This window comes from Pleurodeles waltl, chromosome 2_2 (genome assembly GCF_031143425.1).
Source record: "Pleurodeles waltl isolate 20211129_DDA chromosome 2_2, aPleWal1.hap1.20221129, whole genome shotgun sequence".
Taxonomy (NCBI): Eukaryota; Metazoa; Chordata; class Amphibia; order Caudata; family Salamandridae; genus Pleurodeles; species Pleurodeles waltl.
The window spans coordinates 889,051,771-889,195,949 of NC_090439.1; the positions used below are offsets into that span (position 1 = coordinate 889,051,771).

Consider the following 144,179-nt stretch of genomic DNA (forward strand, 5'->3'; position numbering starts at 1 on the left):
GGGCGTGTGTGGGTGTGTGTGCGTGTATGCGGGAAGGGGGGTGGGGAAAGGGGTGCTGTACTGGAAGAGGGTGTGGGGGATGGGGGTGCTGTACTGGAAGGGAGGGTGGAGGAGAGGGTGCTGTTCTGGAAGGGGGGTAGGAGGTTCTGGTATGGAAGGGGGATGCAGGGGAGGGTTGGGAGAGTCATGTCCCGATGACGGGAAATAAATTTCCTGTCACCGGTAGCCTTTCCACCAGGGTTTTCGTGGCGGTGCTACCGCCGTGGAAACCCTGGTGGAAAGCCAACTCGTGATACAGCGGGGGTCTTCAGTGGACCGTCGGTTCAGAGATGCTGATCCCTGGCCCAGCTGTCCAACCGCCCTGGCAGTACAGGCGGGGATGTGGTGGGCTGCCAGAGGCCAACCCGCCACACTCATAATGTGGCGGTCTTCACCGCTGGCCCGTCGGTGGTGAGACCACCACCATAGCCTTGGCAGTCTTTGAACCGCCAGGGTCATAATGAGGGCCTAAGTGATTTGCCAAGAATCATAGGATGTTGAGCCAGCACTGAGAGTCGAACCGTGTTCCCCAGCTCCAAAGTCGGCAGCTCTGGCCCTTACACCATATTCTCTCCCCTACAGTTCTTTGTCTGGTGCATGTTGGGGCAGTCTGGGAATAACTTGTTTTTTTATATAGCCCTTGGTAATACAGTTTCAGCCATATCATACGGCTGGCAAGTAGGGGCCATTCTTAACAACATTGCTATAATTCATTTACATCGACCTTGCAGAGATGAGGAGGTGAAAAAGTTATGTCAGGATTGTAATCTGTCGAGACTTATACAGTGGGTGCATTAACCAACGTACTTGAGTGGAGCTTAACATTTGGTGATAGCACGTTCTCTTGATAACTCCTGAGGGTCACCAACCAAGCACATAGGTTAGTTCTAGGCAAGAAGATGGTGAAAGGTGTTGTCTCCAGTTGTGACTGTTGCAGATTCCCAGGATTACCTCTGGAATTCTTTGAGAATTCCAAAATCCAAAATCAGAATTGAAAACCTCCCCGTTAATGTAGGAGTAAACTTAAGACTGTAGGTTTTCTTAGTGAATGTGACCCCTTGTGTCTGAAAAAAACACACACTCAAGTGTAGAACATAACTGGAGGAGCCATGACTACAGGCTGGGCGGCAGCCCAATGCCCTCTCCTGCCTGTGAATATTTATGTTACTGTTTCGCTTCTGTAATTCTAACTTGCCATTTAAAATGAAGCCGGTGATTTGTGGTCAGATAGTCCTTGTTTGCTTCTGTACACAGAGGTTTGGTCTAATTTGCTAGCTGAATGTCTTTGCATTCTGAAACAGTCATCTGCAGCTTGGGCTGCAAAGCCATGGCCGCTTTATAGCATCTTCAGGCTGGGTAACTTTTCACTTCATAATTCATATGGGCCTAAAGTACTTTATTTTCAAATATTTTGTACACTGGATTTTTTGACTTGCTGGAAATGCTTGCTTTGGGCCTCTGTCATCATTCTCCCCACTCAGAAAGGAGAGATGTCAGTGACCTCACGAGCTAATAGACTGAGTGGCCTATTTATAGAACACGAGGTGACACAGGAAGCAGTACACTGCATAGCAGCTTTTTATTTAATTTTTATGTTGTGGTTCTTATGTGCTATAAACATATTATAGGTATACGTTGAGGTTATTAGAACACGTTATTGCATGTCATTATAAAACATGCTTGTCCACTGAAGGACTGGAAAGGCAGGATCTGTGTCAGGCTTGCAGGGTAACCACTGTGTAAACAAGTTCCATATAAATTATTTTTACGTAATTTATCTTATGTGGGTATAAAGAAACTACAACATGGTTCTGGACCTACCATGGGTTCTGATGAATCATTTGAATCCTTTCATAGCCCCCAAAAATTCCAAAAAAACAGCCCTGTAAGAGCCTCCCTGGGCACCACTGGTCTAGGTGAAAACACGCTCCATCGTCTAAATCCAGGCATCCCGCTCTAAACTGAGTGGTCAAGATGGCAAGACCAAGACTTCAAATTTTGAGCAATCCCAAAAGAGATAATTCTCACTTCAAAACCATCAGCCAGAGCACAAATGTATGCACCGAAAAGGTACTGTCAAGGCCCAGGAGATTCAGGTATACGTACCTGTTCTACAGAGTCCAGTGCTGGGCCAAGGGCTGTCATTTGAGCATTAACCCAAGGCAGTGCTTTAAATGAATACAGAGTGCCAGTCTTTCTGTATTTCCATTTAAAACACTGACCCAAGGTCACAGATGTCGCACCTCTGAAACCTATCCTGTCGGCCCATCTACCACTGAAGCTCTGTTTCACCAGTCAGCACACATTTGAAGCCTCCTGTTCAGTTAAGCTGGCGTCCAGTTAAGCTGCCTCTTCTGCTATTCTCTTTGTATACAGTCAATGTTTTTAAAAGTAAGGCTAGTATTGCCAATGTAAAGAACTAATTCCTTTAAAAGTTTAACAAGTAGAAATATTCGGTTGCCCCCTTTACTTTCCTCCTAACTCTTTGACCCCCTAATTCTGCAGGTTAAATGCCACAAGGGTGCCTCTTTGTAGCTTGTTTGGTGCTATAAAGGTTTAGATAAACACACTGAAAAGAGTTGCATCTTTAGGGTATCACAGCCAGTCTGTAGGAATGAGGCAAAACACTCCCAAGTTGGCGGCCTTGTTGTTTTCTCTCTCCTGCAGCGACAGGCCTTGGAGGGTTGCTGTGGCACCTGGCATACAACCACTACACTCCAAACCAAAACACATAGGTAAAAGATATTGGGCCTGATTACAACTTTGGAGGAGGTGTTAATCCGTCCCAAAAGTGATCTTGCAATCCAATGCCTGATGCCTTGGTCTGGTTGGCACATAAAAATAATTTAGTTAGCCTCTGTAAGGTGAGGAAGCCACATATTGTGTCTAGAATAGCACCTTTGACACAGTGCCAATTATGGAATCACTGGTCTTCTAGTAAGCCAAATAACCCTCCATATTGTACGGCAAATACTCACTGTACATGTTGTAATCTTTGCTGCAACCAAGCCAGGCCTACAAAGTGCATTACTTTCTCAAGCACCTCCAGATGCTCTGCAACTTGATGAGCAGATCTGGGTGTAATCTAGTTGACAGTCATCTAGGTAATACCAAGGAGATCTATTTCTATTTTCAAAACCTCTAGAATGTGGTTCTAGTACCTAAAATCTGTGCTTGCCTCTGCATATTGTATTGGTGTTTGGTGGGCATGGTACAATAGGTGCACGTAAAGATAATACTCAAAGAACAGTCTTCAGGACGGTTGAGAGGGGGCTTTCTGGAGTGGTGCCACAATATAAGATGGCAGCACTTTAAACTAGCTCCTAGCTGAGAGCCATAAAAATCACCCTTGAGAACAGAACATTGAAACTTAGAAGATATTGATTTCCAGAGGTAAATAGGGGCCAACAGAAGAATTAAGTAATCCTTAAATACCTACCATGAGCCAGTGTGCATGAGGCAGTAAATGGGGATCTCTGTAGGGACACCAAAGTAAAAGTCTCATTCGGCTTGGAAATGTACATCAGAGGGCATTGGGAAGACGGTGTGGGGAGACTGGAGGTCCAGAAACCCCCAGGCATTCAAGATGACACGCCCACCTCGGAGCAACGTAAGAGGCCAGAGCGATGAAACAATCTACCTTTCCTCAGGTGAGGGGAGGAACATGGCCCACAGCAGAGGTCAATAAAGATCAATAAGGTGAGTGCCTCTACTGGAGCAGAGGAAAACTAAATAATATGGTTTGGTTACCTCAAGAGACTCACAACAGCGGAGGTGCATGTATGGTTGCAGGACTTTGGTTATAGTCACAAGATAAGAATACAATCAGTAAGGCCAAAGTAACCTAAGATAGAACCACTGAAATGCATGGAATTAATGAGCAACAAAAAAAAAAAGAGGTGAGCGATCTTCCCAAAATAAACTGGAAAACTTGCTGTAATAATGCATTGCTGCTTTGTAGATGAAACTACATCAGAGCAAGAATCACTCGCATGGATAGCATAATCACTATGGAATGGCCCTCTCGACAGGTCACCCCAAAACCTTTTGCCTTCCTCCTACTTTTTGCTGGAGTTTTGCTCTGTTGGCCTCAGGACTCTGTGCACTTTACCAGTGCTAAAGTGCTTGTGCTCACTCCCTTAACCATAGTTTGATTTGAATATTTGATTTACATGTAAGTCCCTTGTAGAGTGCTATACCATATACCCAGGGAGTGTAAACTAAATGCTACTAGTGGGCCTGCAGCACAAATTGTGCCACCCACTTATGTAACACCCTAAAACTTGTCCCAAGCCTGCCATTGCAGCCTGAAGGCAGTGTCCCCACTGCCATGTTGACTTGGTATTTAAAACCCTTTCACCAGGCCTTGAACTACCCTTTTATTACATGAATGTTCATTTGTGTATCTTTAGTGTAATGTTTTTGGTTCAAATCATGGAGAATGCCTAGGCCTGGGCCCACTGCTTCCAATAATGACTCACTGTTTGTCTCCAGATTCCAATAATGATTCAATGGGTGTCCCCGGGTTCCAACTAGCTCTGTGTCCAGTGAGCATTTTGCCTAGACAGACCTACTCAGTGTGAGGGCTTTTCTCTAGGTCCATTCGTAGTTGATGGGTAGTGTTGTTTAAAATTGAACTGACTGGAACGAAAGTGTTTTAGCATTCCTACTTGATAACCAAGCATTGAAAAGCCAGTAGGATTGGCCTACAGATGAAACTGCCTCTGTATTCATTGAAGATAGAGAGAGAACATGTGAATGATAGTGCAGATTAGCACAAGGGCTAATAGAAGAGTAAGTCAGTGGGTGGATGAATGGATACACAGTAAAGTACTCAAGTGCATTGATGATGACTGACTGCGTGAATAAATGGACAGAAGATTCAGTGCAATGAAGAGGCGCTTTCAGTTACAAGACAGACCTATTGCTTCAACAATATTTGTTTATGTACAGGCAGTAATATTAAGCCCTTCCAGACATTTGTTAAGGACAATTTGGTCAATGTAACTTCAATTAATGGTTCGAGTATTATGCCCAACAGGTTGGATGCCTTTCGAGAACTATACTACTGAGATGGTCCAGACCAAAAGCACAAGATTTCTTTTAGAGTTATTTTTAGGGTTTTATTATACTTTCTAAATCCCAAGAGAAATTAATAACAAAAGTACATTATCGGTGGCTTCTGCATTCAAGTCTTTCCCAATTTCTGTTTCCATGGAAAATGGGGATCCTTGAATGTACAAACCATAAACATATTCATCCCAAATGGCATGAATAATATCAGCTTAACTGCGCAGGTCAGTTGACCTATAAGTCTTTTCAGCAACTAACCTCACTCATCCTTTGTAGAATGAGGTGCTATGCAAATAACAAAAACACAAACACACCCACTCACGCATTTTTCATAATTGAAGAAATTGACACAAAAAACATCCAACAACAATTCACATTTTGATTTTAAAGTTTCATTGAAACCATCACAAAAGAGTCCAGTCAACATGGAACAAAGGCATTTGTTTTTTTACCAGAAATCCTTCATCTCAACTAGTAATTAGCAGTATCTTTATAAGTGGCATACCTCCTTCTCCACACTGCCTTCCCCCTTGTGCAAGGCATTTAAATATTTTAACAGAGCTATACTTCCTTAGTAAAGGCAAGTAAAAGTTTTAATGGGCACTGTATTTCAGAATTACATACATAACAATATCCATCTAGTAGCAGGTCCAGAAGTAAATGATTCTCAGTTTATACTGGATACTGATATGAATGCCAAGGGAACACAAAATACTCAACACCAGGTTCACGGACTTTCAGCACCCCCATAGGAAATCACTATTATTGAATATACCTAATGAATTGGCATCTACACTTAGGTGATTTCTTAATCTTTATGGGGAAGGTGTCACGTCCTGATGCAAACCTGCATATTGTTTTTCTATAAAATACACTCTACATTGAAAACAGAACCAACTTAAAGCCTTCCCTTTTTGCATTCACTCCCGAACCTTTTTCCTGGTGTTATTAAATAATCCAGTCCTTCGCTTCTACCTGCATGCAAATGCAACCGGCTGAGGGGCTCGGATTCCACGTATAAATTTAACAGTGAAGATTGAAAAAAGGTGTGCTTACTCTTCGCAAAACAATGATTCCAAAGTTGCATTAGGAATCCCAGTGCTGGAGCGCAGGATAACTTGAAGAGTTTGCAAAGTCGTCAAAGAGGGCGTGGCTTGTGCTCTCATGCACCTGATGGTGTGCGTAGCTTATACATTAAATCATAAACTGCCGTTTAAAGACAACAACTAACATCGGTGTTCAAAATAAAACAAACGTTTTGTAACGCATATTAAAGCAGAAAACGGTGTAGCACATCTTTCAAAACATATTTACAACTCCTCGTGAAGTGGAAGGAAATTCATCGTCCTTCAATAAAATTAAATTAATCGATTAAGAGTCTTAGCTCAACTTTGCTGCATTAAAATCGTATATACTAAAGAAGTAAGGACCCGAAGAAAGGGTAAATAGGAATAGGAAAATTGACCCGTACATAACATAAATACATCTAAAAAGTTAATTAAAAATCTGCATCCAACGTGAAGACGTCGTCCTTTGATTGCGTCATAATCCGAAACCGTTGATATTCTGAGACTTGCTTCTCAAAGAAATTGGTTTTTCCTTCCAGTGAAATGTTTTCCATGAAATCGAACGGGTTTTCTACATGAAAGATCTGTGTAAAAACAGGAAGAACAGCATGAGACAGGTGGAATATCTAATGGGACAAATCATGTTTTGTCCCACTTTTTTTTGTTTGTAAGGGGCACCCACGAGATGTTGTGAAGTCCAGTTAACTGATTTACGTAAAATGTTTTTCCAAACAAATACACCTCTTAGGAAAATATTGATAAATCACAACACGTGCACGTGATGACTTGTTAGAATTGCTGATCACAAAATCACAGCGCTTTCTTCTGCTAAGGCTGCACATTAGCTTCAGCTAAATTGGGCTCTTGATAAAGTACATAGTAAATAAAGGTAAAACAGGCTAGTTATAGCAAAGGTAGTATCTAGGTTGGAATAGTGTCAACAGAATAGTGGGTGTGATGTAAGTAGCAACGAAGAATAAAAAAATGAAGAAATACATTTATAAAGAAATATTAATTTTACGATACATTAACAACTGTGCAGAATAGCAGAACAAATAAAATCCTTAACCAGGCCAGAACCCTAAATACAGTCCTAATTGTAATCCTCACATTAATAACATCCCTAAACCTGATCATCATTCTAACCTAATCCTATGCACAATTCTAACTGGTATAAACACTATAACACTCAACTTTAAAAAAACGTATCCATACTCTAGTGCAAATCTCTAATATAAACGTAACCACAAAATATAACAATAACCATAACCATTATCTAAATCCTAAACCCAAACTTTAACATAATATTTACACTTTTGTACCCTCAACTCTTCAAACAGAGTTAGACTGGAAACAAAAATAGGCCCGGGCCCTTTCACAAAAAAAGTGGCTCACATTTGTGCATTGTGACCTTCCACAAATAAATGCCTGGTTAGTGTCAAAGGTCTACGTTTAGGAGTCCTTTGTGGTAAATACAGGATGTATTAGTCTGTAGGGCCAGTAACATTGGAAGGGACTGAAAAAGTCATTATTTAATGCATCTTCAATTCATCTTTAGGTCCATGAATCTCCCTTCGCTTGTGCTCACCCTAAGATTCATGAGTCATCTCCCTGCTCTTAGGCCTTAAAGCTCCTACTCATTCCTTAGAATCCTCATTGTACACCGATCTACAGGTCCCTGAAAGATCATGTTCACCCTTGGGTCTGACTTCTGTTCATTCTCAATGACTTGGCTGCCCTGCTCACCCCTAAGACACTTAGGCCCTCATTCTGACCTTGGCGGTCTTTTCGCAAGACCGCTGAGTTACCGCCGCGGTGAAGACCGCCGACCGCGGCGGTGTGCCGCTGTGCGCATTCTGACCGCTGGGAGCGTTCCGCCGGAAAACCGCCAGCAGCCACACTGGCGGTCGGCGGGAAAGTGGAGACTGGTCAACCTCCACCGCCACGCCAGCAGAACACCGCCCACAGAATTACGACCCACATTTCTGTGTGGCGGTCTTCTGTTGGCGGTCACGTCCCTATGGCTCCCGTCGCCTCCCGGAGGACCAACGCACAAGGTAAGTTGATCGTCCGTGAGGGGAGGGGGTGGGGGGGTGTTGTGTGATGTGGGCGTGCATGGGGGTGTGCGTGTGAGTGTGTAGAGGGGGTGTGTGAGTGCGTGTATGCGGGCGGGGGGTGCTGCTGTGTCTATGGGTAATGTGTGCTGTTCGGCAGGTGCGCATGTCGGCATGTATGTGTGCGGGTATGTGTCCCCGTTGTGTATGTGTGTGTAGGGGGTGTGTATATGTGCATGTTGGGGGTGTGTGCATGTCGGGGTACATGTATGTGCATGTCGGGGTGGGGGTGGGGAGGGGGTTCGTACCACCTCTGGGGGGTGGCAGGGGGGTGGAGGGTGTGGGGGGAGGACTCGGGTGGGTAGTGGGGGGTGGGGGAGACCCCTATCAGTGCCAGGGAAGGAATCCCCTGGCCCCGATAGTGCTTACCGCCATGGTTCGCACGGCGGTTCCCGCCCGCAAGAAACCGCGGCGGTAGGCAGGGTCATAATACCCTTGGCGGTCTTGGGACGACCGCCGGGCCGGAGTGTGCAAACTCCAGCCCCGCGGTCATGACCGCCGTGGCGGTCGGAGTGGAGAAGTAGCGGTCGGTCGCGGCGGGGACCGCCGCGGTCAGAATGCCATTTTTAATACCGCCGGTCTGTTCGCGGTCCGACCGCCGTCTCTCCGCCGACCGCCAGGGTCAGAATGAGGGCCTTAGGTTCTTGTTCATAATCAGATGGTCCTAAAAACTACCCACTCTCACACAGGGCCCTTAAAGTCATTTCTAGTCTATGGTCTTACAAGACTCCTGCTCATACTCACAACCCTGAGGCTTCTTCTCACATTGAGAACCCAAGGGGCTCCTTTTCACTTTCAGGTACCCTTTCAATTGTGCGCACTCCTAGGTACCTTGGAATCCTGCTCATCCGCAGGTCTGCTTAAATCCCTGTCAACCCTTAGGCCCTATATCTCTTGCTCACTCTTACCTAGAAGCTTCTGCTCAAGTCAGTGGAAGCCATGTTCACCAGAGGATTCACTAAGGCTTCTGTATATTGTCATCTCTCCTGGTGCTATGCACACACTATGACCCTGAGGTTCCGACTCCCTGCAAGAGCTCGAAAGCTCCTGCTTTCCACTAAGCCCAACAGGCTCCTTCGCACACTTATGTTTCCTGCAAAAGCAATCTGAATTTAGGTACTTGAGGCTCCAACTAATACTCATGTCTCCAAAGCTCCAGCCTCAATCTTGGTTGCCAGAGGCTTTTGCCATCAATTCCAAGAAGCTACTCCTTACCTCAACTCCCCTAAACTCTGCACTTAAAGATCTTGACTGAAATTAACTATGGTCAACAACAGAAAGAGGGCCCCCAAGCGCCTTGAGACCCTACCGGGTGAGTAGCGCGCTTAACAAATTACTGATTGATTAACTGATTGATTGTTCTACGTGTTTCAAACAGTTTTGGGGACCAGAGGCACCTGAACTTGTATGCACGCCAATAACAGAGTAAAATGATATTTGAACATGGAAAGAAAGAATGCATTTAAAACGTGAAAAAATATGGAGTGCTAACACAGAGGTTTCTAAATTCAAACGTACACTGCTTCCCACTTGCAATAAGCAACCTGTTCACCACAAGGCATCAACCAGTAGCAGCCCACCTCCTGCAGTGCAAGTGTTGATTGATTAAAACACCTTCCACGTATGTCTTAAGGAGAACGCACCATTATTTGTAGGCTCAAAATGTTGATTTGTTTGGCATATCCCTGCTTCAAACTCAAAGGTTTCAACTCATGTATCTGGCAAGAGTACCTCATACAGTAGTGTAGTGGGTTTTACTTTGCATTCTGGCACTTGTAGTGTTCTAGCTTACTATAAACGAAGTACTACAAGTGCTCAGATCCAAAAGGAAAAAAGAGCTACTCACACATGACATGGGGAAACTAGAGAGCCACTTTGACCCGCATCAAGATTGTGTTCTCAGTGTTTAAGTAGTGCTAAGATGCCACCTCTGGGCTGCTTCAGAGGGCTTGGGACAAAAATGTATACACATTGACAGGATGGCAGTAACGGAATTCCCAAAAAACGTGGGCAGTCACACTGTATCTATTGTTCATCAAAAGGTATGAGATGTGTGGTGCGATTACCAGCTCACATAAATAGCTACTTGCAAATTGCCACATTGACACCCACCAATTCAAGTCAGTACAAGGTCTTCACCATCACTTTTAAAGCCCTCCACAACATCGGACCCAACCTTATTAACCACTGGCCCACCAGAGAGCTCCGATCAACAAACCTCGCTCTTGCTCAAATCCAGAGAATTTGTTGCAGCCGCTGCAGAGGTCGCACCTTCTCCTACCTCGCCACCAAGAACTAGAACGACCTACCCACCCACCTGCGGACCACACATGCCCTCTTAGAATTCAGAAGAAAACTCAAAACATGGCTCTTCAAGGAATGACCTTCCAGCTGGCTGCCTCAAATCCCCAGCACCTGGATAACACCCCCTTACCCCCCAGAGTGATAATACGCGCTTTATACATTGATTTGGACTAATTGGACCTTTATCATGTGTGACACCATCAGCCAACTTAGCTTTATAACTGACAACACTATGCCTACTTATATTTTTAAGGTCATAATACTGGCTTTAATATAGAAATGTTAGTTCCAGAATGCAACCTGCTGTCGAGGTAAATGGTAAATCTGGCTGTCTGTGTCATATAAGACATGGGACCATTTAGCATCTCGGGATGCCATGAAAATAACACCAATCTTGATTCTTATTTGTCTTGGGGGTGGGGTCATCTAAGCACATTTGTTCTATTTAAAAAAGCCATCTTGCCTAACTGGACTGCTCCTGTGGGAGTACTAACATAAGAGTGTACTGCCAATGAAAATATGAAGGTCATAAAGACATCGTATGAATTTTGGCAAATAACTTAATCCCCGTCCCACCAATGGCTACAAAAACATGAATGTCCTCATGTGATGTAACGTGCTCATGTGAAACTTTCAATACCTTCATGTGGAAACCCTACTAAATTAACATATTAATAAATAAATAAATACATGTAAGCTCCCTGAATTAAAGTAGAACCCTCTTGATTGACCCCACCACTTCCCTTTGGGAGATCAGCATGACTGCTCAATTAAGCATCACTACGAAGAGGCCTCTTTATAATGCATTAAGGCTGGGATAGAAGGAAGTGCACCACATACTGTGCCTGTTAAGGCTTGCCCATTTTTGTTCTGCATGTGATAACGAGTCAGCCTACAGTTTGTGCTGTGGCCTCTGTAGTTCAGAGGAGCAGCACAAGCTGGTTCGCATCTGCGTACCATACATGAGCAGAGATTGTTGTTTGCTATTGCAGTGCATGCTGCATTTCAATGACAATACTGCTGCATTGCCCTAGGAACATCCAAACCATGGCAGGTTGTTCAGAATCAGCCTGCCATGGAACATTTGTCTGCCAGGTTTCCAGAGATTTATACTCCTGGAAAGAATATAGCCATTGATGAGTCCTTGATCCTGCACAAAGGCTGGCCGCTGTTCAGGCAGAGTATTGCGATCAAAAACACTCACTGTGGCATCACGCTGTACATGCTGTGTGAGAGTTCTACTGGATATGTGTACAGCTTGAGAGTGTATGCAGGAAAGGACTCCACTCTGAACCCTGTAGGTTGCCCTGCCATGCTAGGAGTCCCAGGAAAGACTGTATGGGAGCTTGTCCAGCCACTCCTTCAAGAAGGTTATAACCTTTATGTTGACAATTTCTATATGGGAGAAAAGCTGTTCAGTGAGCTGTACAAAGGTGGAACTGTGGCCTGAGGTACAGGTCATAGTCGTAACAAAGGATTCTAGTAGGAGATTGTTTCTAAGAAATCCCAGGGAACTGCGTTGCGTTCTAACAAACTGCTCGCAGTCAAGTTCTTGGATAGCCGTAATGTGTACATGCTCAATACAATTCATGATGAGAGCACTTCGCCTATCACGGTTTGGGGTCAAGTAACTAAACAATCCCACCTGTATACTTGATTACAACAAGTACATCAGCAGAGTTGATAAGAACGACCATGTTCTTCAGCCATACAATGCTAGTTGTAAAACTCACACTTCGTACCATAAACTGTTTATCCACCTGATCCCGATGGCAACATAAAATGTGTAGGGTTTTTATTGTCAGATAACCACAGGAAGAGTCATGTCTTTCCTTGACTTTTAGTTTCCAACACTGAAAGTCTTACTGCTACAAAAGCATCAGCCTCCACTCAAATGTTCTGGAGGACGTGGCAAGGCTGCAGGAGTGTCACTTTGCTGATCGCATTTCTGAAACACCTAAAAAGGCTTGACCATGTCATCACTGAAAAGTCTGCTCTAAGCAAGGAAAGAGGCAGGAGAGTCGCGTTTACAGTGTCCAGAGCCTATCTCAGTCAGCCCTGTTTTTTCCTACTTGCTTATGTTGTATCATACAAAAGTGAAGTACTGGGAAATTGACTGAGATGGAGCTGCCGTTAGGTAAACCTTTCAATGGTTGTGCATGAATACCTACCGTCTATGGGCCACTACTTCGCTAGGCAAGCAGTCGCAGAATTTTATTTCCTCCACTTGAGGAAATCATGGACTTCCTTATGGCCTGCTCAACACCTTTATCCGCCTTTAGAACGTCGTAGGTGTTCTGTTCACCGATTGACAAGTGCATTATAGTCCCCACAATGCACATACTGGTAGACAGAAGATATGGCACATTGTCATGGAGTATTCTGTATAGCAAAATGTTAAAGGCTTGACTAGATTTTGAAGTGTTTGTTAGAGAACCTGTGTATATTCCACAAGAACCATCGTGTTTGCCCTCAGGAACCAGAATAAGAATAATAAGTCAAGTGGGACTAATGCACCAACATTTCTACTTGCTTTGAAAGTGTGCAAATTCTATTAGTAACTTGTATCATAACCAATGTTATTGAAAAGAGGTACAGGACTCAATATCTTGCATGATGATTTTTTTCACATCTTTATGACAAGATGTGAAAACAATCATCATGCAAGATACTGTGTCATGTACCCTTTTTCAATAACAGTGGTTGTGATACAAGTTAGTAATTGAGTTTACACACTTTCAAAGAAAAAGTAGAAGCGCCAGTGAATGAGTCCCACAAGACATTTGTTTGTCTTATTATTTTAGGGAACTTTCTCAGTATTCCCCAGCATGAATTCCTCCCTAGTGGGTCCTCCTACGCCCAAGAGCTCTGCGATGTCAGGCCCAAGCTCCCCTGTGGTAGGTTCCTCAAAGGGGGCAAGATCATCTTCCAAAGACTGATCCTCACAATAGAACTGGGTAGAGAATACTTTCTTACACTTCCGGCCTCTCTTTTTAGGAGCTTCCTGGGCCATTATTCCAGGCTCCAGTGCACCTTGTTAACCCTGTTTCTTGGCCTCTGCCCTTGTAGTTACAAAAGCACTTTCAGGGATGCCCAGCATTGTTGCATGGGCCTGTAACTCCACCTCAGCCCAGACTGAGGTTACCAAATCATTGGCCAATAGACATTCTACAGTAATAGAAGAAAACACTACAACTTTTTTAGGGCCAGTGCCCTCCAGTTACGTTTATCAACTGACACGGGGTGGCACTGAGGGATGTTATAAGCGTTAGTTACTTGTTAAGTTTGCATAGGTAGGAGTTGCTCAGGAGACACCAGTTTTTCAGTCAGCATGGTGACACTTGCACCTGTGTCCCTGTAAGCCGCTGACTCAATATCATTGATATGGGGCTACTGCCTGTATTTCCTATTAGGAGGCTGGGCAGCCAGAGAGACGAGGCCTATGCCACCCTCAGATATCAGAACAGCCTCAGTGGTTTCTCTGACTAGGCCAGAGGCCACTGCAGTACCTAAGGTGATCTCAGCTACACCCTTGGTTGTGGTACTACTACCTTTGCTATTGCTAGGGGCACTAGGGGGAAATGGTAGTGGTACTCTTTGTGCTTTTCTTAGGGCAGTTGCTATCACCTGCCCTATGGCCTTTTTGCCTACACAGGAAGCACCAAGGTTTTTTTTGGAAGAGGAGGAAGATGATTTGGACACACTCCCAGAAGAAACTTGTGGGCCTGATGAAGACTCATTCTTCTTTTCATAAGGCTTTTCCCCATCTTTCTCCTGGGTCTTAGAAGAACCCTTCTTCTTTTGGTCAACCCCACTGTGAGATCTCTTACTCACACTGGTGCGAACCCATTTGTCTGTCTTCATTCCCAATTCATGGGGAGACGTCAGATCAGAGTCCACCAGGTAATGGTGTAGTTTGTCAGACACATAATTGTTAAGGATGTGCCCTCTCATCATAAGATTGTACAGCCCTTCATAGTCATGCACATTAATACCATGTAACCAGCCTTCCAAAGCTTTAACTGCACAGTCAACAAAATCTACCCAATCTTGAGAGGACTCCTTCTGAGTTTCCCTGAACTTAATCATGTACTCCTCAGTTGTGAGCCCACCCCCATCAATCAGAGCCTCTTTCATGACTTGGTAGTTCTCTGCATCCTGTTCTTTAACTGCCAAAAGCTGCCTTTGAGTGACCTTCTGGACTTTATAGGCCCTCTCTAAAGCAGTAATCGACTTATGGATGTCATCCCCAGACTTGTAAGGAGGGACTATCCTGCTGAGATTCCTGGAATCAAAGGTGTCTTCCCTGACCCTGGACTCTCTGATTCTGCCACCTTGGTGTTCTAACCCTAAATTCTTCCTTATCCTTTCCATCTCTAGTGCCTCTCTCTCTAGAGCTAGCTGCTGCTTTTCCAACTTGAGTTTGTCCTTCTCAAGTTTCAGGAAACGGAAACCCCTATCTAAGGATCCTTCTTCTGAGCTAGAGAAGATGGTTCCAGCATAAGATGCTGAGGCAAAGGAATATGAGGATGACATGGCTCTACCCCTCCTGGATACCCTTTTGACCAACCCATGGGGAGGAAAAGTGGGCCTACTACTACGACCCCCTCTTGTGCTACCAGCACAGCTCCCTGCAGGTTCAAAGTTCTCTCCAGAACCCTCATGGTTCCATCCAGTGCCATAGGGCATACCTGGTACATCCTTTACCAGCAGTGGTAGTTCACCCTCCTCATCTAATTCTCTTTCCCTATCGGGATTCTGAGTGTCATCTGAATAAGCTTGTCTGGGAGAATAGCTTTGGTAGGGCTGCTACCCATCCTACGTTTCCTAGCTGTACACAGAGTCCTAGGTTCCTGGAACTTAAGACCTCCATACCTAGACTCCCGAGTCTGGTCAGCTCCCTCAACTAGGTACACTGTGTTACCTACCTACTCTAAAGTTCTAAACTTTAAAAAACTTTAAAAGGTTGGAGAAAGGGCTATTTTAGACCCAGGACTACCCAAGCAAAAAGTTTAGAACTTCCTGAAGTTACTAGTGTAGTGTGTAACCAGTAGTTAGTAGTGATCTTCCTTGTGGAAAGTCACCGCTGACCAAGTGGTAAAGCAACGTAAGTGTCTTATCCCACCACTGCACCACCAATTTGGGAGGTTGGCTCAGTTTATGGTGTACACCTATGGGGTAGCACCCTGTACTGAGTCCAGACAATCCTTAGTGATAGTGTTTAGGTGTCCAGATAGAAAAAGCTCTCTAGGGGTAGCTGAGGCAAGCAGCTAAAGCTTATTCAGGAGCAATGTAAAGCACATGCAATCCCACTGTAGTCAAGACAGTAACTCTCACACAAGAAAGAACTACACAAGTGTTGCAAAAACAAAGGATTCTTTATTACAGCACTAACTACTAGACTGGTATTGTTATATCTCCCTTTGGAGATATCTACAGACAATATAAACACCAAATAACAAGAAGATATAGCATAAAATGTACAGGGCCCTAATGGGGGGAGGCAAGCCATATACTAAGTAAGTGAAATGCGAAATGGTGAACCCAACCAAGGTAAATGTGGTAGTTCGCTAGGAGTGGAGGAAGAACGAAAACACCAGAGGTAAGTACAGCAAGTGACCCCAGCGAATGGGTGGAGAGTCATTACCTATGTGGTCGTCCCATAGACTAAAACAGGGAAGTCACAGTTGGAATTCGTGAGTTTCAGGACCCTTCGCAGTGGACCCCAAAGAACCCCAAAGATAGCAGGAAGGTTGGAGATTGTCCCCACCTAAGAGTACCCAGACCACAGGAGTATCTACTCCAGGGAACCGGATGCATAGGAGTGAAAGGGCATCGGAAACACTCCCTGAAGTCAATGGAGGCCTGAGTTTGTTCAGCTGCTGTTGTGACCCGAGGATCAGGCCGGTGGAACCCAAGGACGGACTCCAGACGTAGAAGACCTGAAAAGGAAGGGGACAGAGTCTAGCACCCTCGGAGGTGCCCAGGTGGTGCAGGTGGCAATGCCCATCATCCTAGAGGTGAGGTTCCTGCAGGTTAGTGAAGGAAGGAGTTCAGCTGCGGGGCAATAAGCTGCAGAAGGTCCCAGGAGTTGCCCACGAGCTGTCCCACGTCGGCTGCCAGATTGCAGGAGGGTCAGTGACAAGCGAGGCCACCAACAAGCACTGGCAAGTACAAGCAGGAGCTGAAGATGGATTTGCAAGTTTTGTGGGCCCAGCAAGGTCCAGGAGGGGGAGTCAGGGCTGGCCCTCAGCACCCAGGGAGGCCAACAGAAGTCATTGGAGCCCCCACAGGTGACCCACAGGCTATAGACACAGGAAGTCACAAGAAGGCCTCAGCAGCACAATAAAACAGAAATTCCACGTCTCAGGAGATGCAGAACAGAGGCTGAGTGCTGGATGCTGGGGCTTCTCGGAGCTCAAAGATCTCTTGAAGGAAGATCCAACAAGCATTGGCATAAGCAACAGTCGTGGTGCACAGAGGTTCTAGTCCAGTGGCAGGAGCATGGGCCCACCATCTCCCAAGTTGGTCATTAGATAGGCAGGACCAAGAGGAGGCAAAGAACCACCATCTGTGATGCAGATCCTTTCAATGTCTGTGGGACAGCAGACCCTACCAGCTAGTCGACACTGTCTTGAGGTGCCTGTGGATGTGGGGGAGTGACTCCTTCACTCTAACGGAGATTCCTTCATGCTTCCAGGTGCAAACAGAGTCCTTGTGACCCTGGAGGATGCACAGCATGGATGTTGCAGAATTCTTGCAGGATCAGGAGATACAATGTTGCAATCAGAGCCTTCCCACCAGAAGCAGACTTGTTTTGGTTCCAAAGCAGACCAGCAGTGATTCCAGAGGCCAGGAGCAGAAGATGTCTTGCAGAGTCTTGCTTTAGGAATCTGAGGACCCACCCTCGGGGGAGCCCTTAAGTTACCCTAAAAGGGGCTTGGTCACTTTCTGCAGTGACCCACCTACCAGAGGGTGTCAGGGACGTCATCTGCCTGGACTAACCTGTCAGATGTTCCCAGGGGCCTCTGCACAACTTATTTTCAAGCTGGCAGAATCAAGTGGCCACCTGGCAGGGCTCTGTGCACCTCCCTAGGGGAGGAGCTGAACAGGGGGGTGGTCACTCCTCTGTCCTTCGTGTGGTTTTGCATTCTAGCCGGAACTGGGGGTTCCTGAACTGGTGCAAACCAGATTATGCAAGGAAGGCACCCTTCAATGCAGCCTGGTGGCACTCAGAGGCCACCCCGCCCAAGTCCACAGACACCTAATAAAAAGGGGGAGGTGGTCACACCTCTCCCTTGCAGGAAATCTTTTGTTCTGCCTTCTGCTACTTGAGTCCAGCTCACCAGCAGGAAGGCAGAACAGTGTCTGGGGTTGGCAGCAGCGTGGGCTGGCAGCCAGACCTTTAAAGCTGCACAGGCAGAACTGGGGGATCCTCTAAGGAACCTCCAGAGTACAGGGGATCATGCAACTAGCACTGGAATCTGTGTAGTTTTCATGATTCCAACATGTTTGATACCAAACATGCCTAGGTTAGGAGAAGCTATTATGTAGTTGCACCACTTGTGTTGACTGGTATCCACTACATACCTTAAGATGGATTCCCCGCACTTACAAAGCCCTGGGAATGGAGTCTGGAGTTTGTAGGGGTACTGTGCTCATGCAAGAGTTCCCTCACACTTAGGAACACGCACCCTGCCCTTGGGCTGAAAGGCCTACCAGAGTGGTGACATAAAGTGCAGTGACCAGGATATAAGGTAAGTCATATATCGGTGGTGAAAGGGTGCATGCGCAATTTCACGCAGGCTGCAATGACAGGCCTGCAGGCACAGTTTGCATGGGCTCTCACAAGTGGCACAATACATGCTGCAGCCACGGGAGACCCCTGGTGTACCAAGCCCTGGGTACCTAAGTACCATATACTAGGGACTTACATGGGTGCACCAGTATGCCAATTGTGGGGTGTAAAGTTTATCAGCAACCAAATTTAGAGTAGAGAGCACAGGCACTGGGGTCCTGGCTATCAGGATCCCAATGCACTACAGTCTAAACATACTGACAACAGGCAAAATGCAGGGGTAACTATGTCACAAAGATGCTACTTTCCTACAGATATACCTGCTAAGTTTGAGGAATAGGCCTCAGAGGCATACTTGGACACCCCTAAGTCGCATCCACAAACTGGAAGGAGTTAAATTTAGCACAGTAAATGTGCTAATGGTGCACAAAAGACACGTTTTCTTGAGCTTCAAGTAGCTAGGGATGTAAGGCATTAATATAGGTTTACTAGGCAATTATACAGGATTAGTCAGGACTCTGATTAGGACAGAGACATGAACAGGTAAGAAAAGCTTAAGGTAGGTGTGCTTTCCCAGGGATATTTCATAGGTAGAAGACAGATAGTAAAGGTAGTACAGATACACATGTCATGGCTTCATCTTCACCTATGGATTCAAACCCATTGGGGCTGCATTTGCCCCCATACTGAAATACCATAGCATGTTTGGGTAAATGACTGACCTGCTTGCCATGTTCATCCTCCGTCAGAAATAGGTAGATGTTCAGTTTGCTGTATGATAAGTGAATTACAGTCACAGCACTGCACATAATTGTAGATGGGACATATGCTATGTTCTCAGTGTGTCAAAAACTACTGTTTTTCATAGTTTATGACATTCTCTAGAGCGGGAGTCTCTAGCCTTTTCTGCAGTAAGAGCTACTTATGTTCAATGAAAATCATCCTTAGTTACTAATATTATTAAAGGTTCAGCACTTACCACAGGCAGGTTTACATTAATGGCCTCAATATGCAAGGTTACCAGTAGAGCTCACATCAGCACATGAGGCACGGTTCTCAGCAATAATGTAAAAAAAAAAAAATTCCTGTCCATGCATAATACATAACAACCATACCTGCAATGCTAATCCTAGTAATAAGGCTCCCCAAACATCAGCTTGTGAGTTCTGAAAATATACACATTTTCATCTCGAAGACACACATTTCAACTGTGGTATTCATATGGATTAAACTAACCAAAAGCTTATTTAGCTGGGCTGCATACTGGAGAGCTACTTATGGATACCTGGAGAGCTAGCAGTAGTTCACAAGCTACTTGTTGGGAGAACCTGGCTCTAGAGGTAACTTTGGCAGAATTCCCCAGCATGTTTGCCTTAGTTTCAAACATACATATGCTCATTCAGTTTGAGGAATGATGCCTCGAAGGAATACTTGGACATCCCCAACTTGTATTCACAAACTGAAAGGAACTGGATTTACCACAGTAATTGTGCTAAAGACGCATGTAAGACATGTCTTCCTAAGCCTCATGTAGCTGTCATGGGAGCCATTAGCAAAAGTTCACTAGGCATGCCTTCGGTAATGCTCGGACAGAAGGAGGTGGTTACTTGACAGGTTGTAAAATGTAGTCACTGGTTCTGTCCTGTGGCATGTGAATGTGATGGGCCCTGGCACGGTGGTGGTATGTTGATCTGAGTGCACTGATCAGTTGGATTGGGCCAGCGGGTGGGGGCATGAAAGTCTTGTGTGTGGTGCGTGAATGGTGTGAATGGTTCATAAAGTGGTTGATGCCTTGATGTGGCTTTATGACTCACCTTCAGAAGTCTTGGTTTCAGTATTCAGATACTTTGATAAGTATTAGTGCTTTGAAGCCATCATTTTGAGAGGTGCTAAAACCAACTAGTTTAAGTGGTGGATTAATTAGTACCAGATTTATATCTGTGGCCATAAGATGGCTCTTATTAAGAACTGGTTTTTTTCTGATTATGGGTAGCTGTGGATTTTGGGCCCTAGCTCAGCCGGCACCTAGGCAAATCTGTACATTTTTGAAAACCAGACACCAGAGGAGTACAGAGGTGCATGACTTGCATGGCTCTCAACAAGTAATATTACCCAGAAGCCCTTGCAAACGTCAAACTTTGGTAGGATACATACATTTTCATCACATTTCTTCAGCAGAAAGACTTCGAACCTGCATGAAGCCACAGGTTTCCTACCACCCTGAGTTCTCACACATCTCCCAATAAGAACGGTACCCCACCTGTGTGGATGGCCCAAGAGAAAAGGGCACAAAAGGCCCTGAATCGCTATGTTGAAAGAGAAGCAATAGGGTAGAAGCAGTATTTGGGGCCGCGCTGTGGGGCCACCTATGCAAACCTATGAACCACAGACATTTTTAAAAACTATAAAAACAAGGGAGGCCAGGGCGGTGTGCCTTGCATGACTCTGATGAGGTGTATTACCCACAGTGCTCTACAAACCTCAAACTCTGACTAATATCACACATTTACCTTTCATTTCTGTGATGGAAAGTTCCAGAATTCACAGGAATCCACAAAATTCCTACCACTCTACATTACACCACTTGTGCTGATAAAAATGCTGCCCCACTTGTGTGGCTGGACCTAATGCCCGGTACAGGAACTTAAACCAAGGTCAACATGAGCCCTCACCAGGGGACTTCCATTGAACTTGGTTTGATCTTTCTGTCACATAGCCTAGGTGTACCCACACAAGTGAGGTACCATTTTTATCGGGAGGCTTGGGGGAATGCTGGGTTGATGAAAGTCCGTGGCTCCCCACAGATTCCAGAACTTTCCATCACAGAAATATGAGGAAAGCGTATTTTTTAGACAAGAATTGAGGTTTGCAAGGGATTCTGGAGTAAAAAAACCTGGTGAGACCCAATGAAAGTAAGCTCACCCTGGATACCGCTAGGTGTCTATTTATCAAAAAATAGCACCATTTGTGTCAGGAGACTTGGGGGAATTCCGGGTGGATGGAAGTTTGTGGCTCCCCCCAGATTCCAGAACTTTCTATCACAGAAATGTGAGGAGCACAATTACATTGGGTGGGTCTATACATGGTGTGCAGTTGAAAGCCAAATACCCCCCCCACCCTCGCCCTGTGCAAATACATTGTTTAGTAGTTCAGTCCACGGTGTGCCCTCCATTTCCCCCAAATCACCTCATATTTCCGCGGACAGCCCCTTGCCTCATAGATCGGCTTTTCCACTTTAGAGCACCAGTCCATCCCCACTTTCCACATTGTGACGGATGGCGTCTTGGGATTTTTCCATTGTTGCGCAATGGCCCATTTGGCCACTAGGCCGGCCAGCCCAATAAAAGTTCTCTCCGCTCTGGACCCGCCCAACTCCTCCAAGAGGCCCTCACGTTCAAATCGATCAAGCGCTCAAGCACCATAGAAACTTCCCTCTCCACCCCCTCCCAGAAGGGAGCACCTTCAGACATTCCCAGGCAACATGTTAGAGATGTGCCCCTGCTGGGCCACACCTTGCGTACCCAGCAGAGATCCCAGTACTCATGTGTCGCAAGTGCCGCAGAGTGAGGTATGTCATGTGAAAGTAGTTTATCTGCACCATCCTTAATCGCGCTGATATGGCCAGCTCCCAGGGTGTAAGGTAGGCTTCCCTCCAGCCGTCCTCTTCCAAGTAGCCCACCCAGGCCACCCACCTGTCACGCAGCCCTGCAAGTCCTTCTGGTGCGTTAGTGAGTAGGGAACAGTGAGTCTGGGTAATGGCACCCCTTCCCAGTTTTCCCATCAGGCGTTTCGCCTCAAGCGGGCTGTGTTCAGGGAGGGACTCGGCCGGAGGCAGTTGAGTGTTAGCCAGTGTGTAGTGGTCTTTCAGCTGTTGGAATGACATAAGCCCCTCTGTGTTGGTCACGTCACCCAGATACGTGATTCCGATATTGTCCCACTGTTTAAATCCCTCTAACTCAGCGACCTGCTGGAGCCACGTGCCCTGCCATAAGGGTGTCAACTTAGTGAGGCATCGCTCCCACCCCGTCAATGGCAGCGCCGCCCTCCAGCACTTCACTGCCACCTGTGTACAGTGAGGGGCAGCACGGGGAATTTGGTTCCCATACAGCAATCCCAGGAGACCCTCAAAACCTGCCCGTCAATCTCCAGCCGGTAAGCCGGGTCGTCCCAACCCCCGTTGAACCATTCATTGATGGGAACCATCTGGGCTGCCAGGTAATAGATGTGCAAGTCTGGGACTCCCATCCCCCCTTCATATGGGGATTTCCGCGCTCTGCTAAAGGCCACCCTGTGCCGCCCCCGCCAATATAAAGGAGGTAAGTTTGGAAGTAGGGGACCGGAACCAGGACCGAGGGACCAAGTACAGGAAGTTTGTCACGATGTACAAGTATCGGGGGAGACAGATCATCTTGAAAAGGAGTGGTGCAGTCCAGGGGGATCAGGGGGAGGTGCTGCCACCTGCCCAGGTCCGCTGACAGAGTCCGCGCAAGGGGCTGGAAGTTCAGTTCCCAGGCCAGCTCTGGAATTGTCAAGAGGTGGATTCCCAGGTATTCACGCATCCCCGGGATGGTGGGACACCATTCGTTTCCCCCGCCTGTCCCCGCACCTCCACCAGCACTGATTTCCCTGCGTTCAGGCACGGGCCCGATGCCTTACCATACATCGTCAGGAGCTCAAGGCATCGCGGCCAGAGCCTTGAGGCCTCACCAGAAACACCATACCATCGTCCACATACAGGGATAAACGATCCTCGCATTCACTCCCCCACAGCCAGCCCTTCATAAGCGGGTCTCCCCAAAGAAGGCGGGCCAGCGGCTCAATGGCCAAGGCAAACAGAAGTGGCGAAAGAGGACAGCCTGGGCCTGTTCCTCGTCTGAGCAGGAAGGGGTCCAACAGAATGCCATTGACCCGCACCTGCGCCGATGGGTTGCGGTAGAGAAGGTGTACCATTCCTCTAAATTTTGAGCCGAGGCCTATGTGAGTCAGCACCTCCTCCAGGAAGTTCCACACCAGGGTATCAAAGGCCTTGTGGAAGTCCACTAGAAGGAGCGCCAAATCCCCCTCTAGTCTATCCGTCTGGGAAAGTGCCACCTTAACCCGTCTCAGGCAGGGACGCGTGCTCCGACGCAGCATGAAGCCACACTGGTCTGGACGAACAAGGAAGGACAACGTACGGGCCAGTCGAGTGGCCAACACTTTCACAAATATCTTAATGTTCGCATTAGTCAGTAAGATGGGGCAGTATGAGTAGCACTGGTCTCTGGATAGGTCACTCTTTAGTATAACCACAACGGTGACCGCAGTCCAGACCCAGAGGGGACTCTCCTCGCTGAGCCGCCTCCTCATAGGTGCTTGGAAACTATGTTTTTAATCAAATTATGGGGTTTGCAAGGAATTCTACATAAATGTGGTGAAAGCCACGCAAGCCAGCCCACTTTAGGTGCCCCTAGGTGTCTAGCTTTAAAAAAAAGGACAGGTCGGCTACTTTTCCCTAGGTGCCAGCTGAGCTAGGGTGCAAAACCTAGAGCTCCTATGTTGGAAAAAAGGGGTGCATTTTGGGATGTTTCCTGTCACGTCACAGCCACTAGGCCTAAATGAGGTACCATTTTCATTGGAAGACTTGTGGGAGCAAGGAATAGTAGAACATTTGTTATTACTAACTGGATTTCACACATCTGTGCCTTTCAAATGTAAGCCACGATATAGGAAAGATTACATTTTGAAAAATACCCACTAAATCATACACTTGTATGGGTACCCACAAATTCAGAGATGTACAAATAACCACTGCTCCCAAACTCCATATCTATTGCCCGTTTCAGAAATACACAGGTTTCCTTGATTACCATTTTTCACTCTGCTTTCTTTCCTATTTGAATTGATCTATACTCAGGTACTCAATGAAAAACCATTGTACATTGAAGCTCAGTTGTCGGCTCTGGTTAGCTTGGGTTCTTGGAAAGCCTACAAACCCTATATATTCCTGCAAACAGAAGTGTCTAGCGGACGTAATGTTATATTGCTTTTGTCAATTGACCATTCTGGCAAAAAATTACAGATGAAAATGTGGTCACAAATACCCATTTAATTCCTACTCATTTTCAATATTTATGTGAACAGCTGTTTTCCTTGGGAAAACCTTCAGGGATCTACACATATGACCCCTTGCTGAATTTGGAATTTTGTCTCCTTTTCAGAAATCTATAGCCTTTCTAGCTCAGTCATGGGTTTCACACTGGTTTCTACCTCAAATTGGAAGAAGGTTGAGAGCACAAAAAATAGGGAAAATAGGCTACCCCTTAGGAAAATGCCAAAACTGTGGTACAAAATTAGCATTTTTGATTCAGCTCTGCATCTTCCTGAAAGCTAAGAAGATGGTGATTTTAGTACAGCAAACCGTTCATGGATGCAATTTTTAGGGGAAAAAACCCAGACTCTAAGCATTTTTTCCATATTTTTCTGAAAAAACTCAAAAGTTAGCTGTTTTATTGTTTCGTCCCCTCCATGTGAATCCACAAACCCTGATTACCGGTAGAATCCCCATGATGTTGGGACAAAAGGATGCAAATTTGGCATTGGATACCATATGTAGAAAAATGTTATGGAGCCCTATGCGTAAACTACCTAAAATAGCTAAAAAAAAGGGCTCAGTCTTTAATGGGATTAGGCCCAGCAGCTATGGGGTTACTGTTTATAGTATTTTAGTAATGCAACCGAAGCACCTTCCTTACAGGAGGGAACTCCCAACCTCAGCAAATGTACACTATCAAGACTCAGTCGCCCAAAATATGATTAATTACAACTGTTTTTTACCTATGACCCACGTACCCCACTCCCTAGCAGGGTCACATGAAATAGCTATGTACTAATAAATTCATGCTGTATAAGCTTTCGGATGGATCATGATGATGTTTAATTGCTTCCATACATGTTACATGAAGATACATTTAACCTTATTCATTTTTCCTATTGCTTATACCTAGGAATTTTGAAGACTATCTCCTCGCAGGATGCCATCTGCATCGCTAACCAAAGGAGATTACGAGGGGATTAGAAGCTTAACATTGTAGGAGATAGCCAAAGAATTAAATAAAGGTTTATGGTAGCTCTTAATAAAACGATAAAATGGAATAAAGGGGAGATGCCATGGTAATAGGTTTACCCTACAGTCTCCCACGGTTCCTCACTGGTCCATATTTATGATTATGTTCATCGGGGGTCTGTTTTCCATTTTCTACGAATCCACACTAGCTACAAAGCAGTGAGGGACAGTCAGTCAAAATCCAAATAGGAGGCAAAAAATATTTTTTCACATGTGAGAATCACATTTTATAAAAATTATCAGTGGGTGTTTCTTTGCTCTGCAAGAACTGCATTGGTGCAAAGGAACCAAGACCCTCAAAACGAATACAGTGAAAGCAGATGAATGATGAATGGTACGTGGTACCCACCTTGTGACTAGCCAGAGTGGTGTTTCTCGGCTAAAGAGGTGTACTATCCTTGGTATACAATGACTAACAAAATGTTGCAATACTGAAATTGAGTATGTTTTTGTGTAGCTTATCAAAGTTTGGAAGGCCTTTTGTAAGCAGGCAGAGGCCACACAGATGCAAACATGATCCTTGTTGAATTTTACTGCATACAGAATAATGTTTTTTGTTTACAAACGAGCCGCCTTTGAATTATCTTGGTTTAAAATGCAGAATAATAGTATTTTTTAAGTATTTATATAATCCAAGTGGTTCCCAGAGCACAGAGTGCCCAAGGTAAAGTGGGCACCAGAAATTAGCAAACAACACGTCACAGATCACCTTAAAGGAAGCATCCTGCCTAATTTAGGGCCTGATTTAGAACTCGGCGGACGGGTTACTCTGTCACAACAGTGATAGATATCCCATCCGCCGAAATCTATATCACATTATATTCTGTGGGACTTCGGCGGACGGGATATCAGTCACCACTGCGGAGTAACCCGTCCGCCGAGTTCTAAATTAGGCCCTGAGTGCGAATGAGGAGATTTACATGTGTCTACCCACTTCCGTTATGAAGGTGCACTGTTCTCAGGCATGTGTAGACAGTTATGAATCTACAAATGAAAAGGGAAAAACACAAAAAAGGCAAAACACAAAATAGTGTTACTTGTGCTTTTTCATTTGGAACCCTGCTTCAATCAAACGTTTTAATCGGAGTCTTACCTTAGAGAATCCAAGTTCTACTAACAATCTGTCAGCCACAAATTCAATGTACTGTTTCATCAGCTCACAGTTCATCCCAATAAGTTTTACAGGCAAAGCTTCTGTTAAAAAGTCCTGGAAAAATGCACAATGATTTCATTGGCGAGAAACAGAATATTCGCAGCACACAACACTACTGAGTTCATAAAAGAACGTGTAATGTTACTCAAAAACAAAACAAAAGACATTAAATAGTAAAGTGCAAAAAACATATGTTCGTGCCGTTAACAAAGCCAATACCAATTCACCTCTAGCACAGAGGAAAATAAAAAAAGGGGACTGCGCGCTACGCCGGCCTCAGCTCATCTGAAAAACCCACTGGCCAAACCATGCTCAGGACCCTTGCCTTTTCAAAGGGACAGTGGTAGAATCATGACTTAGAATTGCCCATTTTATGTGTAATTGTGCTGCTAGGATAGCCCATGAATCGATTTCAGTTCATTCATAATGAGGGTGAGACTGTGGTGGTGAGTATCCTGGTGGTGAGTGACACCTCACCTAAGAGAGCTTCGACAGCTGCCTGCGGAAAAGAGTTAGCTTGGGAGCCTATCAAAGGTATCTCATGATGAAAACTACTGCCTTGTCACCGACAATGAAGCGCTGGGTCTTTGGTTTTGCTACCGGAGAATCAGGTGCAAATCCCTTTCGGGTCTGGAACCCAATCTTTGGCACAAGCGTCCAGAAAACCTAATTAAGGAGTTGCTGTTTTTGCGCATGAAGTATTTGGTGGTGACGTTGGTGTTATTAGTACCATTGGTATTAGTACACATTATTAGCACGAGCACTAATAATTCGACTAGTGCAAACATCAAACATTGAACGTGTGGTGCGTATAACGCTCTAAAATTTGATATCACAAAACATTAAATTAACAAGCAAGTTTAAACACCTTTAGAGGGTAGTCGGCAGTTACACACTTTTACAGCCTGCAATAACTATTGTGAGAAATAGAAGAACACTGACTCAAAAGAAGAAACAGGGTGGTGTTCAGCCCAAAATCCATACACCCTTCCAATAACATACTTGGTCTCAATAAAAAACAAGCTAAATGCATCACGCCTATTGTGAGTAGAGGCTGTGAAGCTTTTTGTGTTAGTGGCCTATTCCAACATGCCTTGGCTCAGTTGCCCTTTCATTAGGAATACACAAAATAGGTAAAACGGATGGTGTTTGCGTAGTAACAGACATAGAAAACAGACGATGGAAGTTAATTTAAATACTAAAAGGTGTAACAGGGCTCTCTTGTGGGGATAGGTAATATTTCATGAGTAAACAGATGATGAAGAAGAGGGAGATCAGGACAACGGATCTTTGAATTAAAAACTGTAATAGCTTTAACACTTACCTGCTCAATTTTGACTGCCTTCAGTACAATGTCTGTGACCCTTTCTACTGTAGGTTTGTTCACCAAATGCTGAAACATCAAGCAAGCAAAATCACAGTGAAGACCCTGGGGGAAAATGTTTAAAAAAAGTAAATTAGACAAGAAAATATTAAATTATTTGTGCTAAATTTAACAAAAGTGCTCTATCTTGGCCTTGGATTACAATTGATCTGTTACCTATCTCAGGTAGTTTCTTCTTATCTAGGCATCAAGACACACTTAAGATCATACAACTAATGCTGAGCTCAACTAATATTTATTTAATCCATCCCTTCTACACTCTCTATTGTGATATCACATAGTTATTTATTCCCTTTGTTGATACTTCACTGTGCAAGAATTTTCCCCTTATGGAGTTTAGCAATAGGCTTTCTGCCAGGATAAAGATCCCCATGGCATAAGGTAATGTCTATCACTCAGTACAAAACCAACATTTGGGGTGTCATTACGACCTTGGCGGGCGGGCGCACTCCCGCTGCGGCCATCAGGAGATCCCCAGCGGGGATCTCGGCCGCAACACAGGACAAATGAAACTGCGGTGTTGCGGCCTTGCAACGGGTGCAGTTGCACCCGTCGCGCTTTTCACTGTCTGCAGGGTGCCCCGCGACTCCCCTTTCCACCAGCCTTTTCATGGCGGTGCAAACCACCATGAAAAGGCTGGCGGGAGGGGGACTCGTAATCCCCCAGGTAGCCGGGACTAAAGTGGCGGGAAACCGCCGGTCCCGGTGCCGCGGACGTAATACCAGGGATTTCACCGCCAGCCTGCTGGTGGTGAAATCCACCAAAAAAACCTGGCGGTTTTTTACCGACAGGGTTGTAATGACCGCCTTGGTATTTACTCCAAATCACAATAATCATACACTAAAATACTACAGCCCGGTTCACCTGGTTTTGCCATGATGCAAGAAATCAAGGGATGAGATGCACACCAGATGCAAAAGAAAAGATCATTGCGTGCACAGGCGGATAAGACATATAATTGATTTCTACCTCCTCTAAGCGAGTCACTGATTCCAATACAAGCTGCAAGGCAGCGGTGTCACCACACACTGGTAATACAAGTCATTTTGTGTCCTCAGTATTGCATTAAAGAGAGTGGCAAGGAAACTACCCTGCAGACTTTGGCACTCAATTTATCAATTGCTCAGTTGGCCAGATCAATCTGCAGTAAACATACTTCTTGTGGGAGGCTTGCTGAATACAGATCGGGGAGGAGTTGCACAGTATCACAGTTCATTTGAGCAAATATGTTTGGATTAGTAGCCTAGTCCTTTTATGCACATTATCCCTCCCCCAATGGTTCCATTTCCTTCCATCACCAGTGATGTTGGAAGAAGGGGTGCAAGGGTGCTGTAGCACCCCATATGTGTTTGAAGGAGTTCAGAAATAGAACATGTAGGAAGCTGGCTCTTTATATAGTGGACCAAAATGAGGTACAACGTGTAAAGAGTCCAAGCAGAGGCATCACAGAGGCACAAATGACATCCCAAATGCTCTCTTTGTGGGTAGGCTGGTCGAGCAGTTAGGCATATCAGAGGGTAGTACTAATGTTATGTTATGTTTCATTTGTATCATGTAAGGCACACACTCACGCAGTGAGACACACTCAAAGAAACCTGACACCAATTTACGAAAATAACACATGCTTTTATGTACACTTTGATGCCAAGATCACTGGAGTCAGGTGAGTACTTTTTGAGTTATGAATTTTTAGCGTTTTTAAAAGTAGACAGTGCATTTGTCAGGAAGCTGCAATGCAATCCTTTGGAGGAAAACAAAGACGGCAAACCAGGTAGAATGCAGTGACTTACAGGACCAATCTCCAGGACACAAGGTGAGTTTGGGACAAGGTCCAGGGCCATACCAACAGGTCACCTCGAGAAGCTCTGGTGCATCCGGGTGCAGAGGTATGTTACAGGGTCAGGTGTTCTATTCAAGTCTATGGGAATCAGTACGGTTACAAAGTTACTGCAGTGATGAACTGGAAGGACAGTCCAGGGCAACCAACATGGGGCTCGGCCCTTGAGGTCCTCGGTCATGTGACGACACCGTCAGTCCACTCCTCCTCGAGCTGTAGGGCGCAGGTGCATGGGTGTCTTCTGGCATCGGTTGTGGTACTGGAGTTCCTCGTGGTTGCAGGGAAGGCCCGCAGAAATACTCTGTAGGTGTGGACTGGGGGTCCAGTTCGACCAAGCCAACAAGTGGGCTCAGGTTTCACGAGGTGGGGAGACGTGGGGACACCATTGGTTCTCTTCTCTTTGGTCCACGGCGGACACCTGCAGTAGTGTCCTAAGGTGTTGGGTCCTTGTCTCCCAGTCACTCGAAGTTGCTGGGGTGTCTGCAGAAACAGTCTCCAAAGCCATTGTGAAGTCCACAGTGGGTGAGCACAGGGTGGGCTTCATCCCTAGAGGGCCTGGGGACCATGCTGACACTGCTAGCCCATTTCAACATGGGCTAGGTGGCTTGGGTGCAGTGATGATGTCTGGTGTTGGGTTTCTAGCGGTCCTGGTCTTCTCAGGTCTTTATTGGGTGCCTGCGGATGCAGGGGAGCAGCTCCTTTACTCCAAGAGAGTTCCTCCTGGTGATTGGCAAATCACTGGCAGCTTTCCCAGTTTCTTGGAGGCTGCAGCGGCAGGACAGGTCAGTTGCTACTTGAGGGTTAGGTGTAGCAGGCAGCCGGTAGGGTTGGTGTCAAGTCAGTCGTGCTCCTCGGTTCTCAGGTTCAGCAGGCTTCTTGTCTGTGAGAAAGTAGCCTCTTTCTAGCCTTGTTACCCCCCCCTTTTGGCCTGTTTGTGAGTGTAGGTCAGGGTGTTTTCACTGTCTCACTGGGATCCTGCTAGCCAGGGCCCAGTGCTCATAGTGAAGACCCTATGGTTTCAGTATGTTTGTTATGTGTCACTGGGACCCTGCTAGCCAGGACCCCAGTGCTCATAAGTTTGTGACCTATATGTATGTGTTCCCTGTGTGATGCCTAACTGTCTCACTGAGGTTCTGCTATCCAGAACCTCAGTGGTTATGCTCTCTCATTTCTTTCCAAATTGTCACTAACAGGCTAGTGACCAATTTCACCAATTTACATTGGCATACTGGAACACCCTTATAATTCCCTAGTATATGGTAATGAGGTACCCAGGGTATTGGGGTTCCAGGAGATCCCTATGGGCTGCAGCAATTCTTTTGCCACCCATAGGGAGCTCGGACAATTCTTACACAGGCCTGCCCTTGCAGCCTGAGTGAAATAACGTCCTCGTTATTTCACAGCCATTTACCACTGCACTTAAGTAACTTATAAGTCACCTATATGTCTAAACTTTACCTGGTAAAGGTTGGGTGCTAAGTTACTTAGTGTGTGGGCACCCTGGCACTAGCCAAGGTGCCCCCACATTGTTCAGGGCAAATTCCCTGGACTTTGTGAGTGCTGGGACACCATTACACGCGTGCACTATACATATGTCACTACATATGTATAGCGTCACAATGGTAACTCCGAACATGGCCATGTAACATGTCTAAGATCATGGAATTGTCACCCCAATGCCATTCTGGCATTGGGGTGACAATTCCATGATCCCCGAGTCTCTAGCACAGACCCGGGTACTGCCAAACTACCTTTCCCGGGGTTTCACTGATGCAGCTGCCAACCCCTCAGACAGGTTTCTGCCCTCCTGGGGTCCAGCCAGGCTTGGCCCAGGAAGGCAGAACAAAGGACTTCCTCAGAGAGAGGGTGTTACACCCTCTCCCTTTGGAAAAAGGTGTCAGGGCTGGGGAGGAGAAGCCTCCCCCAGCCTCTGGAAATGCTTTGATGGGCACAGATGGTGCCCATCTCTGCATAAGCCAGTCTACACCGGTTCAGGGATCCCCCAGCCCTGCTCTGGTGTGAAACTGGACAAAGGAAAGGGGAGTGACCACTCCCCTGACCTGCACCTCCCCTGGGAGGTGCCCAGAGCTCCTCCAGTGTGCTTCAGACCTCTGCCATCTTGGAAACAGAGGTGCTGCTGGCACACTGGACTGCTCTGAGTGGCCAGTACCAGCAGGTGACGTCAGAGACTCCTTCTGATAGGCTCTTACCTGTGTTGCTAGCCTATCCTCCTTCCTACGTAGCCAAACCTCGTTTTCTGGCTATTTAGGGTCTCTGCTTTGGGGAATTCTTTAGATAACGAATGCAAGAGCTCATCAGAGTTCCTCTGCATCTCTCTCTTCACCTTCTGCCAAGGAATCGACTGCTGACAGCGCTGGAAGTCTGCAAAACTGCAACAAAGTAGCAAAGACGACTACTGCGACCTTTATAACGCTGATCCTGCCGCCTTCTCGACTGTTTTCCTGGTGGTGCATGCTGTGGGGGTAGCCTGCCTCCTCTCTGCACTAGAAGCTCAGAAGAAATCTCACGTGGGTCGACGGAATCTTCCCCCTGCAACCGCAGGCACCAAAGAACTGCATCACCGGTCCTCTGGGTCTCCTCTCAGCACGACGAGCGAGGTCCCTTGAACTCAGCAACTCTGTCCAAGTGACTCCCACAGTCCAGTGACTCTTCAGTCCAAGTTTGGTGGAGGTAAGTCCTTGCCTCCCCACGCTAGACTGCATTGCTGGGAACCGCGTGTTTTGCAGCTACTCCGGTTCCTGTGCACTCTTCCAGGATTTCCTTTGTGCACAGCCAAGCCTGGGTCCCCGGCACTCTAACCTGCAGTGCACGACCTCCTGAGTTGTCCTCCGGCGTCGTGGGACCCTCTTTCGTGACTTCGGGTGAGCTCCGGTTCACCCCACTTCGTAGTGCCTGTTCTGGCACTGGTGCTGCTTGCTTCTGAGTGGGCTCTTTGTCTTGCTGGACGCCCCCTCTGTCTCCTCACGCAATTGGCGACATCCTGGTCCCTCCTGGGCCACAGCAGCATCCAAAAACCCTAACCACGACCCTTGCAGCTAGCAAGGCTTGCTTGCGGTCTTTCTGCACGGAAACACCTCTGCACGACTCTTCACGACGTGGGACATCCATCCTCCAAAGGGGAAGTTTCTAGCCCTTGTCGTTCTTGCAGAATCCACAGCTTCTACCATCCGGTGGCAGCTTATTTGCATCCACAGCTGGCATTTCCTGGGCATCTGCCCACTCCTGACTTGATCGTGACTCTTGGACTTGGTCCCCTTGTTCCACAGGTACTCTCGTCAGGAAATCCATTGTTGTTGCATTGCTGGTGTTGGTCTTCCTTGCAGAATTCCCCTATCACGACTTCTGTGCTCTTTGGGGAACTTAGGTGCACTTTGCACCCACTTTTCAGGGTCTTGGGGTGGGCTATTTTTCTAACCCTCACTGTTTTCTTACAGTCCCAGCGACCCTGTACAAGGTCACATAGGTTTGGGGTCCATTCGTGGTTCGCATTCCACCTCTAGAGTATATGGTTTGTGTTGCCCCTATCCCTACAGTATGTGCCCCCATTGCATTCTATTGTGACTATACATTGTTTGCACTGTTTTCTATTGCTATTACTGCATATTTTGGTATTGTGTACATATATCTTGTGTATATTTGCTATCCTCATACTGAGGGTACTCACTGAGATACTTTGGCATATTGTCATAAAAATAAAGTACCTTTATTTTTAGTATATCTGTGTATTGTGTTTTCTTATGATATTGTGCATATGACACTAGTGGTACTGTAGGAGCTTCACTCATCTCCTAGTTCAGCCTAAGCTGCTCTGCTAAGCTACCTTTTCTATCAGCCTAAGCTGCTAGACACCCCTCTACACTAATAAGGGATACCTGGGCCTGGTGCAAGGTGTAAGTACCTCTTGGTACCCACTACAAGCCAGTCCAGCCTCCTACATCCACTCCTTCTAAGGAAGATCTGTTATCAGGAGGCCCCTCAATTTAGGGGGCTTTAAAGGGAGTGAAGGGTGGTAGCTAATGGGGTACTTACCCTTGGGGTCACTACACCCCCTAGATGACCACCTCCTGTGAGGAGAGGGCATCACCATGTCCAGAGTTCCTAACTTCCACCACACACAAGATGGTGGAATTTCCTAAGTCTTGTCCACTTCAGGATGGCCACCCTAGGGGTGTGTTCAGCCTATAAGGGCAACACGCCTCCTGCATAGCTAATTTTCCCGCCTATACAGGTGCCAGACGGGCCCTGGGGCAGGAAGATCTGGCATCTTCCTCTGAGGAAGGCCAGATCTACATACCAAAGGTGGTGGGCTTCTTTGAACCTCTGGCCTTGGACTGCAGGGCATCCTGTGGGGAGGTGTTTGTAACACCCTAGCCCGGATGGGTTTTTGTTTCAGACCTCTCGAGAGTGGAGGCTCTCCCCCTGGGAGGCCAAATTCTCATCTGTTGGTGGCAGGCTGGACAGAGCCAGTCAGTGAGCTTACCAGCACTTGGTAGGTTTTTCAAGGGGCAGCTCTAAAGGTACCCTCCGGGCGCATGTATTAAGAAATCCATCACTGGAAGGGTTTATTAATATGAGATGTTTGATACCAAACATTCGTAAGTTCAGAGTAGCCATCATGTATCTGGGGAACTCGTATTGACCAGTGTCCAGCACATGTATTTAAAATGGCTTCCCTGCAATCTTACTATGTCTAAGAATCGACAAAGACAAATTCTGGCAGTGTTTCTCATATTGTGACTGAATATCCAACATCCTGATATACAGGGAGATTAAAGAAACACACTGATATTGGGAGCACTGATAGACATGCATTTGATTACAACTGACAAAAATAAAGGTTAACATTATTTGTGACAGTGTCATGATCTCAAAGCATTGGCTCTTATCTGCTCTAACTCATCAAAATTAGGAGAGTAAAATACTGTTGAGGAAAGCAAACATATTTTATACATATTCACACTTTTGGAATTAATTACCTCATCTCTGCTGATGAGCTCATTTGAGAAGGTGAGACCAGGCATGAGGCCCCGCTTCTTCAGCCAAAATATAGCAGCAAAAGAGCCGGAGAAGAATATTCCTTCCACAGAAGCAAATGCAACCACTCGTTCCCCTGAAACAGAAGCACTCAATGGCATGTATCGTTTTAAAGTGCAAAACTAAGTTTTACATTAAAGCAATAGTGCTATTAAAAGACGCTTTTTTCAGAAGACAAGGATCAAAGTACATGACTTGATAAAATACATCTCCCAGACAATGCCAATTACTCTGCAAGCAGCAACAATAATTTCACCCACTGCGCTCCCAACAGCTCTGTTCCAGTTAGTCTATAAAGATTGGTTCACAAGGGCTATCCGGATTTTCCCATTAAACAAAACCAGCCCTTAATTATAAGGAATATGGAATTTATAAAGCAAATAAAAGTGCATAGAAGAATTATCAGTCCATACCCCTACCTTAAATTATACGGGGGGCTGCTGGCAGGGAAAACAAATAATTGTGTTAGTTCTTTAATATTAACAAAACATTTATTTCCTCCCTCTTGTCGTGAGGACACCAATACCTGATTGTTCACCCACAAGTTCTGTTTCGCAGTACCAGACTCTTTTTGGAAGCTGACTGCTACTCTATATGTAGCTAAGCCTCTTTCTTTCTTTAGTTCTCTTTCTTTCAATTGTTTACTTTGTTTGCAATGTGCTGTGGAGAAGTTGTGCTTCTGTATTGTGTGTTTGTTACTATCGTGAAACCAGTTTGATGTCTTTATTTGTTGTTTATGCAGATGGGCTCAGTCTAGCATGTTGATATTCTGAAGGGCTGGCATTCCCTTGGATGGCTTACTTTGACACACAATGCTTGGGCTTCTCTAGCAGTACTGGGATTTGTTTAAAATATTCCCAGATCCTTTATTGCCTTTTATAAGACAGGCGATATGGCTATGAGTTTCCTTATCTTCTGCTAGTCACAAAGATGAATCCTTTCTTGAGAGAATGACGGCAATGCAGCTGATATAAAATTAATGACAACCCCCTAAATATGGTTTACTAAGCCATATACTCGTGTTTTTGTTTAAAAAAATGGGGGCAGTGTGTTACTAATACTTTATTGTACAGATTTAGATTTTGTCAAGTACAACATATATAAAAACATATTTTATAATAATTTAAGTGCCCATAAAATAGAACATTAGCATTCCACTTTTATATTAAAAAAAGAATGTGCTATAGCTGACATTTCTGCCTATTGGTAATTTACCGATGATAAGTAATTAAATGTTACATTAAAAAACATTTGATTAAAGGGCCAATACATTTATTAGATGGTCCTTTAAAGCTGTACAGGGTATCCTCCTTCACTTTTCTGAAGTTGGCAGTCATGAAGAATGATCACAGATATATTTTGTTGTAATAATTCTACTATTTAGGAAATAAAAAATATGTTTAAGTGTTTCCTCCTTCTGCTTGCATAGGCAGCAGAGTCTTTGGTCTTTCGTTAAGCTCCTCAAAGCACTCTCTATTTGTAGGATTAAAATGTAAAGTAAGTTATTTTCAGATATACCTTATTGGTATTGTTCTCCATGTTAGAGTAAAGAAAAGTCTGTATCCGAGTAGCATATTTACAAGAAAGTGGCACATCGGTTGCCCCACCCCACCTAACAACACCATGGTTGTGCTGTATTTACAATATTGCGTACCATGGCGGTCGTTAGGACCATAGCGTCAAAAGTTTTGATGCTATTGTGGCACTTTGCTGGGCTAGCATTAAAAATGTTGATGCTAGTGCAGCAAAGCACAGGTAGGCCCATTGATTAAAATGGGTGCGTCTGAGGCGTTACAAATGAGGGGAAAAATGTTGCAGTTAAGTGTTGTAAATTTCATTGCCCCATTTTTTCAGGCTTCCCTGCGTTAGCACACCCCCCTTGCCTACATTACGCCTGATGTAGGCAGAATGTAGCACAAGGGGTTGCAAAGTATTGCGCTACTTTGTAAATACAGCGCAGGGGAAAGACACCTTAGAGGCACCTTATTGTAAAAAAAATGACATCATGGCGGCGCAAGGTGGCGCTAGGGGCTTGTAAATATGCCCCTATGTGCCTCGACGTAAGGTTGACTTTTTATATGTTGATAATTTAGCTATGTCAATCAAGTAGTTGAATTCATTTATGTGGCCCCAAATTATGAGTTTGGGTTGTTTGTGGTTCATCAGATAGTGTTTCAAATAGGGTTTGCTGCGTTCACCAATTATTATATCAATTATTGTCTTTGTTGAGCACTTTAAGGAGGTCATTTCTTGAGAGATACATTTTTAAAATATCATCCTTTGCAGTTACACAATCACAGACATAATAATTAAAGGCAATATTGTGTTGTGAGGATAAAGATATCAGCCCAAAATCAAGTTTTCATCTACAGTGTGGAATAGATGGTCTCAAAGCAGCTGTTGCATGTTTTTGATGAATATTGTATCACATTTTTGAATAAGGTTACTGTTCTACAACAGTGAGCAGTAGAGCATGATAGGAAATAGTTTTAAGTTGGCAGCAGCAATAGTTGGACCAAATGCTCTTCCCAAACTTGTCTAGAGACTTTCTTCGAAGCATTTGTAGCACCCCCAATCTTGCTACTAGTTTTGGCAACTTGCCAGTTTAAGTTTATGTCACAAAATATGCTTAGGTAAGGATCATTTTAAACTTGATCAATTGTCGATGTTTCCAGCTTTCAAATGAATTGTTTAACTATTGTTATAATTATTCTTGTCTTCTTTATGTTCACGATTACACCATTGCTTTTGTTATATTTGTGTAACCAATTTAACTGACTCATTTGGGTCTCTGTATGCTAGATTACTAATTTTATGCTGGGTCAGGTTTGGACTGAAGCCTCCTAATGGATCTATTAATATGCACTATACAAAAAAAATAATTATGGGGCAGGGATATAGCTCTGTTTTAATATGTTGTGAGCAAAAAGTCCAAAAGTGTAATTATTGCCAAACATGGTTCCTATTGCCTTTATCAAAAGTGGTAGAATAATCAATGAAGCAGGCAAATAGTTGTTTTGCTTCCTTTCCGTAACTGTTTCAACCAACAGACATAAGGCAATCATTATATGATCAACTGTAATACATGCCAGCCTAAAGCCTGTTTGTCAACATTTGATGATTTTTTACTCATCAACCCAATCAGATCATTTTTGCAATAAAACATGTAGAAAATATGTTGCCATCGGCATCTATTAAAGCAATGTGCTGATAGTAATTGGGTTCTGATGTAGAGCCTTTTTATTCAATTACTATTGTTTCCAGGAAGGATGAATTTGACCCAATTGTGAAACAATTGTTTAAAGTTGTTCCAACAGTTTGAATTGGAAGAGAAAATAAATAAAAATAAAAAACCTATTGCACTTGAAGATGCCAAAAAAAATTTAGAAGTAGAGAATGAATTAACATACTGTAATGATTACTTAATAAAGTAAAAAAACAGAAAAGTTGAAAAAAGACATTCGATTTTTCTCAGAAACAAAAGCATATCCAGACTAGAGAGAAAATTATTATCAACAAGGCACATATCAGGAAGAGAGTTCCTCCTGATCAGGCTGGAATACCAGAAAGTTGTTAAACTTTTCAGATACCTCGGATTCAGACAAGGAGGGATGTTCCCACCATTTTGATCAGACAGGTTGAAGGATACATTTTGAACTAGAGCAAGGAAGAGGTACACCTTTTTTAGTCAGACGAGGAGGAAGATGTAGCCCGTGGAGGCCACGCCTCCAACCTCACGTCAGAGGTGGGGTTTATCCCGAACAACAACAGTCATCAATACCTGCAGACACAAAATGGCCAACATAAGAGACAATTAATCAAATCCCTATTTTCAATCTCTCCAGTTGTATATTGGATCCAGCCATGATATTTCTACTTACAAAGGATTGTCGTTTGTTCCTCCTTCTAAGGTGGACAAATTTGAATTATTTAAAGATGTAGTCCCCTTCTTTAGGAAAGTACAGCTAAGAATGTTTTTTGGGGGCACAGATTCACTTAAGATCAGAAAGTTTAACGTGTCTGGCCTAGATTTACCATCTAGATATACACACTTGTTAGAACAACTAGGGTCTAAGGTTGAGAAAGTAGTTATGAAAAAAATCGAAGGAGTGCACCTGTTTTGTTTCAAAGCCTATTCCAAATTTGGAAAAAGAAGAAGAAAAAGCTTTGGAAGTGTTGAACAATAACAAAGAAATCATAATTAAAGGGTGCGATAAAGAAGGAGGGATTGTAGTATTAGATACCAAACCGTGTGTTGAAAAAACAACATCTATGCTGAATAATAATAGGGAACACTATATAAAGGTTCAGATTGACCCCACGAAAAGAGTGTCAAAACAAATATCTCATTTAACAACAGCAGCCCTGAATTCATGAATCATTTGTGATAAATAGTATGACTTCCTTAATGTTCCCAATCCGAGGATGGCGAGCATTTATGGAGTGTTTAAGATACATAAAGATCAGTTTGACCCTTCATATAGACCTATAGTTACAACTATAGGTTCAGTGACTGAACGTTTGTCAACATATGGTGATTCATTTTTGTGACCAGTAGTATCTCTGATCAAGTGCTATATACAGGACACCAGACATATGATGAGAACGGTAGAAGGGTTAAAATTTAATTCACAGAGAGAATTTTTAGTGACATTAAATATTGAGGCTCTGTACAGAAACATCCCTCAAGAAGCAGCAATTATGGCAGAAGAGCAGTTCATATATCTAGTGGAGGCCCCTAAAACATTTATTTTGGAATGTTTAAAAATTGAACTTTGAGAAAACACCTTTGAGTTTGGGGGACAACTTTACTAACAGACTAAGGGGGTGATTCTGAGACTGGCGGGCGGCGGAGGCCGCCCGCCAGTCTTCCCCCGACAAAATACCGCTCCGCGGTCGCAAGACCGCTGAGGGTATTTTGAGATTTGCCCTGGGCTGGCGGGCGGCCGCCAAAAGGCCGCCCGCCAGCCCAGGGCAAATCTATCTTCCCACGAGGACGCCGGCTCCGAATGGAGCCGGCGTAGTGGGAAGGTGCGACGGGTTCAGTTGCACCCGTCGCGTATTTCAGTGTCTGCTTTGCAGACACTGAAATACTTTGTGGGGCCCCCAGGGGCCCCGCGGCACCCCCTACCGCCATCCTGTTCCTGGCGGGAGATCCGCCAGGAACAGGATGGCGGTAGGGGGTGTCAGAATCCCCATGGCGGCGGAGCGCGCTCCGCCGCCATGGAGGATTCTCCTGAGCAGCGGAAAGTCGGCGGGAGACCGCCGACTTTCCGTTTCTGACCGCGGCTGAACCGCCGCGGTCAGAATGCTCGACGGAGCACCGCCAGCCTGTTGGCGGTGCTCCCGTGGTCGGTGACCCTGGCGGTCACCGACCGCCAGGGTCAGAATGACCCCCTAAGGGAGTAAGCATGGGTCCATCCTGTGCGCCCAGCATAGTGAATATTTTCATGAGGGCTTCTGAAGACAGATTTATTTACAATGAGATTGCTCCATTTTTCGAGTCAGTGACCCAGTGGTCACAGTACATTGACAATATTTTTTTCATTTGGGTAGGAGAACCTAAAGAACTGAATACATTTATAACATGGCTGAATCTATGCAACTCCAATTTAAAATTCATGGCAAATAGCAGTAATCAAGTAGTTAAATTTGTAGATGTCTTGATACGTCACAACAGTGGTGAATCAGAAGTGGATCCATATGTGAAACCAACAGCACGCAATACACTCCTCCACTTCTGCAGTTACCAGCCGAAGAATCAAAGACAGAGCATTATTTTTAGTCAGTTTTTGAGACTAAGGTGCAATTGCACCAATGTATCTGATTACGATGACAGGGCAATCAATACGAAAGAGAAATTTCTAGCTCAAGAAAATCCAAGTAGATTAGTTAGAGAAGCCCATAAGAGGGCTCGATTTTATAATAGAGATCACTTACTACTTAGTCAACCTCATCAAAAGGAGTCCAAATTAGTATGCATCACAAGACACTCTGGGGGTGATTCTGATTCTGGCGGGCGGCGGAGGCCGCCCGCCAGAATTCCGCCCTCCATTATACCGCTCCGCGGTCAGAAGACCGCGGAGGGTATTATGAGTTTTTCCCTGGGCTGGCGGGCGGTCTCCAAAAGACCGCCCGCCAGCCCAGGGAAAAACTCCCTTCCCACGAGGATGCCGGCTCGTAATCGAGCCGGCGGAGTGGGAAGGTGCGACGGGTGCAGTGGCACCCGTCGCGTATTTCAGTGTCTGCAAGGCAGACACTGAAATACTTTGCGGGGCCCTCTTACGGGGGCCCCTGCCGTGCCCATGCCATTGGCATGGGCACGGCAGGGGCCCCCAGGGGCCCCGCGACCCCCCCTACTGCCATCCTGTTCATGGCGGCTTTCCCGCCATGAACAGGATGGCGGTAGGGGGGGTCAGAATCCCCTCGGCGGCGCAGCGAGCTGCGCCGCCTTGGAGGATTCTTAGGGGCAGCGGAAAACTGGCGGGAGACCGCCGGTTTTCCTGCACTGACCGCGGCCAAAGCGCCGCGGTCAGAATGCCCTGCGGGGCACCGCCGGCCTGTCGGCGGTGCTCCCGCCGACCCTGGCCCCGGCGGTCTAAGACCGCCGGGGTCAGAATCACCCCCTCTGTGTTCAATGAAAAAGTGCGCCAAATCTTCAATGCCCATTGGCATATATTGAACAGTGATGAAGAACAAGGTGGAGTAATTCCTAAACCCTTATTTGCACACAGGCGCAAGAGAAATTGGAAAGATAGTTTAGTAAGATCACGCCTACCAACAAGGAGTAAATGTATTCAGAAAACCATAGATGGGATCTCCCCGGTACATGGTAATTATAAACTCATGCAATGTAAACCATTGGTTATTGAAGCTGAGACATTCACCATCCATGGCTACACAATAAACCTGAAGTCACTAATTGCAAGACAACTGATGTAATCTATCTAGTGGTTTGTCCAAGGGGTCATGGTTATGTTGGCGAGACAGGATGCAGCATAGCTACAAGAATGACAGAACATTGATCAGCAATTAAGACAGGTAAGATAAACGCCCCCTTAGTTAAACATTACTTGGAGAAAGGCCACAAACTGGGTGATACAAGATGACTGATTCTGGAAACAATTGTCAATAAAGGAGGTACAAACATGATAGAAATAAGGAAATGCAGAGAGTTCTATTGGATCTTTACCTTAAACACCCAAATGCGAGGGTTAAATAAAGAGATCCCATGGGAGAATGCGATTATGTTCAATCAACAATAGAACAGGTGTGCTCAGTCTGAAACTGTAGCAGATGAGCTAGGAAACCAGCACCTAGTATTAGTAGTATATAGGTTGAGTTTGAAACTGTAGTACAGTGCGAAGAAACCAGCACTTAGTCTTGGCAGTAAGCTGGCCATTACTAGTGCTACCTGTCAATATAAGGTAGGAGGTCTCAGTTTCATTTTAGAGTAAATATGAATATAGAAAGGAAAGAGCTTTGTAAGTCCAAGGTGAAATAAATTACATGTAAAGCAAGAATGGTAATATAGTAATCAAGATTGAGAATATCTGTATATTTTGAACTTAAATCATGATATTATGAGCTATGACACGGTAGAGCTATGACATGGTAGCTCACTATCGTTTAAAATCCTACACCAAGATGGCGGGCATAGTTTTCCTAGTTCTAACACCCGTCCCTCAAGCCCACTAATAAGGTACATAGAAAAGGTTAAAATAGGTAACGGTCAGGTAGCTAACTTCTGAAGTGCGACATACTCAAGAGACAGAGAAAGGTTTGCACAGTTGCGCCGGACATTAAACAGCCGGAAGGTGAGTCTCAATATTTAAATGTTTGAGGCCATGCCGACCCAAGAGTTAATATAGGGAAAGGTGGCTGTTCTCTGTTCCGACTGTGCGGTTGGCTCTTGTACAACCTGGGGCATGCATGAATGAGCCATTTGAAAGTATATGAGTTCAAGTAAGTAAATGGCCAACGCAGATCAACTACATGCAAAGTGTAAGGGCATTTAGTATTGTTTCCCTTCCGATTACCAGTGTTTAACAATCTATTCTAAGATGGCAAGCGCAGTTTTGCTGGACTCCACCTTTATGTGCCCTTTGATGTGGTGCAAAGAAGAGGTTAAAATAGGTAACAGATAGAGGGTTACCACGTGTATGGAGGTAACCTTACAAGATGGAGGAAGGTCCGCTTCTTAGCTTTTGGCACACGCCTGTCAAAAGGTAATCCCCGATAATTAAATGTTTTGATCCATGAAGCATTAGATGGAAAGGAGGTTATCCCTTACTTGATTGCGGGACTGTTGTAAGCATGGACTGGGACATGTATGTAAGGCCAACTGTTACTTCAATGAGTTTCAGCAGCAGCAGGCCTAAGTATGGTAGCTTTAGGCAAGAGAGACAGGCTATTTAGTGCTGTTTACCCCCTGACGATGAATAGGGGTTTGTATGAGGTTAACAAGATACAATTAAAAAATGGGACAGTGAAGTTATAAGTCCTTTGGGAGAGGTGGTTGCTAGGGGAGTCAGTTCCAGTAAGTTAGCAGCCGCTTAGATTAGTTATACAGTGACAAAGCTATTCTAACGGTGTCAATTAAATAGCATTGTTACGCGATTGTGTTTGTCAGCGGTCTCTTTGTCTATGTGCTCTATTCATGTTGGCCCATTAGCAGGAGCCTCGATGATGCACCCTACCATACAACAGTTATAGAGAGCGGGGAGCCATCAGGCAATTGATCAATGAGCTCACAGGTAGGGTGCAGTAAGACTGAATTGATATGAAACAGAATTATTACCTTTGAAGAGCATTACATTGTGAAGGTCAGTGAAGGAACGCAAAATATCAAGAGGATACAGTCGCTTAATGGTAGCAGCAGGAAAAGTAAAATAGGAGTGCCCTTCTTACATTATTCGAAGCCTGGACAGTAGGGAGGGTGATGAATGCGAGGAGGACGGTGAGCGCAAATCACCTTTATTTTACATGGGTGAAATACAATCCGCTCAACAGTCTCCAAGCGCCCCCAATACCGCTGCTCCGTCCAACCGTCATCTCTTTCAGCCCTCTCCCGGCGTTTCCCTCGCGCCGCCGTCAAAACGCCTAGCAACCCCTTCACCATCGGGGTTCTAGTCACGAGGCCATGCGCGAGGGTACGCACGCAAATACAACAGAGGGCTTAGTAGAAAGTGCATAATGAATGGTTCACTAATTGGGATGCATGCAGATTACGAACAACAAAAAGCATGGAAAGTCACAGTGAAACAGCATGCAAAGCTGGTGACACCGACTGATACTGATCTACTGTAGGAAGAGTAGTGAGCTATGGAAGCAATAATTTCCAATAACCACAATAGCTGTATGCACTTGAGCAGTTTCGTAGTATTTTCTCTTTGCATGATGTTGACATGTATTATTGAGTGGACACCTGCCTTGACTAATAGTGGCAAAAAAGATTTTTAAAAGGTATTATTCATGTGAAGTATGGCAGTAGAACCAAGTCCAATTAACATTCAGAATTTACTGAAATCCTTTATTTTAATGGACTCATGCAAGTTTGTCTATGATTCCTCGTGTTTTGCACAATCTGCAGCTGCTGCAGACTGTTTAAAATTAGATTTCAGCCATTTGATCCTGGTTAATCAGTGAAGAATATTTCAACAAAAACGTTCATTCTTTCCTTTAGAGCCTCTTCTCTTTTAAGATTAGGACATCATATTTATTTAGAAAATAACAATATTATCCTGTAATGTTGCACTTGCCACATGTAGAAGAGAGAAAGATAAATACATTCAAGGGGATGTTTTTCCAAGTCGACAGTCAGTAAGAACGACAAGATTGATTTCTTATTCATCATGTTATGTTTATTAAGAAATGTTGATAACAAAGCTGATTCATTTTATTTAGCAAATTATTGTTCCATTTCTTTTAGACCTGTTAATAATTAATGCTCACTCTATAGCTAAAATTTAGATTGGAATAGCAGATTGACAAGTTGAGGATTATAGTAGCTTTCATTTCTTGATATGATCTTGATCTCATTACACAAGTTAAAGTCAATTAGTAAGTATAGTTAGTCATGGAGGTAAATCTATTTAGGCGAACAGATGGTTTTGATGAACAGTCATGTATTATTTTACCATTTAATGTCCTATAACCTAAAATGTGGAAGATCGAATAGATGTTTTTTCCAAATATTGTTGGCTTTCCATGGGATAACGTAGGATAAGGAATATTATAGAAGTCAGGTGAATCTTCCTGAGAGTATCGGTTTGTATGAGACAGCAATTTTACATTAAGGTAACAAGTTATCAAAATCTGAACTTGTGTTCTACTTCAAGAGTTGAATTAATAGCAATCTTGATATTTATATATTTTGGTTTAAGACACACCTAACAAGTATTAATAAACTTCCATTTGCGAGACCTAAAGTGTTTTTCCTTCTAGAGTTTCAAAAGCAGGCCAGTTTTTTTAGAACAAAAATGTATTTTTTTCAACAACTCCTGGAGACAATTGATATCCCATTGCTGTTTTTGCAGATCCTTGAAACATGTATAGTTGAATTGTTGTCAGAATTAAGCATACTATTTTCTGTTGTATGTGAAGGTTCTTCCTGCCTAAGCACTACAGTGATCTTCTGGATTGAGTTCTGTTGCTCTTCAGTAAGTGTTGATAAGCAATGAGTTTCAGAATTTATATTACAATATGTTGTACTAAGGTAAACAGATTGAACTGTTGCACTACTAATTTCCTCTAGCATAAAGTGATGGACTGAGGTTGCAGATTCAACGAATGGTTGCATCTTAGTGGATGACATGTCACATTTAATTTTGCTTATTTGTTGGCTGTTTCTAACAGACAACAGGTGTGTAAAGTAAATAATGTCACCTGTTTGAACTGTTTTTTGAAAGTTGTGGTAAATTTCACAAGAAGTTGATATATCAGAGCCAGTTTAAGTAGTGTTTCACTGGTAATTTTAAACCCTCAGAGATATTTGTTGGTAAAGTTACTTGCCCAGTCATTAGACAAGATTGATTAATCAATACATCAGATATTTTTGCTAAAGTAAAGTTGACTGCAATTGTAATGTATATAGGAGGCACTCCAAAATGTGTAATCATTGACCGAGCTGCAGAACTTGTGAAACATAATGTTGGCTGTCTCTGTGAATAACTCTGAGTTGCCAAAGTCAGTCTGGCCCGGTAGAAATTTTTTAACTGCATGATTAACGAAAAGATGGCTGTAGCTGGAATCAGAGTAAAATAAAGGTGGTAAAAGACTGTTATCTCTTAGATATTAGTAGTTGTTAGATTATGAAGATTTTTATCACCAAGTATAACAGGGCAAGAAAAGACTGGTTGGTTCAAAACAAGCATGTATGGTTTGTTGTTTCAGTTTCTTTCACTAGGGAACAACGCATCTCCATTGGGATGATCATTAACGTTACTCTTGATTTTACTGATTGTCCTGCCCATGACTAGAGCTCTCTCTGAAGCTGTTGTAGTTGACATAAAAGCCTGAAGATCTATGTTTATGGGTTTCAGAGGACTCCTTTTGAGAGTGTCTGTATGTCTCAACTTTGTCAGTGTGTTAAATAGTGGAAGAATGAAATAAGTTAATTAATTGAAATAAGTTGAATCCAGGCGGTACATGGCAGGTGACTGACAGTTAACTAGCAAACTGTCTTAGAGTTCCACATCACACATCCCTTGAAGCAGTTTGGCCTTCTAGCAACAGCAAGTGGCAAATAGTATCCCCTCTTAGTGAAGTGTAGGGAGTGTCTATAAGCCAGGCTCTCTAGAGGTAGCTGTGGATGAGCAGCCAAGGCCCATCTAGGAGACATGCAAAGCTCATGCAATACCACTGTAGTCACACAGCACTTACACACATAGAAGACAACACTCAGTTGTACAAAAATTAAGGTACTTTATTTTTGGAACAAGTCACCACAAAATACCTTAGGAGGTAAGTAATACACTAGGGCCCTCATTATGACCTTGGCGGGCAGCTACAGCCGCCCGCCAAGATCTGACCGCCGGGCGCCCGCCAATGCGGCCGCACCCCCGCCGCGGTCATTATGAGATCCCCGCTGGGCCGGCGGGCGGAAACCTTGTTTCCGCCCACCAGCCCAGCGGGGATCTCGGCCGCAACATAGGAGCTGGCTCCAAATGGAGCCGGTGGTGTTGCGGCCGTGCGACGGGTGCACTTGCACCGGTCGCGCTTTTCACTGTCTGCATAGCAGACAGTGAAAAGCTGGATGGGGCCCCCAGCGACTCCACGTACCGCCAGCCTTTTCCTGGCAGTTCAAACTGCCAGGAAATGGCTGGCGGTAGGGGGACTCGTAATCCCCTGGGCAGCGCTGCTAGCAGCACTGCCCTGGAGGATTACTACCACGGGGCCATTGTGACGGGAAACCGCCGGCCCCAGCGGTGCGACCGTGTCGTAATGACAAGGGAAGCACCGCCAGCCTGTTGGCGATGCTTCCGTCATTTCAGCCCAGGCGGTCTTGTACCGCCAGGGTTGTAATGACCCCCTAAGTATGTACACTAGTAATCAGAAACAGGCATAGAAAATGACAGTGCAAATAGCAATAACCAATAGTGACCCTAAGGGGAGCACAAACCATATACTAAAAAAAATGGGATGCAAACAAGGTATTCCCACCTATGTAAGTAAAATGTGTAGAGGGGAGTTGGGGGTATCAGAAAACCACAAAGGTAAGTAACAGGGTACCCTCCAGTGACCAGAAATGCAGGAGTAAAACCCTGGATTTTCCCCAAACCACCCAAAAGGAGGAAAAGAAGAAAAAGAAGACACCCAGACAAGTCTGCAAGAAAACCAGCGGTGGATTCCTGAAGAAAGAAGACCTGTAGAGAGAGGGGACCAACTTCAAGAGTCACAGTGGAGTCAAGAAGGAGTAGAGGCTACTACCCACCCAACTGTGGATGCAGGAGTTGGTCGACTGTGATGAAGAACAGGTCAGCACTGCAGCCCTGGAGATGGAGAAGAGTTCCTGATGGGTGCAGATGAAGTCCCACGCTGGATGGGTGCAGGCGGGTGTTGGTGTAGGAATTCCACCAACAAGCCTGGACGAAGGCAAACTCGTGGTTAGTGGAAAAGAGATGCTGTTGGGGACCAGCAAGGCCCAGGAGGACTCAATCCAGAACGTAGAGTCACAGGAGACCCTCAGCATCACAGAGAGTCCACAGGAGCAGAGGCAGCATCCACAGGAGTCCCACAGGATGGAGACACAGGAGTCGCAGAAGAAACCCACGCAGCACTACAAAAGAGGATCCCACGCCACAGGAGAACCACACAGGATGCTGTGCTTTGCAGGATAGAGTGCTGGGGGCTGGAGCTACATGTCATCTGAAGATCCCTTGGAGGAGAGGCAAACAAGCCTTGGCCCCTGCAAGAGACGCAGTGCAAGGGGGTACTATCCTGCGTGGGAAGGCAAAGGTTTACCTCCACCAAAGTTGGACAGCTGGCAGAGGGGACCAAGAGGACTACTCCAGACCACCACCCATGATGCAGAATCCGTGCAGCTCAAGATGAGGGGAGATTTATGCAGCCGGTTGTCGCATGCTGTAGGTGCCCACGGTTGCAGGGAAGTGACTTCTTCACTCCAAGGGAGATTCCTTCTTCTTCTTCTTCTTCTTCTTGTGCAGGTTAAAGAGTTGCAGTCTTCTGAGGAAGCACAGCCAGGGAAATCTTGCAAAGCTGGCAGGAGACGTGGAAACAAAGTTGCAGAAGGGTCTTCTTTGTTGTAGCAGCGTTTGTCGGTTCCTGGAGGGATCCAGTTGTGGTTCCAGTGGCCAGAAATCAAAGAAGAGGTGGTAGAGGAGTCCTGCTGGAATCTTGCAAGCTGAATCTGAGGACCCACCCAAGAGAGAGACCCTAAATAGCCCTGAAAGAGGGATTGGTCACCTAACCAGGTAAGAACCTATCAGGAGGAGGCTCTGACATCACCTACCTGGCCCGGCCACTTAGATGCTCATACTTCCAATACTTGCCACAGTACTGGGATATGATTCCAACATGGTTGATACCAAACATGCCCATATTCGGAGTTACCATTACGTAGCTGGACATAGGTAGTGACCTATGTCCAGTACACACGTAAAATGGCGTCGCCGCACTCACAAAGTCAAGACAAATGGATCTGGAGTTTGTGGGGGCACCTCTGCTACTGCAGGGGTGCCCTAACTCACAGGTACCTGCTCCCTGCCCTCTGGGCTGAGAGGGCCTACCATAGGGATGACTTATAGTGACCTGGTGTAGTGACCTGTAGTGAAAACGGGTGCATGCACCCGTTTCACGCAGGCTGCAATGGCAGGCCTGCAGAACCCTTTGCATGGACCCCGCTATGGTTGGCAGAATAACTGCTGCAGCTCATAGGGATACCCTGGAACCCCAATGCCCTGTGTGCCTATCTACCATATACTAGGGTCTTACATGGGGGGGGGCAGTATGCCAACTGTGGAGATGAAAAGTTACCACACCCAAATTAAGAGGAGAGAGCACAGTCATTAGGGTCCTTGTTAGAAGGATCCTAGTGAACACAGTCAAACACACTGACTGTAGGAAAATGCCACTGTTGGCATGGTCACTCCCCAAAGTTTTGCCTAGTGTTGATGCCAGCTTTAATGGGAAGTCTGCTGTTACCCTGCTATCTAGCCCCAGCACCAGTGTTCTTTCCCTAAAACTGTACCTTTGTTTCCACAATTGGCACAGCCCTGGCACACAATTAAGTCCTTTGTTAAAGTTACCCCTGGTACCAAGGGCCCTGCGCCATGGAAGGTCCCTAGGAGCTACATCATGTATTATGCCACCCTCAGGGACCCCCCACTCAGTACATGCACACTGCTTAGCAGCTTGTGTGTGCTGGTGGGGAGAAAAGACAAAGTCCACATGGCACACCCCTCAGAGTGCCATGTCCACAAACCAATGCATGTGGCATAGGTAAGTCACCCCTCTAGCAAGCCTTACAACCCTAAGGCGGGGTGCACTATAATGCAGGTGATGGCATAGCTGCATGAGCACTATGCCCCTACAGTGTCTAAGTCAATTTTTAGACATTGTAAGTGCAGGGTAGCCATACTGACTATATGGTCTGGGAGTTTTTTATTACGAACTCCACAGCATCATTATGGCTACACTGAATACTGGGAAGTGTGTTATCAAACTTCTCATCACAATAAACCCACAATGATGCCAGTGTGGGATTTATTGAGAAATGGACACAGAGGGCATCTTAGAGATGCCCCCTGTATGTTAGCCCAACTGCTAGTGCAAGGCTGATTGGTCTGTGCCAGCCTGCCACTTCCAGACGAGTTTCTGACCATATGGGGTGAGTGCCTTTGTGCACTCTGTGGTCAGAAACAAAGCCTTTCCTGGGTGGAGGTGCTTCACACCTCCCCCTGTAGGAACTGTAACACTTGGCGGTGAGCCTCAAAGGCTCAAGTGTGGTGTTACAATGCCCCAGGGCACTCCAGCTAGTGGAGATGCCCGCCCCCTGGACAGGCCCCTAGTTTTTGGCGGCAAGTCCGGAGGGATAATGAGAAAAACAAGGAGGAGTCACCCCCTCAGCCAGGTCCACCCGTAAGGTGACCAGATCTGAAGTGACCCCCTTCTTAAGTAATCCTCCATCTTGCTTTGGAGGATGAGGACCAATAGGGATAGGGATGTTCTCCCCTCCCCAGAGGGAGTGGGCACAAGGAGGGTGTAGCCACCCTCAGGGACAGTAGCCATTGGCTACTGCCCTCTAACCCTAACACACCCCTAAAGTTAGTATTTAGGGGTGACCCTAAACCCAGCTCTTCAGATTCCTGATGGCCTCACAAGAAGAAGAAGAAGGACTGCTGAGCTGAAAACCCCACAGAGAAAAAAAGGAGATGACAACTGATTTGGCCCCAGCCCTACCGGCCTGCTTCCTGCTTCAAAGAACCTGCAATCGAAAAGCAACGCGTTCTACAAGACCAGCGACCCCTGAAAAGCCTCCAGGAGACTGCCTGCATCATTGAGGACCAAGAACTCCTGTGGGCAGCAGCTCTGCTCAGCAAGAAGAAAAGACATCCATCTTTAAAGGGACTCCAACCTCACTCCAGAAGCGTGAGTCCCCAACGCTCTGCACCCGACGCCCCTGACCAGTGTCCAGAGAAACCAACTACCCAGAGAGGACCCCCAGGTGACTCCGATAATGTGTCCACCCTGGGCTGACCTTCCAGCACCCCCACAACAACGCCTGCAGAGGGAATCTCGAGGACCCCCCTGACCGAGACTGCTCAGGAGGAAGATATACGACCCCTGGAAGAAGCACTGCACCCGCAGCCCCCAGCCCCGTGAGAACCTGACCACCAGTGCAGCAATGACCAGCAGGTGGCCCTCATCGCTGTCCGGTTGGTGGCTGGCCCGAGAGCCCCCGTGCCCTGCCTGCAGCGCCCAAGGGACCCTTGAGTCCCTCCATAGAGTTCTATTGAGAACCCAACGCCCTGTTTGCACACTTCACCAGGCCGTCCCCGTGCCACTGTGGGAGTGGTTTGTGTGCCTACTTGGGGCCCCTCCAGTACTACAAACCCCGTGGTCTGCCCTCAGACTATGCAGGTACTTACCTGCCATCAGACTGGAATCGGAGTACCCCCTAACTCCATAGGCGCCCACGTTATTTTGGCTCCTGTTTGACCTCTGCAACTGACCGGCCCTGTGTTGCTGGTGCTAGGTGTTTGGGGTTGCCTTGAACCCTCAACAGTGGACTACCTATACCTGTAAGTGTGGTACTTACCTCTGAAACTGTACTGTACTTACCTTCCCCAGGAACTGTTGAAAATTGCAGTGTCTACTTTTAAAATAGCTTTTTGCCATTTTAATAAAAACTGTGTACAATATTGAATCGATTCAAAGTCTCAACTATTACTATGCAAAGTACCTTTCATTTAACGTACTTACCTGCTAAATGAATTGTGTGGTTCTAAAAATAAATTAACAAAATTATATTTTTCTATATAAAAACCTAATGGCCTGGAGTTAAGTCATTGAGTGTGTGTTTTCACTTATTGCTTGTGTGTGTACAACCAATGCTTAACACTACTCTCTAATAAGCCTAACTGCTCAACCACACTACCACAAATAGAGCATTGGTATTATCTATTATAGCCTCTGTCAAGCCTCTTGGGGAACCCCTGGACTCTGTGCACACTATATCTAATTTTGATTTAGTATGCACAGAGCCAGCTTCCTACACTGACAAACAGGCAAAAAGTGGGGATAACCAAGCTAGAAAGAGGCTACTTTCCTACACTGCTTCTGTAATATATTTTAGTGATAAATTCCATAGAATGCAATTCATGGACTGGGAGTGCTCAAGTCCACCTAAACCACCAAACAATTAACAGTCTGCAGCACCAGTGGGCTCCTGGACATACAACAGACAATGATAACCTTGCCAGATACCCTTGTGAGAGTTTGTTCTGCCTCCTGGACCACATTTCAGAAAGTGTCCCAGGGCGCAAAGTGTGTGTGTACCCACTTTTTGCACCCTTGTGGCACACTGCTATTACAGAAGAAATCGCAGACACTTGCATAGCTCAATCTGTAATAAGGATCACATTTGAGCTATCTGTGCACAGCTCTAATCAAAAGCGAGCATGTCCCCATTTGTATGGGGTATGGTCTCATGCAATGAGGGAATCTGTTATCTTTGCACCTATGCTCTATCACAGATGTGGTGGAAAGGCAAGAGAGTGTTAGGAGGCACGCTAACTGTGCATTACAGAAAGGGTTTCAGAGGATCAGTTATGTACATCAAAGCACCACAGTACTTATAAACGTGGCATTTACAGTGAAAGCCTTGAAACCATTTAGGAGGTCCTCCACATGACTACTGTATCTACTGCAATGTAGTTCTAATGACAAATTATGAGCTATATAAGTGCTATATGAATAGCCTAGGAACCCTTTGTGGAAACAAAAGTGAAAGTATCCATTCAATCAGGGATAGCTCTCAGATACATAATGTTCTGTTACGCAAAGGAAGATCGACATCAGCAAAGAGGTGGAACTCGTATTCAGGGAGATGCGTATAAACATATGCAGAAAACATTTTTGTTTGGAGCTGAGGTACATATTCCGGAACTGTCAATGTTGGATGGTAGACTGGATGTCTGCATGCATGACGCATGGAGGTTTGGTATACAATATTAAAATGATGAGAAGGTTTTATTTTCTGCAAAGTTAGCAATGAACTACACACAGAACTTAAAATGAAATGTTTGGTGTTGATTTATTTCTTTCTTATCACTGGCAATTCGAATGTCAATGTAAAAGTATTTTAAAAAAATTACCAAATGTTGAATTTGTGTCTGCTATCCACTGCAAGGCCCATTCTGCTTTTCTTCGAACACAAGGCATTGTCTCAATGGCGTTAAATAAGAAGTCCCTAGGTAAATTCATAAAAAAAAGTTAAACAGTGGTTATTATGTACGATGACTGTCAGTGTGAAAATATTTTAGTGAAATATGTATAATGTTGCGCTCTGAATCACACCAGGTCTACACATTTTTAGGAGAATTACGGCTCACAGTGTTACTTATTTGCTGCATTTTTAAGTCTGGGTAGAGATAAGAGGAATTACAAGTATTGAATGCTCAAAACATTAGTGATCCCCCCTTCATTGTAATGTGTTATGTCTGAAAATAAGAAACCTGCACAGATGTTAGCATCAGACACTTACCTTAACAAGAAAAAGACTGTAAAGTATTTCTGTTTTACAAATGCATTGAAAAAAGATGGCATGGCTGGGAGCCGCAAAGTTCTGATCTCCGCTGCTGGTCCCAACTCAGTCCGTTAGCATCTGACATGTTACGCCTTTAATTAGGGGCTGAGACAATGGTGCAGAACCCCCGCCTCCACCCAAACGGCAACTGGAGTGGTGAGACTGCTTTGACCTACCTGGGGCAATGGAGGGGCACAGTGATATCCTAAGAGCAACGTGTCCGGCGTGCCCTCCCTTTCTCCTTTTTCACCCCCTCACCCAACGCGGCCTGCTGAGACCCCTCAACCGTTGATCATAGCTGGACGGAGAGAATGCAAGTGGTGCTATGGGCAAGGACAAGGGGGCTCGCCCTGCTCAGGAGAAAATTGATAAATTCACCCGGCCCACTGTGTACAGGAAGAAGTGTGGTGATAGCGGAGTGCAGCCGACTGATGCCCAGCCAGAATCCACAGCATTTATTTTGCATGCCATTCATGACTCCTAGTACTCGCAGGTGGGGAAGATCAGGGAGCTTAGTGTACACTTGTACCTACCCCAGGATTTATGCAAAACAGTGGAGAGGATTTTAGGGACAGAGGGAAGGTGGTCAGTGGTTGAGAACGAGAGACAGACCTTCCACACTACACTGGCTGCCTTACAGTGCAGAGTGGGCCTTCTGGGGACCACAGCACAAGAGACGCAGGGAAGGTAACAACGGAACAATATCCAGGTTGTGGGAGTCTTGGAGGGTACTGAGAGTCCCAGGCCCACCAGCTTCATCGCGGACTGGATCCGTTCCTGGATGCCCGAGGGGGTCTTGCTCGCTTCCTATGATGTGGAACAGGCACACCAGTCCTGTGCATCCAGTCCATCTCCTGGGGTCCCCGAGGCCAAATATTGCTAGGCTGCTTAATTTTGTTGATAGAGATGAGATTCTTAAGGAGGTCCAGAGTCACTGAAAATCAACAGTGTGGAGGGGCCCCAGGTCACACTCTTCCCGGACAATACTTTGCAAGTCAAGAAGCAGAGTTGCATTTTTTAAGCTCAAAGAAAAACTTTGGACCATGCAAATACAATACATGCTACAATCCCTGGTGCGCTTGAAAGTCACCCACAATGGCCAGACCCTGTTCTGTAATAGTCCAAAGAGTGCCTGGTACTGGCTGGAAGAGCGCCTGGTCCTCTGGCCTGGGGGTTCGGGCATGACCACTGCTCCAGGCATTGATTCCAACACTCCAGCATGACAGCGGTTTCCTTGCCACACAGAAGGAACAGAGAGCAGCACGGATCATAGGAGGCAACACCATCCCACCTGAAGCATTTGAGATCAAGTTCTATGGAGGGTTCCCACGACATGGGGGAGAGGAAGGAGAGGAGCCGTAGAGCCCTCTCTCCCCCCTCCCCAGGACTACCAGGTGCTCTGGTTGGCTCCACTGTCGTACACAACATGTTTGGGTTTTTTAAAAATATTTTATTGGTTTTACATTTCCGATACATATAGCAGGATTTTATCATGTCTTCAACAGGATCACATTTATCTGATTAGGTTACATTCAAACAACTAAACCCCCCTAATTACACACATATTAGATCCACTTGTGACATACAATATTATTTCCTGCTGTAGTGGCTAGATTCCTGAGCGTGTATTGTGGTGCTGAGGAGCCCCTCTCGTACTTACTGGGATGGTCTATCTTCTGCTGAGCCTAACCTTTGTAGTGGCCAGTGGTTCCCTTTTGTGGGTTCAGTAATGGGAAGCGGTGGCGATGCTTGGGTATTTGCACTGTATGTTGTCTAGTACACTTGAGCTAGTGGGTGAGCAGAAAGATGTCGCAAGGGGTGTGGGAGCTTACTCCTTGTCAGTGAATTACGCATCAGGGTGTTGCCCAGTCGTGCTGTGTGTAGGCAGGTTTCTACTGAGTGCATTTTATTTGGTGTATTCCCCGCTTCATGGAGGCTTATCATTGTTTTTGGCCTCAAGTGTACACAACATGTTGACTTACAGAAACTGTCGTGCCAGGGAAGCCAACCCCCTGATCTTATGTGCTTGTTTTCTGTGGGAGAGAGATCGTAGTTGTTTCAACAGTTTGGTGGCAGATACTTCAAAGGAGGAAATGTAGGGGGGGAGAGATGGGGTGCATGACTCCAGCTAGTTGCGGAGCCTCAACTGGATCGCTGTGTGAGGTTGTTACAGTGCTATATGTTTCAGTGTGTTCAAGGAGCAGGGTCCCCTTCTGCTCTTCCAAAAAAATATTGCTGGTATTATAGGGTGCAATGGGTACAGAAACAGTCATAGGTTCCGCAGGTAAACACACTATAGTCACCTAGAATGTAAATAGCCTAAATTACAAGGTAAAAGTAGGTGCAGTCCTGGCTTATGCCAGGCAGAACCACCTATTGGTTCTGCTTCAAGAAACTCACCTCCTGGGCACTAATTGTACATTCTTGGAGCATCACGGGTATTCCAGAGTCTACACTTGGGCTGTACAAGGGGGTTTAGAGGGGAAGGCATTCTGCTTCGAATACTTTCCAGCTGGTGGTATGTGATGTGTCCTCTCTCGCTTATCAATCTTGTGATAAAAATTCTAGCCAAAGTAGTAGCTACATGCCTGGCCACGGTGATAGGCTCGGTGACTCACGCCAGCCAGGATGGTTTTATGCAGGGTAAAAGCACAGACATTGCCTCTGCCGCCTACATATGGTGCTCACCCGCTCTGGAGAGCTACAGTGCAATCCGACCCTCCTATTAGTGGGCATAGAGAGGGCATTTGACACAGTTCACTGGCCTTTTCTCTTAGCGGTCATAGACAACATGAACTTTGGTCCCAGATTTTGAAAGTGAGGTACATCATATACACAGATTTGTGGGCTCAGGTCCAAGTGAATGTCTCAGAAAGGGGCACTCAGCAGGGGTGCGCACTCTCCCACCTGTTGTTCTCTCTGGTGATGGAGCCATTGGAGTAGCTTATACGAACTGACACCAGATTGAGAGGGTTTGAGTGGGGGAGGTGGGAGGACCAGATCGTGCTATCCATTGACGACATGCTCCTCCTCCGGCGGCCAACGGATACTCTCCTGCAGCTTATGGAAATTGTGTCGATTTACAAGATGCCTCAGGACTCAGCGATGACTGGGAAAGTCGAATCTAGTGCCTATCAGAGGGGAGTTGGATCAGAGGGAGGTGAACTCTTGATTGCGGGTACCGGAGGACAGTTTCTGATATCTAGGCATGATGGTGGTTCTTACCCAGCAGTGATACTGGGAACTAAAAATACTTCCATAACTGGCCAGGACACACCAGGACATAGGGGTATGGTCTAAACTGCCAATGTTGATGGTGTGGCAGGGGGCACGCTTTAAAATGGTGTCCCTTCTTCGTTTTTTGTACATATTGCAGCATTACCCATACCAGTTACCACACACTTTCTTCTCCAAACTGCATGCCCACATCACCAGTTTCTTATGGGTGGGCAAAACACCCAAGGTATCCTTTACAAAGTGCTGGCTTTCTACGTTCGATAGGGGACTAGGATTGACAGATGTTAAATTGTACTACTGGGCCTCACAAGTAGTGAACATTAATGACTGGCTGAGGGCAGACAAAGACCACCTGGCTCACAGTTTGGAGTGTTCACAGATTGGAGTAGAGCTGTTGCATCTCCATGGTGTGCTCTCCCTGCTGTGTGGTAGATCTCACCCTCAGGCACTGCCGCCAGTTTCCCGGGTTCATTCAGTGCTTGTATTTGTCCCTTCAACATATAAAAGACTATGGTATGCTTACAAAGGCGCCCCGCCCCTTTGATGTGGAAGGTGATTGTTGGAAACAGCTGGCCTTGCAAGGTTTCAGGCTTGGGACCTCACTGGAATATCCATGCTCAGGAATGCCTGGAGAGAGAGACGCATGCGATCATTCCAAGAGTTAGCAGCTGACTTTCCTCGCAGTTATTTAGGTATCTTCAGCTACACCACACTTTGGAGGGCTATAGGGACGGAAAGGGAACTCTCCCAGAGTTTAATCCTTTGAAATGCAAGTTGGTGATGGAGGATTTGTGGGGATGGGGGGCATTTAACATCTCTACAAGTCATCTTGCTAACCCTCAAGATGAGGTGGGAGGATGATGTTGGGCCTCTTGACGATGATGAGTGGGTAGAGGTGAAAATGGCAACCCAGAATGTTGGCTATTTCCACTCATTTTTACTTGATCCAGTTCAAGTACTTTCACCAGTTCTATTACTCCCTGGAGAAGCTCTGGCAGATGGCCACGCTCTGGGGCCTCACTGTCTAAGCCTCTGGTCTAAGGTGCAGCAACTCTACAGGATCTCTATCACGTTCTATAGGTTTGCCTGGTAACCCCGGAGTGCTGGTGTGAGGTCAGCAACTGGACCTGGCGGGTAGTTGGATGGCTGCTGGCCATGGACCACAAAGTTGTGCTGTTGGTGATTAGACCCCATTGAGAAGCCTCGTGCCATGAGCACACTTATTGCTACAACCTACAACATATATGGTGACCAAGAGGGATCTGGCAAGGCACTGGAGGGATGGGAGGGCACCACCATTGCAAGAATGGGTCAGGGGGATGGACCACTGTGCAGCAAAGGAGAAAGTGGTATGTAAGGTAGCCCACGCCGAAATACAAGCACATATGAGCGCCATGGACTCAGTAAAGGGGGCCTTTAGACTGAACTGGACACATAGGCGGTCATTCTGACCCTGGCGGTCATGGACCGCCAGGGCCGGGGACCGTGGGAGCACCGCCAACAGGCTGGCGGTGCTCCCAAGGGCATTCTGACCGTGGCGGTATGGCCGCGGTCAGAAACGGAAAACCGGCGGTCTCCCGCCGGTTTTCCGCTGCCCTGAGGAATCCTCCATGGCGGCGCAGCTTGCTGCGCCGCCATGGGGATTCCGACCCCCTCACCGCCAGGAACAGGATGGCGGTGAGGGGTGTCGTGGGGCCCCTGCAGTGCCCATGCCAATGGCATGGGCACTGCAGGGGCCCCCGTAAGAGGGCCCCTAAAAGATTTTCAGTGTCTGCCATGCAGACACTGAAAATCGCGACGGGTGCTACTGCACCCGTCGCACTCTTCCCACTCCGCCGGCTCCATTCGGAGCCGGCTTCCTCGTGGGAAGGGGTTTCCCGCTGGGCTGGCGGGCGGCCTTCTGGCGGTCGCCCGCCAGCCCAGCGGGAAACACAGAATAACCGCGGCGGTCTTCTGACCGCGCAGCGGTATTCTGGCGGCTCCCGCCGGCACCGCGGTTACCGCGGCCGGCGGGAGTCAGAATGACCCCCATAATGTGCATAAGAGACTCTTGTCTTGCCTGTTCACAATTATATAAAGGAATGGGGAACACACCATGATTACTAATTTTGTGTTGTTATTCTACTTACTGCCTGGCACTCGAACAAGTGGCCCTGTGGCCAAAGTTATGTTGTGTATTGTTTTTTGTCAACTCTGCAAAATCAATAAAATGTGTTATAAAAAAAAACAAATGCCTTGAACAGAAGTCTGACTAGAAGAGAGGCCTGACCTACTTCAGAAGCCCCTTCAAGTCACTGAATGGTTTGTGGAAAAGACCCTGGGAGGATAAGGTGACTCCAAGAAAAGTGGAATGTACTGAAGGTGTTGATAGATCTCAAAGAGACTGGTTCTTTGGATTTATATACCATTAAACATAACAAGTGCCCTAGAATGTGCCATTAGAATGTGGCCAGTAACGCAGGCATAGAGTCCTCAACGGTGTTGAACTTTGAGACCTGATGTACAAAGGGTTTTAATGGTTGCAAACCCTCAGATTTGGTAAATCTGGGGGTTTGTAACTGCTTTTACAAATTCAGAAATTGTTTACCAAGTTGATGCATGGGTTAAACATTAAGGAATCGTTATTTGGAAGGGGTGTTAAGAGAGTCCCTTCCATTTAGGTATTGTTTAAGGTATGTACTAATGTTTTGCAACCCAAATCTGGGTACGAAACATTAATATTTTACCACTAATTTAAAGTTGATGGTAAGCCATTCGCAAATGGGAAGGAGTCCCCCTTTGAGATAGATGTCAAAAACGCTTTTTAGGAGTAGGCAGTGGCGTACCATTGCCTACGCATAAAAAAGGTTTGTGTAAACGTGTCCTGTTTTCTTTTTAGGAATAAGGGCTGCATTTAAGAGAAAAAGGATTGCTTTATTTAAAAGCAATCACAGACATGGTGGTCTGCTGACCTCAGTAGGTTATCATGCCTGCGATTCTGCCCAGTCGTAGTGGGTGATGATTTGGGACCTGTCTCAAACATATTAACAAGGTATGTCAAAGAGTGACCCACTATGATTCTGAATTTTGTGAACCGACCTATTAGTACATAGGTTGGTTCGCAAAATTCCTTTCCATTCATAAGAAGTCTGTGTGCAATTTGCGAGAAAAAAAATCTGTGAAAGGAAAATTTGTACATCAGGTCCCTGGTTTCCTACACAGAAATATACGCTTGACTTTGGCATTTTGTACAATGCTCCATAACCTAAATATTGTGGTATGGGGGATGATATGCTTGGAAGCATTACACAAGATGGTGGCTTAGGCCATCCAAAAAGAAAGATAGGCTACAGGACACCCTTGCAGCTTGTTGCATTGATGTGTTTGTCTTCATTGTGGTTTCCTGCAAGAATTCTGAAGCTATAAAGAATTTATGATCCATTTTTGTAGGGACCATTCTGTCAATGTGCAGCTGCAATAACTAGATGAGCTTGATGCAGGAAGAAACCAATCCTGTGCACCCTTGGGAACTCCGAATGGGGTTTGAAGGTTTAGTTGGTGAGTTGTGGAAGAAAGGTTGCAAGAAAAGAGAATAAGTCTTTGAACCGAAGTTCTTCTGGAATACCTTTGACTTCTGTGTTTCAAGTCTACCACTTTCTTCTGAAAGTTCCATAGTTCCTGTCACAATTGAGGGTCATTGTCAATATGTTCCAGGCTTCCTTCAGCTGCAGTCCTCCAGTGACTGAAGTTAAGCCGTGACTGGAAAGTCATCAGGTCTGTCTTCGACACCTTGATCTCTGTTATCGTCATCATAGTGTCTTGGCAGACACACCCCATTGTCACTTTGATTGGGGTGAGTTTCTTCCTCAGTGTCTCAAGGACGAAGAGAAGTTGTCTAGACTTTATCTTCAGACATGGCTCGTCAAGAGTTCTATTCTGTAGCCAGATAACATCTCTCAAAGAAGAATGGCAAGTGTCAAATACTTATCCGTCGGAGGAAGACCTAAGACATCAAACTAAGTGGCAGTTACTTTATCTAGGCTTAAGATCAGTTGTTATAGGTATTTGGTTTGCACCATCCTCTGATGCAAATAACCCAGAGATAATTGTACACAGAGTCTGACATCGGGGAAGCTTTCAACTACAATAAAAAGTATTGAAATGGAACAAAGTCCCCATCAACATGATTTTGATTCATTGCTGTATATGCCTCTATTCACTTACAATTTCCAAGGACAGTGTTTTATCACTGTGCCTACAAAGAGGATTCTGGGAGCAACAACCTATGATAACTCTTTAATCCTGCAACTTTACTCCATTCTTGCAGCAATCAATAAAAGCTTTGAGGTCATTGAAACAGAACGTTATGTTGAGCAGGGAGAGAAAGCCTAATCATATAGTATAATAATAATGTAACTGGGTTCACGAGCAGCCAACCACAAAAAGTTGACGCAAGGGACCGAAAGCTGCTTTTCTATGATATATTATTAAAGTCAGTGTAAGTGAAAAGCGCAAAGGCATAACATCCAATAGGAAAGCTAAAAATGTAAACATCTGAGTGCTCACTAGCAGCTTTGATGAACTGAGAACGTTAGATAATGACTACAGCACTATAAATTAGTTGTGGGAATAATCTAAGGTGATGCTTATTTAAATACTCGAAACAACGAAGTTACACAATCTTAGTGATTCAGATTACATTTTATGAAGTTCACTACTGTAGAGGAAATGGGTCACACATTTCTGAGTTCTGACAAAAGAATTGGTTATTTTCTTTTTGCATTAAACTGTAGCTAAAATATTACCTACCGCATTCAAGAAATACTTAACCACATGTGCCTATAAGAAATAGCTAAAATTAGGTTAAAAACCACAGTATACATTATTAAACAGTCTACTAAGTCATGCAAAAGCTTCACAAAAATAAATGTTGCTAAGAAATCGACAGTTGAAACTGAACTTAAGTCAACTTTGGTTGTCCATATCAAACCATTTGTTCATAACTATGTTTCATTGCAAATGGTATCTATGAATAAGGCATATGAGGAAATGCGCAATTAATCAAAGGTCAGATATCTCTTTATAAAGTTGAGCTAACTGACTGGCATTTGCATCAAACACAGTGAAACAATCGGAGACTTGTTTGATGAACATTTTGGTGTATGTCGGCATTTTCGCACTAAAACCACAGAATACTTTTTGTTTGCTTTGAAAATGGCTTCTCAGCATGAAAGGAAATTGCTATAAGACCTTAATGTATGCTCATATAATGCCAGCAATCCACTTAAAAATATTCTGCTGAAGAACAGGTACGGAAATTCACAAATTATGGTTAGCTCCACAATGCATAACAAAAGCAATGCAAACCATAGCTCATAAACCAAAAGCTTATGACCTCACAATATATGTACCAATAAGTAACATCTAAAAGTTCAACGTAGACAATTACAAGGCATATTTAAATTACTAAAATAATATTCTATTTATGGTCGCCACTTTCATAGTGTGAAGAATAATGTAATCGTGTCTGCAAAGTAATGTATCACATTTGTTATTGCAGCTGTCACAGATGTGTGCATATTGTTATTTGCATGGCTTGTGGGAGTGGGAATTATGGAATGCAGAGATGCGGAGCTAACCATGGCTGCTGGATTTCAGTTTAATTCATAACCATTACTGTACTTTAACTGTAGTTTTTTAATAGAACACACACACGCGCATACACACAGATATCGATCCCTTGAGCAATGTTTATCAAAAAAGTTTTGTGTTTTTTTAAAATGAAGAAAAGCATCAGATAAAAACATAGCAGAAAGTAAATTTTAGAAGTTTTGCAATCATGGAAAATAATGGCATATTTCAACACAGAAACGTTCAAGTCTGTTTCTCTAAATGGCTTTAAAGTGATTCGAGTAGGGTGCACAATCCTCTAAGACTCTGAACACATTCTGGAAGTGAGATGTTCGACTGATGGGCACATGTGAGTTAAGTTATCCTTTATGACTTAAAACAACATCTTTATTGATATTACCGTTCCTGTGGGTCCTTGATATAGGTCTCTATGAGCAAACTGTACATTTCTGAGTGAATATTCTCCATGAGAATTTGGAAGCCATAAAAACAACGAGCTTCGGCGACCTGTACCTCCTGGCTGAAGCGTTCCACCTGTGAGGGAAATTAAAGTTAGCCTATATGTCATATATGGAAACATAATTTCCATACAGTATACCACATATGAACAAACAAAAAACACACACATCAATAAGTATGTCTTTATGGAGTTTACTCAAAGTATTCCAAGTTTCCTAAAGCCTTCTTACTCAGTTATGTTCTGAAATAATGACTAGAATTTGAAAAAGTTGTTTATAGTTGTGAGGGATGGACTCTTTCCACTGAAAGGTTAAGGCCTAGTTAAATATTAGGTGCTTACATTTTAGTATTTGTTGCACCCTCTAGTCACAGTTTGACATAACAGTCTTATTTTTTTTTACTTTGTTTTGATAATTTCTGTAGTGCAGACCTATGTTGAAGTGAAAGTGAAACGCATTACAAAGAAATGCTATCTGGCTATCTTTGCAGATTTTGAAGTCCATTAGGTATAGATATTTCCGTAGGATGGAGGCATAGCTGGTACGTTTGCCAGGACCAAGCGTGATGTGCTACTCAGGACTATTTTCTTTTTTTTTAATTCTGAGACTTGTAGTCCTGTTTGATAATGGAATAAATAGGACTACATGTCTCAGAATTCACAGAAAAAACCTGGATTATACCAGCGCATCATGCATGAACGAGGAGAATCTTGGAAGAGCTGTGGAGGCTAGGGGCAATTCAGAGAATATTTACAGTTCAAGGATGATGGAGTAGGATAGTGGTAACGTTCAGAGTGAGGTAGAGGAGGAACTGCGTGGTTTTCAAGGCACAAGTGTGTCAAGGTTGCTGAGGGACTTGAATTTTGGCCTCCAGGTTCCAATGTCAACACGTTAGACATAGACCACAAAGACAACCTGCATATTCTTCCAAAGCAACATTTCTTATTACAATTATGACAATTAATTGGTGGCAGCAGTTATTTTTTGGTACCCAGGCCTTTAGGTAACTCCAAAAGATGACTCCACCCAAGATGAGAGTCAAATCCATTAAATAAGATATATCTAATGACCAGCTGACATGGAATCAGATGAGAAGAATATAGACTATAATGGAAACACCGTACATTCTAAGATAACATTGCAGGGGGGGGGGGTTCATAATAGTCTTCAATGTATCATGTTCGCCCACCACTTCCAAACACTTCCACCTTCCACGCATTTATACATATCACCCACACCAATGGAACATGTGACAGTCGTCAAGTCATTCCTCTTGTTACCCCCGATGTAAAATTATTTTGCAAGAACAAACTATGTTAGAGCTTAGATCATGGTCATAGAACATTACATAGGGCCTCATTATGAGGCTGGCATTCCTCGTGCTGACGGTCAGACAGCTGCAACTGTGGCGGTCCAACAGCCACATTACAACCCTGGTGGGTGGACCCGCCAGGAGACCGCAATTCCAATGGGAACATTGTTCCCGATGGGGTGACGGCGGTCTGATTTGTACTCAGGTAGGGCCGCACTGAGCTTAGCGACACCTGGCTGATTACAACTCACCTTACCGCCAGCCTTTTGATGGCAGTCACCACGCCATGTGGAAAGGCTGACGGTAAGGGTGTGCTGGGGGCCACAGGTGCCCCCCTGCACAGCACCCTCGGAATGCGCATTGTCTGCTTTTGCAGACAGTGCGCATTACGAGGGTGCTGTGAGCTACAATATTGGCCTCAGCTCCCTTAAAGGAGCCAAGGCGAATATCATAGCATGGATTTTACAATGATCTGGCCAGTTAGCCCGGCAGGAACATTGTAATATGCTTGGGGGACGCACCGCCATGGTAGTGGCGTCCTCCCTGTGACTTTGACGGTCCCGCGGTGGGACCACCAAACTCATAATTAGTTCCATAGACTCTAACCAAACACTAGCTGATCTTTTAAATTCCCAATAACCCCAAATCTGCCACTAATAAACTCGACATACTCACCTAAACTCAGAATTGTAAAGCAGAACATAAGTTTATCTAATATTTATTATCTGTTAATTTATTAATGGTATTTCTATAGTGCATTCGTAGCCACTGGTGTATTAGTGCGCTTTACGTAGAATACTATTGATAAACCATCAAAACATTAAGTTACAGAAAGTGCAGATACCAAAAAGGAATGAGAGAAGCTATGGAAAATAGAGCTTGAAGAGGTGCATTTTGAGCTTTTTGTTAAGTAGACTGGGAGTAGTTTTTGCGTCCTCTGGTATTTGATACAGGAAGGTGGGTGCGAGGCATGAGAAAGGCAGTTTTGCTAAGATCATATTTACATGTGATGTACAGGTGTTTTCTAAAGCTAAAGCCAGTAACATTGTCACAGGCTTCGCAATCTTCCAGTGTTGTTCATGATTAGGTAGGTTTTGATTTATCCTAAGAACTATCAGTCCTAAATAGGGCAAAAGGAATGCCTTTGACCACCCATCAGTAAAGTTGTATAATAATAACGGCCATGTGCATATACCAATTTCTCTTCCATAGTTTCCAGTTTATTCATGGAGGCCAAGGTTTGTATAGGAAAGTTGTAAGTGTGCATATTGTCACTTACGAGGTTGATAATACATCTGATTGCCTAACTCGTCCTTTAACCTCCCTGTGCAATATTAGGAAACAGGTGATTAGCAAAATCAGTTTAATTCAATATACCAGGTCAAATGTAATATCGCTGGACCCATTTCACAAAGAAAGACGTAAATCTTGATGTTGCAAAGGTATGAACGTGTATAAAATGTATAAATCCTGCAGCCTGACATCTTGAGGCAAAGGTAGGCAGGCGAGTGCAGATCACAAAAGATCCGGGTGGCACAGTTCAGTTCTTTATCGAGGATTTGAAGGAATAAATGGCGGAGGAATATGACTAAAATTGTGCAAAAATACAGCTTCACAATAAGAAATGTATTAATTTTAAACTTGAATGAGTCAGAAGTGATTGTGCTGATATCATAGGCAGTGGAACCTGTCGTGTTAATGAAGGAAAATATCCATATGTTGTTGTCACTGCCAAAGTAAACACTAATTCTCTGGTAAAAGGAGGGGGGGGAACTGTGATGTCCTGGCAAATGAAATAAAGCAAAATGTGTTTTGGCACAACGATTAAGGAAAACAGAAAATTATGTGTGTTAAGTAGGGTTAGCAACAGGGAGAAATGGGTCATCCTGCATAATTATGTTTTTTCAATTGCTGTTGTTATTTATTCTAATATACTTCGCATTAAGTTTGAATTTTTAATATTTAATGGTGAAGTTCCTTTCTGGTGATACTTCCTATCAACATATAGCTGAACCTCTAGTATTTTTTTCTGTCAAAACTTGGGAAGTTCTCCATTTATCTGGATATTCATTATGTGACAACAATCCGTCTTGGTGAGGAGAACAAATATCTTAAGTTCTCAGTGCCAAACTGTTTTAATCAACTTTTCAAAACCTTGATAGAAACCATATATTCTATGTGTATAAGCAAGTAATAGACCACAAATATTTTGTGCTAAAAATATCCCTCATCCAAGACTTCAACAGCTGAACTGGACTGGATAGTGCTTAACAAAAACCACCAACCAATTATTATTTAATATTATTTGTTTAGTTTATTGGTTTTGTACAGTGGGTACTAAACCCCAGTGGTGGCACAGTGCTTGACAGATATCCTGGTTAGAAAGTTAGAAAAACGGAAGATAATACAGCTTTTAACAATGTCTGTATCTTGGTATCTCTGTCTGAAGAGCTGCTTTGAGGGCAGTAGGATGTCATTTCAGTATGCCTGAAAACAAGGTGTTACCAAGTCCAATCTTGGGAGGACAACTTGTAAAAACTCTTCTTTAGTAATGAAAGGTTTAATTCCACATATGATTTGCATTGGGAATTGTGCTCCCTTTGCTATGGTGTTGATGTGAGATTGGAGATTGAGATTCTTACGCAGGTGCAAGCTGGGCGATTTAGTACAATCAACCACAGAGGAGTGATAATCCATGACGAGAGGGTCTTTAACCACAACTGCACTGGAGCTGAGCAATTAGGAGGAGAAATCACCATGAATTCATTTTTGGAAGAATTTAGTTTGAGGTGGTCGTGGGTCACCTAAAATTGTATTTTGTGTAAGATTTGAGTGATGGATTCAGGGTCTTTTGAGGAGGATACTTTCAACTATTAAGATATATTGTCCATGGAGAAGCAATATCATTATATACTGAGATCAGACATGGCTGATAAAAGTAGGAAATAGCCGCCGTGCCAAGAGGAGAGGTAGACATCATTATCTGACACCATCATATAATGTAATACATTTTAATAAAATGTTCATATTTGTCTTGGTGGCATACTGGCCAGACTCAAGCCGTGTCTATGAATTTTTGACAATGACAGGTTGGCTTTTGAGCCCTTTTGGGAACTAATAGCACAAATTGTGCGCTTACTCCCATTTCTGATTAGGGTCTTAATTCCATTGAACTGGTGACTACAACTAACTTACTAAAAATTAAAATATCTGATTTCTTTGAATCGTACTTTTAATATCTTTGTCATACGCCAATCAAATTTCCAGTGCAGTCAACAAGTTATTCGTTTTTAGACTCAATGGCTTAAACAAGCACATAACACTATTAACAGTTACATGTCACTCAGTCCAAAAATTGCAGATGTGCATGTTTTATTATTGCCATTTCTGTCTTAGTTGATTTAGGCTTTCTTAGTATCCATTAGTTTAAAAGTAATATGGATGTTCAAGCAGGGCACAAAATTCACCCAGTTTCACGGCACAGATTGCTATTACCTTAAAATTATTCATGTCTGCTGAGGTTATTGATAAAGTCAGTTGCCTACCCTGCAATGGGTACAATGTTAGTGGGAAAGGCAAATAAGAGTGGCTAATTCATTACTCTATAAGCTGTCAAGCCTTGAGTGCTTATGTAGCAAGACACCACCATCCTTCTTCTAATGTGTTAAGGGTATCTGCTGGAAATGGTATTTAGAGTACAAGAATGAAAAAATGTTAATTGTAATCTCATAAGTACATATTTGCTTATACCACTTACCAAGTTTTCATTGACAATCCCATCACTGGCTGCAAAAAAGGCCAAGACATGAGAAATGAAGTACTTCTCTTCTGATTTCAGTTTGTCCCAGTGAGCAAGATCATTTGAAAGGTCCACCTATGTAAAATAATACAACAATAGTTATTAGGCATATACCTTTGTAATGTACACAAAACTATTACAAATGAAAGTCTACATATGGAGCAAGGACTGTGGCCTCCATGGAACTTCATGAAACCTCAATCTAAACTCCAAAGGAGTACCTATAGTTCCTTCAAAGCTATCTAGAAAAGATGAACATATTTAATAGTGGCAGCTATTATAAATAACTTCCTACAAATATCTATTCCCCATTGAATATACATATGTAATTCACGTACCGAGTACCTGGATTTTGCTGCCTTGTCACAGGTAGTGATGTTTTACATCACTTATAAAGCAACCCTAGGAGATCTATGCCTGGTGAGCACAATCTTTCTGTGTTCAAATGAGTGAGGAAACATGCATGGTTATATGTGTCATGGAACCCCTGCAGTTTACTACTATAAAATTATTAATAAAAGAACTATAAAATCTATGGAAATCAGTATCACTTACATGTGTCTCCCTGCCTATAACTTTACATTGCCTTCATTCATCGGGCACAATATTAAATACTTACATTTAGTATTAGAACTTTCTATCAAAAGGGTGCAGCATATTAATCAAGGTGACTTGTTCCTGTCCCACTTTGGATTTATGAAAAAAGAAAACTGGCCTTTAACTCTTGTTAAAACAAGTAAGGGTAAATTTATTGGCATTTGTATCATGAAAAGGTTTTCTTCAAACTTTTCGTAAGCCCACAGAACAGGTACAAAATGGGTAGCAGCAGTGCACATCTCTCAGACGCAGGTACAAGACAGGCACAGCAACACTGCACACTTCCTTACATATACACAACACCCACTCTTCCTGCCACTCCGCCCATCAAAAAGTACAGCACAGCAGCAGTGCAGGCTTCCCTTACAGATATGTGTGGTATGTGTAGCTGCTGTGCAAGATTCACTAAGTCACACACACAAACAGGGCAGGTATAGGTGGGCAGAAGCATTCTCCCACCCTCTATGCACACCATACAAGTAAAAAATCTCCTCTCCTTTATGTAGCTTGTGCCTTAGTGTGAATCCATTCTTGTCTTCCTGCATTTCAGAAACTGGGTTATTCTTTTGTAAAGGCAATACCACTAACAGCATAATAACCCAACCTGGATAAGCAACAACACAGCTCGGTATGAATTTCTGTTTACTCCTTTGCAGCTATAGCACAAGAAACAGGCAATTCCCCATGAAAGTGAGTGTTATATTCACGCAGTTCCATAAAAGCCAAGAATACAACCTAATAAAACTCCTAAAACACTTTAGGAAAATCAAGAACAATGTAAGATGCAAAAGACACTAAGATAGTTAAAGCTGAATAAAGAAGAACTGGTGATATGGATTTTTTAAGTTTTAAGGCAACACGCGCCAAGAAAACACATAGCTCTAACCAGAGTCTTTGAAGTAGACTAGGACCTAAGTGTGATTTCAGGCTTACTGCAGTGGAGCAGGAGGCAAGTAAGCATAGTGGGTTGGTAACACCTTTCACCTTTCAACTTTATTTTTATTTTTTACGGTTCTCAAAATTCTTCATTGGGGCCAGGCAAGATGTGGAAGCTGACAAGGACCACGTGAAGTCAGAAACATCATCACTGAGCTCCTTCTGAAGCCTTCACTTTTGGCACCTAAAGCTCAGTGATACAAAACTGGACTTCGTAGCCACCTAAGGATCGTGGCCACTAGGGTCACTTTGCTGCCTCTCTCTGGTCCGAAGTATTAAATTCAGATTTAGGCCCTCATTATGATATTGGCGGTAAAAACACACCTACCGCCTCGGCGACAGCTGCCAAAAGCCCGTTGCCGTGGCTACCAGCCGTCCTCCATAATATGACCACAGACGGCTTTTCCGCCTGAAGAATGGCGGAAATCCCGCTGTGGCCATGCCGGCAGATGGTGGTAAGGTGGCGCTGCTGCCAGCAGCAGCACCACGCCATTAGACCACTGCCAGCTGTATTATAATACGGCCTGGTGGTGTTCTGCTGGCGGATGCTGCTGCTGGCAGCAGCGCCCGGCCCGTCTCCTGCCGGAAGAACCCCTGAAACCAGGTAAGTGGGTGCTCCAACGGGGGGGGGGGTGCTGTGGTTGTGTGTGAATGTTTGTGCGTGCGTGTATGCGGGTGTGTGTTCCGTGTTGAATGCATATATTTTGTGTTCTGTGAATGCGTGTATGTATGAAATTGTGTGCGGATGTGTGTGAATGGATGTATGCATGCGTGGATGCATGTGGGTATGGGTGTGTGTATGTGTGTGTGTGAAGGAGGGGGCGTGAATGTAGGGGGTGGTGGGTTTGGAGAGGAAGGGGGGTATCTGGAGAGGGGGTGGGGTGGGAAGGACCTTTATCGGTGACAGGGAAGGGATTCCCTGTCACTGATAGTGCCTACCACTATGGTTTTCGTGGCGGTAAGGAAGCCACGGAAACCATGGCGGTAGGTGGGGTCATTATCCCACAGGAGGTACAGTGACAGCGGGCGGGCTGGAGATTGCTATCTCCAGCCCGGCGGCTGTTACTGCCGTGGCGGTCGGTGTGGTACATTGGCGGTTTGGCTTCAGCCAAGCTGCCAGTGTTATAATATGGTGGAAAGTACCGCCAGCCTGTTGGCAGTACTTTCCACCATATTACCGCCGACCGCCAGGGTCATAATGAGGGCCGGAATATGATAATGCATTTATTCTTTTCACCCTTTAGTCAACAGTGCAGATTGATCACTGTGTCGTTTACATAATGTAGCCACCTCATCTTAATGACATATGCATTGAACACATTTACTCTTTACTAATAGTCAGACCTGCCATTTTTGCAATATTTTGTTGGAACTCTAAGTGTAAAAGAGGATTTCGAGCCATGAGCAACAAAAGTCTATAAGATAGCAAATAAATCAAGAGAAAAGATTGTCTTTTAATTATATAACATCACCCCGTTCTCTTCTGGAATACTTTATATATGTATGAATGACACTTTTAAATTAGAGCACTAAATCTTTGGTGATACATGCATCACTGAAATGTATGTTAATGACAGAAATGTGCAATAATTAAGTTACTGCAATTTCCGCCAATAACACAGTAGAAGTAAACAAGAGTGTGTTTTCAGTCAGAGCTGAAACCTTGAAGCATCTTGAAACCGTAAGACAGTGGCACACTTTTTACATAACGTAAATACAGGGAGCTGTGTGAGCACTGCATTTGCTTATTAATCCTGCCACCTTCCCTTTTAAGGGTGGCTTAATGAACGTCCTTTAAGGAATGCCTTTTGGAACTATGGGGATACAAGAACTTCTGCGATTGGTTGAGCCACGGAGAAACACAAGCACTACAATTCAAGAAGCATTTGTCTTCCCCCAAACACCATATCCTTCATTTTATGCCCCCATCAGCATCTTCCAACCACCTCTAACGCAATTAGTGACCTCCCAGTTCTCAAGGCATCCTTTACTCGAGGCAGAGTGCATGACCCTTTCAAGCATAAGATTACAAAAACTACATTTTAGTTTATCTCAAGGATCTAAACATTCAGCACCAGATCTACAGTCTATATTTACCAATCAAGATACCAAATAATAACTCGCATCCCTCTAGACCTTTATAGAATCCAGCGGGCCAGCAGAAAAATCTGAAAGATTGTGTGGGTGGTCAAGGGTGACTTGAGTACTGGTCACAGAATAGAACCCTTCTACACATCGCAATCATTGTGGTACACTGAAACAAAATAACAGCAAGCGTCTGTGTCCTGCAACAGTTGTATCTATCAGCTGTTTCATTTGTCTATGTTCCAATTACCCATCTCATCAAAATGCACTGCTGATGATACAGACATCCACCTCTGGCAGGTAGCCAGGTCTACGAATAATGATAAAATCTCAAAATATCTGGAACACAATCATGTTTCGAAAGAAAGAGGACCATACCTTATCTTTTATGTGGTCAATTAACTCAGGGTACAAAAATCATGGTTATGGTACATATAGAGTGCACGCTCACCCACAGGCATCATCAGGCTAATACTCCAGAGACTAAAAGCAGACACAAGCAGAGACTGTGTATTAGAGCCAAAAGCGTCCCTGAAAAGCCAAGTTTTCAGTGCATTTCTAAATGTTTCCAATGATGGCAATGATCAAATATGCATTGGAGGAGAATTCCATATGTTAGGGGCTATAACTGAGAACCTATGTCTGCCCATCCTAGCCTTGCGAAATGTTGGTACCACTAATAAGTTGGCAGTAGAGGGGCACAAAGTTCCACTTGGAATTTATCTGGTGATGCGTTCTGCAATTAAGTCCGGGACTAATCCATGAATAGCCTTACAGTATAAACAGCGCACCTTGAATTGAATGGACTGTGAAACTGGGAGCCAATGAAGTTGTTTTAGCAGAGGACGAGTGTGTGTCTATCAGAAAGCCTTGCATATCAGCCTAGCTGCAGCATTTTGAAGCATTTTGAAGCAGCTGGAGTAATCTCAGATCACATTCTGGTAGACTCAAGTAGATGCTGTTAGCATAATCTAAACAACCACTAATAACTGCCGTCGTTTTCATGGCTCCTGAGGAATGGTAAGCATTGAGTTTCTTCACAGTCTAGAGGATAAAAACCTCTTTAAAACCACACTCAATTTGTGGTCTCAGAAGCTGCTGCTGATTCACTAGAATATCCGGACATTTTGCCACAACATTTGCTGTAGGAAGCAGACCTAGTTCACAGGGACAGTAATGGTTAGTTCAGGCTCTGGAATTACTGTTACGCACCACAATTTCATTCTTTTTGGTGTTTACCTTCAACGAATTGCCGTTCATTCATCCATAGATAAAGCACAACAAATCTTGAAACAGTAATTGAGACACACCTTGGTACTCCAAACAGAATAAAGTCTGAGAGTCGTCAGAGTAAAGTTGAAAATGTGACAACCTCTTCTTATCAATTCCTTAATCAAAGGTTGCAAATAGATGTTAATGTTAAGCAAGTAAGGTGAAGGGCAGATCCTTGAGAAACTCCACAATCAATTTCTACTTAAGCATCTTCATACGGCACTAAATATACTGCTTGCGTTCTATTACTAAGACAGAAACGTGTGTGCTGTTCCTAGCATACCCACAGCTTTCGCACACTGGAGAAGGATCCTATGATCTACCATATCAAATGCTGTAGAAAGATCCAGCAGGATCAAAGCCATAGTTTGCTGGCATTTAAGATGCTAAAGATGCGTTGGAGTACACTCTATTCCATATATATTCAGTTATAAAGATAGTAAGTACCATAATTTGACTTCAAATCATTGAATACGATATTATATTTTATTCCAAACGTTTAATGGTGCCACAATTATCATTGGCAGACCACACACAGAGCACTTCAAACAGCTAACCTGTTTAATCCCATAAACAGAACTCCTTCAGGGCAGAAATTTCATAGTTATCATAAAATTCTACAGTTACTCCCACGCTTATGTGAAGACAGACTTAAGATAAGATCAATTACGTGAATACACAAGAAACATCAACTTTTATGGTGTTGAGCCCACTAGCAATAATTTTCCTTTTCTTAAAGTACTGCAACATGAAAAGGTCATTATCACTCTAATGCTCCCTAGACAGAACTGTGATAACAACTATGCCTTGTAGCTCCTATATAACTCCTGCATATACTGTAATGTTAGCAAAATTCAGGTGCAAGATTACTCCTGTACTTGCGCCTCAAGTTTATATCTCACGCCAGGCCGTCGGAGAAATGGCTACGTGTCCATCCACCCAATCAGGATAGGTGCACATGTAGCCATTTCTTACTGTCCATCAATGCCAGACAAATCCTGGCGGGGAGGGACAGTGAAAACCAAATAGAGCTCCACCGCCATGGGAGATGACTCCCATGAGAGATGACTCCTGTGGAGAGGGGAACATTTGTTTATTTATTTGCAAAAAGAAAATCCTGTATTGGGATTTTATTTTCGAAAATAAAACAAGAAAACAGTTTGTTGCAATGCTCTATCAATATGACAGAGCCTTGCATCAAATGGTTACAAGTATTGCCAGAAACCACCATGATAATGGTTCTTGGCAGTGCTTTATAAATGGCCAACATCTTGGTGGTCATTTCCACCAGGGCAACAGAGTAATTTACTTCATTGACCTGTTGGAAAAATGGTCTGTCTGCCAGAATATAAATCGGGCACTCGGTACCTGAAACAGAAAGTTAATTAGTCATTTGGCGATTAAAGGAGTTATCAAGACATAAATATTCCCCTCCACCTTAATTACAAGATCACATCCATGAAAGAGACTGTTTACTTTGCATAATTAATGACCCTGTTCATTGGTAAAAGATCATGAAACAAAGCTGCTGCCCCCATTTGGCACAATCAAATCTCAGAACCAATAGGTTGGGCTTACTATCCAGTTCTCAAATCCTCACATATCAGATGTAATTGTTTTGATCAATTTTGACTTCTCTCATCTTTTGGCTCCTACACCCTCAGTGCAAGCACCATCAAACACAACTATATGGGAGACTTAGAAATCTGTCTCCTCATTCAATATTTTAAAAGGGCAATGCTCACGTCTATACAATATCACTTACTGCATGGCTTTTGTAATCTTAAATAGGGACACCTAGGACCTAATTACAAGGAAATATAAGAATTTCTCCTTCTCAATTATTTCAATAGCCAATTGGAATTTACAAAAGCTGGCACCTGCTTTATTCCACTATTAGTTTGAGAGCATCCACATGTTGTGCCTGTAACAGCTCATGGGCGGCATTTGCACGGGTGGCTGGGCTGATACTCACCGTCAGTCCATGGCGTTCCTGGCCTTAAAAGGCAATCACCTGTCTCAAAGCCTGTAGAGGCCTTTTAAAGACTTTGAATCCAAAACAGGTATGCCATGTTCAACCCTGTAATTCCAAGATGCAGCAATATAGATTTGTGCATTTTTTTCCAATCAGTTATGGCCAGGCTCATGTGATTCACTGTGTCATTTCCTCTTCCTGTTTGCACGCTATTTAAGGACAACCTTCCTGTCCTTTCACTGCATCACAACACCATCACAGTATTTTTCTGCAGCTTGTAAACCCCTTCAGTCATGTATTTCTGTCCCTGATTTTTTTTCTTGGAGAATTAGATCAGTCTACATTCTGGGTCCATCTGAAACTTCTCTCTGTTTGCTTTCAGGACCATCAGTCTTCAACTTCAAAATTCCTGAAGTCGTTTATGTCACTAGCTTTTTCCCCGGTTTGCAAACCTTCTTGGGGATACCTGTCTTCTACAGTATTGATATTTTAGGAAGGTGCAGTGGCTTCTAGAAATAATCAGATTTTCCTCGAACAGACCAAAACCTGGAATTTCAGCCAAGTTCGCATTCAGTCCCTGGCAACACAATTCAATCTGAACTATATACATAACCATTTTCTAGGCAGCCACTCCCATTTCCTTGAGGCTTCTTAGAGCACATTTAGCTTTGGTTAAATTATGCACCACCAGTAGGTATATATTTTGCACTTTACCTATATTCAACTGATGTGAATGTACGAACCATGCCTCACAATGTTCTTGACATAAGCTTCCATTTATGTTCTTCATGTATTCACATGGCTCAGAACTTCATCACACACCTCAGACACTTCCTACTGTGTTGACTATTCAGCCCCAACCACTATATATGCTGGTATGTAATCCATTTTCAGACACAGTAACAAAAAGAGCTGCAAGACCAGGCTATTTTGTAGTTGCACACTATACAAATGCAAATAATATACTCATTCGCTGATCATACAAAAGTCAAACACTAAAAAAAAGATCTCTATTCACTCTCATCTTCACAACAAGATACTGATTGAGAAAAATCCTTGCAACCTGCTGTTGGTATGCCAAAGTTTCTTCTTTAGCTTCCTCTCAACACAGATATGTCTTCTAGGCCCTAATCATTGCACACAAGCATGCTTAAGGAAAGACTTCCACTACATCAATATATATAAACAATAAAACCCAGAATGCTGCTTCTCCTACAAAATACACATCTTTTAGTCAAACTAGCAAAATAACTAAGGGTCATATGTACTAAAGCATTTTCCCCATAGACACAGAATGGGTAAAACCCTTTGATATACCTGACCCTAAATGCCTTAGATGCCTCTCATTTCTTGAAGCCTAACTTATGAAACTTCCCTTCCAGAATTGGCCAGAAAGCTGAAAACACAATGAGACTCAGAAAAATCTGACCGATCTCCTGGTTTAGTGACTAACCCAGCTTCGCAGCAAGTAGATACAATTTTCTATTGTGTGCATTACAAATACCAATTTCTATTACCTCATATTTCTGGAACAGCTGAAATTAATAAACAGTACTAGAAACACTTGTTCATGTGAAAGAGCGCGTTAGCGCGTGAACCATCATTCACTGATGGTCTACATTATATGTCAATTTTATAGCTGAATATGAAGTGATTTCTTACCTGAAGAAGTAGTTTTGCAGCTTGAAGAGTTTTCTGGATTCACAGGCTGTGCATTATTCCACCATCTAGTGGCTGGGTCTGGAAACTGTGTTCCGTTCTACTCTGTTTTTTTCTGGGGCTTTGTTGACCACCACTTGGTGCTTAGTCCGTCCTTTGTGTTATGTCAGATGGCGCTCCGTAAGTAACTGTGTGTGGCTTCCGTCTTCAGATCCCTTTTTCTTCTTTCTCCTTTTTTTCTTTTTTCTTTCTTTTTCCTTCTCCCACCTGTTTACTTCTTGTCCCATTTCTTGGGGAGTTGGTGGGGGGGGGTCGCATGTGAATCCAGAAAACTCTTCAAGCTGCAAAACTCCTTCTACAGGTAAGAAACCATTTCGTTTTGCAGCATGAATCCTTTTCTGGAATCACACGCTGTGCATTAGATTATACAGCGGTATTCCTTCCTTTTGGCTGGCTGTGGTGAAATGTGGATGACTTTTCAAATAGGTGACGCAGTACCGTCTGCCCTACTTGTGCTTCTTTGTTCATTTAAATGCCCACACAGTAGTGTTTTGCAGAGGTGTGTGGGGTTGCCCAGGTCGCTGTGGTGCAGATCTCCTCAACTGAGACATCTGCGAGGTAGGCCAGTGTGGTGCCTTTCTTTCTGGTGGAATGCGCTCTGGGCTTGCTAGCTAGCTGCTTCACCAATTTTTTGTAGCAGATTTGGATGGTATTGACAGTCCATCTGGCGATAGTTGCTTTTTAAATACTCGTAAGCCCTTGTTTGCTTTGGCAAATTACACGAAAAGTTGGTTTCCTTTGCAAAAAGCTCTTGTAGTAGCACATAGAGGCCTTCGGACTTCTAGAGTGTGGAGTGCTCTCTCTGCTTGTGCCTTTGGCTCCTGGAAAAAGGCCGGCAGTAGTATGCTCTGATTAACATGGATCTGCAATACTATCTTTGGTAAAAACTAAGTTCTGAGTACCACCTTGTCCTTGTGTATTTGTAAATACAGTTCTTGTACCGTTAGCGCTTGTAGTTCACGACTCTGCAAAATGTTTTGATTACTATGAGGAAGGCCGTTTTTAGAGAGATTGACTTTAGATCTGATTAGTGCGTGGGTTTGAACAGCTCTGTCATCAGTTGTGTTAACACTGTGTTTAGGTTGCATAGAGGTGTTGGCAGTGATCTTGGAGGTGCTACTCTCTTTGATCCTGCTACGGATCTCTTTACTAATGTGGATGTAGAGAGGCTGGCTTCGGATGTGCCCCTCGTGTATGCTACAATTGCTGCTAGATGTACCTTTAACGAAGCATAGATGAAGTCACTGTCTAATATTTATACTGCGTTTTGATGTGTTCTGGAGTCCATCCTATTGTTGGCTGTACATCAGAGGATGTATCTTTTCCATTTTAGAGTGTACCATTTCCGTGTGCTTGGTCGCCTTGCTTCCCTTAAGATTTTCATTGTCCTAGGAGGAAGTTGTAGGTGTCCGAACTCAAAGTATTCAGGAGCCAAGCTGCTAGGTTGAACGCAGCTAGCTCTGGGTGGTAGACTTCCCTGTGCTGTACAGTTAGTACCAAGCCTGTCTTGCCCATATTAGGTCTATAAGGGTGATTTTGCTCCCGAGTCTCTGGCTTTCTTCAGCAACCTGTGGATTCTGGAAGTTGAAGGAAAGGTGTATGCAAATTTCCCTGACCAGTTTATTGACAGGGCATTCTGACCGGGAGTTTGGAAACCTAAAGGGCGAAGTGTTGGCATTTCACATTTGCTGCTGTTGAGAACAAGTCTATGCTTGGTGTGCTCCAGGTGTTGTAGATTCCTTGGGTGACTTCCTGCTTTAGCTCCCATTCATTTAAGTTGTTCTCCTTTCTGCTTAGTCTGCCTGCCTTCGTGTTGAGTTCTCCTGGTAGGTGAATTGCTTGTTGGGATAGTTGGTGCTGTATTGCCCAGTGCCAGATGTCTTGGGCTAGCTTTGACAGGATGAAGGACTGTGTTTCCCTCTGTTTGTTTAGGTAGAACATGGTAGCTGTATTGTCCATTTGTATCAGAACAGTTTTTCCGCTCAGGAGTGTTTGGGAAGCCTTTAAAGCTAGGAAGACTGTCTTCAGTTCCAGATAGCTGATGTGTTTCAATGTATCTGATTTATTCCATAGGCCCCGTACCCTCAGAGGGCAAGCGTGAGCCCAGCCATCTTTTGTGTGATGTATCCGTGGTTATGGTCACAGTAGGAGCTGGTGTTCTGAAGGTCCCCCCTATGCTTATGTTTGTTGTGTTCCACCATTGTATCTCCTTCTGTACCCTTGCTGTGACAACCACTAGATCCTCCCAGCTCCCTGTGGATTGTCACCATTTGCTGCAGATCCAAACTTGGATGGGCCGCATGTGTAACCCTGCTTGGGGGATCAATGGTATGCATGATGCCATCATGCCCAAGAGTCTAATGACTGTCCTTACTGTCAGAGACTGACCCCTCTGGTAGAGGCAAGTATGAGTCTTGATGGCTTCTATTCTTTTCTCGGCTGGGTATGCCCTTGCCCTTCTGGACTGCAGTGTGACTCCTAGGCATAGTTTCACTTGCTCTAAGTGAGGGGAAGACTTCTTCTGGTGTATGGTAAACCCTAGGAGTTGCGATGTCTGTATAACTGTTTGTAAGTCCTTCTTGCATTTTTTCATTAATTCGGCCTTTATTAGTCAGTTGTCCAGGTATGGGTAGACGTGGATCTCTTGCCTTCTTAAGTGTGCTACTACTGCAGATAGATTTTTGGTAAACACTCTTTTACGCTGAAGAGCAGCACTGTGAATAGGTAGTGTTCCTTGCCTAAGATGAACTGTAGGTATTTCTTGTGGCCCTTGTTCATGGGGATGTGTAGGTAGGCGTCCTTTAGGTCTAGGGTAGCCATGTAGTCTCCCATCCACAGTAGTGGGATTACCCCTTGTAAGTTTGTCATTTTGAAGCTCTGTGTTTGTATGAATTTGTTTGTGAACCGGAGGTCTAGGACTGGCCTCAAAGTTAGGTCTTGTTTTGGCACCAGGAAGTAAGGTGAATAGTTTCCTGTAAACCTCTCTTGCGCTGGGACAAATTCTATGGCTCTTTTTAAGAGCAGTTCTTGTGCTTCTGTTTTGAGCTGTTTTAGTTCTATCCCCTTGTAAGGCCTTGCCCTTAGTGGTCTCGGTTGGGGTTGTATGTTCAATTCTATGCAGTATCCGGGGAAGATAATGTTTAGGGTCCATTTGTCTGTGGTGATGTTCCTCCAAGCCTGGATGAACCCTTTGATTCTGCCCCCCGTGTTACGTGTTGAGGGTCCGTGGTTTAGCAGTCACTTGCTTGAAGCCCCCCCCACCCCTGGGAGTTTGTTCTCCCTTCCCCCCTGAAAGGGCTGTCTTGCTGGATGCTGCCACTGTCGATAAGGCTGAGATTGCGTGGTCTGAAAGGAAGACCCATGCTGCTGCCCCTGTTGTTGGCCCACATTGAAAGGCATTCTGCCTGTGGATCTTCTACTGGATGTGACCCTTTTAAGTGTGCCTCTGAACTGTAAGGCGCCCATAGCTCTTGCAGTCTCATTGTCCTTTTTTACTTGCTGTAGGATGTCACCCATATCCTGTCCGAATAGGGTTTCCCCGGTGAAAGGCATGCTTATTATGGATGCCTATAGGTCTGGCTTGAATCCTGATATCCTGAGCCAGACGTGCCTTCTTAAGGTGGTGCCTGTGCATATCTGTCTGCTGGCCGTATCTGTCGCATCCAGGGCTGACTTTAGGCATGTATTTGTGATGCCTTTTCCCTCCTGGATGATTGCCTCGGCCCTCTTTTTGTAATCCTCTGGGAGGTGCTACAAGATGTCTTCTATTTCCTGAAACTGCTGGTGCCTGTAACAGTTCATGAGGGCATTGGAATTGGCTATCCTCCTTTGCATGGCAGCTTCCCTCTCCATTTTTCTTCCCACTAGGTCCAGCCTCTTACTCTCTGTCTTGGGTGGTGGGCCTGTGGAGGTGGCCGCATTGTTTCTTTTCCCCACTGTGGTCACAATGATCGAGTCTGCGGGGTCATTCCCTTTGATATATTTGGGATCCTGTGTGGAGTATTTGTATTTTTTCTCTACTCTAAGGGCCAGATGTAGCAATGGTTTTTACCCATTCTGTGTCTATGGGAAAAAGTGTTGGTACATATGGCCCTAAGTGTGAATCCCCTGCGTTAGCTGGTTCCCTAAAAACCTCTTTACCCTAATCCAGTATGCTGGGCAGCATGGGCAAGTAGAGGTTTCCTTTTTGGGGTGGTAGTAGTGTTTCTAGGAGGAAGCATGATCACTCCGTTGATGTTCTTTGTTGAAAAAAAAAAACTTCTAAAACTTCAAAAAATTTCTGCGCACCTCAGTCGTGCTTCTAGACGTGATGGTGGAAAAATAAATCTGAAGATGGAAGCCACGCACAGAAACTTCCGGGGCACCGTCTGATGTCACACAAAGAACAGACTAAGCACCAAATGGTGGTCGGCGACACCCCCGAAAAAAGACTAGAACAGAAGACAGTTTCCAGACCCAACCACTAGATGGCAGAATTATGCACAGCATGTGAACCCAGAAAATGATTCATGCTACAAAACTGCCAATACATACAAACTCAAAAGAATGTTTATCGATAAAAAAGGTTAGAAAATGTACTGAAACTACAGGTAACTGTGGTTCTGTAGCAGAGAATATTATTTTAATGTAAAAAACACATTCAACATTTTTTTAGCAATAGTTTTAATTTAACTTTTGTGAAACTACAAATTAGGCATCTCACCTCTTCTGTAGTCCAAAATGAGGCCTGTGCCTTTTTATACATTTTCCAAATGTCAGGGTATTGGATTGGGAAAATAACAAATCGTCGTGGATTTTTCTTGAGAAGTGGCTCTTCATTCCCAATAGCTCCATTTTCAACAGCCTCTACAACATAACGCTGAATAGAAGAAAGGGTTTACCATTTAATAATAAGGTATTTTTTGTTGTTTTTGATAATTCAATGTATCAACACAATTTAGCACAGTTCAAAACAACAAACAATTCAATTATTATTTCATAATCCACATGAGGCAGGGAACATCAATGTAAGGCATAGGGCTAGAAAGATAACAAAGGAGGAGTTAGAAAATACCTTTATTTCTATGTTCTGCGTGCAGCACACATCACATTTTACAAATGAAGTAAGAAAAACAAACTACTCGAGATTAGGACATTCACCTCTATTGGTCACTGCGCTGTAAGAGACAGCCTCTCGAACACCCTTTTAGTCCACTGAGTACATACCTGTCTCTGGATTAACTCACTCAGAAATCCATGTATAGATCACATAAGAACAGGCTGACTTTTTGGCTTTGAGAAGCATTGGCACCATTTTTTTTTATTTACCTATTGTTATTGCTCTGGAGAGTGATGTGTGCAACTCACAACAAAAATGTTTGTGCCTCCATCATAATCCAAATTTGTTTCCACTTTTATTAAATATTAAATGTAACTAAATGTATTAAATTAAGTGTGTCCAGATTTATTGAAAAATGTATTCTGTAGCACTTAATTGTATCGCTACCATATCTTTAAATTCGGCCTAAGTAGAAAATGTAACTGAAAGCTTGACCCACTCTGAGTTTACTCGCACAAGTTTATATTTTTTTTGCATTACATGTTCTACAATATGTGTGTGAAGCGATATGCAAAGCAACTTCTAAAGAAAACTCGCACATTTTTCAAATTCTGTAGGTTTCTCAGGTATAATAGTCAATCAGGGATTGCCTTTGCAATTTGGCTAACCAAGCAACAATATAAATCCTAAATTGAGCCATTTTAATTTTACTGTTAGAAAAAACTATGCGTTGAAATGCTGAACGTGATCAACAGGCACAACAGTAAGATGTTCTAGTACTTTGCCATACAGTCTGCATTTAGTGTTAAACCCTTAAAATAGGGATAATATATCACAAAAGTGTTTAAAAACAGAAATTCCACGACCATTACAACCTTTACCCAATTGATTTGTCAATACCGAAATAAAACTTTCTGCTTTTGTATCTTCATTGAAAATCTCGAAGGCCCTTGGACCTCTCTGCCCATCAAATATTGGTTTCGAAATAATGATCTTATAAGCTTCTTTTATTACATTTTTACTTCATCAAATCTATTTATTTTGAAGATAAAGTACCTTTACCCATATATGAAAGGTGATAAGATATTCTCATCCAAACCATGAGCTAGGTGCTCGTTAGGGTGCAGATGCAAAACATGTTTCCACAGTGTTGAAGGGCAATTCAATATGACTGATTCCAAGAAAGCAATGATGCTAAAGTCTCAGTTAAGCATTCTACACTTGTATATTGACTACAATACATCTTTAATCCTTCTATGTAAATCGTCCATACATTTGGAAAAAGTCTCTACCTAGGGCATTAGTCTGTATCCTTGTACTTGACTATTAAACTACAGTTACAAATCTGGGTGAAATGGTTTGTATGATAATCACGGATTCGGGAATATTCTAAAACAAGGATGCTAACAAGCACCTACTCATGTTCGGTCTGAATTCTGATGGTGTAGCTAAGTTAAGCAGACCCATCATTAAAATTATACAAGGAGTGGGCTTTCGGTCCACCATTTTCAAACACTGGCTTCCTTTAACTAGCCTCTTTTCAGCCATTGGCTTCAGACTTTTGCAATCTTGCTTTGGCTCAGCCCAGTGGAACCTTGTTCTATCACCTAACGCTATTTGCTGTTTGTGTGTATAAGGAAATGCCTCCTTGGCATGGCTACCCCCTGGCTTTTTGCCTTTTGTTGATGCCAGTTGTGATTGAAAGTGTGATGGGACCCTGCTAATCAGGCCCCCGCACCAGTGCTCTTTCCCTAAAATGTACCTTTGTTCCCACAATTGGCACAGCCCTGGCACCCAGATACGTCCCTTGTAAATGGTCCCCATCGTACCAGTGGCCCTGATGCCACGGAAGGTCTCTAAGGACTGCAGCATGTCTTAAGCCACCCTGGGGACGCCTCACTCAGCACATGCACACTGCCTCACAGCTTGTGTGTGCTGGTGGGGAGAAAATTACTAAGTCGACATGGCACTCCCCTCAGAGTGCCATGCCCACCTCACACTGCCTGTGGCATAGGTAAGTCACCCCTCTAGAAGGCCTTACAGCCCTAAGGCAGGGTGCACTATACCACAGGTGAGGGCATGTGTGCATGAGCACTATGCCCCTACAGTGTCTAAGCAAAACCTTAGACATTGTAAGTGCAGGGTAGCTATAAAGAGTATATGGTCTGGGAGTTTGTCAAACACAAACTCCACAGCTCCATATTGGCTACACTGAAATCTGGGAAGTTTGGTATCAAAGTTCTCAGCACAATAAATGCACACTGATGCCAGTGTGGGATTTATTGTAAAATGCACCCAGAGGGCATCTTAGAGATGCCCCCTGAATACCAGTCCGACTCCTAGTGTTGACCAGTTTCTGCCAGCCTGCCACAACCAGACGAGTTTCTGGCCACATGGGGAGAGTGCCTTTGTCACTCTGTGGCCAGGAACAAATCATGTACTGGGTGGAGGTGCTTCTCACCAACCCCTGCAAGGACTGTAACACCTGGCAGTGAGCCTCAAAGGGTCATGCCTTTTGTTACCGCACCCCAGGGCATCCCAGCTAGTGGAGATGCCCGACCCTCGGGCCACTGCCCCCACTTTTGTGGCAAGGCTGGAGGAGATAATTAGAAAAACAAGGAGGAGTCACTCACCAGTCAGGACAGCCCCTAAGGTGCCCTGAGCTGAGGGGACCCCTGCCTTTAGAAATCCTCCATCTTGAGTTTGGAGGATTCCCCCAATAGGATTTGGGATGTGCCCCCCCTCCCCTCAGGGAGGACGCACAAAGAGGGTGTAGCCACCCTCCAGAACAGTAGTCATTGGCTACTGCCCTCCTGCCCTAAACACACCCCTAAATTCAGTATTTAGGGGCGACCCAGAAGCCAGGAAATCAGATTCCTGCAACCTACACAAAGAAGAAGGACTGCTGACATTGAAGCCCTGCAGAGATGACGGAGACGACAAATGACTTGGCCCCAGCCTTACTGCCCTGTCTCCAGACTCAAAGAACCTGCACAGCGACACATCCAACAGGGACCAGCAACCTCTGAAGCCTCAGAGGACTGCCCTGAACCCGAAGGACCAAGAAACTCCAGAGAACAGCGGCACTGTTAAAAAAGAGAAACAACTTTCCAACTTTCAAAGACATCACTCTTCCCACCGGAAGCGTGAGACTTCACACTCTGCACCCGACGCCCCCGAATCGAGCTCCAGAGAACCAACACCGCAGGGAGAACTCCCAGGCGACTGCGACCTCGTGAGTAACCTGAGATAATCCCCCTGGACCCCTACAGCGACGCATGCAGAGAGGATCCAGAGGCTCCCCCTGACCGCGACAGCCTGGAACAAAGAACTTGACGCCTGGACCAAGCACTGCACCCGCAGCCCCCAGGACCAGAAGGAACCGAACTTCAGTGCAGGGGTGACCCTCAGGCGCCCCACTGCCTAGCCGGGTTGGTGGCTGGCCTGAGAAGCCCCCCTGTGCCCTGCCTGCACCACTAGAGTGACCCCCGGGTCCCTCCATTGATTCCTATTAAAAACCAGATGCCTGCTTTGCACACTGCACCCAGCCGCCCCTGTGCCGCTGAGGGTGTGTTTTATATGTCGACTTGTGTCCCCCTCCAAGTGCTCTACAAAACCCCCCTGGTCTGCCCTCCGAAGACGCAGGTACTTACCTGTTGGCAGACTGGAACCGGGGCACCCCTGTTCTCCATAGGCGCCTTTGTGTTTTGGGCCCTCCTTTGACCTCTGAACCTGACCGGCCCTGGGTTGCTGGTGCGGTGACTTTGGGGTTGCCTTGAACCCCCAACGGAGGGCTACCTATGCCCAGGAACTTGAACTTGTAAGTGCCTTACTTTCCTGAAAAACTAACCAATACTTACCTCCCCCAGGAACTGTTGATTTTTGCACTGTGTTCACTTTTAAAATAGCCATTTTGACTAAAACTGTGTGTTACTGCTCTAATTCAAAGTTCTCTACTTACCTGTGTGGAGTACCTTGCATTTTATGTATTTACTTCAAATCCTGAATCTTGTGGTTCTAAAATAAATTAAGAAAATATATTTTTCTGTATAAAACCTATTGGCCTGGATTTAAGTCTTTGAGTGTGTGTTCCTCGTTTATTTTCAACAAATGCTTAACACTATGCTCTGATAAGTCTACTGCTCGACCACACTACCACAAAATAGAGCATTAGTATTATCTAATGTTTCCACTATCAACCTATTAGGGGAACCCTTGGACTCTGTGCACACTATCTCTCACTTTGAGATAGTATATACAGAGCCAACTTCCTACATTGGTGGATCAGCGCTGGGGTCTAAGACTTTGAGTTTGCTGGACTACTCAGCTAATACCTGATCACACAACTAAATTCCAAAAATTGTCATTAGAAACTGATTTTTGAAATTTGAGCTATTTTTCTAAATTTTTAAAAGTCCTGCTAGGGCCCTTTGTAAGTCCGTTAGCATTTCTTTTAGAGTTTAAACGTTTGTAAAAGTTTGGATTTAAGTTCTAGAAGTAGTTTTTAGATTCTTAAAACATAATCCCAACTTTTTGAGTGATAATGTCTAGCACAGATGAGATGGTGGAACTCAACCTCACCCCTTACCTGCATCTAGGGATGTCAGAGTTAAGGGCTCGCTGTAAGCTAAAAAATCTAAAGACTGGGTCCAACCCTACCAAAGTAAAGCTCCAGAAGCTTTTGGCAGAGTTTGCAAAGGGCCACCCCTCTGAGGATATTCATACAGATGGGGAAATTAGTGAACAGGAGGATGATATCCCCCCCTCCTCTCCTAACCAGGGAGAACAGGGTTTCTCAAACCCTGACTCCACAAGTAATAATCAGAGAGACTGGTTCTTCCACAGGGGAGACCTGTAACTCTGGAAGCATTGAGGGCAGCCTCAATGAAGATGATCTCATTTTTGCCAGGATGGCCAAAAGATTGGCTTTGGAGAGACAGCTCTTAGCAATAGAAAGGGAAAGACAAGAGACGGGTTTAGCTCCCATCAATGGTGGCAGCAACTTAGATAGGGTCAGAGAGAATATTGACATCCTAAAAATCCCCAAAGGGATTGTAACAAAATATGAAGATGGTCACACCTTTTGAGAGGTCTGGTGCAACAAGAAAAGTAAACACATCTCACTGGGGTGCTATAGTTTGGGAAATGTTCACTGGAAATTGTAGGGATAGACTCCTCACACTCTCTGGAAAAGATGCAGAATCCTATGACCTCATGAAGGCTACCCTGATTGAGGGCTTTGGATTCTCAACTGAGGAGTACAGGATTAGGTTCAAGGGGGCTCAAAAATCCTCGAGCCAGACCTGGGTTGATTTCGTTGACTGCACAGTCAAAACACTAGAGGGTTGGATAACTGGAAGTGGTGTAAATGATTATGATGGGCTGTATAACTTGTTTATGAAACAACATCTGTTAAGTAATTGTTTCAATGACAAACTGCATCAACATCTGGTAGACCTGGGTCCAATTTCTCCCCAAGAATTGGGAAAGAAGGCAGACCATTGGGTCAAGACTAGGGTGACCAAGAATTCATCAGGGGGTGACCAAAAGAAAGGGGGTCACAAAGCAACCACAGGTGAAGAGTGTTGAAACATCCAAGGGAAAAAGTAAAGAGTCTTCTACAGGGCCCCAAAAACCTGCTCAGGAGGGTGGGCCCTGAGCCTCTTCACAGTCCTCAGATTAGTATAAGGGTAAAAACTTTGATCCCAAGAAGACCTGGTGTCACATCTGTACTCAGCATGGACACCAAACTGGTGACAAGGCCTGTCCCAAGAAAAGTCCCACAACAAATACTGCTCCAGTTAGCACTGGAATAGCCAGTCTCTGGGTGGGATCAACAGTGTGCCCAGGGCAAATCAGGGTTCACACTGAAGCTACATTCGTTTCTGATGGTGGGGCGGATTTAGCCACACTTGCTGCCTGGCCGCCTAACATGCAAAAATACAGGCAGCAGCTCTTCATCAATGGGACTAGAGTAGAAGCCCTGAGGGATACAGGTGCCAGTGTCACTATGTTGACAGAAAAACTGGTTTCCCCAGGACAGTACCTGGCTGGACAGACATATCCAGTCACTAATGCTGACAATCAAACTAAAGTCCATCCCAAGGCAATGGTAACTTTAGAATGGGGAGGGGTCACTGGCCTGAAACAGGTGGTAGTCTCCTCTGCAATTCCAGTAGAATGTCTGCTAGGAAATGATCTGGAGTCCTCAGCATGGGCTGAGGTAGAGCTAAAGACCCATGCAGCCATGCTGGGTATCCCTGAACTGGTGTGTGTCAAGACAAGGGCACAGTGCAGGGCTCAGGGTGAAAAAGAAGTGCTGGAGTCTGGAATAATGGCCCAACCTTCCAAGAGAAAAGGAAAAAAGGCTGGGGAACCAGCTTCAACACAGCAAAAGAAACAGAACCTCTCTATCCAGGAAGAAGTTCTATCCCCTGAGGGAACTGAGTCCATGGAGCTGGGACCTTACCAGGTTGAGCTCTTGGGCCCAGGGGGACACTCAAGAGAACAACTGTGTAAGGGGCAAGACACTTGTCCCTCTCTTAAAGGCCTAAGACAGCAAGCAGCTGAGCAAGAAAAAGGAAATGTCAGTGGAACCCGCAGGGTCTATTGGGAAGATGGACTCCTTTACACTGAGGCAAGAGATCCCAAACCTGGTGCCACTAGGAGAGTGGTAGTGCCTCAGGAGTTTAGGAAGTTCATTTTGACCTTAGCCCATGACATTTCCTTTGCTGGGCATTTGGGACAAACCAAGACATGGGAGAGCTTAGTCAACCATTTCTACTGACCCAATATGTCCCAGAAGGTAAAGGAGTTTTGCACCTCCTGTGTCACCTGTCAAACCAGTGGTAAGACAGGTGGCCATCAAAAGGCTCCCCTCATTCCACTTCCAGTGGTGGGCATATCCTTTGATAGAGTGGGAGCGGACATAGTGGGTCCACGGAACCTTCCACAACATCAGGGAACCGGTATATCCTAGTAGTAGTGAATCCTGGAGCAATTCGCCTTAGGTCCACTACTGCCCCTGCAGTAGCCAAAGTACTCATTGGTATCTTTACCAGAGTGGGATTTCCTAAGGAGGTGGTTTCTGACAGAGGTACCAACTTCATGTCAGCTTACCTAAATCACATGTGGAATGAGTGTGGGGTTACTTACCAATTCACCACACCATACCATCCACAAACCAATGGTCTTGTTGAGAGATTTAATTACACATTAAAGGGCATGATCATGGGGCTCCCTGAAAAACTCAAAAGGAGATGGGATGTCCTCTTGCCATGCCTGCTTTTTTGCCTACAGAGAGGTGCCACAGAAGGGAGTAGGGTTTTCCCCCTTTGAGCTTATGTTTGGCCATCCTGTTAGGGGACCACTAGCACTTGTAAAAGAAGGCTGGGAGAGACCTCTCCATGAGCCTAAACAAGATGTGGTGGACTATGTACTACGCCTACGTTCAAGGATGCAGAGTACATGGAAAAGGCAAGCAAAAACCTTGAAGCCAGCCAACAGCTCCAGAAGATGTGGTATGACCAAAAGGCTGCTATGGTTGAGTTTTAGCCAGGGCAGAAAGTCTGGGTTCTGAAGACTGTGGCTCCAAGGGCACTTCAGGACAGATGGAGTGATCCTTACCCAGTTCTTGAGAAAAAGAGTCAGGTCACCTACCTGGTGGACTGAGGCACTAGCAGGACCCCCAAGAGGGTGATCCATGTGAATCGCCTCAAACTCTTTCATGATAGGGCAGATATAAACATGTTAATGGTTACAGATGAGGATCAGGAAGCAGAGAGTGAACCTCTCCCTGATATCCTCTGCACTGACCCTAAAGATGGCTCAGTAGATGGAGTGATCTATTCAGACACCCTCTCTGGCCAACAGCAGGCTGACTGCAGGCAAGTCCTCCAGCGGTTTGCTGAGCTCTTTTCTTTAACCCCTGGTCAGACACACCTGTGTACCCATGATGTGGACACAGAATACAGCATGCCTGTCAAGAATAAAATATTCAGACAGTCTGACCAAGTTAAGGAAAGCATCAAAGTGGAAGTCCACAAGATGCTGGAGTTGGGAGTGATTGAGCATTCTGACAGTCCCTGGGCTAGCCCAGTGGTCTTGGTCCCCAAACCTCACACAAAAATGGCAAGAGAGAGATGAGGTTTTGTGTGGACTACAGAGGACTCAACTCTGTCACCAAGACAGATGTTCACCCCATCCTAAGGGCAGATGAGCTAATAGATAAATTAGGTGCTGCCAAATACTTAAGTACCTTTGACTTAACAGCAGGGTACTGGCAAATAAAAATGGCACGTGGAGCAAAAGAGAAAACAGCATTTTCTACACCTGATGGGCACTACCAGGTTACTGTGATACCCTTTGGCTTAAAGAATGCCCCTGCCACCTTCCAAAGATTGGTGCATCAAGTCCTTACTGGCTTGGAGTCCTTTAGTGCAGCTTATCTTGATGATATTGCTGTCTTTAGCTCCAACTGGCAGGATCACCTGGTGAAGGTTTTACAGGCCCTGCAAGCAGCAGGCCTCTCTATCAAGGCATCAGATAGGGCAGGGTACTGTCGTTTACTTGAGACACCTTGTAGGTGGAGGCCAAGTTCAGCCACTCCAACCCAAGAGCCAGACTATTCTGGACTGGGTAGCTCCAAAAATCCAGACTCAAGTTGCGGCATTCCTTGGCTTGACTGGGTACTATAGGAGGTTTGTGAAGGGATATGCATCAATAGTGACACCCCTCACAGATCTGACCTCCAAGAAAATGCCCAAGAAAGTTAACTGGACCATGAACTGTCAAAAGGCCTTTGACACCCGGAAGTAAGCTATGTGTACAGCACCAGTTTTGAAAGCTCCAGATTATTCTAAGCAGTTCATTGTGCAGACAGATGCCTCAGAGCATGGGATAGGAACAGTCCTGTCCCAAACAAATAATGATGGCCTTGACCAGCCTGTTGCTTTTATTAGCAGGAGGTTACTCCCCAGGGAGCAGCGTTGGAGTGCCATTGAGAGGGAGGCCTTTGCTGTGGTTTGGTCCCTGAAGACGTTGAGACCATACCTTTTTGGTACTCACTTCATAGTTCAAACTGACCACAGACCTCTCAGATGGCTGATGCAAATGACAGGAGAAACCCCTAAACTATTGAGGTGGTCCATATTCCTACAGGGAATGGACTTTGTAGTGGAACACAGACCTGGGACTGCCCATGCCAATGCTGATGGCCTTTCCAGGTTCTTCCACTTACAAAATGATGACTCTCTTGGGAAAGGTTAGTCTCATCCTCTTTCGTTTGGGGGTGAGGGTTGTGTAAGGAAATGCCTCCTAGGCATGGTTACCCCTTTTTGCCTTTTGTTGATGCCAGTTATGATTGAAAGTGTGCTGGGACCCTGCTAACCAGGCCCCAGCACCAGTGCTTTTTCCCTAAACTGTACCTTTGTTCCCACAATTGGCACAGCCCTGGCACCCAGATACGTCCCTTGTAAATGGTCCCCATCGTACCAGTGGCCCTGATGCCACGGAAGGTCTCTAAGGGCTGCAGCAGGTCTTAAGCCACCCTGGGGACCCCTCACTCAGCACATGCACACTGCCTCACAGCTTGTGTGTGCTGGTGGGGAGAAAATGACTAAGTCAACATGGCACTCCCCTCAGAGTGCCATGCCCACCTCACACTGCCTGTGGCATAGGTAAGTCACCCCTCTAGCAGGCCTTACAGCCCTAAGGCAGGGTGCAATAAACCACAGGTGAGGGCATATGTGCATGAGCACTATGCCCCTACAGTGTCTAAGCAAAACCTTAGACATTGTAAGTGCAGGGTAGCCATAAAGAGTATATGGTCTGGGAGTTTGTCAAACACGAACTCCACAGCTCCATAATGGCTACACTGAAATCTGGGAAGTTTGGTGTCAAACTTCTCAGCACAATAAATGCACACTGATGCCAGTGTGGGATTTATTGTAAAATGCACCCAGAGGGCATCTTAGAGATGCCCCCTGAGTACCAGTCTGACTCCTTGTGCTAGGCTGACCAGTTTCTGCCAGCCTACCACAACCAGACAAGTTTCTAGCCACATGGGGAGAGTGCCTTTGTCAATCTGTGGCCAGGGACAAAGCCTGTACTGGGTGGAGGTGCATCTCACCTCCCCCCACAGGAGCTGTAACACCTGGTGGAGAGCCTCAAAGGCTCATGCCTTTTGTTACCGCACCCCAAGGCATCCCAGCTAGTGGAGATGCCCACCCCTCCGGCCACTGCCCCCACTTTTGGCGGCAAGGCTGGAGCAGATAGTTAGAAAAACAAGGAGGAGGCACCCACCCACCAGTCAGGACAGCCCCTAAGGTGCCCTGAGCTGAGGTGACCCCTGCCTTTAGAAATCTTACATCTTGAGTTTGGAGGATTCCCCCAAAAGTATTAGGGATGTGCCCCCCTCCCCTTAGGAAGGAGGCCCAAAGAGGGTGTAGCCATCCTCCAGGACAGTAGCCATTGGCTACTGCCCTCCTGACCTAAACACCCCCCTAAATTCAGTATTTAGGGGTGACCCAGAACCCAGGAAATCAGATTCCTGCAACCTACACAAAGAAGAAGGACTGCTGACCTGAAAGCCCTGCAGAGACGACGGAGATGACAACTGACTTGGCCCCAGCCCTGCCGGCCTGTCTCCAGACTCAAAGAACCTGCACAGCGACACATCTGACAGGGACCAGAGATCTCTGAAGCCTCAGAGGACTGCCCTGAACCCGAACGACCAAGAAACTCCAGAGAACAGCGGCAGTGTTCAAAAACAGCAACAACTTTGCAACTTTCAAAGACTTCACTCTTCCCGCCGGAAGCCTGAGACTTCACACTCTGCACCCGACGCCCCTGGCTCGAGCTACAGAGAACCAACACCGCAGGGAAGACTCCCAGGCGACTGCAACCTCGTGAATAACCTGAGACAACCCCCTTGGACCCCCACAGCAACACATGCAGAGAGGATCCAGAGGCTCCCCCTGACCGCGACTGCCTGGAACAAAGAACTCGACGTCTGGACCAAGCACTTCACCCACAGCCCCCTTGGGTAGTGGCGCCCTCCTCACATTAACCATGACACAACATCAACACTTTCCACCTATCCTAAACACTGCAGTGACCATACATGTAGCTCTGCTGTTGAAGCCTTCCAAACAGGCTTTGGGGCTAACTGTGCACACCTGCACTATGTCAGCCAACAGTATTTCCTCATTCACAGTCCCGATTTTTTTTCTTGGGACCTGTTCACAAACTGCATTTTGTAGTATATGAAGTAGCACTACTGTAGTACAATTCACATACTACAAAAAGCTAATCTCTAACCTAAAAGCAGAGAGCCCCGCATTCACATTTTCTATCTTATCAATGCAGGCACCTGTGCAACCACAAGTACGCCTAGAGTGGCTGGAAAATGGTGAATACTTACTACAAAATGGGAGGGGTTTAGGAAAACTTAAGCAGGGGTTTAGGAAGTAAAAAGCTACTACAAACCCCCACTCCCAAAGAGTACGCTCCTTGCTAGTCACAATTTACACTTCTAAAGTTACTACAGCCCTAAAGTTGTAAAAAAACAGTAAATGTACCCCACACCAGCTTTGGAGTGAGTCAAGCAAGTTATTGTGCCTCTGTCACTATATTCATAATAAATGACCCCAGTTTACTGCCACCTATTGTTTTTAGCATTCCTCTGGAACCAAGAATAACCTGTCATTGGCATCCCTAGCAAGGAATTTTTTTTAAACATTGATCCCCTGTACATTTATAGTGGAAATTTCAGCCCCTACCATAGCACTTTCTGAGCCTCTCCCTATCTTTTCCCCATAGTGTTTATGGTAATGCCATACATTCAGGAACCACAGATAATGTGTTTAAATTACAGTATATTATGTCATTCTGTAAGACAAAGAACAAACAAACCACAAGCAGTTCACATGGCGGGTGGCACCGTTTGAAAACCAGGTCCCATAACTTCAACAACCATAGTCATGCATGTACAGCATGGCCACCAACATCAGGATCAGATTAAAATCACCATAATTAACAATCCACAATTTTAAACAAATCTTGGACATGTCTGGATTCTTTCTGTTGCAACTGATTGGAGGCAATGGATCTTACAATTTAAGTCATCATACTGTCAAAAGTCCTAGCAAATAAGTCACTTGACTGGGTCACACATTCTTGCAGCAGGATTTCCCTTTCCAAAAGCAAAAGGTAAACACCTTTCCATGTAAGTAAAGTCTATTGACTGGCCTATTTGAAAATTCCAAGTTGTGTGCTGTTATAAGGGAACATCCCGTGCCTTCTTCTAAAGTAACACACACAATGGCCAGAGAATGGAAACACAGTAAATGTGAGCGCCATGAATGAATACTCGTAACTACTGTATCCCTGTGTTAGGAATTGGAAGTCGGTAATTGCTTGTGTGAGTCCGGTAATACAAGCCATAAAATCATTTGTCTTGTGTGCCGTATGTAAGAGATGTAACATATCTAACTCTGTTTTTTCTACACAAAATGGGCCTGATTATGACCTTGGCCAATGGGATAATCCGTCACATAAGTGACAGATAGCCCGCTTGCCATTTTACAAGTTCCATAGGATGTAATGGAACCTGTAAAACAGCAGGCAGGATATCCTTCACGTTTGTGACTGAGTATCCCATCCGCCAAGGTCGCAATCAGGCCCAATATGTTTTCCCCCCATCAGTACCTTCTGGTCTAGTGAACTAGGGGGGATATTAAAAATCACTCGGAGTTTTGTTGTTATTCCTAGGTTTCGTTTATTGTCAAATATATTTTTTTTTAATCACCCGGAAAAGAAAAGGATCCAAATGTAGTTATGCAGCAGAAACTACCAATGAAGCCAGATCCACGGCGTTGCAGTTAGGTGGAAGGGCAGAACACCCCTGTGTAACATTTCCTGGGTTAAAAAAGCAGCAAGCTGCAATGAAAGGGGGGAAGCCTGCTGAAGTCTTGTGCACTCAACTCAAGGATATCTGGAAGATCAGTGAAACTAATTGATGCACACAGATACATTTTAAGACAGGGGCAAAGTAGGCTCTGGCCCATGCCCCAGCTTGTCAGGAGGTGCCCTTATAGAGCCAGCTCTGTTCTTGCCCTGATGACCTTGAATAATTCCTAACATATTATGTTAAATACTGTTTTTCTTTATTTTTTTTATGTGGGGGGGATTACAGTAGTCCTTTACAGACATTTTTTTCAGAGAAATGTTTGTTTTTCAATACCATGCAACATCCATAAACAGTTTCTTTTAGATCAAAACAGGACCTCGCATATAAGAAATGGGAGGGGGGTCACAAAAGGTATTTGCAATAATATTGGTGGGCTACTGCTGAATTATAATATTGAAAATGCACATTATTATCCTTAAATATTAGAAGTAAACACATTTAGAATTTGTACCAGTGTGCCTATGCACTGTCAGCGATCTGGCCAATTAATTCATGAAAGAGATCAAATTGGATCCTAAATTCAAATCTTCTACGAACAGGGCCCACAGAACAATTTGGCCTAGGGTCCCCAAAATCCTTACGATGTCTCTGGATGCACACAGAACGTGATATATGTCTCATTTGAAACTGATAACTCTGAAGACTTACTATTTCAATGATGTAAGTGATTATGTCTGGGGCCCACCTTTGGGAAAGTCCTATATTTAATGCTAGTGCGGTACACCCTACCTCTTATGTTGTATGTCCGATGAGTGTTGTGAGGTAGATTGTACAATATGTTTGTTCCGCCACACTAATTTAATGTATTTATTTACTCAGGTGATAACCTGCCACAATATGTACAGTGCAGCTTATACCATCTCCATGCGCCACCATGAACCCACTGTCAAATACAACACTCCATCGCACCTGACACTACGTCACATGTTACAACACAGCACAACAGTGACAAACTAAAACTTACGCCGCTATCACATAGGAGAAGTCAGCTCTCACAATCCCAACCCTGCAGAGCACCAACCCACCACTCAGGAGTTGGCTAACTCAAAAACACACACTCCAGATAACAATGCTACTCCTCATTATCTCAACACCCCTTTGGTACAGAGAACGAAGGGAACGATAAGCCCCTACCACCTACTATGTGCTTTTCATTAAATAATTTAACTGGTTCGGTGTGGAGGATGGCTCAGTGCTGTCCTCCGCACCTGTCCTCGTGTGCTCCAGCCCGCCTTTGAACCCGAGGCAGGTCATCCCTCTGATGCAAGCACCAGAGGAATTTACTTTCACTTATTTGAGCCTCAGGAGCTAGGGAAGAGCTTAACCAGCATCAAGGATGGATTTTTTTCTCTTTGAAATGATGATCAGCGCCCATGAGATGCTGATGCCATTACACAGAAAATGAAAGTGAAATGAGCAGATTGGCTCATTTCCCTTTCATTACATCAGTCTACTGTGATAAATTATCTCATCCCCCAAAGAACAGATTCAGACAGGAAAGGTATCATTGGAAAGGGTAGAATTCCTCCTTTCTAATGTCACCTTTCCCTAGTGGATCCTTGTTTGGGGATCGCCGCAGGAGGGAAATCTCCAAGCAGGGATCCACCTCACCAAGCACATTTTTGAGGTGGGATCTGCCCCTTGCAATGAGCAAGTGTTCTTCCCTCCCCCAGGCCAAAAAGTCTTTCTGCGCTCAGGGGTGCAGAAAGCCCACTAGACATCAGGGATTGGCTTAGTTTTTTTGTGCTAAATAGGTGGGGGTCAGACCTATCCCCCACCTACTATATAAATCCCAGCAGTCTTTCTACCCCTCCCATAGGGGGCAGATAGGAATCCTTTTTGTCCAGTCTGCCCCCAGTGGGGGTGGTAAGCGGGGGTAAGCCCACTAGACCACTGGGTATTTTTTGAGGAGGTGAGCGGCCCCCCTGGCAATGGTCTAGTGCCCCAGGCAGGGGCAGATTGGAGGTTCTTACCTCCAATCTGGCTACAGGGGACAGAAAGCCCACTAGACATCAGGTGTAGGAAGTTGGCTCTGTATGTACTATTTCAAAGTAAGAAATAGCATGCACAGAATCCAAGGGTTCCCCTTGTGGGTAGGATAGTGGCAAATATAGATAATTCTAATGCTCTATTTTGTGGTAGTGTGGTTGAGCAGTAGGTTTAGCAGAGGGTAGTGTTAAGCATTTGTTGTACACACACAGGCAATAAATGAGGAACACACACTCAAAGACAATTCCAGGCCAATAGGTTTTTATGTAGAAAAATATATTTTCTTAGTTTATTTTAAGAACCACAGGTTCAAGATTTACAAGTAATACTTTAAATGAAAGGTATTTCACTCGGGTATCTTAGGAACTTTGAATCAGCCAAAAAGCATGTACAGTTTTGGCAAAAATGGCAATAAGCTTTTTTAAAACTAGATAGTGCAAATTTCAACAGTTCCTGGGGGAGGGAAGTATTTGTTAGTTTTGCAGGTAAGTAAACCACCTACAGGGTTCAAAGTTGGGTCCAAGGTAGCCCACCGGTGGGGGTTCAGGGCAACCCCAAAGTTACCACACCAGCAGCTCAGGGCCAGTCAGGTGCAGAGGTCAAAGTGGTGCCCAAAACACATAGGCTTCAATGGAGAAGGGGGTGCCCCGGTTCCAATCTGCCAGCAGGTAAGTACCCGCGACTTCGGAGGGCAGACCAGGGGGGTTTTGTAGGGCACCGGGGGGACACAAGTCAGCACAGAAAGTACACCCTCAGTGGCACGGGGGCGGCCGGGTGCAGTGTGCAAACAGACGTCGGGTTCGCAATAGGTTTCAATGGGAGACCCAGGGGTCTCTTCAGCGAAGCAGGCAGGCAAGGGGGGGGCTCCTCGGGGTAGCCACCACCTGGGCAAGGGAGAGGGCCACCTGGGGGTCGCTTCTGCACTGGAGGTTGGATCCTTCAAGTCCTGGGGGCTGCGGGTGCAGTGTCTTTACCAGGCGTCGGGTTCCTGGAAGCAAGCAGTCAGGTCAGGGGGAGCCTCTGGATTCCCTCTGCATGGGTCGCTGGGGGGAGCTCAGTGGGGGTCAACTCTGGCTACTCACAGGGTCGCCGTCGCGTCCTCCCTGTAGTGTTGGTTCTCCATAGGTCGAGCCGGGGGCGTCGGGTGCAGAGTGGAAAGTCTCACGCTTCCGGCGGGAAACATGTGGTCTTTAAAAGTTGCTTCTTTGTTGCAAAGTTGCAGGCTTTGTGGAACAGGGCCGCTGTCCTCTGGAGTTCTTGGTCCTTTTAGATGCAGGGTAGTCCTCTGAGGCTTCAGAGGTCGCTGGACCCTGGGGAGTGCGTCGCTGTTGCAGTTTTTCTCGAAGTGGGGAGACAGGCCGGTAGGGCTGGGGCCAAAGCAGTTGGTGTCTCCGTCTTCTCTGCAGGGCTTCAGGTCAGCAGTCCTTCTTCGTCTTAGGTTGCAGGAATCTATCTTCCTAGGTTCTGGGGGTCCCTAAATACTCAATTTAGGGGGGTGTTTAGCTCTGGGAGGTCAGTAGCCAATGGCTACTAGCCCTGAGGGTGGCTACACCCTCTTTGTTCTCTTCCCTGAGGGGAGGGGGCACATCCCTAATCCTACTGGGGGAATTTCTAGAAGTCAGAGTCACCTCAGCTCAGAACACCTTAGGGGTTGTCCTGACTGGCCAGTGACTCCTCCTTGTTTTTCTCATTATCTCCTCTGGCCTTGCTGCCATAAGTGAGGCCGTGGCCTGAGGGGGCGGGCATCTCCACTAGCTGGGATGCCCTGTGGCACTGTAACAAAGGGGGTGAGTTCCTGCAGGGGGAGGTGAGAAGCACCTCCACCCAGTACAGGCTTTGTTCCTGGCCACAGAGTGACAAAGGCACTCTCCCCATGTGGCCAGCAACATGTCTGGTGTGTGGCAGGCTGGTAAAACTAGTCAGCCCACACTGGAAGTCGGGTATGTTTTCAGGGGGCATCTCTAAGATGCCCTCTGGGGTGTATTTCACAATAAAATGTACACTGGCATCAGTGTGCATTTATTGTGCTGAGAAGTTTGATACCAAACTTCCCAGTTTTCAGTGTAGTCATTATGGTGCTGTGGAGTTTGTATATGACAGACTCCCAGACCATATACTCTTATGGCTACCCTGCACTTACAATGTCTAAGGTTTTGCTTAGACACTGTAGGGGCATAGTGCTCATGCACCTATGCCCTCACCTATGGTATAGTGCACCCTGCCTTAGGGCTGTAAGGCCTGTTAGAGGGGTGACTTATCTATGCCATGGGCATTGTGAGGTTGGCATGGCACCCTGAGGGGAGTGCCATGTCCACTTAGTCATTTTCTCCCCACCAGCACACACAAGCTGGCGAGCAGTGTGTCTGTGCTGAGTGAGGCGTCCCCAGAGTGGCATAAGACATGCTGCAGCCCTTAGAGACCTTCCCTGGTATCAGGGCCCTTGGTACCAGGGGTACCAGTTACAAGGGACTTACCTGGATGCCAGGGTGTGCCAATTGTGGAGACAAAGTTACTGTTTTAGGGAAAGAACACTGGTGCTGGGGCCTGGTTAGCAGGCCTCAGCACACTTTCAAATCATAACTTGGCATCAGCAAAGGCAAAACGTCAGGGGGTAACCATGCCAAGGAGGCATTTCCTTACACCAGGGATTTTTTTTATGACAATATGGGTGGGAGCAGCTCACATAGGCATTGGGCCTAGCACCTGCCTTTATAACCCCCAGCAGCCTTTCTCCCCCTGTGAGGGGCAGATAGATGTTTTCCTCCAATCTGCCCTGGTGGGGCAGAAAGTCCACTAAACCACCAGGGATTATATTTGGAGGGGAGCGACCCCCGGCAATAGGCTAATGCCTGCCCCCCACACCCAGGCGCAAAGGACTTTCTACCCACCCCACCACACCCTCCCGGAGGCATACTTGAGGTTGTTACCACCAATCTACCCCCGGGGGGGAAGCCCACTAGACACCAGGGGTGTTTTGTGGAGAAATGGGTGTGGGCAGCCCAGGCATTGGACTTAACCCCACCCCTCAAATGACCCACAACATTCTTTCTGCCCCCCCCCCCCCCCACCCAGTGGCAGAAAAGAGATCTTTTACTCCAGTCTGCCCCGGTGTGAGGAGCAGAAAGCCCACTAGACACCAGGGAGTTTTTTTATTGCTACAAGGTGTGGGAGTGGCCTGTCCACTTGTTCAAACATCAGGCCTAGCCTACACTTCCAATACGAACCCAGCAGCCTTTCAGCCCCCATGGGGACTAAAGCATCCCAATCCTTTTGGCAAGAAGGGAAATTTTGATTTCAGATGATTAAGATTAGATATATATATATATATATATATTCCCTTAAAGAAAACAATGGTTACAGGGACGTTATAGTTAGGTTCTGAATTTACTAGCACATACCATAGAAATTCAGCAGTTATAGTTACAGTTATTTCAAGTATCTATAACTAGTGGCCTAAGGTAACTATAACACGCACCCCCAACATGAACTGTTTTGTCTTCTGTAATTTTACTGCTAATGTTTCATTGACATTTTTATTTACATTATAAAAGTTGTCATGAGTTCTGTAATATCTGGGGTAATTAGCAGTGCATTGCGAGGGCGCAAGTTATAGTTAGCTTAAGTTGTGAGTTATAGTTACTTGAAATCTGTGCAGGGAAACAGAAAAAGCTATTGCGCTCAAAGAGAGGGAGCTGCATCTTTAGCAGCTCTCACAGAGAGGGACCTGCATCAGAGAGGAAGTTGCATTTCTAGCAGTTCCCTCTCTGTGAAAGCAATGCCAGCTTCCACAGAAGGCAGGGAGCCGGATGGAACTGCGGGAACCTTCAGGCTCCCATGCGGTCCCATTGCACACTGGGTGCCCTGGAGGGCACCCAGGAGAGATGGCTAGGCCCCAGGGGACAGGGTCCTGGAGTCAAATCAGCCAGGGGAGTGGGGCCACGGTCCACCCCAAAAAAGAAGGCCAGGCCCTGGGGGATGGGGCCCCCAGGGTCGAAGTCGGCCCGGGTAGGGGGCCTGTGTGGCCCCCTCATGAACTTATAGAGGGCCCTGTGGGATGGGACCCCCAGGTCTGAAAAGGCCAGGGTAGGAAGGGGCACACACAATGGACATGAGCCCAATGAGGTAGCACTTACTAGAGAGCCAGTACAAAGTGCTCAAGCTGGGTAGACATTGTGTGCAAAGCTATACATATATATATATTCATTCACTGAAAAAAATAAAGGTTACAGGGACTTTATAGTTAAGAAATACAGTCCCTGTAACCTTTACATTTGCATTTGTAAGTGCTTCCTGATAAGATAAGAATGTGATAAAAAATATATATATATATATATGTATATAGATGAATGACGTGTCGACATTTAATTCTATTGCTATGTTTGTGCCCTTCCCGTTTTTGGTTGTGAAAATCTGGTCACCCTATCAATGGGAGAAATACATTCTCCCTATTCTGTTGTTTTCTAATTTCCAACTTCACCCTTCTAAAATGTTGGCATGTTATGTGACAGGTGAATGGCTTTCCTCAACCAGTGGACATGTACTCCAATAAGAAAGAGAAAGGCTTCCCTCATGCACCCTCCCCCATCACGTCGCATTAAACACAACACATAAACACAGTTTCTAAAGTCGAGTCTATCGGTGGAAAATCAAAATTACATGCAATTAGTCGGAACATTCTTAAAGCGCTGTATTGCCGACCAACTGCGCTGAAAATAAGAAGCAAGGCGACTAGCAACTCAGTACGTCACCCGTAATCCGTGTCAACGTACTACTGTGTATTTACGTTATACGTATCCTCCTTTTTAACGCGCTGCTCTACGCAAACATCACTTCCGGATGAGGGTTCTGGGTCACGAGAATGTTTCCTGCGCAGATCTGCCCTACAAGTCAGACCAGGGCTAACGTAACGCTTGTGCAGGCGGTGTACTTTTGGCAACCACCGAGCCTACAGGCAGAATAAAAAGACATTTTGGGGGTAGATTTTGCACGCGGCATAAATGTCTTTCCGACGCACGAGTGACTGATATGATTAAACTTACTTCAAGCGTCTTTTACCTGATCTTTTTGTAATATCGTTGTTTCCTGCCGCGTAAAACCAGCATCTCCCATCCTGGATTCAAGAGTGTTCTGTTGACAGACTGCGACTGCGGTAGTGCAGAACTGAAGCACCAGCTCCTGTTTAAAGGGGCAGCCCTCTTCAGGGCTAGGGGGCAGGAGGAGGGGGTGCGGGTGTAGGAGGAGTCACGGGAAAGCAGTTGCTGCACCGATGGGAAGAGGCAATGTTTAACACACACAGCAAAACCAGTCTATTTAATTCACTCAGATACTGCGCAAAACACGGTTCAGATTGCAGTATACTTTATTTCAGGGCGGGATATTTTTTGCCACGTCTTACAGGCATCTTTCTGTTGTTTCACATTCTTATCAAATTTTTAACTTGTGCGACACAACTCCACAGTCGATGGTTTTCAGCCCTTTAGAATGTATAATAATAAGGAATGTCTGTTTATTTTCAATTTTTCATGTCGCCTATTCCTTTAGAGGTTTGTGCCTAATCAAGAGTAATAATGAGATACAAGTGAGTTACCGCAGAAAATAGGAGTGTTGATCAACATTTATTTGGGGTGAGAGTTCGTATATGAATGGGGAACGCTTAGCAGTTATACTTAATCCTGAAAGCTTAAAGTACCTGATAGAGTATATTACGCATAGGAAGTTACTGCAGAGAATAGAAATAAGCAATTTCGAGTCATATCTGGGAGGGTATGGCCAGTGTGGGAACTTCCTTTACATTGAATGGCACTAGCCCAAAGAAAGGGGTTCTGGGATAGAGTGGATGCATGCCTGAACTCAGTTCTGGAGATTACACAATTGAAAGGGCAACACTCATGGTACTGGGTATATGGAGTGATATCCTAGCAACAAGGCATACTCAAACAGTTGGTAATATGGGGTTGATTGTGGCCCAAAGAGATATTGCAAGGCTACGCCAGTCCCAACATTTGCTAAATGGTGCATAAATATGGACTGCTGTATGTTGGTTGAGGAATATGTATATGAAGCCAGGGGCTACTCTTAAAATGTTCAAAAATATAGGGTCTTTTGTCAAAATATAGGGATCAGTGGTAGAGAACCAGCACAGTGGGTACCATGGACTCCGAAAGACAAGTGGGAGGGAGATGAATTAGTGGGACTCTAGAAGAGCAAGCTGAACAACAGCTGAAAAAAGCTCGGAGACATTGTAAATATACCCAGTATGTGATGGGTGATAACCAAAAGATGTAAAATAAATTTTTCAGTTACAGTGTCACTGTAAACGGTCTACGTTTATGTTCTATATTTCAAAGAATATTGTTAACGAAAAAGCAATAAAAATGTTTTTTGTTTCTAAAGAAATATTGATCTCGGGATGAAAGCACTCAAACTGCATCAACCCCCACGCAATCCCTAATTTGTAGAAATGCAATGTCATTGTTCCTGTTAATGATTGGGGTTGTAAAAGAAGCTGTCTTGCTATTCTTTTAAAGCATTGCTAAATTGTATATCTTAATATCCAGCATATGCCTTTCAATCAGTATTCTCCCCCTAGAACAGACTATGGTTAGGGCCAAATGGGGGCGTGGGCAAGATGACGACCGTTGAATAGCTTCTCTACTGGTCCAGAAATAATCCTGTTGGGCACCCTATCTGGGACCCCTGGATGCCAGAACTGTGAGTTCCCTGACCCCAGGCGAGACAACTCGTTTTGCCCACTGGTGAAGGCTGGTGCGCCAGAGAGCTGCGTGGCCGATAAGAGGCAGGGCCTTGCCGGGACCTGTTTAGCTGCCGAGCAGGCTGAGGAGGTGCGTTACATGGCGGCCCCGGCTGTCAGCGTGCCCATTTTGACTGGCGACCCTTGCTGCCTCCACCGGAGGAGGCGGCGTGCAGACTGTGTGGCACATGTAGAGTGCAGCGTTGCCTCTTGAGTGTGAGAGGCATAGAAACGCCATGTAGTGAAGACGCGCTCGTAGGACAGCAAGCTGGGTGTGCAAGGGCCCAGGACTCAGGTGAGAGCGCACCATAAGCCACGGCCCTCTCTGGAGGATCGAGGAAGCAACCCCCCCCCACTTTATGGCATCCTGTGTGGCTCCTGACAGGTGGGGAACTGGGTGCAGTCTGGTACCAGAGAACTCTGACACAGCTTGTAGGAGAAACACGGGGAGGGCTCATGTCCCCTCTGGAGGCACTAGTGGTAGCAGTCACGCCGAAACAATGATGCAACAGAGAATGACTCTTTCATATGACCAGCTGTGTGGGACTTGGCTGACAAATTGTGAAGGCCAGACACGACACAGAGGACCTGGACATTACTGATCGGCTCTGGAGCACCAGGGATGTTTATTCTTGAGCGACCCCATTTGATCACGCTTCGGGGTGTGTGAAGCGCCACAGTGGGGAAGGGCTATCGACCCTCGATCAGGGAAATGCCACTATTCTTTGTTTCGGTTAATTTGGTAGCTGGGAACACTAGATAGAGTCGCACACAAGTAAGTGGGCTCCCCCACCTGGCAGGACTCATGGTCAAACCAAAAGCAGCACGGTTGCCGCCACTTGCTGAAGGAGTGATGCCACTCCTGCCTACCATTGCTAAAGATAATGCGGCAACCCTCCAACAGGTGAACGGAACTCTACTTGTTCATTCTGAGCAATTCGATAAGCTCTTACAAGCAGTTCTGGACACCAAAACAACATTAGAAGTAAAAGTAGACTCTGTGGCGCAGGAGGTTAATTTGCTCAGAGTTCTCCACTGTAAATTAGACGAAAGGGTGTCTGGGAACGAGGATTTATTAGCAGTGGTACAACCAGAGGTTAAGGACCTTCAGAGCCAGGTAACACAGCTGACAGCAGAAGTCTTTTCTCTACAACACAGGGCAGAAAATGTGGAGGGATGCTCTCAAAGAAATAATATTTGCTTTCTGGGATCTCCAGAGCGGATGGAGGTGTTCAGTACTGGATCATTCCTTGAAACATGGTTGAAGGCCACTGTGCTCGCGAACAGTGTACCACCTTTCTTCTCCATAGAAAGAACACATCGGATCCCGGGAAGGCCTCCACGACCTGGAGCCCTGCTAAGGCCGCTATTAGCCCACCTCCTTAATTTCCGGGACCGTGATCTGATTCTCCAGAGCTTCTGCACACGCAGGGGCCTTGGAGGTTCGACAACACTGACATCACAGCCTACCTGACTACACAATGGAGGTGCAACACAAGCAAACTTCATACATAAAGGTCAAACAATTACTTCGTAAGTGTAACATTACTTACTCCTTGCTGTTTCTGGCTTGTCTCCGGGTGGTGGATGAAGGAAAGAGTCACATTTTCCCTTCACCTGAAGATGCATGGACATGGTTGCATGCCAAAGGCTTGATCAAATCGCACTGTGAGGACCCTCTATAGGGAGCCTGGCTGACACCCCAGCGCAAAAAGAGATCTGGCATCAAGATGCGCCCTTCCAAGGCGCAGGCGGGCGTGGGCCAAGCACAGGCACTAATTGTGGCGACCCAAATCACATCCAATCCATATAATGCCCTCCGTGATGATAAGGCAACGGACTCTGACTCGTCGTTGGGCTGCTCCAGTGCATCTACAGTTCCCTTGATGTTGGGCACAGATGTATCTCCACATACAGCTGACAACATTTAATATTATACATTAATTTTGGATGACAACACTCAGGTCCCATTCATGAGTGCAGTACAAACCTGCTTTTGAAAGCATGGACGCTGGAAATCAGGTCTAAGATAAACTGTGCATTCGGAGCGGCTCTACTGCTCGGCCTACACCTACACTTACCCGACTGGATGATGTAATTCTGATGGAACTGGTGATCAGGGGTGTACGTTACCAACTGGAGAAAGGGGGGGTCCGAGTTGGTGAAGTGACCATGGTACTTGAAAAGGGCAGGCAGAGACATGAAGACAACTTCTTACGCTGCCTCCCCCCACCCCCCCCCCCCCCCCACACTTTGAATGGATTCCTGAATGGACACTGTTCAAGCCATGATTATTAACTGCACCTGTTGTGCTAACACGTTACTGGGGGATCTAGGCCCTGTTGGCTGTGACCTCGGAGATCTGACCACTGTTTATTGTTTTTCTGATATTGTGTGGGTTTTCGATGCTGACGTTGAGTGCTGGGGGGGTGCAGTGGATGGGGGACAGGGACCTATTGATTCTAGAGTCATTTGCTGCAGATATACCCAGTGATTACGGGACAGCTGTCCACACACGTTACTACGTACTCACACACACATATGAAGGTTGACAGCTGCACATGGTACAGTGACATCAGCATTTGCTAGAGGTGTGTAAATTTGGATAGCTTCAGAGGTTCCCTACATAGTCGAGCGTTCTGTAGTGGACAAGGACGCCAGAGATGTGCTGTTGGAGGGCTTCCTAGATGGAAATTCCCTATGTATAGCTGGTCTATATGCCCCCAACTCAAACCAAAGGGATTTCCTGAGGTTGATCACGCCCACACTTTTCCAGGACCCTATGGCCAATTGCATATGGGGTGGCGATTTCAACTTCGTACCCAATGGAGATTTGGACAGATCTCATCCACCATTGGTGGGAGCTCCCAGCAGGAATATGGTAAGTGAACTGGGCCAATGGATGTCCGAAAGGGAGCTCTATGACACATGGCGCCTTTAACACCCCCAGGATCAAGAATACTCCTTCTATTCCCCAGTGCATGGGTTACATACCCGTATAGACTTGCTGTTATGCCTGGCTGGTCTGGCCCATGATACTACCGGGGCAGACTACTTAGCTAAGACACTGTCAGATCATTGCCCTTTGAGGGTCAACATGCGCTTGGGCAGACCGCACGCCCCCATACCTACATGGCACCTACAGCCTGACATGTTGGCAGATCCTCTTTTCTGTCAGGAAGTGAAGGCTTGCATTTCCCAGTACTTTGAATTAAATGGAGATACAGCCTCAACACGCGCAGCGGAGTGGGATGCTCACAAGGTGTTCGTAAGAGGCCAGCACACACTGGTACGGGAGCTAGCCTCACTAGAAACAGACCTGCGCAGAGTGGAATGTGCAGTAGCAATGGGCTCATCTGACCCAGTAATTCTCTGTGCACGACGCGCATGACATAGAAAGGTAGACAAGCGCCTGCACATTTATGATTATCAATATTATTGTGGCATGTTCTTCCAGTCTATAAGCTGCCATGGTGCCATACTACTTTTAAGTATCTTGGCATCCAAATCTATCACAGTAACGTAGATTTACTGTAGGGCAACTTAGGACGTGTGATGCGCGCGATTAAGGGATCCCTACATTTCTGGGGGTCATTACCACTATCACCCTTGGGTCGAGTGGCTATTGCGAAAATGATAATACTTCCCAGACTGCTGTATTTCTTTACTGCATTACCGTTAGTAGTGCCCGACCCTTTTTAGGACCCTGAACGGTCTGATGCTGGAACTAATATGGGGACCGGTCGACGGTGAGTCGCACTCACTGCAACATACCACCTACTCACGAAGGGGGGCCTGGGCATGCCAAATTATGAGCTGTACTATGCAGCAGAGCAACAGCAGTGGCCACTCCAATGGCTACAGAACTCTCCCAATGCGTGAAAGTCTGGGAGGGGAGAGTGCGCTAGCATGGTTACAGGACCATACAATTCCTCCCTTGCGAGGAAATAACCTGATGGAAGTGGCTTGTACGTGCTGGAGCCATTACATATGTGGAAAGAACACAATTCCGCCTTACTCACCTAAGATTCCACTGCTACATATTCCAGGCGCAAGGAAGCTACACATACAACATTCCCTAAATCCATGGTTAGAGCTGGGAATACACACTATAGGTGACTTATTCAAGGAAGGAGTTATGACATACACGGAACGAGATACCTACGGCATAGGGCCAGGGCGATTCCTAACCTATTGTGCACTGAAACAGCTTATACTTAATGTCTGGCAAGGCAGAGACTCGGAACCCCTGATTTCACCTACATTGTATATGATATTGTCTGGCATTGGTCCTACTCACATTACGTCTCAGTTGTATAGCTCTCTCCTGGGAACCCTCAACACAGATCAAGCAGGAACACGAGCAAGATGGGACAGGGTCCTCAATAAACCGCTAGCGCAATCTGCATGGGCTACAGCGATCCGAAGGAAGTGTCATGTAACCCTAGATTCCGTTACACCCAATTTAATTATTTGCACCATACCTACCTATGCCCTCACCGGCTTCATCGCATATTTCCCCCAAACTAACTATGTTTTCCTGCGCTGTGGGGAACTACTTTCTACCACATGACATGGGCCTGCCCACGTATACAGCAGGCCTGGCACAACATCACTTCCTTAACAGGAGAATTGGTCGATCACACATCGCTTCCCACACTGGAATCCTGCCTGTTAGGCATACGCACCAGGTAAAAAAAGACAGACAAACCCGCAGATGTGTTGATCTGGCATTTGTGTTATTCAAACGCCTCATAGCAATACAATGGAAAGCAACAGAGATGCCAGACACGCGCCACTGGCTGGGTGACTTGCTAAGGTGGGCGACGGCGGAAGCACACACGCTTCATTCTCTTAATGACAGAGTGCATTGATAAAAGGACTGGCACTCTGGGACACCTTTATGGTCAAAGTTGAGGCTAAAGGTGACATTTCCCCCCCTGGTTCTGCAAAGATTAGGAACTACCATCAAGTATTATCATCATAGTCGCAATCACATATCGGGGGAGGGCGCATGGCATTTAGGCCATGAGTTAGTGCACCGGGTGCTATGGGCCCTTGAGAACTCGGGGTACGATATGCCTGAAAGGGACTATATACTACCCAAATATATTATTACGTAATATAGCTCTAACGATTGCGATATTCTCCTGGCACAAGACGCTGACACCACAACAGTTACCACACACTCTGAGTACACAATAGATGTGTTAAAAGGGCGTTGATATCTCTCATAGAGATGTTATGTGGGAGAAGAGATGATGGGGTGGCTATTCCTCCTTTTAATTTCTCTTCGATGAGTGGACGTTACACAAAACATTGTTAGTTACAGTAAGGGTACTTGGTGCTGCCGTTGCTGGTAGCCCTCCCCCCCCCATGTTGTATTCCAGTTATATGATGGATGATATGATTATGGTGACTGAAGTCAGGTGTAGATTGTAAATGTTGCATATAAACCAATAAAGAGATTACAAAAAAAAGTGATTAACCTTCAGTAAATTGTGTATTACATAAAAAAAATATCTTTAGAGCCATATCACTACTGGCCAAACCAAATTGATAATTTACTGTAAAAAAAAGATTGTAGGCCATAACAAACGTCTGACCAGCGCTGTAAATTCTTCTTTTTATTGCAATAAAGTGGCACCTTTCTGCAAAAAGTTTAGGATTAAATAATAATTCTAAGATTTGGAAAAGAGATAAAAATTATATAATTAATTCCCTCTAGGTAAGACCATACAACTGCTTTTGATTTGGTTGTAGAAAAGGAATGTTTAACATTTTACAGGCATCTACTCAAAAATAAATTGAGGATTGTAAAATAATACAAATGCAGTAGCCCTGAATTTAATATGTATCTATTTATTTAGTTTAATTATTTTATTGTTATTTAACATTAAGAAAAACCTTCACATGAAAGCATACAAAACGTAGTAATATTACCATATTAAGTTGTATGCATTGTTTTAATAAATGTAGCATTACCATATTAATCATGCCTACTAATCAAAAACCATCAATAGGAACAAAAGGTGTTATCTCGTCTCAAGTACAAGTAATTTGTCTATGTAATCCCAAATAGAAGACGATATCGGTGTATGTAATGTATTAATGGTGTATACGTCTACTTATAGTATGTTACATTATATTGTATTAACATTGTGTATATCTGTACATAACATATTAAGATTATATTGTATTTGCTTTCATTGACACTCGTAATGTGTCATCAAGCAGGGGCTTGAGGCGAGGTTGTGACAAAAATTACGAACGATAATCCACCAGTCTCTTGTCTGAAGGGAGAGGAGATGCAGAAGAGAAGGTAGTCCTGCAGCCACAGGAAAATGGGGTTGAGGGAGAGAGGAAAAACTTCATATGGCCCCTCTGGGCTTGATATTGATGCGGATCTTATCAACCATCATCGGGCGGAAAAGAGGAACAAACCACAGACGCTCTTTGTAAGGGATAAAAGGCCGCTTTAATAGAACAGTTCTGGTACAAAACAATAACCTTGGCTTTTGCCTCACAAAACTACAAACCTCACTATACAATATTTCCCTCCTAACCCCTCCCCCACCCTCTAAACTTTCCACTCCCCAAATCGCCCCTTGAACAATCCATTCCTCATCTGTCCTGCTGCCCACCTTCTGCAGTTACCCTTGCCTTTCCTCCCTTGTGCCCCTCGCTAAAACCTCCCTGCCCTCAAATCTTTGGCATCATCCCCTTCCCCCCCAAAGCCTTTTTGTGTAAATCCCCCGCCCCACCAGACCTGCCTACCAGTGGCATGAACTAAACTAACCAAAATACTCAAATAATAATAATTAATACTACACATCATGAAAAACCTGTCCTATTATAGCCTAATTAAGCCACACCAAACAAAAACTTTCTTACCCAAACAAATAAAACCACCCTTTCCTACAAAAAAGAGACTCAAACTCGAACAAAATCAAAACTACTAATTAAAGGGAGGGCGGGTGGCCCCAAAAAACAGTACCGCCTCCTGGGTGTGTACAACGGCCAAAAGAGGCCGCCTACCCCTTATATACCCACCCTAAGGACCCACCCCATCCTGTCAGATCACCCAATGGTGTCCTGATCTCCCCGTGGCCCGTTCCACCCGCCCGATAAGCCCGGGGGGAGACCGGGTTAAACCTCGGCTCCCCTCAAACCCCCATCGGGCGGAAAGGAGGAACAAACCACAGACGCTCGTTGTAAGGGATAAAAGGCCGCTTTAATAGAACAGGTCTGGTACAAAACAATAACCTTGGCTTTTACCTCACAAAACTAAAAACCTCACTATACAATATTTCCCTCCTAACCCCTCCCCCACCCTCTAAACTTTCCACTCCCCAAATCGCCCCTTGAACAATCCCTTCCCCATCTGTCCTGTAGCCCACCTTATGCAGTTATCCTTGCCTTTCCTCCCTTGTGCCCCTCGCTAAAACCTCCCTGTCCTCAAATCTTTGGCATCATCCCCTTCCCCCCCAAAGCCTTTTTGTGTAAATCCCCCGCCACCCAGGAAAACCTGCCAGGCGTTTTCCTGCCCCATGCCACGAATTAAGGATCCCAAAGCTTCTCCCCCAACAAATCCGCGATCATAATCCTGAGATCCAATAAGTACAGCTCATTGCCCATGAAAGTCAAGTGAACCCCATCTTGCCGAAACAACTCAACCGACGATGTAACCAAATTCTCATGCAACAAAAAGGAAAACCCCTTTTCCTGACAGAATTTCCTCATCTCCCTATTCACCTTTCTCCTTTGTTTTTCTATGCCTGTAAAAGAATATGCTCCTCTCCACACCCGCCTAGGAACCATACAAGTCCAAACTATGTGTGTACCTGCCCAATGCTCCTTAATCCTTACCAGATCCATCTTCATTGTTTTCAACAATCCTATGCCTGACAAGGAAACTAAATCATTCTCCCCAAGATGGATAACTAACAGGTCTGGGCAAATCCCTCTCTCAATCCTCCTCGAAAGAACCGACAACAACTCACCCCATCTCATGCCGCTCTTACCCACCCAAATGACCCTAATTTTCGCTCCATCTAAACCTAGTTGCGTTCCAAAATGCCTGGAAGCCGCTTGCTTCTCCGCCCACGGCACAAAAGAATGCCCAACTATCTAGACGAACAGCTTCCATCAGGTCCCCCGACACAACCTACAAGAGTACAGCAAAAAAACACATGTGAAAAAACCCTCACAATACCAAATTAAGAAAGAAGAAGAGAAAAAAGGCTATAAAAGGTTAGGAAAAAAGGAAAATAAGAATTACCCAAGCACAACAATGTACATAACCTGATAGAAACAAACGACCCCAACAACCTACCTGCAATACGCTAACGAACATAGCGCTTAAAACATTGTGATTTCCAGCTCCTCAAACCCATAATAAAACCATCCGATTTACCTAAAGCCTTGGCTTCCGTGGTTGCTCCGATCCGAAATGAATGTGTACCATAGCACAGCGGATCCAAGCCCAACAAAACCAAAGACCTTCTCAAAACAACCATAAGTTGGTTAGCCGTTAAACTTGAACCATCCTCATGAATGAACACCAACCTTGATGACGACGGCAGAAACCTTACAAACAACCCCCACCAACTAACAGGACAAATGGGAGAGCCATTACCACCTAAAACCACCTCCTGTCCCCTCCCCAACTGATCAGTCTTAGATGCTCGCAACCAAAGAACAACAGCCCCTTGTCTTACCTGTACATCAGACTGTAGAATACCCTCCTGTCCCTTCAACCCCAAAAGCTCTGAAACCCACAACGCTCCATGAAAAAGCCAAGACATACATAGAGAAAACAATCTAACCTCCGAATGAGAAAAACAAACATCAACCAAAACCCCCAGCAAACCCTGCAAAATCTGCGATGTTATGGGCCGCCTGCGATCCCTCCTCGCCCCCCCCCCCCTCCCTGGCCCAACCCGAAATCAGTCTTCTACACAGCTCACCCTCTACAGGATCATAACCCCAGAAATACTTCCCATAAAAAGAAATACCAGACAACTTACCTGATATAGTAACTGCTGACAAGCCCAACTCAATTTGCTGCATTATAAAATGGATCGCATCCTCCCTCCTCATCTCACAAACCTCGAGACCCCCCTCCCGTTTTACTGCACCTGACTGTAAAAACTCCAACCAGGCCTGCTCATAACTCCTCCGAGTGGACGGAGCTATGGACTGCTGAACCAGCTCCAGCATCCTCACTCTCCTAATTCCCATAACTCCCTGGGAACCGCCGTCTTCAGCACATCTGCTCCCGGTGCCAGCCCACGGAATCTCTGCCACTGGAAACAAGATAACGCATCAGCCAAATCGTTATTAACACCCGGAACATATCTTGCCTTAAACAACACATTAAACTACAAACATTTTAGCAAAAAGACTCGCAGAAGCATCAGTACCTTTTCATCCCTCGTCCTCTGCGAATTAACTAGATTGACCACTGACTGGTTATCCACGCTGAATATCACATTCCTGTTTGCAAAGGTCGAACCCCACACAAACAGCGCAACCACTAAAGGAAAAAATTCCAAAAAAGCAATGCTATGCTTAGCCTTCTTCCAACTTAAAGGCCAACTCTCCGCCGCCCAATGACTGTCCCAAAATAGCCCAAAACCATGGGCTCCAGAAGCATCCGAAAAAACTTGAATCTGCCAAATCCAATCAACATCATCAACCAACATGGTAACACCATTGAATTGCTGTAAAAAAACAATCCACATCCTCAAATCCTCTCTCACACTCGCCCGAAGCCGAATGTGATGGTGAGGCAGCACAGCTCCTCTCATTGCAAAACCCAAACGCCTACAAAATGCTCTGCCGACCCGAATAACTCTACAAGCAAAATTCAAATGACCCAAGATACTCTGAGCCTGACGTAACTCCAATTCCGGCTTCTTAACCGCTTCCTCCAACAAAGAAATCAACAGCTGAACCTTCTCTCATGGCAACCTCACTTCCATCTTAACGGAGTCCAATTCGATTCCCAAAAAACTCAAGCAAGTTGAAGGCCCTTCCGTCTTCTCTTGAGCCAAAGGAACACCAAATTGGGCCATAGCTCTCTGAAATACTGCCAGCGCCTCACCACATTCACCAGACAGTGGTCTGCCCACAAATAGGAAATCATCCAAGTAATGAGTAACAAACTTCACCCCGCACTGACCTTGTATAAACCATTGTAAAAACATGCTAAACATTTCAAAAAGAGAACAAGATACCGAACAACCCATTGGTAGCATCCTGTCCACGTAAATAGCATCTTCGAACTGCATACCTAACAATGAAAAATCCTCCAGGTGTACCGGCAACAGTCGAAATGCCGACTGAATATCTGATTTAGCCATTTCAGCACCATGCCCGCATCTTCTCACCAAGGAAATTGCATAATCCACCGATGCGTAATGAACCACCGCATCTTCAGGAGCGATAAAGTCCTTTACCGATGCTCCTGCAGGCCAAGACAGATGATGAATAAGGCGAAATTCCCCTTCCTGTTTCTTAGGTACGACGCCAAGAGGTGAAATGGTCAAACTAGGTAAAAGCCAACTATGAAAAGGATCTACAATCCTACCTAAACCCAATTCTTTCTGGAGTTTTGCCCTTCCCACATCCGGGAACTGCTTTGCTGACTTCAAATTATTGGCCCATCTCCTCACTCTCAGACCTTGATAACAAAGCTTAAAACCTTCTTGAAAACCTCTTAACAAAGTCTTTGCCTCTTCTACATGCGGGTAAAATTGCAACCAATAGCCTACCACCTCTAAATTAATCGGAGTAGGGCCCTTTACCTGCAATTGTTGTCCGTGAGCCCTGCCTCTATCTGCTCCTCTACCCTGCACCCCCTGTCCTGTCCAATTGAAGCCACCGAAACATTGGTAAGCTGGGTGCCTGCCTCCACAGTTGGCACAATCATGTCTAAATTTGCACTGTTGCCCGGTGCACAACGCACTGTTAAATGCCCAACATGCCCCATTATGGGGGAACTGACCCCTGTGACTGAAACCCACCCCAAATTGGGTGGGACGGCCCTGAAAGGGCTTATATTGAACCGGTAAGCCACTAGCCTTATGTGTAGTAGGCGCATTCCTTGCAGTTCTTAACCACTGCATCCACAATTCGTTGTCAATCTCCCCCCAAACCTTCTCCAGGTAAATAGCCTTACGGGCCCGAAACTCCTCATCATAGCGGAACCATCCAAAGCCCCCATAATCCATCTGGGTCCTTCTCACTACAGCCATATACTTGAACACAGCCACACAAAGATCCGGAAAGCGTTCACACAATACACTTGCATAAATTAAAAAGGCAGACGACGAATTCTCAATAGTCATTGCCACCTTCGGTCTCCTCGCCAACTCCCACTCCTCCTCCTTCAATCCTTCCTTTGCCTGTACTTCCCTATGTAATACTTTAAAAACATCAATAAATTCGCCTTTCCAAATTTTTTCCTTTAAACTCTGAGTGAGGTGCGGCCCCAAAGGCATCGACACTCCCATATATGGCAGCTTCTTTCCTTTAGAACCCGCTTGTCCCACCGCCCCTGATTCCCCTGTACTCACCTGACCCTCTACTGACTTACCTGTAACCACTTGTGTAGCATTAAGCGAACCTTCCGGCTTACTCTCAGTTAACCCGTCCCCCGTTTCCACCTGAATAGCCACATCCACATTCTTTGCATTACGCCCCAAAATTGATTCCCCCCTACTCAACAAACTTGCCTCCCCTGAGACCTCACCTCCGCGCAGACCGCCAACCACTTCACGCCGTGATGACACACGATCGCCTTGGACCGCCTGTCCACTCGACACTGTCTTCTGAGCCGACACAGCCCGCACATCCAAAACCGGAACTTCGTCTTCATAATCCAACTCCTCTTCCTCAGGAACTAGACCTGAACTAGCGCTCCGGCTAGCAGGAATCACCCGAGTGTCACGCAAAACAGGATCTAAAGACTCAATATCATGAACTGGTGTCTCCCTCGCAGTCGGGCGAACCGCTCCGGATTGCGCCCTCTCTTCAAACCAATGTGCCGGAGGGGCCCTGACCTCCACCGGTACCCGAAAATCAGCTGGCCGCCCAAACCGCTGACCCTCCGAGGCCAACCGATGCCACTCATGAACATGGGCCGTGTTACACCCAGAAAGGTACGCCCTTGAACCCTGCTGCCAAAATTCTAGCCGCACCTGCGCAGAACCTGACCTCCCATCATCTCTGGCCACCCCTGAAATGGTACCCCGAAGCACTGCACCCTGCTCATCCACAAACTCAACCTGCTCCCCCGCCCTAAACACTGACTTATTGGCCAGCTCCCACTCCTGCACTCTCCGCACCAGGGGTCTAACCACCCTTGGCACCCATTGTAATGACCTACTAACACCAGCCCTCTCACTTGCCTCAGACTGCTGAAAATTACCCTTCCCACTCAAGCCCTCAACCTCCTCAATCTCTCCTCCCTCTTCTGAATCTAGAATAATAATATCTGATTCCAAAAAACTTGCCCCCCTTGCCCGACACCTAAATTTGGATTATCTGGCTCGAGAGAGCCACAAACTGCCATTCCAGAGGGCGCGGCCATCTTGGCCGCCCCTCCCAATGTCCTTTCCTCAAAACGCCCTTCACTGTGCTCCCCACCGCTCTCTAAGGTGAGTGGGGCTTGTTTTGCTGCTTTTCGGGGCACGCGCACATGTTTAGATGCGCGCGCTGACGCCCCACACGCCACCATCCGGCTCCCTGATGGCACCACACTCGTCGCGCTCTGCGCACACGCACTCCCCCTGCTCACTGCGTTGCCCCGAACTGCACCTGCCAGCATGCTTATTGAAGAGCCTCGACCCAGAGCAGCCACGCGCTGCCTTAAAGACGAACCGGTCCTCCCAATTAAACGCGCGCCACCTCCTCGCACACCGCTCACACAAGGTAAATTTGTTAATCCCTGTTCTATGCCTTCCGACCGCTCCGGTGACACTGAAACTTTCCTGCCTGCCATGCTGTTTACTTTAAACTTCCTAAATTTCTTGGGGCTCTCAGACGATGTACATGCTAAAACAGCAGCAGTAACACGCTCTGCTGAAGACATCTTCGGACGTTTCAGCCCCACCCACGCCTGCTCCAGAACACCATCCTTAATTAAGTCCTCCCTACCAGCCTCCTGTAACACTCTCAAAGCCTGCACTACGCTATTCGCTGCCATGACAACCTCCCCAACAACCAAAAACACCTCAAACAAATGCCACAACTCTTGGCCTAAAACGCCCCAAAAAACAGTACCGCCTCCTGGGTGTGTACAACGGCCAAAAGAGGCCGCCCACATCCAGCCCATCCCTTATATACCCACCCCAAGGACCCACCCCATCCTGTCAGATCACCCAATGGTGTCCCGATCTCCCCGTGGCCCGTTCCACCCGCCCGATAAGCCCGGGGGGAGACCGGGTTAAACCTCAGCTCCCCCAAGCCCCCAATGAACTACTCCCACAACCAGGATTCTCATGTATGTGAATATATGAATGCTTAGAAAATATGATTGAACAGCTATAAATTACATCATTCACTTAATTTGAACTACTAACATAACTTTTCTGAATCCCCTTGGCTGCTTTTCTCCGGCTCCGATAAGGGGGTAGTTGACAATCCTGGAGAGTTTCAGGAACCCTCCCCAGACTCGGGAGCACCAACAGAAGTCTCACGTGCAGAACACCAAACAGTAGCAGAAATTATGAAAGAGGGAAGAAATCCTTAAGGCAACAGGCACTAAGAGGAGAGAGGGAAAATGGAAGAGAGGGAAGGGAAACACAGCACAGGTGTGCAGGAACCCCGACAGTGAATGAACTAACAACTATTGAGAGCCATACGACCAATGCCATCTGTTATGCTAGAATTGCCCACATGCCTCTTCCTGTTTTTCTATCGGCCTTCCACCTCCTCTTGACTGGGCATAATTCTGGGAAATTCACAGGACGCGTGTTAGGCTAAATTGCTCTACTTCGTACAACTACATGCTTTTTGCTGTAAAAACAATTACAGTAAATGAAAAGAAACAACCGAAAGCGAGTGGTTTCAGTAGAGTTCACACAGCACTCTGGTTGTTCTTTTCCTATTCTTCTTTCTATTGATTTTGAACAGATGTGACCAGCCTACTCTGAGGCTTCTCCCGGGAATCTAGTGTGAGGCCAAGTATCATGGGTATCCAGATTTTATCCTTCAAAGGCCTTGAAAGCTATGTGCAGTTTTACATTGTATCCTCTGCTTCTCGGGAAGCCTCAGGTATTCTTTCAGAGCCAGAGTGGTGCGATTCAGCTTACTCGAATAACATCATTGTCTGTCTGCTTCATCCTGGATCCTCTATGATTTCTTTCTCTTTGTATGGTGCTCCAGTTTGATTGTCGTGTATTCTCTGTATCTTCAAAGCCAATATAAGTTGTTGCTTAAGATCTGTAAATCTCTGTGCTTTAAAAGCCAATATAAGTTGTTACTTAAGATTTTTAATTGCGGAGGCAGTATTAGGTTCCAACATGTAATCATCTATTGATGCCATGCCTTTCTATCTGAATTATTTCCCCAGCCTCTGCAAATTGCAATGTGCAGAATTTTCTCAACATAATATGAAGGTTTTGCTAATTGCATGTTATAAGGACATAGGGCAGATTTACAGTTTAATGGATGGTACTCCTTCCGTCAGTTCAGAGAACATTACATCTGCCACCCTGATGGCCTACCATCCGTCATATTTATAAACGATTACCAGTCCATGGGTCATCCTTGTACATTAAAAGGAACCACTGTAACGTCTGTTCCTCTCAATGTACAAACGTTTTTTTGTTTTTAGAAATAAACTCCCAAAGCGGGAGTTTGTTTCTGAAAATTGAAACACCAATGACCCCCACACCCTGGGTGTTTTCTCCCAGGGGGAAGGCTCTCATTATGTTTTCCCTGTCCCGCACTTCCAGTTTTTTCTGGTGGTGTTGAAAAGGGAAAAAAAGCATTACATTTTCCACCCTTAATAGGACGGGCCTTGTAATATCCTTCCTCCAACGGCCCCTACTCCATTTGAAGTTTTCCATTGAGTTTAAGGTCCACCCCCTTAAATGATGGCAGCAGGCAGAGAGTGTGGTGGACAAGGTGCACCATCACCTTTGTGAGGGAGTACCCCATCTGCCAGACTCTAAACCAGGCTCATTGTAATTTGGTGAAGTGGGATACGTTCCTTGTTGACACAGTCATTTAATATGATTCAGGTACTCTTTTGTTGCCACTGAGGAGTTCTGGTGACATGTATAAAACCAAAAGGCTGAAGACCGAGTGGTTTATAAATATCACCTGATCCCCTAGATGGCAGTATAGGACCATATTGCATGTTACTCATTATGTATTTGTATGAAAGTGCCCCTTTTGGCATGGTTACCATCCCCTCCACACACACACTTTTTGCCTGGTATTGATGCTAACTTGACTGAGTTTGTGCTGGGATCCTGCTAGCCAGGCCCCAGCACCAGTGTTCTTTCCTTAAACTGTACCATTGTTTCCACAATTGGCACACCCCTTGTAAAAGGTACCAGTGGTACCAAGAGTTCTGTGACCAGGGAGGGTCCCTAAGGGCTGCAGCATGTATTGTGCCACCCTAAGGGACACCTCACCAAGCACATGCTTTCTGCCATTGCAGATTGTGTGTGCTGGTGGGGAGAAAAAGGCAAAGTCGACATGGTGCCATGCCCACAAACCACTGCCTGTGGCAGGCCTTATTGCCCTAAGGCAGGGTGCACTTTCTCACCGGTGAGGGCATAGCTGCACGAGCAATATGCCCCTACAGAGTCTAAGTCCATTCTTAGACATTGTGAGTGTAGTGTGGCCATATTAAGTACATGGGCTGGGAGTTTGTCATTACAAACTCCACAGCTCCATGATGGCTTCACTGAAGGCTGGGAAGTTTGGTATCAAACGTCTCAGCACAATAAACCCACACTGATGCCAGTGTTGGATTTATTGTACAATGTACACAGAGAGCATCTTAGAGATGCCCCCTGTTTTTTACCTAACCCTTTAGTGTAAGGCTGACCAGTCTGTGCCAGCCTACCACTAAACAGACAAGTTTCGGACCCAATGGGGTGAGAGCCTTTGTGCTCTGGGATCAGGAACAAAGCCTGCTCTGGGTGGAGGTGCTTCACACCTCCTCCCTGCAGGAACTGTAACACTTGGCTGTGAGCCTGGAAGGCTCAGGCCTCCTGTAACAGTGCCCCAGGGCACTCCAGCTAGTGGAGATGACTGCCCCCCAACACTCCCAGACCAAGCCCCACTTTTGACAGCAAGTCCAGTGAGAAAATTAGGAAAAACAAGGAGAAGTGACCACTTCAGCTCAGACCACCCCTAAGGTGTCCAGAGCTGAGGTGACCACCTCCTTGCAGAATCCCCTATCTTGTTTTGGAGGACAGGGATCAGTAGGGTTAGGAATGTGCCCAATTCCCCAAAAGTAGTGGGCACAAGAAGGGTGTTGCCACCCTTAAGGACAGTAGCCATTGGCTACTGCCCTCTGACCCCTGTAATGCCCCTAAATCCAGTCTTTAGGGGCTCCCCTGAACCTTACCAGATACCTGGTGACCTCAGGAAGAAGAAAGAAGGAGGACTCCTAAGCTGACCCCAGCAATGAAGACTCCAGATGACAACTGGCTTTGTCCCAGCCCTACTGGCCTGTATGCAGCTTCAAAGACCCCTGTCCTAAGAAAGCAACACATCCTGCAGGACCAGGGACCTCTACAAAACCCCAGAGGACCAAGATCTCCTGAGGACAGCGGCCCTGTCCAGAAGAAATCACCAAAAAGGACTTCAGAACCGCCCTGGATCCGTGAGCCATACCCACTATGCATCCGACTACGATGGCCCAAGCCCAGGTGGCCCATCGGTCCAGAGAAGGTCCCCAAGCAGTTCCGACCTCGAGTCCACCCTGGGTTGACCGCTCCTGGCTAACACAATGACGCCTGCAGCCTGAATCTGGCGGACCCTCCTGACTACAACCGGATCCGCTGAAGATTCCCAACGACCAAAGAGACCCATGCACCCCCTGGCCTTGGGGAATCCGACTGATGACCCCCTGGACCTAGCCTACAGCATCTTTTGTGACCCACAGGACCACCCTATTGAAAAGCATTGGGCGCCCAGCTCTGTGTTTGCATCCGGCCGCCCTTGTGCCGCTGTGGGTGTGTGTTTGGTGTTGACCTGTGCCCCCCCCCCCAGTGCTCCTCTAAACCCCCCCGGTCTGCTCCCTGAGGACGCGGGTACTTACCTGCCAGCAGATCTTCTACGAGTGCCCCCAGTCTCCATGGGATCCCATTCTAAACCCGACATCAACTTTGACCTCTGCACCAGCAGGCCCCATGTTGCTGGTGATGCATGTTTGGGGTCAACTTGAACTGTGACCTGTGGACATCCTAACCCCTGGAGACTGGAACTGTAAGTTGAGTATTTCCCTTCAAAGCGTACTAATACTTTTTCTCCCCTAGGACTGCATTGGTTCCTATGAAAAATTGCAGTGTGTCAACTTTTGAAATAGAAAGTTGCTACTTACATGTAAACTGTTTTATCTGCTAAAACCAAACAAAACAGAGTTGATAAATATGCTTGATACCTACATACAACTGGACTTACCTGCAACACAGTTCTTCTAGTTCTAGTAATAAAACTTATTTTCGCTATGTAAAATAATTGGCCTGGAGTTAGTCATTGAGTGTGTGCCTCATTTCTTGACTGTGTGTGTGTACAACAAATGCTTTGCACTACCCTTTGATAAGGCTAACTGCTCGACCACAGTACCACAAAAGAGAGCATTAGTATTATCGACTTTAGCCTCTGTTAAGGCTCTGGAGAACCCCTCGACTCCACACTATAGCTCCTTTTGGTATAGTATATACACAGAGCCAGCTTCCTACAGTATTTTCATAATACCTGATTTATTAATTGATTTTGGTACTCTTCAGAACGATTTCAGCATTTGAATGTCGTCTGTTTAGTATTCATTGTTTGCCTGAGACTGCTAATATGTCGGTCAATGTTTTGAGACGTGTGTTTTTGTTGGGGATAATGTGTTAATATTTCAAATGTGTTTCATGCACAATGGGCATTATTAAGCAAATCTTGAATATAAGTGTATACTAAGCAAATTAAAAATATGTTCTAAAACATGCTTTTCTTTTGTGCTTGAGTATGATTGAGAGCTCATTTAAGAAGACATACATGAAAGAAAATAAATTGCAATGTGTGACAGTTCAATGATTTGCTGACAAGGTTCTGTATTTACATTGTTTATTTTCACACATTGGGGAAGATTCATTGGTAGATTATTTCCTCAAGAATGGGCCTACTAAGGTGAGCTTTTCAGGTACAGTGGTAGGGAATTCCAAAGGGTGGGTTTACAGACTCCAATAAGAGCCTTCCTTCCTGGCTCTGTTTGTTCTTGGAACCAAAAGGAAAAGAGCTGCAGAAATCACAGGGTATGTGATTGATTGTATCTGCTGTTAGACCATTAGAAATAAATGTATGGGCTAAGCCATGGAGTTGCATTAGCTCTCTTAGATAATCTTAAAAGGAAACACGCCACTGTATTCTATATGACTTGTACCTATGTACTGATGCAGCTGGAAGGAAGTTATAATGACGAGGCATAGTTCAATTGTGACAAATTAAAGCTACAATCATTGATCAGGTGTTAAGAAGAGAACCAACATTCTGATTTGTCTCGACAGAAAAATATAGTGAATATGTGTGGTTTTGAAGAAAGTTTTACATTTATTATGACCCCCATGCTTTTAGTTGAATCTGATGGTGAGGGTAATGGTAATGATCCCATGTTATGGAGACAAGTGAACTGCCTGTGTATGGTTAGAAAGAAGTTCAGTCAAGAGGAAGAATGCTGTCGAAATGCATCAGACTTCAGCAGTGTTAAACATACCTTTAGCTTTTTTATTTATTTAGGGCAACTAAATAGCCTGTACACACCACAACTGAACAATAACTAAGGATATCGGTCCACTTAAATTCCACCATCCTATAATTTTAGAACAGCATCACTGAGTCAAATACCATACCTCCAAACACACACAATAGTTTACTCAACTGAATGTCCTGTAAGCCATTAGGAACTCATCTAGGTCTCTAAACAAGGTGATTTAGAAACACCTGCGAGAAAACTCACATGAGTCTACAGAGTAATTTTATGGCGTCGTAAGGTAGAATGCCTTCCTCTAGAATTCAGTTCACATCTACAAGCCTTCATAAGCTGCTAAACTAGTGGAGAGTATGTAGAGGTACTTCTGAGGAAGAATCCACAGCAATGGCTGCAATATACAACAGAAAAATAGAAACATTTATTTTTCCTTCACAAATATGTTAACAAACATGTTTCTTATTAGCATAATTCTCTGTAGACAAAAATACAAATTGAAGGGTTGTGGCCAAGAACCACACTGTCTTTTAGCTCCGTATGTCGGGCCTTGCCAAGACCCTTCATTCCGTTAGAAGTCGGCAGAAAAAAATACCCTGCAGTGTTAGAGAAAATAGAACAGAGAAATTGGACATTTAGAGACATCAACATGCAGATGATAGAGACTTCACTTTATACCCCAGTGTTCATAAATCCTACTTGCGAATAGATTTATTTTTGATTTCGAGAGAACTGTCACCTGGGATTTTAGATTCCACTATTCAGGTCATGACATAATCATATCATGCTGTATAGGGCTACATGTAGACTCCCTCCATCCCCAACAACCACATTCACTCCTGTGACAGGTGAACAAGATAGTCTTACATGATCCCACATTAAGACAACGCATTAAGGAAATAGTAAAATGATATTAGGTAGATAATGAAAACCGTGAGGTAGACCATTCCACTTTATGGAAGGAGACAGAAGCAGCGATTGGAGAGGAACCAATATCCCATTCAGCTAATTTTGAAAATTTAGCCTAACAGAAAAAGCTAACCTTTGAGAGGCAACTCCAGCAAACAGAACTCCGCCACAAACTGGACGATTTAACATGCATTCGCAGAGAGCTGCGGAGAACGAAGGGTGATTAGGAGCAGCTTTTCATGAAGGAAGCAGCCAAAAAGATCCTGTATGTTAAGCAAATATATCATGAACAAGGGGATAAAGCAGATTGAATTCTAGCATATAAGCTAAAAAGCTCAAATCAAGAAATCACAGAAATAATTGATGGCGATGGTAATATACACACACATCCAGCCCAGAGATTCTTGAGACGTACACCCAACCAAATAAGACGACTACCGTCATAGGTATACCCCACCGGGCCTACACACAGAATTTGCAGCATTAGAAAAAGAAATCTCTTGTTGCTGCCAGAGAGGCTATAAAAAGCATGGTGTCAGAAAGCCCAAGGTCTGATGGATTTTCTGCTTTATGTTATAAAACCTATTCATGCATCCCAGCTTCACCACTCTCAAAAATGTTTAAGCATATCCTGCTCTCTCGAGTAGTGACGGAGACCATGATTAGTTCACATCTCGCCTTTCTTCTTTAACCAAAATAAAGATATACTGTCATGTGGTTCTTATTGTCTGTTTTTAACTGCAACATCAAGCTGTTTGCCTCTATTGTGGTAGCAAGACTCCATGATGTTTGGCCCAAATTGATCTTCTATTCAGAAATCTGGCTTTGTTAGAAACCGGCAGATGAGGACAGTACACAACTAGTAGTGTCTCTAACGGAAGCAGATGAATGAAAATACAGCCAATGTTCCTTCTCTCGCTAGATATGGAGAAGACCTTTGACAGGTTTGATTGGCCATATTTGATCAATCAATCAATCAGAGCATTTGTAAAGCGCACTACTCACCTGTGAGGGTCTCAAGGTGCTGATGGGAGGGGGGGCTTGCTACTGCTCAAACAGCCATGTCTTGAGGTGTCTCCTGAAGGTAAGTAGGTCCTGTGTCTGTCGAAGGTGGGTGGGAAGAGTGTTCTACGTCTTGGCAGCTAGGTGGGAGAATGATCTGCTACCAGTGGTCGTTCTGTGGATCCGTGGGACGGTGGCAAGGGTAAGGTCAGCAGAATGAAGCTGCTGGGTCGGGGTGTTGAAGGAGAGCCGTCTTGAGGTATTCTGGTCCGGTGTTGTGCAGTGCCTTGTGAGCGTGTGTGAGGAGTTTGAACGTGATTCTCTTGTTGATAGGGAGCCAGTGTAGGTCTCTCAGGTGGGCTGTGATGTGGCAGTGGTGGGGGATGTCCAGGATGAGGCGTGCAGATGCGTTCTGTATGCATTGCAGTCTTTTCTGGAGCTTGGCTGTGGTTCCTGCATAGAGGGCATTGCCGTAGTCAAGTTTGCTGCTTACGAGGGCTTGGGTACCTTCCTTCTGGTTTCAGTGGGGATCCATTTGTAGATCTTCCGAAGCATGCAGAGGGTGTTGAAGCAGGAGGAAGAGATGGCGTTGACTTGCTGTGTCATTGATAGTGATGAGTTCAGGATGAATCCCAGGTTGCATGAGTGGTTGGTTGGTGGGTGTCGGTGCAGTTCCCAGTGTGGCAGGCCACCAGGAGTCGTCCCATGCAGAGGGGGTGGAGCCGAGGATGAGGACCTCAGTTTTGTCGGAATTCAGTTTCAGGCAGCTTTTCTTCATCCATTCAGCAATGGCCTTCATTCCTTTGTGAAGGTTGGTTTTGGCGATGGTGGGATCCTTGGTGTCATCGGCACATGAGATGATGTTGAGGTTGTGAGATCGGGCGATGTTTGCGAGCAGAGCCATGTAGACGTTAAAGAGGGTCGGGTTGAGGGACGATCCCTGGGGTACTCCAGAGAAAATTTTGGTAGCTTCAGAGCGGAATGGAGGGAGGCAGCCTCTCTGAGTTCTGCCGGTGAGGAAGGAGGTGATCAAGTCCAGGGCTCTCTCACGGATCCCTGTGTCATTAAGGCGTGTGCGTAGGGTGTGGTGGCAGACGGTGTCAAACGCTGCTGAGAAGTCCAGGAGGATGAGGGCTGTGGTTTCGCCATTGTCAAGTGTGGGCCTGATATCGCCGGTGGCGGTGATGAGGGCGGTTTCGATGCTGTGGTTGCTGCGTAATCCGGATTGCGATGGGTCCAGAATGTTGTTCTCCTCGAGGAAACGGGTCAGTTGTTTGTTGACAATTTTCTCTATGACTTTTGCCGGGAAGGGGAGCAGAGAGATGGGCCGGAAGTTCTTGAGGTCCTTTGGGTCCGCCTTGGGTTTCTTGAGGAGGGCTTGATCTCCATCTGTTTCCAGCTCTCCGGGAAGGTGGTGGTCTCAATAGAACTGTTGATGATCTTCCGGAGTGGTGGTGCGATGATGGAGCTTGCTTTGTTGAAGATGTGGAGAGGGCAGGGGTCGGATGGTGAGCCGGAGGGGATGGTATTCATGATTTCGATGGTATTGTCCTCAATGACGTGGGTCCAGGAGAGCAGGAGGCTGGTGGGCAGTGAGTCTGTGGTGTCAGTGGTTGACGGGGGTCTGAGTATTGAAGCTATCATGGATGTCTGCGATCCTGTGGTAGAAGAAGGTGGCTAGGGTGTCGCAGAGGTCTTGTGATGGTGGGATGTCATTGATGATGGAGCCGGGGTTGGCAAGCTCTTTCACAATGTTGAAGAGCTTCTTGTAGCTGTGTGCGTTGTTGTCGATGCATTCTTTGAAGGTGGTTCTTATGGCGGTTCGGATGAGCTGGTGGTGTCTGCGGATGGCGTTCTTGAAGGCTGTGTGGTTGTCCGGTGTCTGATTTTGGCGCCACTTCTTCTCGAGTCTTCGGCATGTTTGCTTGGATTCTTGGAGGTCGGCGGTGAACCGGAAGGCCTTTCTGTCGGCGCATCTCTTAGAAGGTTTCTTGATCGGGGAGAGAGTGTTGGCACGGTCGTCGATCCATTGCCTGAGGTTGTAGGCTGCTGTGTCGGTGTTGGTGGTGTTGATAGGTGGGTTCCGGGAGAGGGTAGTGATCAGCTGGTCTTCGGTGACCTTGTTCCATCTGCGGTGGGGAATCCGTTGCGGGTGATGGCGAGTTGTGGGTTTCTCAAAGGAGAAGTGGATGCCGTGGTGGTCGGTCCATTGGAGTTCGTGGTGTGGCTGAAGGAGACGTGTTTGCTGGCGAAGAAAATGGGATTGAGCGTGTGTCCTGCGGAGTTGGTGGGTGTCGTGACGAGCTGCTTGAGGCTGAGGTTGTCGAGCAGGGTGGTGGAGTTGTTGTTGTTGGTGTTCTCGAGATGGAAGTTCAGGTCCCCGAGGAGTATGTAGTCTGTGGATGCAAGGGCGTGCGTGCTGATGACTTTGGAGATAGAGTCGCTGTACTGCTGTCGGGGGTCAAGGGGTCTGTAAATGAGGGTCCCCCCGAGGGTGGTGTTTGGGTCGGTGTGGATCTGGAAGTGCAGGTTTTCGGCGGTGCTGAGGGTGTCTTCGGTGCTGGTCGTGATTCTGAGGGTGTCTTCGGTGCTGGTCGTGATTCTGAGGGTATTCTTGTGGACGATGGCGATGCTTACTCCTTGTCTGTTTGTGCGCTCCCTGCGGGTGATCTTGTAGCCATCCGGGATGGCTATGGCGATGTCGGGCGCTGAGGAGGGGTTCATGCAGGTCTCGGCAAGGAAGGCGCTGTCTGGGTAGGCTGAGTCGAGTAGATTCCAGAGTTCGACGGCCTGTTTGTGGACGGAGCGGGTGTTGAGTGGGATGCATCCGAGATGGTTGCGTCCTGCCTTGGTGGGTGGGTCGTTGGCGTGGAGGCTGGTAGGCGCAGTTCCAGCAGGAGAAGGGTCCACGGGTGAGCTGCGGGGTGGCTTGATGGCAGGTGGATGAGCGGCCGGTGTTGAGTGGTTGGAGGGCAGCCTAGTAGGAAAGCAGAGCTATACCACTAGACACCAGGGATGAGGCTCAGGCAGAAGCCTGCAGGTGGAGGAGGGCCTCGAACTCCTGACAGAGGTCAGGAGTTCAGTGGAACAAGGGCTCTACTTACAGGTGGAGCTACGGGAGGCACAGCAGTTCACTGACCAGGTCAGTGGTATTGCTCGTCCTACCACGCAGCGGCCGCCATTAAGTAGGGAGTGGGGGAGGAGAGGACAACTGGGAGGCGAGCGCTGAGGCTGAGGGGAAAACGGTGTGAAAAAAAAGGGTGGGGCACGGGGGCAGCAATGGCGGGAGTGCAGCGCAAGAGAGAGGAGGGGGCGGGGCCACAGGGGCAGCAGCGCCAGGAGAGAGGGGGGAGAGTGAGAGAGAGAGCAGAGTGAGGGGAGAGAAAAGTGAAGAAAGAGTGTAAAGCAGAAGCAAGGCAAAAGGAGCACTGTGGAGAGTGAAAGGCAAAAGGAGCACAAGGGGGGCAGACAGAAGAGAAAGCACACAGAGAGCGAAGCAGAAAAAAGGAGGAGAGAAACAGAGGGCAGTCTAGTAGGAAAGCAGAGCTCTCTGACTAGTCACCAGGGATGAGGCGCAGGCAGAAGCCTGCAGGTGGAGGAGGGCCTCGAACTGCTGACAGAGCTCTGGAGTTCAGAGGAATGAGGGCTCTACCTACAAGTGGAGCTACGGAAGGCAGAGCAGTTCACTGACCAGGTCAGTGGTATTGGTATTTGATGAATCCCAAGGAGGCCCAATGGTGAAAACATATATCTAATCTCACTACAAAAACCCTCTACCAAAAGTGAAATGCATGGGGAATACTCTACTACTATCCCTGTATCAACAGAGACAAGTCCTCCTGGTGTCCTCTCTTGTCCCTGATATTTGCACTCTCAAAGGAGTCTCTAATCCAACGAGTTTTACACAGTCCAGACATCAGAAGTCTCGGCTTTGGAGAGACTGAACCTAAGCTGGCGTTGTTCGCAGGCGATGCTCTCTCCTTAATTACCAACCCTGACTAATCCTAGAAAGCCCCTCAAAGCAGGTTGGATCAGTTTCCTGATGCATTTCAAATAATTTGCACCACGTCCCAGGGCTTAGGAGTTGCAGATCCAAATGCAACATCCCATAAATCGGTAGCACGAGCAGGCTTCACATAGACAGAAAGCTCTATCAAATATTTAGACATCGATCTCCCTGCCATTCTTCAGGCACTATACAAAGGCATGTATTGCTGGCAGAAGTTAGAAATGACCTAATTAGGAAGGATAACACGTTTGAAAATTAACTTCTTTCCTCGTCTGATGTGTGTGATTCAAACATTAACCTTACATTTCCCCCAAATGACTATAGCTCAAATACAAAATAAACTGTTACGTATTGTCTGGAGGGAGAGACCACCAAGATTCTAGAGAATGAATCTATCCCACGCTACAGTGGAGGGAGGGTTGCGGTTTCCGAATAGAAATGGATATATTCAAGTGGCCCAGATTCATCTGGGTTTAGACTGGAATCATAATCCACAGAACACATCATGGATACAAGTGTAACAGGCCTTTTCTACAACACCACTTCAACATTTGTCATGACTTCATCCTATAGCTAGGCCGAATACCCATGCGATGTGTCGGACTATACCAAATCTCCCAGAATATTGACAGCAAATAACAAGGAAAAAGAGCTCCACCTGCCATCCCACCTTAGTGACAGCAATGTTGTATAATTCCGATTTTTTTATCCAAATTTTACAGACCCAGGCTTTCATATTTGGAATTTAGCTCAATACGACTCTAATGTGACTAACTGACGAGGCGACCTCCTGTCAGTGGAATATTGCCTATTCCAGGTATTAGACTGGATTAGTAAACAAAAAATCCAGGAGGGGCCACACAGAGATAAAACACATCAAGGATCTAGGTTTGCTAACAGAATGAGACATAGAGGTATTGCATGGCTATACCAATGCATCCAAGAACTCAGACCGCAATCTAAACATAAATACACACCAAACTGGGAGAGAGATTTAGGGCCAGATGTACAAAGCCCTTTTGCATTTCTTAACGGTCCGAATCGGTATTTCAGGCCATTATGAAATGCAAAACGGCCTTTTCTTATGTACAAAGGCCTTTAAGAAATCGTAAATTGCGATTTCTACCCTGTAGAAATCTCAATTTGTGATTCCAAAAATACGAAATCGGAAATAGGGATTTTCTATTTGCAATTCCTATTCTCATGTACAAAACATTTCCTAACTGTAACTTGGACATTTAGGAGATGCAATTACCGCTTGAAGTTGGTGGTAACCAGGTGCAATTTTAAAAAAAGCGCCCCAGGGTGCTTTTTTAATTGCAATAGTGCACACACATGCCACTTAGGCATATGTGTGCTCTACAGGTGCACCCCTATTTTTGGGGTGCACCAAGGGGGGGACGGCTGTCCTTTGCCATCCCTGGTTTTGCATTTCCTAAATAGCGAGGTCTTAATAAGAAATCGCTATTTAGGAAATGCAAAACCAGCCCATTGACTAAAATTCAATGGGATTTCTTAATAATGATTTCCTAATAGTGATTCCTACTTTGTAGGAAATCGGTATCTCTGTACATAGCATTTTGTATTTCTTTAATAGCGATTTCTATGAAGTTGCTATTTAAGAAATGCAAAATTGCATTTTTGTACATCTGGCGGTTAGAGATGGAGATCGTGGACGACACTTGTAGATAATTCAACAATTCGGAAAAGCACACAACCTAAGGAGAATGCCTATAAACTCTCAACCAAGTGTTATCTTTCTCCCACAAAACTGAAGGCAATGTTCAAAGGGCCTGACTGGAAAAGGTATGGAGGTAGAGGTGCATTGTCCACATGTGGTGATCTTGCATGCACATCCGAACTTACTGGTGTGAAATAATGTCCTACTTTAGGTCCTTAACAGGAATCTGTTTCAACCACTAATATTATTACTAGGAGATCTGGGAGAAAATAATCTGAACCCTTTTACCAACCCAATGGGTAAACTAATTTTACACCTACTGTTGTCAGCCAGGCTTGCTGCAGCCCAGATGTAGAAGCTACCAGCAACTCCAACAAGCAATATTTAGTGGGGAAAGGTTTGGTTTATTTATACAATGGGAAAGTTATCAGTCAACATCCATGATAGAGTGTTCAAGTTTGAAAGAATACGGCTTGCATTTGTCACGCACAGGAAAAAAAACAGCTGTCAGGAGACCCAGCCGTAATGTCTGACATACTACAACATTCTCAAATATCTGCAATGTCTCCCTTACGGAAATAACATGGTAATGCTTCCTCTCCACAATCAAAGATAGGAGAGCTATAACAATGCTAAACTAGTCCCTCATTTATATAAAGTATGTGCTATTCTGCTACTACTAGTGGTCAGAAGAAATATTATACCTGCCAGCTAAATGACTGTTTGACTGAATTGTTTTTATTTAAAATGTCATAAATTGTGTTACGAATATCCGTGCTGTTAAAGTTAAAAAAAAAACGAAATAACGTTGTTAAAAAATAATTTAAACACAACTGTATAACTTTTATCCACCAGATTAATTGAGTTTGTCATAGGATTTTTCTCTGCCATTATGTGCCTTTCGGTGCTTGCATGAGGCATAAGGAACATTTGTTGCTCTTTAACCCTTTCGTTGCCAGGTCTTTCCCCCCCTCAGGTGCCAGGCCTTTTTTGGGCTATTTGGGGCAGTTCGCACATAAGCCCTCATAACTTTTTACCCACATAAGCTACCCACGCTAAATTTGCGTTCTTTTTTTCCAACATCCTAGAGATTCTAGAGATACCCTGAGTTTGTGGGTTCCCCTGGTGGAGACCAAGAAATTAGCCAAAATACAGCAAAATTTTCATTTTTAAGAAAGCTTGAAGTTTTTTCCCCTGAAAATGGTATCAGCAAATGTATTGCAGTGCTAAAATCACCATCTTCCCAGCTTTCAGGATCAGGCAGATCCCATTTTACTGGGATATATCCCATTTTTACTCAGTTTTGTGCTTTCAGCCTCCTTCCAGTTAGTGCCAGAAATGGGAGTGAAACCAATGCTGGTTCCTGGACAGCTAAACATTACTGAAAAGTAGACAACATTCTGAATTCAGCAAGGGGTCATTTGTATAGATCCTACAAGGTTTTCCTACAGAATGTAACAGTTATAACAAAAACATATTGAAATTGAGGTGAAAAAAAGAGCCATTTCCGTCCACGTTTTCTTCTAAAACTTTTTCCAGCTATGGCAGATTTTTTTAAAGCAATATACCGTTACATCTGTTGGACTCTTCTGGTTGCGGGGAGATATAGGGCTTGTAGGTTCCTCCAGAACCTAAGTACCTAGAGCCAATAAAGGAGCTGCACCTTGCAATGGGTTTTCATTGTATACCGGGTATACAGCAATTCATTTGGTGAAATATAAAGAGTGAAAAATATGTATCAAGGAAACGTTTCTATTTCCAAAATGGCCACAAGATAAGGTGTTGAGAAGAAGTGGTTATTCGCATATCTCTGAATTCCGGGGTCCCCATACTAGCATTTGAATTACAGGGCATTTCTCAAATAGATGTCTTTTTTACACACTGTGTTAAATTTGGAAGGAAAAAATGTAGAGAAAGACAAGGGGCAATAACACGTGTTCTTCTATTCTGTGTTCCCCCAAGTCTCCCGATAAAAATGGTACCTCACTTGTGTGGGTATGCCTAATGCCCACAACAGGAAACACAATATGGACACATCACATTTTTACATTGAAATCTGAGGTGTTTTTTGGAAAGTGCCTAGCTATTTATTTTGGCCTCTAGCTCAGCGGACTCTAGGGAAAAGCGACCAAACATTTGCATTTTTGAAAACTAGACACCTAGGGAAATCCAGGATGGGGTGACTTGTGGGGCTCTCGCCAGGTTCTGTTACCCAGAATCCTTTGCAAACCTGAAAATTTGGCAAAAAATACATGTTTCGGTGATAGAATGCTCTGGAATTTGAGAGGAGCCACAAATGTCCCTCTACCAAGCATTTCCCAAATCTCTCGATAAAAATGGTGCCTCACTTATATGGGTAGGTCTAGTGCCCACAACAGGAAATGTCCCAAAACACAACGTGGACACATCACATTTTCTCAAAGAAAGCTGTCCTGTTTTTTGCAAAGTACCTAGCTGTAGATTTTGGCCTCTAGCTCAGCCGGCACCTACAGAAACCTAGCAAACCTATACATTTTTTAGAACTAGACGAGTAGGGGAATGCAGAATAGGGTGGCTTGTGAGGCTCACAACAGGTTCTATTATCCAGAATCCTTAGCAAACCTAAAAATGTGGCCCCAAAAAAACACCTTTTCCTCACATTTCGGTGCTGCAAAGTTCTGGAATCTGAGGGTAGCCACAAACTTCCTTCTACCCAGCACTCCCCCAGATCTCCTGATAAAAATGGCACCTCACTTATGTGGGTAGGCCTAGTGCCTGCGACAGGAAATGCCCCAAAACACTATAAGGACACCTCAAAATGATCAAATACAAAACTACCAGTTTTTGCGGGGGGCACCTGTGTTTTTGGTCCTGGGCTTAGCAGCCATCTAAGGAAACTTACCAAACCCAAACATTTCTGAAAAATAGACACTCGAGGGAGTCCAGGGAGGTGTGACTTGCTTGGATCCCCCAGTGTTTTCTTACCCAGAATCATCAGCAAACCTCAAATTTAGCTAAGAAATCTCATTTTTCCCATATTTCTGTGTGGGATCACCACACCGGGCCAAATTTCCTACCACCCAACGTTTCCCTCAGTCTACCGATAAAAATGATGCCTCACTTGTGTAAGTGTGCCAAGTGCCTGTGACAGGGAAGAGCCAAAAATCTGTTGAAATTGAGGAGGAACCAAAGCGGGTCCAAAAGGGCAGTTTGAAAAAAAACTTTTTAGGTTGACAATTGGGGCATACATTTTATCGGTATAGATGAGACAAAGCTGGGTGGTAGGAATTTTGTGGATTCCTGCAGATTGCGGAAGGGCGATTGGAGCTTTGCAGTGGGTGAGGCTCACTAGATGGGTTTAGCATGGTGCCTTTGGCATGGGTTGTCTTGGTGACATACTGCTTTTTTGAAGATTGTTTGAAGGGACTGCTCCATAGTCTTTGTGCTGGTGTTAATATCTGGAGAAAGTAGTGCAATCATTATTTGATTTGGTAAAAAAAAAATATTTAACATTTTCAGAACTCGGGTATGTGTTTAGATGCTTATTTAATTTTACATCAGTAGACATCAAGGAGCTAACAAAAAGTCTGTGCAATATCTGTGCACCATTTACACGGCTAAAAATATTACATTGATTTACATGTGTCAAGATGTTTGACTAACATGCTTGTATAATAAATATGTGAATTCACCATTTACTGCCAAAATATTTGTACAGTCGGTACAGGCTTGAATTTCAGTCAGATTTCAGGATCTCATTCTGAGTGGCTAGTTATTTAGGGCCAGATGTAGCAAAGGGTTTTACCCATTCTATGTCTATGGGAAAATGTGTTCGTACATATGGCCCTTAGTGAGGTAATGCTGCACAAGATATATTCTGACAACACAAGAATGGTCTAACTGACCTATTAAACGTTCTGCACACCAGAATAGGGGGTAATGCAGTACCACATGTTGGCGAACGTTGTGTGCAGAAACCACTAAAAGACGCATTTTGCAATCTTGATTCTGGAATCTGAACGAGGCCTTAAACTCATTTTCCACAATTTAGCATACAAACTGTTATATACTGGGGTCATGACTCATGACACTCTACCAGTTAAAATACCTCTTATTGTAAATGCTTGGCTGTTGTTACTGTACATGCTGTAGGGGTTTAAAACCCATATGTCAAAAGTACAGTTCCATTGATTGAAACTGTTGGAAATTACCATTTCCGCAGGGTTTCCACTGTTTTTTTGCTTCTGACCTCTTGTTTTTTATCCTGTGCTCACTTTCCTTTTTGCTGGCTTTACGACTCTGTGCAGTTTACCATTGCTGGCCAGTGCTAATGTGCAAGTGCTCTCTGTCTAAATTGTACTGGTGATTGGTTTATCCATGATTGGCATATTTGATTTGCTAGTAAGTCCCTCATACAGTGCACCATGTGTGCCCTGGGCCTGTAATCAAATGCTATTAGTAGAGCTACAGCACTGGTTGTGCCACCCACAGGAGTAGCCCTGTAAACATGTCTCAGACCTGTCACTGCAGTCTCTGTGTGTGCAGTTTGAATTGCCAGTTCGACCTGGCAAGTGCACCCCACTTGCCAGGCTCAAACCTTCCCTTTTACTACATGTAAGTCACCCCTGCGGTAGGCCCAAGGCAGCCCCATGGGCAGGGTGCAGTGTATTTAAAACGTAGGACATGTACTAGTGTGTTTTACATGTCCTGATAGTAAAATACTGCTAAATCCGTTTTTCACCATTGCAAGGGCTATCTCTTCCATAGGTTAACATCGGGATTGCCTTGAAATATCTTTTAAGTGTAATTTCCTCTTGGGAGCAGATAGAGATTTGGAGTTTGGGATCTCTGAACTTGCAGTTTAAAAATACTTATTTTGGTGAAGTTGGTTTTTAAATTGTAAGTTTGAAAATGCCACTTTTAGAAAGTGGGTATTTTCTTGCTTAACCATTTTGTGCCTCTCCCTGGCTGTGGAATACAGGCCTGGGTCGGAATGACAGTTGGGCTGTTTGTGAATTCACTCTAGACAGTCACTCAAAGGGAGCTGAGGTGTTCCCTGCATATCATGATGGGTCTTCCTGGGCTGGTGGTGGGAGGAGCTGACAGTTGCACCTGAAAGCAGTCTCCAACCCCCTGGACTCTGTCTGGTTCCAGGGCAGGAAAGGCAATGGCTTGTGCACTACAAAGACTTTCCTTTGAAGTTTGCCTAATTCAAAGACAGAAATGAGTATAAGTATTGGACCTCTGAGACCACAGCTTAAGAATCCTTCTGGACTGAGGGCATTCTGCCAGAGAGAAGAGCTAGATACTGTAGGAGGGACTGCCACTCTGCCTGTTGCTTTGCTGTACTGGCCTTCTACTTGCTGCTTCTGTCCTGGGAGTGAAAGGACTGGACTTAGCTTTCTACATCCTGCTTCCAAAGGTTCTCCAAGGGCTTGGACTGAGCTTGCCTCCTACTAGAAGTCTCAGGGACATCAAAGACTTCATTCACCAGCACCTGGGCTCTCTTGCTGAGAGTCCTGACTTGCCAAACGGTGCCAAATCCAGTCCCTGGGCCCTTGGGAGTGAGTTCTGGTACAACCAAGAAGAATCCAAGTACATTGATTCCAGAACAATTTTGGAAGAGGCACCATTGTCCGACTCTGCTCCGCTGCCTGCACTGGAGCTGTGGTCCCCACTGAGTGTAACAATCTCGACTGACGCCGCAGGCCTGACGCTACTGCAGCGCCTCCGAAGTCCCGCCATAGCGTGAGTCCTGACAGCTGTGTCCCCGAAGTACGGGACACCCGACTACGACTCCATTGCAGCACCCGTGGCCCCATGGTGTGATCACAACACCGTGAACTTGACACCTCACGTCTTGACCTGCTGAATCCATCGACCCCACCGGATCGTAAGGAACTGACACGTTGTCACTGATGCCGCATCACCTCCCCTGCAATCGTAAGGCACTGACTCCTCACCTCCCCTGCCTCACAGTAAGGAATCAACGCCTCACCTCCCCGGTAGCAGTAAGGAACCAATGCTGCACCTGGTCCAGTGATGCCTCACCTACCCGACTCCGTGCAACATCTTTGTTTCCTCATCATTTTCAAAAGTACTATACCTGGAGTCTGTGCGAATCCGTGACTGGCATGCACTCCCGCGTGAATGGCGTCAGACTGTTTGAAACAACTCCGTCAACATGTTGTGATAGCCCCAGTGTATTTCTAAGCCCTTAACTGAGATTTATTATTTAAAAATTCATATCTTTACTTAGGTATGTTGGAATTTTGTTGTTTTTCTCCTGTTTTATTCAGATAAACATTGGCTAATTTTCTAAAATGGTGTGGATCTCTTTTGTATTGTTTTCACTGTGTTATACTCTATGTATGTACACAAATACTTTGCACATTGCCTCTGAGATAAGCCTAACTGTTCGTGCCAAGCTACCAAGGGGGTGAGCAGGGGTTATCTTTGCTCTGTGGCTCCCTTACCCTGACTAGAGTGAGGGTTCGTGCTTGGACAAGGTGCAAACCACTACCAACTAGAGATCCCATTTCTAACAGAAACATTTTCTGAAATTCGTGGAAATTACAGCAATCCATTGAAATACAGATTTCAGACATGGGAGACCGGTTCCAAACTCTGACTTTGCTTTTAAACACATCATCAGAAACCAAGCATGACAATGATTTAAATAAATAAATAACATCAATCGCCCAGTGTATTCATTGCTCTTTATTAAGCAATTTTATCCCATGAAACGCAGACAAAACAAGAATGTCACATGCAGTCAGATGTCTCTTTGTGAGTTGAATATTAGGGAGAGCAGCTTCAAAAATCGCCACTACTTCTATCCACACAAAATATGCTCATTTAAACAGTAAAAATGCAGTACTGACATCCCAGCTTATGTTTCCTATTCAGGACAATTACATCAAACATTCAGTATAAAATGCTTAATTAGTAACTGCTGTTTTACATTCTGAAAACACCTTCTGGAGGTGCTGGTGACAGCCAGAGTCCCTCAACCACATTCTAGGAAAATAAAACATGTCTATCCTTTTATAGCATTATATATCTCTCTTTTCAAAGTTGCGAGTTGTATGAACATTGACTTTGTGTACCTGTTGTTTTTTGCTTCTCTACCTCTTACTAAAAAGAACGGATAGTACTTTTAAAAAGAACGGATAGTACCTCAAATTTGTCTCAATCAACCATGTCTGCATCTTCTGCTCCACTAGCCACTGTCATCCATGATTAAAGAAAAACAAATTTCACAACGCGGACACTCCCAACTAAGAAACCTCAAATGTATTTTTGGGAAGAAGACACTTAATTGACGAAAAGGGCAATAATAATAATTAGCAGTTGTCATGTCAGTGTCAGTGCTAACGTTTTTTTCTTGGACTGGGTTTCTACTGAACGATTAAATTCTCCAATCAAACAGTACAACAAAGTTGCTATATTGCAGAAATAAATAGTATTTGTTCATCCATGTGAATAATGTCAGTGCAAAACGTACACCCCAAGGAACGTCTAATTTGTTTGGCACCTTTCACCCCCAGCCGCCTCCTGTTATCAGATTGAGTTTTCTTTTTGTCGGCAAGGTTACTGGGATTACAAGCAGGCTTGTTTCAAACAAACAGGCAAAACCCCTCTTGCTAATTATAAAACCAAACCTCATGGAACAAAGGAATCTTTCAACCAAGATCGAGAAGACACCAGCTCTCCAAACCGACACGTGCGCCCATAGAGAGAACTGATACAGGATTGTAAGTCCAAGAGACGCTAAGAGATGCGTGCTTAAACACGGTGAAAAGGGCACGGGAGTAGACCTCGGTGCAGGAGAAGCAGAATAATGGCGGCCAATATGTTGCAATTAACAGCTAAGACTCCCCCCCCAAAAAAAAAAAAAAAACCTTGAAACCCCTTCTCATCACTACCCCATCGCGCCGGTGCCGGGTTGCACATATTGCATGCTTGCACCAACCTTTCCTGCCCAACTTGCATCTCCAACTCGCACCAGATGCTGTAAAGCGCGTCAAGGGTTCTGACAAATCTATAATAGCAAACACGCAGCTGTAAAACACAGTCAAGGAGGCAGAAGTCACATCCCAAGCCATGAGGAGCGATATCTGAATGCACTCGTGTAAAATACTGAAGATTTCAAGTGTGTTTAGTGAAGATCACAAGTATACAGCTCCAGGGCTTGTCAGCTCATTCCCTCATTCCCTTCCTAACTGTCACCCGCCTTCCACAGGCCAACTGTCACATCAACAACGTTCCAAAGATAGACCAAGGAAAAAGGAGGGATAAATACTGTATTATATATAATAGGGAAATTACCAAATTACATGATATGACAATTATCTCACTTGCAAGAAAGGAATAAAGACCAAGTTTATGCAAATTAGCCATGGTCCTCCTCCGATAAGAATCCAGCGAGAGCTGTAAGGCCACGTACCCTCTGATAAGGATCACAAGCAACCACAGACCTTTTTTATCATGACCACCAACAAAAGGTTTCAGTGAATACACTGTTGAAGGTAAATACAGCTGTCAATCCAAGGAGGGCTGTAGGCCAAAAGGCTAGCAAGAAAGGTTAGCATGACCTAAGGGATTTGGCGGCAAACGGGTTCCTTAAGAGGATAATTGTGACTCATCCAGAGAAATCTGCCGCCACAATAGTGCATCAGTGCACACAAATGGTGGGACGTCCACCTTAAGACCTGGGTGAAGGAACGTGTGATTTGACTGTGGTGCATGCTCTTGATGGTTGGATTATATAAATCACTTATGTTTATGTTATATGTAGGCTTTTGTACATTTCGCTGACACAAAATGAGACCGCCTGATGCTGACACTAAAGCTACCACATTGAGGAATATATTGAGATCAGATTTCCACAGATATAAAGACCCTCACAAACAGCAAGATATTACGGCATTTGCATAATTGTAAAAGAACATAGGTGAGCCTCTTAGATGAAAGTAGGAACCAAGACTGAAATAAACTACCCTCCAATTTATTTTAAGACACAAAAAACAGATAGGACACACAGTTTTGCTGACAAAGAGATCAAAAAAGGTAGATGCAGAGCCAGCCAGCTTATGTTTAAAGATGATGGGCAGATCCCATCAAGCCCCCAATGTGCTTTAGAGAACATCTCTAGGTACTGATAGCATTCAAACTCTGTAAAAAGAAACACGTCCGAATCATGTTTCCCCACCCAACAAATCAACTGGCTAGTTGCATACTTTAACTTATGTGGACAAATCGAAGGAAACGGTCCAGCCACCTTTTGTGATATACCATCCTCCTAGGTAGATGCCCAGTGAAGTGCTACACTGGACGTTGGTAACAGGATGGGATAACAACGTGCCTGTGTGAAAGAGGGTAGACAGATGAGCGCATAGATTTTTTTTTATATTGCTGTGAATCCCTCAGTGGCTAGATGTAGAACTAATGAATCTGAAATTGAGAGGTACTAAATAGATATGTACAGCAAAACTAGAAAAACAATTGTCAAGAAGATGCAGATGTCTTAAAGCCTAAACACATACCAACATCCAGGCCAGGTGCAGCATCAGCTCATGATCACAGAGAAAAGCCGCAGACACATTAATAGCAGTCTAAGGCCTTGAACTCAGACAGAGAGTCTATTAAAAAATCTGTTGTGTGCCCAATCTCTGCCCCAACCACACCACTGGACTCAGCAGCTAGCCAAAGGACTCTAGAGGGAGGTGCAGACAATCATTCGGGTGAACTGGGAGAAGCAGATAATGAGCACCGTTTAGTCAGTGGAACTGGGCTAAACAGGGCGAGTTAAATGTCCCAGCGAGGAATCAAAAACAAAACTGCAGACATGTAGAGTGACTCAAATACCTCCAAAGACTTGTGATCTCCTTATGACTTTAATGTCTCAATGTGAGCGATATATCAGGGATAATGAAGCGCTATGACACATAACAATGTTTACTATTGTGCACTTACAAATAGTGGTTCAGAAAGACATCAGCCAACAAATGTTTCTTAATGCCATTGTTCTGTGAAACTAAATGATCATAGAACACGTTGTTTGTATTTTTTTTGTATGAAGAGCAGAAATATACAAGTTGTACCACAAGTTAAATAAGAACACTACGTTTGTTGAGATTCCTTGCTGTTATGTTATGCTGCCTAATAAGACTAACATATATGTTGTGATAAAAAGAACAAATTTAGGATTTCTAGCCAGAAATTGCAGCTTTCACTGGATAGAATTAGCTATTTGATATTTGAAATGAACATTCTAAAATCAAACATGGGTTTTACCCCACACTTTTTGGCATGGTCATGGTATTTAGGACCTTCTTCAGGACAAGAGGTGTAAGGAAGTACCCTCTTTTTGGCATGGTTACCCCCACTTTTTGCCTGCTGTCAGTATGTTTTTACTGGGATCCTGCTAACCAGGATACCAGTGATTGTGCTCACTCCCTTTACATTTGGTTGCTTAGGACTTTTACACACCCCTCAATTGGCATACTGCCCCCCCCCTATAAGTCCCTAGTATATGGTACTTGGGTACCTAGGGCACTGGGGCACCAGGGGTTCCCCATGGGCTTCAGCGTGTATTGTTCCACCCATGGGAGCCCACGCAAAATGTTTACTGCAGCCTGCGTGAAAAGGTGCATGCACCCTTTCACTACAAGTCACTGCACCAGGTCACTGTTAGTCACCCTTATGGTAGGCCCTCCTAGCCCTGTGTGTTAGGGCCCCCCTCCATGAGCAGAGATGCCCCTTTGAACTCCAGCTCCACTGCACTGGACTTCGTAAGCCAATTTACCAGTGTACTGGACCTGTGTCAAGCTACATAATGGTAACTCCAAATCTGGGCATGTTTGGTATCAAACATGTCGGAATCATACCCCAATACTGTTGCCAACATTGGTTGTATGATTCCATGAACTCTGCGGGCTCCTTAGGGGACCCCCACCATTGCTCCCACCAGTCTTCTGGGGTTTTCCGGGCAACCTGTGCTGCTGCCATCACTCACACAGGTTTCTGCCCTCCTGCTGCTTGACCAGCTCAGGCAGAGGAAGGCAGAACAAAGGATTTCCTGTGGGACAGGGAGGTATCCCCCTTTACCTTGGAAATAGGTGTTACATGGCTTGGGAGGGGTAACCTCCTCAGGCCAGCAGTATGCTTTGAAGGGCACATTTGCTACCCTTCTTGCATAAACCAGTTTGCACCAGCTCAAGGACCCCCAGTCCTTGCTCTGGCACGAAAATGGGCAAAGGAAAAAGCAGTGACTACTCCCCTGTCCATCACAACCCTAGGGGTGGTGCCCACAGCTCCTCCAGGTGGCCACTTAATTCTGCCATTTTGAATCCAGGGTGGACAGAGGCCCCTGGGAGCATCTGAGTGCCCAGGTCAGGTAGGTGACATGACAGCCCCCTCCTGACAGGTGGTCACCCTGCTAAGTGACCAAACCGCTTTGCCTTTGCCTTTGTGGGCTATTTAGGGTCTCCCACTTGGGTGGGTCCTCAGATTTGACATGCAAGATTCTAGCAGGACTCCTCTGCATCATTTACTTTATCTTCTGGCCACTGGGACTGCAACTGGACCCCCCAATCTGCAACTACAGCGATGACTCCACTCTGAAACATTGTTTCCCCAGCTCCCACCAGCAACTGCAACATTTCCCTGGCTGAGCATCCTCTGAGGGCAACGAGTCTTCAGCCTGCACAAGAAACAAGAAGGAATTTCCCTTGGAGTGAAGGAGTCACTCCTCTGCATCTGCAGGCACCAACTACAACAACCACCAGCTGCATGGATCTTCTCTCCTCCGGAGCTGCGTGGATCCTGCACCACAGATGGTGGTCTGGGGTGGTCCCATTGGTTCTCTCTACCAGCTGTCCAACTTGGGAGACGGTAATCCTGTGCCTCCCCAAGCAGGAAGTACCTCTCTGCATCGTAACTCTTGCAGCTACCCAGGCTTGTTTTTTCCTCCTCTGAGGGATCTTCAGGCTCTATGTAGCCCCGGCCTCCGGCACTCCTCCCTGCAAAGCACAGTCTCATGACTGCTGCACCAGTGACGTGGGACTCCTGTTTAGGTGTGCTGAGTAGGCCTCACTGTGACTCCTGTGCCTGCTGCCTGTGGGTTGCCTGGGGGGGCTGCCTCCTCTTCTTGTGCCTCTCCCAGCTGCTGAGGGTCACCCGGACTCCCCTCCTTGGGTTGAGTGCCTTGGACCTTGCTGGTCCTCTTCAGCCTTGCAAACCTTCTTCTCCGTCTCTTGCATTTGCCAAGGTTTGTTGGTGGTTTTCCAGCACCACTGACCGACTGCATCTCAACCGCCAACGTGGGACATCTGGTGCATCACTTCTGGGACTCCTCTTCAACTCCTATGCTGCACTGCTGACTTTCTTCGTCCACTGTCGACCTGGTCCTGCATCCACAGAAGAGTGGGTAGTGGCTCCTGCCACAACCAGACACTCCAACTCAAACTGGACTTGGTCCCCTTCCTTTGCAGGTCCTCTTCTGTCGGGATCCACCTTTGGGTTATTTCAGTCTTGGTTGGGTCTTACATAATCCTTTTCCAAAGTCCTCCTGTTGGTTTGGGGGAAAACCTGGTACTTAGCTCTGCTCTCATGGTCGCTGTGGGTCACTCTGGTACTCACCTCTTGGGGTTCCTAGTTCCTCCAGCTCCCTTCTACTGGTTCCACTTCCTTTGGTGGGGGACTGACTTTCACATTTTACTTTTTGAGTATATGGTTTGGCCCTCCCCTAGGGCCCTCAGTATTTGCTATTGCTTTTACCAATGCATATTGCTCTCTATGCCATTTACTGATTGCTAATGTGTATATAATAATGTTTTTACTTACCTCCAGTTGGGGGATTGCCTATTCAGTATTCTAGTATGTGTGTTACTATAATAAAGTACCTTTAATTTTGTAAAACTGTGTGGTTCTTTCTTGTGTGAAAATACTGTGTGACTATAGTGGTATTGCAGAAGCTTTGCATGTCTCCTACATATGTATTGGCTGCTCATCCACAGCTACCTCTAGAGAGCCCTGGCTTCCAAGACACTGCCTACACTTCACTAATAGGGGATACCTGGACCTGATATAAGGTGACAACACCATAGATGCGCACCACATATCAGGCCAGCTTCCTACAGGAGGGCACTTGATGTAACATCTTTGTTCTGGTAACAATGGCATCGTTGTTCATTACAGGATGTGGTCTAAAACATATTTATGAGGGTATTTGGCATAATGAAGAAACAACAACCTATTATCAACGAGGTTTTCAGTCTACATATATTTATATTGTAGGAAGCTGGTTCTCTGTACACTGTAAATGAAGTACACTGTGCAGAGTCCCGTGGATCCCCAATTGGTATTGCAGAGGCAAAAGTAGATAGTACTAATGCTCTATTTGTGGTAGGGCGAGCAGTTAGGCTTATCAGAAGGTAGTGCTAAGCACTTGTTGCACTCACAGAAGCAATAAATGAGACATTCACTCAAAGAATAAATCCATGACCAATTTAGAAAAAGAACAATTCTTTTTAGATTTTTTTCGAACCCGAAAACTTCGTAATCATAAATATTTTGCTGTTTCAGAAACAATGCAATTTTCAGAGCTATTTTAATGTTTTCCTATGGTGGAAAACAAGGTTTGGCAAACACAGGTTTAACAATGATATACAAAGTCAATCTCAGGGAGTTAAGGTAAGTACTGGGCACTGATCAGAACCACACCAACAGGTCACACCAGGCTGCACTAGGGCAGCCGGGTGCAGAGGTGCAGTAAGGTGGCAGGTGCCCAATAGTTTCCTATGGGGGTTTGGTCCTCGTGAAGACAGGCGGTAGACTCTGGCTAGGGAGCCAGTCACGGACAACAAGCAAGTAGGTAGTAGACCTGGGGTGCTCAGGGATCTGGGTGCAACTTTGGTATTCTTCTCCTGTGCCCAGGGGCAACACATGCAGGGATGTCTTTAGGTGTCAAGTTTTCACGTCCGGGAGCACCTGCAATCAGGGGGTCCTGTGTATTGAGGCTGCAGTCATCAGGGAGTCCAACAGGGGTGGACCCAGGGTGGACTCAAGCTTTTAGGAGCCAGGGGATGTCGTTGGCACCGGTGATCCACCTCAGCTGGAGTCAGAGGTCAGAGTTGCCATGGCTGCTGGAGATGTCGGATTTTCTCTCTCCACAAGTTTATGAGAGAGGGGGTCTGCGTGCAGAG

At 45.3% G+C, this 144,179-nt stretch overlaps 1 protein-coding gene across 3 annotated transcripts; it reads right to left on the reverse strand.

Annotated features, from left to right (window-relative positions):
* Positions 1-5,482: 5,482 nt before the first annotated feature.
* Positions 5,483-101,903, reverse strand: RRM2B (ribonucleotide reductase regulatory TP53 inducible subunit M2B). Of its 3 annotated transcripts, none has more exons than XM_069220576.1 (9): positions 101,748-101,903; positions 81,398-81,553; positions 68,070-68,186; positions 62,943-63,076; positions 53,265-53,359; positions 34,869-35,002; positions 27,975-28,043; positions 26,591-26,704; positions 5,483-6,763 (listed from the first exon to the last, which is right to left on the reverse strand). In XM_069220576.1, the coding sequence occupies exons 1-9, from the start codon at positions 101,799-101,801 to the stop codon at positions 6,611-6,613; spliced, it is 1,026 nt and encodes a 341-aa protein (XP_069076677.1). In that variant the 5' UTR covers positions 101,802-101,903; the 3' UTR covers positions 5,483-6,610. The 3 variants fall into 3 exon arrangements, with proteins under 3 accessions (XP_069076677.1, XP_069076676.1, XP_069076678.1); XM_069220575.1 differs by having other exon boundaries at positions 27,975-28,079; XM_069220577.1 differs by having other exon boundaries at positions 27,975-28,079; positions 101,732-101,873.
* Between the last annotated feature and the right edge of the window lie 42,276 nt (positions 101,904-144,179).

Excerpts from the sequence above, each read along its gene's own strand:
- RRM2B (XM_069220575.1), bottom strand. The coding sequence starts at position 101,801 with ATGGGAGATGCTGGTTTTACGCGGCAGGAAACAACGATATTACAAAAA. Across the intron at positions 63,077-68,069 it reads GGATTGTCAATGAAAACTTG|GTGGAACGCTTCAGCCAGGA; the intron begins GTAAGTGGTATA and ends TTTCCCTCACAG. Across the intron at positions 35,003-53,264 it reads AGACACAAATTCAACATTTG|GGGAACGAGTGGTTGCATTT; the intron begins GTAATTTTTTTA and ends CTTCTGTTTCAG.